We start from the raw sequence: 144,179 nt of genomic DNA, 5'->3' as shown, positions 1-144,179 counted from the left end.
ATATGAGTCTGCGAAACTGTTTTATAAAACGTTTCGTCTTGTGACTTCAAAAGAACTATTTACTTTTAAGTAGCCTTAACTAAAACGTAACACAAAGTTACGTCATTATTATTATAACTGATAGTTTTACAAGCCACTAATGCTGTTGGTAACCTGACTACTTGTTGTGATCTGCCGAAATAGTAAAATAACATCACGTATAATAGAAATCAAGTTGACCAACATCCTCCAGGTGCAAAAAATCGTTTTAGGTAAATGTGAGGGAAAGGCGAGATATATGATTACGAGAACACAATCCCTGGTATAAGGTACTATTCCTAGCTTTGATTTCAGTTAGACAGCAGGACCGTAAGAAGCGAGAGAGCTAACAAATTAATGGTTATTCAGTTAAACGTTTGTTTTCTGAAGTCTAATGCTGACCTGCCAAATAGGTTCCATCAATAATTCAAATTAATTACAATTCAACTTATACATTGGCTTATATTGCACTGAATTCATATTTCATGTCTTTATAAAATAATTAAAATAATTTAATTAGCATTCGGAGCAGTGTTTTGTTTCGAGCATACGGTCACGATGTGGATATCCAGGGGAAGTGAAATTAACATGTATTCGAGTGCGGCCATTATCATATTAAGCTGAACAATTAACGATCAAATGAATCACTTGTGCTCGTGAATGGCCCTGGCTCCGTTCATTATGAATTCATTTGCAATTTAATGATATCGATCTTAACTAAGCGAGGCTTCGTCGGCGGCCTCGTCGGGGAGGTAGTCTTCCGCTAAATGGTAAATACGTGGAATTTCCCGGTAGCTGGCATCAATGGCCACCGGAGAGCTGTTCTTGTGCACCAGCGACGCATTGTTCCGTTTTTGCCGGGTTCGTTCCCGGAGGCGAGCTGCCACCCATCTCAATCCAATGTTCGATGGGATTCAATGAAAGCTGAGGAAACGCCACAGACCTCAGACAGATCTAGCTCAGATGTTCCAGACTGATTTAGTCTCTGTTATGAGATGGTCCTAAACCTTCAACTTTAACGAAAAGCCTCGCCTGCAGCTCATGTATGTACCTAATGAAAACTTATAAGATATGAGCCACGAAGTAATTAAAAATAATCATCCTGCGAAGTCCTTGTAAATAAATAAATACAGCAAAATATGACTTGATTCACATTCCAAAATGTATTATACGCAGAAGTCTCTATTGTTTATAATGTAAATGAGATTAAGATAATTTACTAAGTTTTAGCCGATTTGTAATGAATTTTAAAAGGCTGGAACCCCGATACTAAAGGCTTTACCATTATTGTTAAATTGACCAAAACATGACTATTGACCAAAACATAAATCTTTAGAAATAGTCTAATAGACGCTTAGATGCCGATGTGTATCTTGTACCTATAATCCATCTGTATGTAAGTTCCGAAGTTTTAAGTAAAATATATTTAATTCAAAGTTCCTGTTCAGAGTAATGTCTAAGACAAAACTGATCAGGAATTTAACGTTATCCGTTTGTTTTTTTTTCGTAAATCGTCGTAAAAATACATGAAGCATTGTTCTTTATTATCTGATGAAAAATCTACTCTTGCCAAATGTAGACATGACACATTATGACAACACTTTATAATTCTCTTTGGTAACGTGAGCTATTTTATATAAATTCAAAGCTTGACGTAACGTAGCTATTAGCGAGATGAGGCGCGGCGGCGTCGTCACAAGTAGCTCTGAATTAATTGAAATCAAACAAATATCGTACTCGCATGTTGTTGTAATGCTTCCATCACCCCGAGCGCGCATCCATCACCGCTCACAGTGGGACAGCGCTATTACTTGCGCACGTCACTGCGCATGCGCGGCGAGCTGCGCGCGCGCAGCCCCCACCAATATCAATTAACTTATATTTTTATTGGCTCAAAGTGATTAACCGCCTCTAGAAATGGATCCAGCGCGCTATATTTTGTTCTTAGTCATTGTCTCAAAAGGATAATTAGCTTTTTTCGGTGTAGGAGCCATGTGTGCGGAGTTACTTGCTAATTTTTAGGTCGCCGCGCCATTTATGGACGCAATTAAAAGTGCATACGTTTCAGAAATATATTCTGTCGTGGATTAATTGTATAGTGTTACATTTATTGCGGTTATTAGACTGTACATCTTTAGCTATTATTATGAATGGACGTTGTTATTGCTTTAGTTATAAAGTGTTAGCATCGATCATTACTATAGCATTACATCACATACAATTCTATGGTTGATATAAAATATGAGTCAGTATAGATACAATCTTATGAAAGTGCTTTATGTGGTAAGGCCAGGTCTGCACGGAGCGGCGTCTGCGCAGCGCGCGTGTGTCCCGCGCAGGCGGCTGCGCGGGCGCATACTGAACACCGGCCACCCGCATACATCTAACGCCCTCAGCACAAAACACTATTTGGATACTGGTCTTGTGAAAAAAGCAAGGGTTTTATAAATCAAAATTATATTAACCGATATCTCATGTATAAAAAAACCAACTCAAAGCAAATCAAACACATTTAGCATTTCATGGTACGAGTATATGCAAAGTACATTTTAATTAAGCATTATATTTGGACCATTAAGTGACGACATATGCTTAGGTTAGGGTTAGAAATTATTAATGTGTATACTGGTAACCAACTGTACCAATACCTGTAGGTAAATCGTAAATCTTTAAATTCTCTGCACTGAGGCTGTAATTTATATTATAAAAGTAAAACAATCTGTCGATTACTAAAATTCTTGTCTTATATGTGTGTTAGCTAAGTATGATAATTATAGTTTTTTACGCTGATAATGGTCTGGTGCTAAATGTGCTAATAAACTAATTTGGTGAGCTGGCAGCGTGCTGTGCGGCGGCCGGCTACCGGGAAGCGCAGCGGCCCGGGATTCCGCGCCGCATGTCCGGGATTCTTGACGTGTTCCCGTCCTTATCGCGAACCCCGCGTTTTTGCGCATCCCTATGTTACTATTAATTGATTGGAATTACTGAACAATGCGTATTTTTTGTATCGGTGCGCCATCGCGCCAGCCCGGCGGAGCATTCACTCACCGCTGGTTCTAAAGATATTACTTCCAGCTTAGAAAATAAGTCAGTTATTTATTTCCACTCCTGTGTATAAGAACAAATCTCGTTTATCACACAATCAGAGTCCAACAACTCTATGGCTATTACACGACATCCAAATTTGACTTCACATGGAATACATATTGTTAGTAAAGCTTAATTTATGATCACCGGGGAGTGTAATAAGAACAACAGCGCACGCGCAGCGCCTCTTGCCTCTTTATGGTAGAGTCCATAAATAGCGCTCAGACTGATTGCTTCAGCAAACTAGTCGGGACCGCGGGTCCGCCCGGCTGGTACACAGCACTTTGCAAATAGATGTCTATACAATGTGATGACAGCTGAGATCAGGACACACTGTCAGAACGAATAAATATATTCTGCTAAATGTATAAGATGTTTTTTCAAATAACTACTCTCGCATTAATTAATTTAATTCTTGTGTCTGGGGGCTTTCACAAAAATTAAGACACACAAATACATATCTACATACTTGAAGCAGGCATTTCTGGATCATACAACGATGGATAATTTATACATTGTTGGTTGATTTAAGCGAAAGTGACTTTTTACAAAGACAGCAGGCAAAGGAAGAACTAATTAAATAGAAAAAAAGGAACAAAGAAAATATTCACATATTAAAATTATTTTTCACTTGTCACGCTTTGTTTGAACTCCACTTCTACATATTTATATAGGTAGCAGTAGGTACGAGTAACTGTAACAAGTCTAGTGTTTCTGGAGCCCTGCCAGTCCGGCCCCGCGGCCCCTGTGATCTCAGCACCGGCCCCGCGCGGCGTCCTCTATCGGCTTGCGTGCCCCCGAGATTAAACAATCAAATAATCATATTAATCACACAGCGCGCGCGCAGCCCGCCGCGCATGCGCACACGCCGACACGACAGGAACCATATCACTGTGGCATTATTGTTATCTTCCCCATAGGGTAGCATCTCGTGTAACGGATTTAATGTCTCACTGTTGGCTAAAGGTGTCCCCAGTACCACTAGAGTCATTAGACTATATTGTAATTTGTGTCTTATCTTGTCAAAAACACAAGATTTATTGCAAAATAGAACAATATCAAACGAAGGAAGTTAATAACGGAAGTAAGAAGCTTGGTTAAAATATCAATGGAATTTTACTTAGATCTAATGTTTTATGTGAGTTAAAATAATCTACATTAGTGTATTATTATGACATCAGTGATAGCTCTCGTACTTACAGGTGGTTTTACTGCACGGATATAATATTACAGAAGGTCCGATTTGAATCATATTTACAACTAACAAATTTAAAAACAGGACCAGATCTGATTAGAAATAGTCTGATTAGACATGAGCAGTTTTTCGTTTGGCAAGTTTTGGTTTCTTTGAAAAAGTTATTTATAAAATATTTGGTCTTTCAGAAGCGATATTCAAAATGTGATTGGGGTCCCTTTAACTACGCAGTATATTGAGTATGTAGAGTTGAGTGTACCTAGTGAGGTCTCATCTATAACTAATAATAAATACTCCGTAAACAGAGTCCACTGTCGGGACAGTTAAAGTGTATGAATACGTCCGTAGATCAGTTAGTTGTTGTCGGTTCCGATCTCTTTGATGTCCGCCTTATTATTAAGAGTTATTACAGTACACTCGTTTGCTAGACTCAGTAGTATACTAATAAGTTAGTTGAAACGACTTTGTTGTGGGTATTTAACCTTTACCATAATAATACTTAAAATAAGATAAAAAATCACTTATGAAACCACTAACTGTTGCCCGCGACTCCGTCAGCGTGGACTTCAGTTTATAGCGGGTAGTGGTTTCCGTATCCGTGGGAATTCCGGGATAAAATGTAGCTTTGACACCACACCACAAAATCAAATTCAAGGCCATAACAAAAGAAAAAAAAATCCACTTAAAAACCTGTCTTTTCTCTAGACTATTTTTGTAAAAAAATCCATTAAAATCGGTTCAGTAGTTTTCGTATTAGTATGGATGGATTCCGTTGTTGTCACAAAAATACTTTCCCCATTGAGCGATGGACAACATTGTGGTACAAAATATGAATGCTGTTTGGATGTAGAGAGCGTTAATAACGACTGGTCCTTTTGTCAGAGATTCATATGATTATAGTACAGAACGATTACTGTCGGTGCGCAGGCTGTGGTTACCGCGCACACGCCGCGTGCCTTATGCTTAGCCAAACCCAATCAGCGCCGAGCATCATTACAGAGGCTGCGGCGTATCGATCACTTCCGGAGTAATGAGACCTGATCACCTCATAGTGACGTATTCTGTAGTCCAGTGACGATGTTAGAGCCCTTGATGGAGCTAGCTGCATAGATGTAAAATGTTATCTCTCTAGACATGGACTATAGGCTGAAATTTTAGGTCTCTGAACCGGTGGTGTATGGCAATGCGTTGCAATCCTTCATACACCGAAAATAACCATGGCCTAGCCTAGAATACAACATAAGACTTTTGTCAAACCTCAGTCTAGTATTATCTGAGAGCTGCAGCGTGCTCATGTTACAATGTGTTTGACTCCACGTCTCGATACTTAACATCATTAAATCGATATACAATTGACCTTCGTGTAATTACAATACGGACGAGACTATCGGTGCGCTACGAGATGCGCGAGCGCAACTCGTTTTAACAGAATCATCCAACATGACAGATAAGCTCAGAAGCTCCAGTCTAAGTGAGATAAGAGAGGATAGGTAAAAAAAAAAACTAATTTTGTGACTTTGAAATGCGATTTTGTTAAGCAAGATGAAAACAAAAGAGACCAACTATTAGAATCCCATTTACGGCTACTGTAATAAGAATCCAGAACTTTCACATTACTAGTTTTTAGCAAGATCTCAGCTCAAGCTCTAATATCAGATTCTTGTTCATATTGTGCAAGTATGTTCGTTTTTGTGAATAATGATTACTTACTGTGCATCTAACATAAATTCAATGAACGGTTGAGGTAAAAAGAAAAATTTGAAGGAGAAACAAGTGGTTGAGGTCGTCACCCAAAACAGACGGTGAGCGATATGACGCGGGTTCGATCTCCGCACAGGGCAAGCATTTATGTGATTGACGAATGCTCCTGCGTCCTGTGAAATCTCCCGGCAACAATGCATAACTTCATTAGCGAGGACCATCGAACGAGCCGCTATCGTGCATATATTTTTGTAAGTAATTATGTTCAGGCGGACCTTCTGTATCTTGTCTAGTGTGGACCTGCGCCGGCGACGTGTAATGACCAGTATCGTGGCTTTACATATTATCCTATTACGTAACATGTGTACTGGCGTAATGCGAGCTATTGTTGTGGCCACGTAATCAAGCCATCACTGTTTGTTTGGCGGGCCTCGGCAGGAGAGCGGCCTTTCTAAGGGAGGCCTCTGGTGAGCGGACGAAAGTTAGAAAGCTCATGTATTGACGTATTATCTGACGTCATCTGTAACAGTACGAGGACTGTGATTATTGAACTATACCGAATAATTGGTATCTAAAGCTAAACCAAGTCATCTGATTGCTACCTGCGGAAGCAGTCACTAATACTCACCGGTCTTCGGTAACTTCGAGCTTTCAACTTTCATTTACTAGTATCCTTATATTATTTGCTTTGATCAATATCATCGGTAAATGAGCAGACTTCTTAAATAGTAGTCTAGTAACAACACGGGTACTGTGTAATTTTAACGAGTGTAATAATATATAATAATAATTGTTTGAGACAAGTGGAAGAAGAGTGGGGAGGCCTTTGCCCAGCAGTGGGACATTCCAGGCTAGTAATAAATAAATTGTTTGGTCGTTTCTAATGCACTGCCGACGTTTATTTTCTACAAGTCTCACTCCGGAGCTTAAGGTTTGCTTGTGCACACCTCGATTCAAAATGTACGTAATTATATATTTCTTAGTACAATCAAGTTTAAACAGCAACATATTACATCGTAATAAATAAGTCTTATGTCTGGTATGAATATGACTCCTTCACCTGCCTACCTCCTCACTGTCACCAGGTCCATGTGCCGAGGGCAAGTCCCCGGAGTACAATACTGTAATTTAGGGGACACGGCGGCGCGCGTCGTGAACGTGTTATTAAGGTCCGGGGCATAATGCGCGTACGCAAATCACGGCGCTCCCGCCCCGGACGCTGGATAAAAATAATTGCACCCGCGACCGGCGCCATTATCTCAAACTATACACAACTAGCTGTTGCCCGCGACTTTGTCTGCGTGATTTTCAAGATGTGAACAACTATGAAGTATAATAATAACGATCATCGCAAAAATGTAATGCAATATTGAAAATGAAACACTTCTTTTTTAGCTTGCTTTTTTTTTCTAAATTATAATGAATCTTGAGCGGCCCAAAGACTATCAAATGATTAAATCAAACACATTTCATCATTTACGATACTATCCTGGTGTCAAATATTTCACAGCTGTTTCAATGACTTTTTCTTATTTAATCTCAAAAAGAGGGGCTTATAACTTTGACATATCTGCCTGCCTGCCTGTCTGTCTGTCTGTGACATCATAGCTTCCGAACGAATTCTACAATTTTTATTTAAACGTTAATTATGTGCGAGTGTTCGTTAAGACATGTTTGACAAATCGAGCCGTTTAAAAATGGGGGGGGGGATGCAAGTATGAAAAAATAACAGAAGGTATAACTCAGTCTTAGCACTTCTGCTAAAAATGTTTTACTTTCGAGGGTTTCCATTTTCTAATTGGGTGGGTTATGATTTTCGAGCACGTCTGTTCTTTGGCCGGCCTACACCTGAAATTGTTAGACGGATTATGATAGTGGAGGTATCATAAAATTATTATTGTACTGTAACCAAAGAGGTAAACCAGAACCATATTACTGAGGCCCCGGTGTCCGTTCGTCTGTCTGTCACCTGGCTGTTTCTCAGGAACAGTGATAGCCAGACAGTTGTTATTTTCACACACGATGTTTTCTGACGATATAAATAAGATGTCAAATTATTTTTGTGGACGGAGCTGGTGAAGTGAGAGTCGGGCTCGGTAACTGTGGATGTTACATAGTGTCATAACATATAAGATTTTGCAAAATTGCGCCCAGATAAACGCTTTCCTGAAACACGTTATGTTTGATTGTCCTCTTAATATTAAAACTGATCTTCCTCACAAACATTTGGAATATTTCCAAAATAAAAAAGTTGGTAAACGTGTTATATTGGCCCCCTGGTGTTTTGATCATAATTTGCCTTTAAATTGCTGATAAATAAATAGCGTGAAAAAAAATATATCAGACACCCCTTTTTTTAAATTGACAATGACAAAAATCTAAAGTATAGGATATGTCCAATTTGTGATGTTACGACAAAGCAAAATATGAACATAAAAGTGTCTTCATGTGCATGAGTTCTATTGACTCTACCAATTTACAAAGAAAAATTACGTATTTTATTCGTTAACCTACCTGACGATCATTGAAGTAAAATACCGTCATCCCTACTGCATAAATGGAACTTAAATAAAGACTACATGAGGTTGGTTATGAGGTTACGCTGTCGATTCCGACAGCCACAATGAATTTTCCAGACATTGTGTGACGGATGTAAGTGCTGATAGCTACACGCTATTATCAGCCTTATTGGAAAAATTTCCAAAAATATGTTTCTAATCCTCGTCGGCTTAGCTTTGGGATCTCAGAAACTCATTCAGTCTCGTTCCTTCCCCTGTTTTTACCAGGCTACGAAAGAAGAAAATTTTAAATAAGTAGAGATTACAATAAATTGTTAAAGGAATCTTTGGAAGGGCCACGTGTGCGGTCTCTGTAATGGCGGATGTAGACCAATCAAATCGTTAAAATATTGAAAAATCCCAGTTATCAGTAGACATTGTTCTATCAATAGATACATAATGTCAAAAACCGTCTAGCGTACGCTCTTATTCATTGATAGCTTGGGTCTTATAGATCTTTCACATTGCATACCTATTATGAAGTTTTTATGCAAGTTTTCTGGGCTTTTCTATCCGAAATATTTTTGGTCTATATAATGTTTCAAATTTAAGAAAACATTATTTCATTGTTTGAAAGGCTTTTTTTTGTTTGAAAGTTTATATCTTTGTTGCTAGTTGTTACAGATGAACCAAGGTAATATAATTAACTGTGTCGTTCAGTAATTTATTGTTATGCATAATTATAGATGAGATCAATGTGAACTACATGCAACTTTGGGTTGAGTGTCACTACGAATTCTTTTATCTTGAAGTAGCATCGCCAACATTACCGAGCTAAAAACATAGGTATATACACCTATCGTAAATAAACACAAGATCATATTACGGCATTCCACATTTGAACTTGAGTAATTTTAGTAAACCAATAAAAATAAAAATAATTTAAGTTCCTTTGTTTCAAGAATGTACCGATTACGAAGTAACATTTGTATCAAAAGAATAATAATAAAAGTATTAATAGTTTATGTTTCTTTTATTTTAATTATTGTCGCGCTAGGTCTACATTAGACTTGAAAGAGAATAAAATGACTGATTTTGTGAAAATGATTTACTTTCGAAAAAATATATTATTGCTCTGCCAAAAGTCTTAAGATAAATAGCGTGATGTTTTTGGAGTAAATTGATGACCGTGCTGCCTACTACTCAATGGGATGAAAATACACCTCATAATTGTATTACACGATGTTACGGGTGAGTCCAAAAATTTAAAACTTTACTGCTCATGCCCCCTGCATAGTAGCGTTATGGTTTTTGTATATTTGTTGTATCATGTGTACGATAAGGTTCATGCAAAATTTGAACGAAATATATTCAGTAGTTTATGAGATAATTTGATATTTGTGTATAGATATAAAAGGCTCCTGCTCACCCCCTGTATCGAAAAGCGAGATAATAAGTAAAAAGTATGTTGACCGGACCTCTTGTTGATATTCTCTGAAAATATGAATCAAATCTATCCAGTACTTTCCGAGATCTTTCCGGACATACATACAGACAAACAGACAAACAGACAAACAGACAAAAATTCTAAAAATCATATTTTCGGCATCGGAATCGTTCCTAGACCACCCTCCAATTATTCTTTTTTAAAAATATTCAATGTACAGTTTTCACTTTTCTACAATTTTATTATATGTATAGATTACTGACCGCTGTCTTCACTACAGCCACGCCGCGATACTGCTATAACACAGCACTTTCAACTAGCTAGTTATCCATCGATCAATTTGTTCTCAACTTTCCAAGTTAATCCGCGTATTAAAGCGACCTGTACAACGTGCCAATATAGCGATCGTTTTATAGTAGGCGGGAGGTTATTCGTCGTGCTCATTACAATATTAATCAATGCTTTCACATCCAGGGTCCGGGATAAATATAACCGATGCAGAATATTCTTTAATATTAGTTGCGCAATAGTAATGCGCGGGTGAGCGCACAAATGATACCCCTCGTACCGCGCGACGGCCGCGGCGGCGTGCGATACGCCGCCGCCGCGTCGCGCGCGACCTTACTCGCACAGAATTCGGCTCAGTCACGCGCAACCTATCATTTGACTATATTACGTATGCATAATCAAATGTTATTATTTGTTTTTGTAGAATTACTTGACGGATGTTGCTATAAGTGTGTACGAAGGCTGAGAATTGGGAATCTCCCACGTTCGCGAGCTGCGGTGTTATGTAATACTGTCGGTCAGTCAGTTTTGTGATTTGTATAACTATCCTCTTACTTATCTGATATCAAATAACGTTTAGAAAGTATAATATTGCGAATTTTAAAACTTTGTGGTTATACGGTCTCATGGTACAGGGGCTGATTGTGGTCGGGAAGATTTACATACTTAGTGTCTGGTTAATTGCGCGTGCGCATGGTATAGCTTCAATGTTATTACATTATGAGATCGGTACGCACTATTGGCGCGGCATATTCCAAATTAAGCTGATCAAAAGAAACATTAATTACTAGATTTTTAATTATGAAACGTATGCGCCGAGTGTAATGTGCTGCATTATAAGGATTGAAATTATAGACAATGCCGAATATATGTTATGATTGATGGACACACATACATACATTAGACTTAGCTTTCAGATAAACTGAGATAGTGTTAAACTGTGATACACGCTTCATAATTTTAATCCCCTCTTTCATTTATAGTACGATAATAAGAAAATGTACCTATTGCTATAAATGATAATGTTTGATAATGATAATAATTGTGTTGAATGAGTGGACATCATAAATACGCGCTTTACATGAGTGTTGTACACAGTGTACGAGTGCTTAATATCTGAATGATGGATACTGTTGCATACGCTTTTATCGTGAGTAGTATTTATTAGTTCATTTTGTGTACCTGTTTGTGGAATACCTATTTTGTGTACCTACATATTTTGGTAAATAATGCGGATTGTATTTTTTTGCGGAGTGCTCTATCAAGATTATAGTATAATACTAGTGTATATGGGAAGAGTCCCGTGGTCAGCGGTGACGATGATGAGTGGTCTGGTATTTCAGTCGTATATAGTGCAGGGCCCAAAGAATTAATGAAATTTGGCTTAAAATGACAGTTTTATTATTCTCTTAAGCATTTTTCTGCACAATAATTGTCAATTCAGTACGGGACGGTAGACTCGAGGTCAATAAAATTAACTTTCAATTATTGTATTAGCAAAATGCTTAAGAGAATAGGAATAGTTTAAAATTTAATCCAATATCCATTCATTCATCGGCCATTGTAAAATAGCAGAATCGGGGCCCAGGTCGTGGCACCTCGAGACGTGCTCTCGGGCGCGTTTCTTTATCACGAGAATTTCCTTCAATTGGACACTCCTTGTACAGAACTTAGTGAGAATTGATAATTTCCCCGTGTTTGTCCAGATAACCTTATTATCGCGGCACCGATATGTTGTATGTTTGCTTTCACGAACGAGTTTATTACATTAGTGACATTTACCCAAAACTATACGCCTGCAATTGTTCCCTATGTTAAGACAAGTTAAATAATGTTTTTATAAACTCTGTTATCTGCCTGTTTTATTTTACAACTGTTCATCATCATCATCAACATCTCAGCCTAAAGCCGTCCACTGCTGGACATAGGCCTCTCCATACGTTCTCCAGCGCGACCGGTTCATTGCCACCTGCATGGAATGAGACCCAGCAGCTTTCACCAGGTCGTCGGTCCATCTGGCCGTCCCACGCTGCGCTTGGTGGTACGTGGTCTCCTCTCCAGAACTTTTCTGCCCCATCGGTCGTCCGATCTTCGCGATATGTGGCCTGCACACTGCCACTTCAGCTTGCCAATCCAACGGGTTTATACCATAGTTTATCCACTTTTAAAGTTACGAAGGATGTGAGTGTGGCGCCTCCTGGCGGATGGCCGCCACAGTCCAAGCACTTACATTTAATGGTAGTATAAAGTGTGCATGTTATCTCATTGTAAGTCAATATTAACATGCTATTAGTCGTATCTGTACGTTAATGTAAATGTGAGCAGGCTTACTTCTTGGAAGCCGGTTGTGGCGCAATGTAACGAGCACTTTACCTAGTCATGGTAAAGTGTTAGAGGTCGCGACTCACGAGCGGTTCATTCATGTAAGATGACGTGAGACCCGCGGTCATTGTATAATTTATAATGTTTACACTATTGAACTTTTCATGTCTGTCTTCAAAATTATGTTCAAGCATAATTTTGAAGTTGTGGCCATGAATGAAGAAACAATTTTTATGATAGTTTAAATGAACCAACGGGGACATTTACAATCTACAATAGCTGATTTCATAATAATTTTGTTATTTATTTTGTCTGGTTCGTTAATTGCCATACCAAAGATAATTCTAAAAGAACTTATTAAGATGAGTCAGCAAGACATCTTAATAATAATCGGGTCGGAAAACTGTGTATATGTTACTTCTGTACCTAAACAGCATTTGACCACCTCTGCTAGGTCTGCAGCGCACCTCGCATAACACTTGACAGCCGCTGCCCCACACTCACACTCGCCACGCTCACACACTACGACAACTCTCCTCAGTCATGAATGTGTCTAATTAGTGTTTACCTTAAGATACCAGTAAAACAATTAGCTCTATGCAAACGTGTAGCTCGAAAAGAATAACGTTTATAGTGTATGTGAGCGGGCGCTAGATGGCGCTAACTTTATTGGTTTAAAGGTTCGTACTTTAGGCGTTATTCTGACACCTCTTTGTATGTTTTTCTTTGAGATAAAGTAAGTAGATACCAAATAATTTTACTTGTTTAACACCTCAAGGTAGTTTTTTTTTATGGTTTGGACGCAAAAGTTGAGATAGGTAATATTAGAGATCAGTTTACTAAAAGTGAGGGATTAGAATGTAAAACGCACGGTCAAATGCGAGTTCGGCTCTCGCCATAGGGAATTGCTTAAAGTTTGATTAAAATACTTTAAAACATTTAAAAGGTCACCTGACTATTTCGCTTTGTAATTATAGTACGTAGATATTGTGTGAAGTATAAGTTTATTGCTACTTAGTAATAAAGCATATTATAACTTGGTATTAAAACTTCATGCTCCCTAATATTCGTCAGTAAATAATAGCAGCATTGACAGGCAGCAGATAGCGGCGTCGTGGCCGTACCTGCGGGCGACGCGGCGCGGCAAGGCGCGGCGAGGCGCGGTAAATCACGTCGCGTGTTATGAGGCGGCGCGGCGTGCGCGCGCGCATCGCGATAGCTGACCCACAGCCCGCGGCGAGGACGCAACCATATTCATAAACCAGCGCAATGCAGGGCTACCACAACACAAACCTCGCATGTCCAAATATAAAGTGAGAACGGAAATGCATTCTAAAGAAACACACCAAAAAGAAAAAGCATAAAAAAATGAACGAGGTAAAACAGTAACATAATGAAAAAAGCTGGATTTTAATGTACTTAAAATGACAATGTTTCGATTCGAATAGGAGTTAGGAACATCATACATTTGTGCGGTACCTACTGAAATGATACGGATTGAGATCATAATTTGTTTATGATCTTAATCTAATGAAATAATCTCAGGTCGATTAGTTGAACCGAGAAAGCTTTTGACACCACTTAGGTACATCTATTACCTTAGACAACACTCTAAAGCGTTTGAGTTAAGTAAGTAAATCTGTCGCGGTGTGTTATCGTCCCTAGATCATTAGTTATCGCTATCGGACACGTCGCTTTACATATTTTAACATATTTAGTTCTGTACTCGCCGCAGATCGGTTATCGTGTGATACACATCGCGCGATATGTTCCCGCTATCTGAGCCGCGCCGGGTCGTGGCGCCGGCGCAGCTCGCTCTATCGCATCGGTCCGCCCGATACCGCCGATACTAAAACCAATTACTTATGTAAATTTTATGTTTCCAAAATCATCGATCTATACGAGATAGGTGTGGTTCCATAAGCCTCGCTGTTATCTGTAGTGACTGGTTCGCCAGTCAACTCCAATTTTAATTATCCATGTAATAACGGTTTACTCACACGTATTTATCAGCCTGACTAGTTGCAGACGACCGCAGTCCTACATCAGAACATATAGCAATGACTTTCAATTACATAATTCGGCCTCTTAAGTTAATATAATGACTCTACTTTTGTGATGTAGAGCTCACCACTAGACCCTGCACCAGGTACACTTGGCGCTACATTTCCGCAGAACTTTCTTGTGCTTTTGTTCTTTTTGAAGAGTTTGTAATGAACGGCGTGGAGCCGCGCGGATGCTCGAGAGGCCCAATAAATAAATTTAACTAGATTATCAGGGGCGCGCGGCGGGCTGCGCAGGCGCATCTCTAACTCAACGTCTGCTCCCTTCACAAAACGTTTCATAGCTTAGTTATTTGCTCAGTTCATGTTTTCTATGAAACTTGTTATTTGATTGTTAACAACTACGACGTTATCACCAGCTCCACTCACTTATCTACGAAGTGTAATCAGTTTGAAATCTCAGATCTCTATCTATACTAATTTAATTCCACTAACATTTCACCCAAATGTATCGATAAACATGATCGTGTTCCGTGCATAATAGCAATATTCAAATCGAAAACACATGCTTTATGGCGGCAGGAGCGCAGGCAATTACAAAACTCCGCGCCTCCGCACCGCCTGCGCCCGCGCAGCGCGTGAGAAGATCTACTCCTTTACTATAAGTGCGAGTGCTATATATATTGCGGTCCATTTTCAGAATTTGCAACCTTATAACAGTGACACAGGGTGCTTATTTTTGGCGCAGTAAGCGTGGTTAGCCCTCCTGGTAAATTGATCACAGTTTCGACAAATAATATTTATAAAGCGCGACCCACGATCTACAGTCTAGATTTGTACTATTTTTCGAAAACTGTTTAATTTTATTGTATGTATACGAAATTTTACGCTTTCTTTATTAAATTTTCTGATCAAACGCTTAAAACTAAAACTCATAACCCACCATAATTATACGTTTAAAATTAACTAGATTGAGATTTCTTAACAGCCAATAAATAAAAATGTGCTCTATGGGTTCAGAGTTTCAGTATCACTTCATTTCTATTTATTTTTGTCCCGCATAATTAGGGACAGCGACTGTTATGTCAAAGAAATTAACAATGTATAATTTTTTAATAACAAGTTATGAAAGCTTTGCTTCAGCATGCGCGTCACACAGCGTACACACTTCTTACACCAAATACTTGATCAGATGTAATCGGTGGTACTTACTTTATCTTCGACGAAATCTCACGTTTGTATGAATGTGAATGGTTAATTTATTCAGCACAGAGCGTTTCCAACGAAGCCATTGATGTTAGGGCGATGCATCACGGCCGCGGCCGACACGCAAAAACTCACCAGCTTAAATCACTCGGAGGCAAATGACAAGCCGGTGATTACGGCAATTAAAACGCCGCCGATCACCCGCTGCAGGAGAGGGGGGGGGGGCGCAAAAAGTTGCGCCCTTTCCACAGCCGTCGAACACGCTGCACTCAATTGATCTAAAAATTTGCGAGTTGTTGAAAAAGAAGGTTAATGATGCGTAGACGACGATGTTAAGAATGTGGCATGATACCAGCCGCGTTCTCAGGAAGCAGAGGAGGGCACAACCAGCCTGAAACAAATGTTAATTACATCAATGTTACCAATGTAATGGCCGCATGTCAGAAATGTTTGAGTTATCGCAGACTTAATCGATTTGTAAAAACACTATCAGATGGATAAACGTGTCTGTGTATGTTACTAGATACCGCTCTATAAACTGAATCATTTTAAACGTTATAACTTAACCACACATGATGAAAATATTTGAAGTTAAAAATGTGAATTTTTTTCTGTGACTTGCAAACGAGAGTACAGAATTTTCACTTATAAGTCAAGGTCCTGTTAGCTTAGTGCAATGACAGTTTCTCTGAAGAGGATTTCATCTTCAATGACAAAATTTTACAATAAAAGTAAAACGAAACAACTTCATTCTTGAGCAAGAGTGGTTAAAAAAGTAATGTTGATTCTTTGATTTCTGGGTGATCACTGCTTACTAACTTTTCGTTCAATTTCATCGGCGAGTGATGCGAAAGAAGCGCTCTTCAATAAAATGATTGACTCTGGCCAGTGTCAGCTAGTCATTAAGCCAACTGTGTTTTCATTGAATCCAAGCATAGTTTTTTAAGTTATTCGAATCATAAGTTGATGAATGAGCACATACCTGCTGCAATAACAAGTACCTGAGCGTAATGAGTGGCATGGGCGCGGCGCTCGCTCCCACAGCCCGCCGTCCACTATAATAATCCGCAGCGGCCCCGCGGCATAGCTCACGCCGCTCCGGTGACAATCACTGCACTCGTCCGGTTCAGGTGGCATTTCCTCGATTATCATGCGTTTAGTTTTTGCTCGCGACAATTACGGCACATCAGTATGCACGAGGCAGACGCGCGAATAATCCGGCCGCTCCCGCGCCGCGCTCGCCCCGCACTCGGCGTGTGGCGTGCGGCCGCCGCGACCAGTAGGACCTGTCCGCTCAGGAACCAACTTTCGTTTAATTCATTTATGACAGGAAAATCATATTACGTTAGTGTAAGCTTTTATTAACACAAAAATAAACAATTTTGATGTTGTTTCTTAAAGTACGGAATCACAATGTTCACCAAAACTCATCAATGAATAAAACATATCGACGGATTATGTTACTTTACCAAATTTATAACTATTTATTGATCTAGGTGTGACCTAAGCAGCTGAACGAAACAGAGTGCATTTCATCATATAAGTTGTTCCTTGTAGTTTCAGCACCTCCATATAAAAAACATCGAAAAACATATTCCCACCTTCTGCGATTCAACATTGCGAAGGTTTGTCTCCGGATCTCTTGACTATGTAGCTTCCTTTAGAATCTAGAATTCCTTTTGATTGATATTTGTTTGTTTCTAAGACTGCATGATTAGCGTAAGTTTATGACACATTGTTCACTAAACAATACCTGGACTACTGTGATCATGCACATGGTGCTGGCGGCGCGCCCGAGTTTTTGCGCATGCGCGGCGTGCCCGCGTCGCCGTGGGAGCTGCGGCCGGCGCGCGCGCACACCGCCCCACCCCCCTCTCCTCCTCCTCTCGTCCTCACCGCGGACAAGTCTCCGATCATTCAAATAAGCTCATCTCGTGTGGGAGACGCTGTCCCCGGCAGTGGTGCTGATCAGGTGTAGTGACGGCATTGTGTCAGATGCTTCCAAATGATGTCGCGGTATGGAAGCCCGCTGTGCTTACCAGGTGCACATATCGCCTGTATTCATGAGCTACCTCGTATAGATACAGATTCTTCTTCTATATGTCTATGGCGTTTTATATCCATACTAAAGTATTATATTATTGCATAATCATCATCATCCTTTTCCCCACTACGTCGAGTTCGGCTTCCAAGCGGGCTCAGCTTGTTTAGTAATTCTAACTGAATTACTAAACAAGCTGAATCCACTTGGATCCATTTACATATAACATTGCATAACATTCAAAAAAGACATCAATCTTGAAGAGCTTGTTTGTGCGTTTGTTTCAACGCGCTAATCTCAGGAATTACTAGTATAATTTCAAGAATTATTTCAATGGTCCATCCCAAATTCCCCATTGTAATACGCTTGATAAAGATACCAGCGTGGGAGCAGTAAAGAAAGTGGTATAACACCAGTGGGCATCACCAGAGGGCGCTGCGCTGGACTGCGGTCCTTACAGGATCGGTTTTTACTCAATTAACGATTCGGCCGCGGCAAGCTTCAGATTGTGTATCTCACGTCACATGACCCCGACCATGAAATATAAATGAGTTACTTTATGTCAAAACCTTCATACCTTCTATACATTAATATGAATTTATGCAGTCAGATAACTTGCATACAATGAATATTTTATGTATTCAAACTGACGAAAAACTCGCTCGGAATATTCGGGGGTCCGCGGCGGCGCGGCTGCCGCAAAAAGTGACGCATTCAAAAGATGTGTCCTTGTTAGGATCGGGTTGGAGTCCATTCAGTTCACAGGACATCACCTAAATGGCTTCATGTTGCTAACGTCACCGTCATTACGCAGCACAGAGACACACAGTGCGCATGCACGTCCCCGGTAAGGTGTGACAAGTCTTTCTCCCAAGCGTATTAGCTGGAGACACTCTTTATTGTAGCCGAAGGACAGTGCTATTGTATACAAAATACAAAAAACATGCAAGCTAGTTGATGGAAATCGACGCACCCTGAAAAACACCATAAAAATACGATAAATACTACGTGTCAATTTGTATACATAAACAAAAAGCATTACTGCCTAATCATTGTCTAAAATCGCAAGTTGCACCCCTGTGTATACCCAAGCGTCCATGAAATTATTTTATTTAAATCGGCTGACACATTGAACACGGCCAAGGAATGTGAGGAGCAGCCGGAGTCGTGGGGTGCGTATTGAACCCCAGTGAAGTGGAGTGCGGCGGGCGGAATGCGTCGCCTGCCCGCGCTCGGCCGCGGTGTGTCAAAGCGATGCGCGCGCGCAGCCGCCGCCGGTCATTTAAATATCATCGCTACTCATATTTGGGATGCCTTCGCTTGCCGCTCGCTTGACCGTTCGCTGGATTAAGCGACAAAAATTGCTCCATTTTTTGTCGGCTGGCATTAACTTTGACCTTGCGCGGACGTCCCAAAGCTTCCGATGTTTAATACATCAACCGGCTTTATAGTCTGTTTGGGTATTCGTAAACTTTGAAGTAGGTCAACATAATTGTAGTTAATTGTTTAGCCTACGGTAAGAGTTATATTGACTTTGGCGGCATGTTCTAATGGTTGAGAAACTTGTTGCAATTTGCCAAAGTACTATAAAAAGTTTAAATAGAAAATTATTGTTTGTAGAGTATTAAAGTTTTAGTGAGTACAGCTGGTTAGTGACGCTACTATTTGATTTTGAGGTCATTGTTGTATGTTGTTTATCAGAGTTTGTTGTAACGACGTGTAACGCTCTACCTGTGAAGTCGTTTTATAAAAGTAAAATAGTGGCTGGCACCCGGCTGTGGCAGCTCGGACACATTTCTGACACAGTCACGATGACATTTATATAAATAGTGAACTCTGCCCTAGTATATTAGGCAAAAAAGCAACGAGCGGTCAAATGAGACCTTCCTAGATTCCACTCTAGATTCTATCAATAAATATCTTAAACTATACCTCAAAAATGATGTGCCCTACGACGAAACGAATAAGCAACTCAAATAGGTAGTCGTACTTTGGGAATATCTCCTTTAAAACGTGAAATTGCATGAAAATAAATAATCAGAGACTGATAACTTCTTTTTAAGGGTTGTTAATTGATGATGTTTCGATGGAATTGTAGGAGGGTGACCTGCTAATAGACCTCGTAACTTGTTTCCATACAATTATGTCTTCATTCACATAAAGGTGGTGTTAAAAGTAAAAAAGGGTTTAAAGGTAGGGTGAGGTTTCCAATGCTGATTCCAGATGAAGTCATAACAGAGATACTAGTAATAACAGATTAGATACAACCGTTACAAATTCTTTAAGAACAATACTCAGAGGTAGGTAAAAGCTCCAAAACTGAGGAACATCCATCACGTGTGCATAGACCACATCAGTATAATTAAAATGACCGTCAGCCCTATAATACATGTAATAGTATAATGCTTGGGTAATGGTGGCGCCCGCGCAGCCCGGAGCGGGGCCGCGGCGCGCGCGCATCGATTAAGCCTAATTTGTAACAATTATCGCCGCAGCATAAACACAATAGTTAAATTCGGTAACACCTTCATTAATAGAGTAATTCTTTCGCCCTCGTGCGTCTGCTGTGCGACTCTAAACTTTACTGTGGGTGTCATAGATACCAGTTCGTCTTCGGCAGTGTATAGGTAGGTGGATATTAAAAACAGATTAGTGCACGCATAGACAAATTTTTGAGCTGTTCCGAGCTGTGGAGTGTTCACCGTGTTACACATCCACGCTACGGGGCCCGGGGGCAGGAGGAGCACAAGACTCGGTATCTTATATAAGATGAACTCAGGTGTATTGAAACAATTGTATCACTGTATTGTGTGGCAATAGTTGTTATAATTATACTGAAACCGGTACCTGAAATCAGACACAACAATCTCCCATAGATAATGCGATATATCTGATGATATCTGATGATCGTTTAGCTAGCACTAAATGTCTGGAGCAGAGTGTGTGTCTGTGTGTTTCGGCAACACGCAGGGGTATGCTAATCGACGGTTGGGCAGCTAAAGCATTTTGGTAGAACTCGACCTACAATCACCCAAATTATAGCAATTTGAATACAGATCTTGATTAATGAGCAGCTCCCAGTCCGCTCTAAGATCCCACGTTAATACTAACAACTTGCTCGTAATTTCGTAAATTGCTCCCAAATAACAGGCCGTCTGAATGATATGAATTATACAGACTAATGTTTTAGAAAGCAGCTTCATGTCGATAGGGGACCGCTACAAGCCTGCCGTAATAAATAGTGACATTATAACATTATATATCGAGTAGGAAATGTTCTAATATTTTCCCAAGAGGTGCGCGTGACAAATGGTAGGTGACCGTCTCATACATGTGCATAGGTCGGTTGCAGCGCGGCGGCCGGCGCGGCGGTTCCCAGCGGCCGGAGACGCCGCGCGTGAATGACATACCTGGACGTCCATTGAGCGGCGCCACGCGGACACGGCTGTGGCTGTGCGCTACCAACAGTCCCACACACGGTAGCAAGTACCTAGAGTTCAAAAGAGAACTTTGAATCTATTGTTTATGTGCAAAAATAGCAGAAGCCCCTTTAGATTCAGATCAGGATTGATAAAAAAAAATATTAGGGGCAATTAAAAATGGATACGCACCTTACATTTATATTCAGGTATTTCGATGATGAAACATCAAATGATAAAATTAAATTAAAAAGACACAATATGGTGCAATTAAGTTTGAATACGTGTGGAACGCTGAAGAATGTGGATCTGCAATCAGTGGTCGAGCGGTCCGCTCCCAGGGGCTCGGGCAGACGAACTCAAACGTCAAATAATTATTGAAGTGGACGCTAAGAGTGCGTCATTAATATTAATAGAGCGCTTAGATAATTATATTCTATGTGTGTCGCGGCATGTGACGTTTTTGCCGCGGAACAAACGATCTCATTCCTAGTGCCGGCTACATTCTCCATGTTGCGCACACTTGCTAATGAATTATATTTTTTCCTCGTCTGTCAATCATATCTGTTAACGGGTACTGGGAAACGGGCGGCGCCGGCGCACACACACCAGCGCACCTCAACACACGGCTACACCAGCACACGCACTGACGCCCGATGGTGTTCAATACGAAAAATCAATAGTATTGGGGTAGTTTACGTTTGATTTCGTACAGTTACGTATAGCGGCAAGTATCCGTAGCCTCGTAGTAAGCGAGCTGTAGCAGATCCCCGCGAGTGCGGCTCACGCAGCTCCTGTACACATGCGCACGCGCACGCCGCGACACGGTGCCGCCTGCTGGAATGCGGCGCGACACTCGCCAGGGGCTCCAAGCCCTCATAATGCGAGATTGAACCGATATTTCTCATTACACTTTTTGTGGTGATAGTGTTATCTGCAAAAGTCAATTACGGAGTTTTTCCTAACAAACCTGTCGCAGTATGAATATGTCAAGCTGTCGGTCTCCGCGATAACTTGCTCTCAGATCTATCTTCTGATTTATTAAGAATACCTAGTGCTATCTAATAGGTTCGCTGGATCTATATTTTAAGATACAGCTTGTCTAATGCCATTCCTGTTGCCCACTGATATAATGTATCGAGCTCGTGCACACTCACATTACGGTTGTTATACTAACTCACCGCTCCAACTGGAGGTCAATTAATTTACCGATTGCGTTAACTTTGGCAATAAACTCATTTAAGTATTTCTTCATGAGAAAATATAAAAAGCTAGTAATTTGCGTGCGAATGCTTCGCCGGTATAAATACCCAGTTACATGCAATTAATAAACCTTGAGTGACGGTGTAATTGTTTACTATTCAATAACTCTAGCCGCGCTATAAATTATAAGCAAAAACTGTGCGACATGTAAATGTTAGCCATTAATCTAAGTATCGCATATGGTTTGTATGAGTACCATACACTCAGAGTATTTGTATGAGTATCAATATTAATGCACCACGATACGTATCACGCCAGTCGGCGCAACGTGAATGTTAAAAATTTGCAATGACATTCTGCTAATTACCGTGCTACGCAAAGTCAATGCTGCGGCGTGCGCGCGCGCTCACTGCGGGCTGGGTGCGAGCGCGTATGCGGCGCCGCGGCGTGCGGGCAGCAATGCACAGCGCTGGCGGCGGCGCGGCGGCAGCACGGCGGCTCTGGGTGCGGGGCGGCGGTATGTGGCGGTATGGTCTCACGGCGTTTCCCACGACACAGATGCCCTTAAACGCTGGCTGCGAGCGCCCGCGCATGCGCTCCGCCTCGCAATGCGCTGTGCGTACAGATCACACCAAATGATGGCTGTCATGGAATCAAATTTCGGTGACTCTTCACGCACAGGCGAGTTGCCATACGATATCCATATCGGTCACCGAGATCAATACCTGCACTGAGCATGATCACTGATAATATTATCCTTTCTTATTCTTCATGAGTTTGTTGACGTCGCTAGCTACAGCCTACAATGTGCATAACAACAGCACAGCCCAGGCCCCCAAGCCTGCTAGATGTGCGCGATCTAGACAGAGTCACGTGATGCCATTAATAAGCTGCCCGACTGCTCGTTACATATCGCATGCCACTTCCCATTTGGGTTTTTGATCTCTTAAATTAAAATATAAGGCTAATTAAAATATACTCAGAACTTGTTTTAATGTGAACCAACCTTATAATGGACATTATCATGAAGTGCCCTTTTATTATTTCTTGACTGCTTTTCCATTTTACTGAATAATACTAATGCCTTGTTGAGATGTCAGCGTTTTTATTAAAAACCTGCAAGTTCAATAGTCTATAAGTGTAGAGAAAAGTATTTATTTTTAATTAATATTCATATGTTGATGCCATATATAAATTGGTGGTTTTGTGACACGGTAAAATCAAATATTTTATTTGTAGTGAGTGGCTCCGCTATCCACCTCTAAGCTGTAGCCGTACGATGTGTGTACGACCACAAGTGAGCGATGATTTACATACGAGTGAGTTTTTCTCGGCGTGACGTCACCGCGGCCATTACTCAAGCATTCAAATGCAATGTTTATGCAAACCCCGATGTGTCATACGCTGCGCATGCGCACATAATTGTGCGTCTTCAACGGGCGCCCGCATCAGTAATTAACTTATGTAATCATGGCTCAATATGCATGTGTGCACTGTATATATTTAAACGCCGATGCCCATGTTAAGACTCACTAAGATGGCTTTGCATAATTACTTAAAAGGTTAAAATGCGTGTGCTGTGGGACTGTACAGAGTATGGCTGTATGAGGTGGTCGCGAGCTCCGCGACCACTGCGCGACCACTGCGCGATCACTGCGCGACCACTGCGCGGCCACTGCGGGGCAGACGCTACGTGCTCACGCATTCATAACGCTCAAGTTTTTCATGATTTCATTTAGTTCGTAATGCATATCTAACTTCGACATTAATTATATCCAAGGCTGAGCAAGCGGCTGACAAAAACTAACCAAGCTGATCAACATTAAAAATAAATAATCTTACAGAAAATATGAATTATAAAATAAAAACTCAAGAACAAATTTAAAGGTTACTGTACACTTGTATGGACTGAATTGGACAGCGCAGTGTTTTTATGAATGAAGTGATATTAATGAAGCACAAATTACATATTTCATTAGTATCACACACTATAGAATACTGTACATTTATAATATGGACTAACTGTGGGTTCCAGCTACATTCATCGACCTGTAAACTGTAAGTGTTTTGGTTACATTTGTTAACATTAGTGTCACCTGGACCACACCGCAGATGCTTCATGTAGCTCCTACACATGTTATTATCGCAGCCTCCCCGCGAGGCCTGGCTGCAGGGCGGGCGGCGCGCGGCGGCGGGCGGTGCAGCGCCACCTGCCGTAATATCCTATTTATGAATAATGTTTTATTCTAAGAGCGTGCGCCCCCCTCCCCCCTGCCCAGCCACCCTGCCCGCGTGCTAGGGCTGCCAAACATATCGAAGCTCATTATTATTATAAATTGATTACAAGTTTTAATAATTAAAATGTGTGCTCAATTGAGTACAGTTCATCCTTTTCCCAAACCATGTCCGCGTTGCTTCCAGACCACCTGAGGCTGACTGCCGTCTGGAGGGACTACACATCACACTGTAGAATGAAATAAAGTAACCTTTCTCAAAGATAAATTGACAATCAGGACCTTAATGGCTTGCTCTTGTTAAAAGATAATAAAGTACACGAAATATTGTAAAACTCTATGTAAAAGTGTAACTTGACTACTTTCTTGCCTTTCATTAGTACCTAATGACATTATGGACACACTGATGTAACTTTTTAAAAAGGCTTGAAAAAGGGCCATAACCCAGCCGCGGAGAGCGGGTCGCTTCTGACTTCTGTCTATCTACAAACCCCTTTTATGTTTATTATTAAAACTTATATTTATTTATAACAATATAATGTGAATGTTCACGATTCGTGGTGATATACAAGAGATCATTAATTACTTTAAGTAATCCATAGTAACGAGTAGTGAGACTATTAGACGGCGCGCCGTTCGTTACCGAGAAATCTTAATCTCTAATTTTATTCATGAGTCGGGCATAATCCATGCGCGACGAGAAAACCAGAATAATACGAATAATATTATAATGATTCCTCGAGATTACTACAATATCACAAACTAAACCTATTGTGCTGAAATAATGCTAAGGGAGGCAGTTTAAACCCATGCATTTAGCTTGTTGTTTACATTTTTTCGTATTTCTGCTGTCGAGTTGATGTATAAAATGTAATAAAAAGCTTGAGGTATTGGGACAAAAAATATCTACGTTTAAAGTAGTGATATCTGATATCAAGTTACTATTGGATAGGGGTATCGGCTGAACAACGTAGGGTTAGCACCGACTGCCTAACTGATAAAAAAAAACCCACTTTATTAAGACGAAGGATCAGCATTCTCAATGAAAGTTTTATTTTTATAATGTTCTGTGCTTGCTGAAAATGCAACAGAGTACCTAAACAACTTTATTATTAGACTGGGAGTATATTGTTATCCTCTGTTTTGGGAGTTCAAAACAAGTGCTTGTAGTCGGTCGCTAGTGTGTTCGTAAGGTAAAAACATTCTCGCGGTCATTAGTATAACTTGTGCCGTTACCAAACAGTTGTGAATTTATGAAATATCAACGAGCCAATAACAGCTAATTGTTTGGAAAGAATGTCTGTACTTTTTAACTGTTACCATAAATTGTCATTCTTGTGCGGGATGTGGCAGCCCTGCGCTCGTTATTGCTTGCTTTGTTTTTGCGCGACGGGAGGGCGCGGAGCCGGGCGCTGTTCTCACCCCCGGGGGGGGGGGGGGGGGGTTGACCGGGGTGGGTGTCGCGGCCCGGGGTTTAATTAATGGAATAACTCCGGCGAGTTCGGGCGCCCCCCTCACTGCACACCGCCGGCAAATCTTTAAAGTATCGCCTCCAACTAATGTGTTTGTTCGATTTATAGACCCGCGAAGTGGTGCTCATACCGTTGCACCCACCAGTGCCTGCCGGTCGCATCTCTCATGGCAAAGCCAAGAACATGCTTTTTACCTGAAATTACTTAGATGTTGTTCTTTAATTTAAATGATAATATTTATATAGTAGTAGAAGTTTTCATCCATCTCTCTGGTGAAGTACAACGCCTCATACCTCACTTACAAAATGAAAATTCCCGTGATCCGTGGTAGCGGGAGGCGGCCCTCCTCCTTCGTATATATCACGTAAAAATAGTCGCAACTCCGTTCACGACCCGTATTCGCTCCGCACCTTACATTATTATGATTTAGTGGAGCACAGTTGCAGCGCTGCAGATGCCCCCGGCGGGCGCCTCCTGCCCCCCGGGGCCCGGGGGTGGCAACAAGTCAGCGATGCTAGTAATAAAGCCGGCCATATTTCACACTTAGCGCGTAATGAGCGCGCGCCCAAATAATTGGATCACGTACATAACTCATTATTACCTCGCGCCTCACTTCGGCGTGCGAATGTATCATTACTTGACCCCTCTCCCCGCGCCCCGCGGCTGCCCTGCCCCCCACCCCCATTTGGAGGACTCCAGAACGCGCAAACACAATAGAAGTTTATAAAGGTGCAATAGGTATGTCCCGGAGCAGCTCCCGGTGTGGACCTGGCCCCGGCCCCGGCCCGGCTCCGGCACGACACCCCCTTATTTGCTTGCTCCTGTTTGTAAACTTCCATGAAGGCTGTTATAAAATTTTATTTGCACCATTTTACGCTTAAATCGGAACATTCAAAGGTGATCGGCGAACTTCCCACCGACGCGTCGGCGATCACTGGCAGAACGTTTTTTATGCGCACATAAATACGTGTGGCCCCCAAAGAACATTTGTGGAAGAGCAGACATGAAATGTTACGATTATTTAAACACGCAGAACCGAGGCTAGCCCATTACATGTCTTCATGAATTTCTTTCTAGTAGCCCGGCTGGTATAATTAATATGTAAATGACTTTCTATAAGTAGTGGCGAATGTGTAATCCAGGCCGTCAGCGGCGCTCCGCACGATACCCCGCGTCCGTCAAGCGCTCGGCATAAATCTTGCGCGGGCGCACGCAACGCTGTCGCGCCGCACTCGCCCCGCACTCACCACGCAGTGTTATTCAACTTTAACATTTACCACGCAGCCGTTAGCATATTTATGGCGAGCGAGTATAATTTCACCCTTTCTTTATAATGAATATGGAAATAGAAGAAAGTTCTCGCGACTTAAAAACTAGTTGCTACTGTAATTGGCGGTAGTTTGATGGTTTTTGTAGTGTTGGCTCGCGGCCCGCGCCCTGCGCCCGCGCCGCCGCCGTCTAGCGCGCCGGCCCTAGTGCTGCGCCGCAACCTATCGATACCTGGATCTACTGCCCATGACGCTGTTCTGCAATCACTTTACACGATATTGCTGTTAAGACAACTTACTGTTATTCATAGTGACACGGACTTAAGTAAGCCTGAAGGTCGCAGAGATAAAATCGTGTAGGTATAGATATACGTGATTAGTTTTCTATTAGTGATTCAGTGACATTCGTCATTGATCAAGATAGCCGCTAACATAAATCGTAAAGAACATACTGTAATGTAACTGTAATCGTCGGCGTGATCTGTGCCTAATTAGTAATAAATTATAATAGGAAATGATTTTATGTAAAATGAACAGAACACTATATCTGTTGTTATCGACAGACTTAATCGAATGAAAATAGCGCATATTTATCGATATCCGGCGTGATGTCGCAGCGCGCGGGTCGCGGCCGGGTGGCCGCACGCACGCTCGCCGTGTTTTTCTGTACCGTTATATTTGTTTGCGATATTATGCGCCGTCCCGGCCGTGATGCCTAGTCCTGGCCGGGCTGGCGGCGCTGCGGGACTCAATCTACCTCATACTGATGGCCATTATCTAATTAAGTGTCGATCCGTCTTATAATTGGGGGTGACCGCGGTCGCCGCTCACAATTAATATCAATGTTTTAATTTGTTTATTTATTGGTTCAATTTGTCGAAGCCGCGGCGCACGTCACGTTACTCACGTAGCTCTCTATACCACTCAATCGAAATGTATCGCTTTCAATATGGATGATTTGGAATCGAATAATTAATGCTTACATCTTTGATTACGCTTGAGTTGCTGCACGTTGTATATATAGATCAGAGAATGGAAAAGTTATCATTATCAGGTATTTTGATCTCGCGTCTGTTCATAATTCTTAATCTGAGGAGAGTATGACACCACAGCATGGTGCTGATAAGGCGCGCATCACGGTCGCAGCTGTGGTTGATATCCCATCAGACTCCAGCTGAGACGTTTCTCTCAGTGCCACTTCATCATTAGACAATGCAATAGGTAAAGTTCTTTACCTTAACATAGTTATGCTTCTCTACAATAAGTTTATTAGTTCTTTAGATCTCTGAAAGTGGATGTTGAATGAAAAGTATTGACATCTGTTTACCACATGATCCGATCGAGTGCATTATTTTCTTACTATTTGTTACTCAATAATGACCATCAACCAACAAGTAACCCTGGGAGTTGTGAACATACTTTACATGTTTGGTGAGTTTACCTCGACGACGTCAAGTAATTACATTTGATAGTTTTATTATCTGCGGACAATACCCGGACTGGTCCTGGTTACTGTGAACTTAACGACCTAGCAAGTGCTCAATATATCCAATAAAAGTAACTGTAGTTAAGTGGCCACCTGTTTATTGATCAAGCTGCAAAATATTATAACGAAAGTCTTTCTAAATTACCTTGATATTTACAGTAGGCAGTGCAGTGGTCATTCCGCTCCGTACTTTCTTCCAATTGCACTGCAAAGTTCAAGTTCAAGGAGAGACGTGGTGTGGGGAGTGAGCCGCGGTACCGTTAGCTGCCCCTGTACGAGCAGGCGCAGAAGTGCAGGTGCACGCGACGCGCGATGCAGACCACTAACATGTAGCTCATATTGAATATTGTAAACTATAACCTATAGGGTGAGGATAAGGTTAGTGTTGGTTTGGTACCAAACCAGTTCGAGTAAGCTTACAGTCATTTCCAAGTCGTGCGCGTGTTGTTCCTACTGAGTTACTCTGCGTGGTGGCAGTGCTGTCCCGTGCGCGTGACATTTAGGACCGATCCCCACACCTGCGGCCGCTCCGGGCCCGCTGCCGCATCGTGCCGCGTCATGGCCGCGCCGGTGCCGCGCCAGTGCCGCTGCCGCACCGTTTCTTTTAGGCGCATCACGATAGTTCATTATTAATGAACTATTTCGCCGGACCTCAGGTGAATATTGAAGTGCTAAATAAATTATCGGCGACATTTCTAGTGCGGCGACACTCGGCCTCGTTAATTCATAGATGTGGCCGCGATACCGATCGCCTACAACTTGACTTATCGCCTGATACTTACTATGTAAAATGTCTCCGGGCTTATCTACATTCTTTTAAATGCTAAACTGTGGCATCCTTTGTTCGCATTCGGTTGTTCAGTAAATTACCAACAAATAATATGTCGGCTATAAACTAGTAGGGGGGCGATGGTCGGTACTGATCGCAGCGGTTATAGATTTTGTTTAATAAACATCTTATCAGGAGGAACAGCGTGCGCCCGCGATGCTATGCGCGCTCACTTACAGTTTTTAATAAACTGTTAATTTTCTTTATTGCAATTTATTAAGGAGCTCTCGATAGATAGAGGGCCTCCCGCGCACCGGGGCTCTAATTGAAGGTGGAATCAATAAGTCAGGGTGGTTATATCGCAGTAATGATCGCGAGTTATGCGCCCGCGCAGCGCCGCGTGCCGCTCCGATGGCGATACCGGCCGGTCACGAACCGTGCTAACTACTGCCACGTGAAAATTATGAAAATGTACACATATTTATCACGATATCTTAAACTGTTGTGCTATGAAACACACGCAGCAAGCCGCGCGAGATCCCCCGATATTCGCGAGTTCCCACGACGCGTCCGCGGCGCCGCAGCTACACGGCGGCTGCCGGGGACCCAACCCTGGCAGGATGAAGGCTGGTGTGGATGCATGGTGCACTTGCGTTTGTAGTTCCACTAGACGTTCGGAACGCTAACAACAAGTTACTTCACAAGTAGTCTACAGGCTGAGGGCTCAATAACTCTCGAACTAAAAACCCTGAGAACTTCCGGTATTTGCATATAAAGTGTCGTTCTCTACATCGATGCGCATGCGCAGCGTGTCGCGCCTCACGGCACAGCCACTATTGCGTGAACTTTGACCTAGCTCGACTCTGTACAGAACATCGAATAATTATATTATCGAAGTAATGACACTGATTAACCATTTTTTGTGTTTTATTGCAATAAGTCTTTCAGGCCATTTTAATTGTAACATTGATCAATGAACACTGTAATAGGGAACAACGGTCAAGGAAGTCCACCTGTACATCGGCAACAAGGAGACAATTAAAAAAGTTCAATAATGTAAACAAATTTTAGCTCTGTATTAGAACAAAAGAACTCAGGTTGAAGTACAATATTACATCAAACCACCGAGCGGTGGTCGTTTAGTGGTATGTCCGGTGGACTGCCATGTCTAAAGGCGTAGGGTCCCGATAATTATGACCATTTTCTAAAAACGGCGAATGAAAATATCGTGAGGAAACCGCCTCACCTAACAACTGTTCAAGAGTTCTTAAATCTAAGTCATTGTCAGAGCCTCAAAGTGGAGGGTGGTTTTAACTCTACCAGGTTGTAGAGCAACCATGTGATAGGAAACCTAGGACCTGTTTCGGCGTACTACCTTGTTCTTAGAAAATCTATACAGGCCACCGTTTGGTTCATCTTTTTTAAGGGGTCCGTTTCTTGGTGGTGGTTTTAATCACCCTATCTGTGCACTCAAAATGAAAAATGCTTTTCTAACAGAACCAGAGAATAATTTATTATAATAAAATTGGTGCACGCGTTACACACACGAATCAGGAGTTTGACGGTGACTCCAAAATTAGTAAGTAGAGGTTTATTTTTTTACCGGGATGTACTTTTCATTTCATCATTTCTTAAACGGGGGTTTAACGGGTAGCAGTTCTTAAGGCAACTAGCTTTCCAAACAGTGATTCAGATATTAGATGGAATCTGGAATCTATACTCAATCCTCTTCAATATGAGAAGAGTTATTCACAGTTGCCGATATACTGAGAATATTCACACTTCTGGCGCTGTTAGATAACATTTTTTTTTTGAAATATAGACTAACTATAGTTTTAGTTCTGTTACCGCGTTATAATGACATTAAAGTTACGAGTAGATAACAATAAACTATTTATTAACAATTAGGTACCAATCTCCTCCATCACGTGTCACTGGTGATGTGTATCAGGTCTGCGCACGCGCAGCACGCACCACGCTGAGGAGATACACATCACTCGTTAATTTCATATGTTATATCAATTAAGTAGAGCCAGCTATCTCCAGCCGCGGCTACAGGAGAGACGCTGTCGAGAAATTTAAAAAGCATCAATGCACTTTGTTATTTTCTAACAGCTACTTAAACATTCGCTATGACTACCGATGACTTAATTACAATATAATCCCTCGTTAAATTGTCTTGTTCCATAGCGACGTCTTTTGAACCAGCTGATTATCATGATGTATGTACAGTTGTTGATCCATTACTATTGATGCGTGAAGTTGTGTGACCAAACACAGGCACAGTTTGGCGACGCGCACAGTTTCACCGCGGTTCGCTGAATGCATTTAACTAATTGAATAGATTGTACAAGTGATTGCTGGTGATAAAAAACGTTCAGATATGAGGGTACCGAACATGCGACATGAGCTGAAATTAAACAATGATGTATTATAAATTCATATCAGCTTGCGGCGGAGTGCGGGGCGCGAGCTGTGAGCTGTGCAGGCCTGCGCAGCTCGCTCGGCTCAGAGATAATCTGTTGCATTTTCCATGCGTCGTCGGCGGTAAAAAAGAGCGGGCGGCGGTGAATCCGAGCTTGTTACATAATCAGACGATCTGCTGTCGCCGACTGCGGGCCGCTACTATGCTGCCTCATACTCACTCCCGCTGTCCACTAAATTTATACACCTGTGATCCACGAATGCTTGTCTTGAGCCTGCGTGTCTGTGTATGTGACTTGAGTGCTTGTGACAGCGCCTGCAGCTTTAAAAGAGGCGATGACCCCTGAATTGGTTTCGACGCTTCTTCTCAGGGTAGCCAGCTAGGAAATGTCGACTCCAGCTAGCTTAAAAAAGGACATGTAAAAGTGATGACGTCCATCCTTTTTGCAGAATAAATTATTATTTTTCATTTCATTTCTAGGTAAAGTAGGAACTTGAATCGTGTAATTGTAATTGGTACCGAAATCATTCACTTGATTATTATTATTGTTTGTTAAGATTGTGGTTGAGGCTATGAATGAGTCTTTCCTCACAATATATCAGGAATTCGTTATGATTGTCAAGCAACAGTCTGCCGTGATTGATTCTGCGACATCTTAGGGCCGCAGCGCAGGCGCAAAAAATCACTCCATTCATATGCACGGGGAGGAGTGCGGTCAGTTTTTGCGCGGCCGGACGTTCCCCGCGTTTTATTTGTAAATTGGGCTCGAGTGCGGGGTGAGAGCGGGGCGCGAGCGGGACGGGTGCGGGGCGCGAGCGGGGCGGTTGCGGGGCGGCTGCGGCGCGGGGCCGCGGCGGTAACGAGACCAAGCGCGCGTCATTCAAATGCGCGACTAGTTTTTGCAGAGCTGCATAATTGAATACGAATGCGTACTCGGAACGAATCTAATGCGTTCAGATGAGACGCGTAATGAACGTTATTTATACCTGCAGGCGCGAGATGCTGGACCCGCAGCCTCCGCTAGCGCAGCCACTGGCTCCGGATAGAGTACGCGCGGGCATCATGCAAACATATCTCTCGTCACACAGGCACTGCAGGCTCATGCAGCTTGACTTTGCAACGACAATTGCAGTGATACTAGGACCCACGACCTGCCGACGTTACATATTGTCATATCCAGCTTCCCATTCATGGTGGGAATAGATATTGATTAACTTTTTTCTCTACACGTGACATCATGATTATTAATACGAGAACTAATATTTATCCGGTTTTATGTTATCATATAAGTATACTTTTTACACTAATGATGTGGCGCGACATTGTCTGCATATTGATGACAAATAGATTCCAATGTGTCGTGGGAGCTGTAAGAAATGTGACGATATTCGGTGTGATACAAAATGAAAGGACTTCGGTAGAGGTAGAGGCTACCGGTGATACCAGTGCTGAGAAATAACAAGACCTTTAAAAGTTGTTCATGATATTAAATAACAAACAATCGACAACACAGCTAATAAAAATATAGGAATAATGAGCGTTACAATCTATGTAAACTTTCCAAAACTATGATGGAATGGAAATGACTTAATTAACATTTCGGAAGTGGCGAATTGGAAATTATTATATAATTTACAGAATTATTGTGGTTTTAAAATAACTTTTATTTCAGTAGGTAGCTAGGTATATGGCTATACTTATAAGGTTATAATTTTATTATGAGTTACATAAATATAACTAGTTTTCGCGAGATATGTCAGAACTGTATTTGGCATTTAACTGATTTTTGTATACCAAGTCTCTTGTGAATTACGATCCATGATCAAAACTACCAACTGTTGACCGAACTTTGAAAGTACTTTATTATTCATTTTTCGATATTGTAGATTGTTTGTTTGGCTTTAACAAGTCAGCCGTACAGTAAACCTCGCGTGGCTCAGGTTGACACAAGCATATTAGTCCACCGCCGCCGTCGAGGGAGTTTGCCCCCGGCAGTGCGCTGCGGCCCCAGTCACCACTGGGACGGTGACCACGGCTGTTGGACATTTGGAGACTAGTCGATGTTTGGTCGAGCTGTCTCTATGTTCGTACCGAATCATCAACTGGCATCCCTTGCTGGATGGCAAGAGGTGAGCGAGGCGGGAGCGATAATGTTACAAATCGGCGAGCTACCTCACGTACTGCGACCGTTAATTTATTGCCGTATTTTAATTGAGCGTTGCATCCCGACGAGCGGATTGCCGTCGGTAGCATTCAATGTAAATGTGATTTAAAAGTAATGGCCCTGTTGCCAATTGACTTTGCTCACAAGCTCTAAGAGCTGAGCAATTTAAACCCGCCGGGTTCAGTATACGGGCGAAGCGTTTTTGCGCCGTCGGGAAAATGTGGTCGAGTGACGACAGGCTAAACGATGTTAGGATAGCTAACAGGAGCAGAGGCCTGCGCGTGCGCCGGCCCTCCGGTCCTCCGGGAGGGGACAGGACTCGCGGGGACATAAATCGCAAGTAAAAAGCGCCGCATCGTCGTCCAGCCTTTTTTGCAGTTTCTTGTTATGCGCATTCCTTAGTTTTTGCTCGCGCGTGTTCCCGACAAACGAGCTCAGGCGAGTTCGCCCGTTTTTGCGTTGGAAACAATGGTCGGACTGCGATGGCATCGGCCGTGATTGCGCGCGCGCAGGCGGCGCGGCGCATTTGCATGCGGCGGCCAATAGCGAGGCGATGCCACGCCCCCGGCGCCGCCGCCCCGCCCGCTCTAGCCGCGCTATCTAATGCTAATGCGTGCGCGCTGGTGTGCTCGCACTCGGCCGACACGTGAGCCGACACCGCCGCGCCGCTAACGAGCCCGCGGGATGCGCCCTCATGTCCCGCGCATTCCTGCTTTACAATCCCCGACCTACACAATGGACACCTGCGACAATGTGTAACGTAACATATTGACCATCATAAACGTCGTACTTCAACAATACAACCATGTACTCACAAACTTAAATGACTCGCATCGCCTTGTCGATACTAATATTCTAGTCACATATGTTACACGATGCAAATATCTCCGGCTAAAGCGTTTAGAACGTGCTCACGCGCAAGTCGCGCATGATTGGTGCGAATAATTCGAGACGTCAGTTTCGCGACGAATGCTAAATAAGCGGCCATTAGTGAATAGTGTTGCACAACATATGCATAACATACGTGTCAGAATATGCTAATATGTTGCAGTGATTGGTGATTGTCGGTGTGCGTCGCTCTATATTGCGAACATCAGGCCATAAATTGCCTAAGTATCGCTTATATTTATTTTATATTAAACTACTTCTAGGCGACAATAACTGTCCGTCTAAACTGTGTAAACATTCAATACGTATTTATAGTTTTTATAGAGCTGGATGCGTGTGCACCGTCTCTCATATCATCAATAACCTGTAGGTACTATCATTACCAAAGTTCTTCTTAAACTTATTTACTCAGGCTTCACATTATCTCTATGAAAACGTCTCTACCATAAACTAGGACTACATTTATGAAAATGTGGATAATTTGTTTATGAGAATGTCCAACTATCGAACAGCTCCTGATTTCCTTCAGGGCTCGCTAGTTAGTTGCAGAAGACGTCTGATTGCAATTTGTCAGAACACAGAATATGGAAACCCGGAAAGGTGGAATAGTTTTTGTTGTGAGACATTATAACCATGTCCTCGGGCGCTTTAGTATTCAATAATTGGGAGCACGTCCGGAGCCGGCGCGCCGGTTTTTGCGCGCGCCGCACTCGGCCGGTCCGGCGCGCGGCGGTCCGGCAGGACATTGTCACGATGCTATAATGAGCTGTCCAGTGTCCACAACATTCACTAATGTTTTATACAGGCTATTCTCGTCAAATCTCAGTCACCAAGAATTGACAAGATTTCAGAAAGGATAATAATTTATTTGTAAAAACAAAACAAATACAGTTTTAAGTTTCAATGGTTTGTACATCACTCTGTAATCACAGAGTGATGTACAAACCATTGATGTACAACCATTACTGAATATTGGGGATCGATAATACTTTATTTGATTGTAAGATCGATCGATAGACGTGCACTAACTCTAAAGAAATATCGTCAACATTGACAGACTTTTATCGGAGGGAAGAGAATTACTAACAACGACTTCAAATATGTAAATAATTTCTGACTTAACTGAACGAATAGTCACCACCAATTCTTACAAAAATGTTTTTGTAAAAAAAAAGTATATACTGATGCTTTTGACTGAGTTAGTTCAATATTTTCGGATCCGCATGTCTTCGTAAGCCCGTATGGTAAAACCAACTTGTTCACTAAAGGGTTTAAGAGTGAACATTCATCTTAAATAGACGTCGAGCCGAAAATATTAAATTTTTATGCATAGATCAGTAATTGCTGAACAAAATTACTTACGACCAAGAAAACAAGCATCAAATTTTCATATCTTGACTGAACAGGTTATAATTAACTATTTTTAGTGCAATAAATATAATATGTATAATATTATTCAAGATTATTGAATGTAAATTATTTTGATAAAAGTACTCATTAAACAACAACATTGAATCGCCATCTGAATTGGCTGGTAATGGCTAGTACGATTTTTATTAACTTCTAACCTTAAAGTAGTTGTTAATTCCATCATCTAGTTAAATCTACCACTTACCAAAATTATTAATTGCCTATTAATGTTGCGGGTGTTCTTCCCTTTATTTTTGTGGGATCTATCATCAGATCTCGACTTAGAGACAATTTAATACAGTTGACGCAGTCAAAACTAGTCAAAAGTTATAAGATAACCAACATAAACAAATACAGAAAGTGCTGCTTACTGAAGGCCTTTGAAAATACTTATTTTTATGAAGGAATCCGGCTCGGAAATCGTTGAATCCCTATTTTATCGTAGACCCAATATACGTGTAATTAATCAGCAAGAACAAAGATACTTAGAATATTTTAATGTATCGTTAATATAACCTTGTTGTTGTTATGCAATATCAAATATAGCAAACAATCCAGCAATGTTCCGCACGATTAGTCTTCGTTTCTTACGATAAACAACGACAAATATTGTGAAGCACCTGACGCGCATATTCTAATGAGTCATTAGTTGAACATGGCGTGCAAATGTAAAAACACACCGATGGACAATTGATGGCAATGAGCATGGCACGCATGAAATGTGAAACCATAAACATGTTGACATTATATGCGGCCGCGGTGACAGGCGGGGTGCATGAGAAATGAGGCTCTATCCAATGTAGGCAAACTTCTTGAACTTATTCAATACAGCAACAGTACAGTTTATCAGTCAGGGTGTCTGTAATATTTGTTAATAGGATGTGGACGTATCTACTGAGGGACTACCACTAAATGATACAACTCTGAATTTTCCGGTATGACTCGGCGGCAGCTTTATGAATTGTCTTTTTACTGTTTTTCACTTCAGTACCTTTGAAATACGTCAACTTTTATGATTATTTGTTAATGTTGAATCGGTAGGTTAAAGTGGAAATAGAAATATTTTCAGACTAGCTGTTGCACGCGACTCCGTCCCCGTGGGTAGAAGATATAAGTTACGATTTATACCTGCCCTGCTTTTTTTTCACATTTCTTTTTTATCTTCGCTCCTATTAGTCACAGCGAGACGATTTATAGCCTAAAGCCTTCCTCGATGAATGGTTTATTCAACACAAAAAGAATTTTTCAATTTGGACCAGTTGTTCCTGAGATTAGCGCGTTCAAACAAACAAACTCTTTAGCTTTATATATTAGTATAGAGTATAGATATAGATTTTTCCGCCTCGCTTTGTTCAAATTTAAATATTTTTGTTCGTTTTCTACATATTTATGTATAAAGTTTGATCTGAAAAAAGGTAAAGTGAGTTGTTTTTAGAAGACATTTTTTTTTTCATATTCTGTTTACCTAGATTAATAGATAGGATCTTATTATTAATCTTAATATAATATTACTATGCTTCCCTGGTTGCTCACTTATCAAACGGTTGTTTGTCAATTAAATATATAGAGCTGCACATTATTATTAGTTCGCGTCCACCCCGCGATGCGCAGGCGCTGCCACGCGGCGCACTCGCAACCTTGCGCTACACATGTCAGAGAGGGTTTAACATTAATTGGTCTGACCTCTTCACTAATCAAGACAACTTAATGATAACTCAGTCTGCGCCAACCGACACCTAATAACATTGTTTTTGTGTGGAGCAATAATTTAATACAGCGTTACCGGCAATTAATTTAACACCTTATTTGTTGCGGGGCTCGACGGAACACGCGTGTGTTTTAACATGTCGGCTGGTATCTGCTTAGCCTTTAGCAAAAGTGTTCATTAGCTAGATATGTGCAGTACGTTATCGGCGCGCGGCGGTGTAATGTGCGCCGCTTATAGAGACGTTCCGTGATAGCATCGCGCACGCATGCGCGGGCGCCGCGGGTCGCGGGGTCGCTGCACACACCAGCGCAGAAGGGCGACCGACACAAATCTCTAGAACTCTATTTAAATCACATCGATATTTACTTGTGACCAATAATAACGAAAGACAGTCCTTTTTGGCATAGGTGTGTACATCAGGAACTAAATGTTGGTTATAGACCATATTAAGAGCTTTAAGTGAATATAAAGATTATCAGAAGTCGTTCGATTCGATACTTCTATACTGTACACGGTGTATCGCGGGCCAAGCGTTTGTAATTACAGGTTTATCAGCGATGATCAGCTCCAACAACAGGCGCGTCATGAAGACCCAGCTTGCAACCAGTACTGAGTACCTACGCACCCGGGTCCTACCAGGCTTACTTACGATGAGCGCCGGCTTACGCTCGCATGTCTCCTAAGCCGGCTAAAGCAACAACCAAAAAAAACACGGGTGAACTTAAATGGCAAGACTCTCGTTTTGCTTGATCCAAAAACGTAACACAGTTCTAATAAATGAGTTGGATTCATACTCCACTTTACAAAATGCTATTTTTATCTAATACTTACTTATTATTATTTGATTGTAAAGAAATTGGCGAACTTTTGAGTACACAATAACCTTTTTTTCGAAATCGTTATAAAGAAAGCGTATGAAAGGTATTCTAACATGATTGTAGTATTATTCCGGCACACGGCTGACATCTACAAACATCGGATGATGCATGCAGAGGAAAATGTACAGCGATCAATCATTTTGTTAACCTGAATGTTCTGTAGACATAGCACACGACACGACACATATTACGTGGCCTACGAACATATTATTTGTCATATGTTGTTATAAAAATCCCGTTCTAAAGTACTCTTATAAGTGACTTTCCTAAACACTAATACAATTGAACAGAAAACAGAATGCAATCTGAGTTAATTTATTGATTAGTGGTAGATAGATACTACACAAGCTCGTATCGCGTGTTGAGGTATCACAAATTCAACTTTTAATTGGAATTTAATTAAATTTAGTAACAGTCAGCAACGATAGCCGATGAAATTTTAAATAGTCTATAGCTTAAGTGTTTAGTACTGCTGTTGTTGAAGCTGCTTCGTGTCCAGATACTAAGTCATATCGCAGTTGATACTACTCAGCCTGGTTAGTCTGATAGTGGCCACGGATTATTATTTGTGGATGACATAATGTTTGAGGACCGATGCCACCGTCACGTCACCGCCACCATCAATCAGAACCTGATCCTCGCTCCGCCCCTTTTCGGCCACGCTCGACATATTTCGGCAATCCATCATCACCTCGTCCACTAGCATGCGCAGCATATGTTAGCACTCGATAAAAATCATAAAATACTGTCCGTTCGCAACCCTTCCTGACACACGCCACGAACTACAAAGAAGACCCACTTCACGCAATATGCATGACGTAGTAAAACACATTTAAGAAGACCACCTTAGATTTGCTTACGTTATTTGGAGTCTGGCGGCCAACCAATATTATAGGGAATCTCTAGAGTTAAAATTGATCGTGTTAAAATCTTAACCCTTACCCTTGGTTAAATAAAAAAAAAAGTAACAATAAATAATTACTATCGCGATCTAGTGGATAAAAAACATGTCGAGTGTTTGAGAACATCTTCAAAACTAATTTATTAGTGAGTTATCTTGTGCCTTCTGCAAACATTGTATTGTGTTTGTAAGTGGAGTCGTAAGAAAGGGGTGTCGCTGCACCCTTCCGGTTATGAGGTGTTAAATGATTACAAGTGGCTCAGGTACGGGTCCGGCGCGGGGCGGCCGTCTCCGAGCCGGAGTCACGACAGTTAATGCAGTGTTTAGTGGCTGCGGGTGTCGTGTCACACAGGGCGACGGAATGTTATGTCAAATGTAAAACGTTTATTTGTTATTTGAAGGGGTTGTCGTGACGCCGTAAAAGCGTCAATTCTGTGGTGTTTTTTTTTTAAGTTGGTTACTTGTTACCTATTAATATAAGTATTTTAATAGGTTCATACGAAATGCACTCGTAGATACGTCTATCATGTTCAATAATTGATTGATAGCGATTGTGAAACAAAACTTTTGGTTCGTGAATTACTCAAACAGTACATGCTGTGGAACTATATCATCGGCCTAGCCTTTTCCCAACTATGTTGGGGTCGGCTACCAGTCCAACCGGTTTCAGCTGAGTACCAGTGTTTTACAAGGAGCGACTGCCTATCTGACCTCCTCAACCCAGTAACCTGGGCAACACGACACCCCTTGGTTAGACTGGCTGTCAGACTTTTTCAAGCTTCTGACTACCTGTAAGGACTGTCAAAGATGTAGGAATAACAGGCGGGACCCACAATTTAACGTGCCTTCCGAAACACGGAGGAACTCGCTATGACAAAGATGGTCACCCATCTACGGACCAACCGCGTCAAGCATAGCTTAACCTGTGATCGATTCACTTATGCGGTTATAGCACAACTACGAGCTCCTCGCTCCATGCTGTGGAACTATATAATTTACATAATACAAGAGCGACACGACGACTCAATAGTTATATGATAACTGTTTCTTTACAAGTCCAGCACTAGACAACAACGTAAGTTATTGGCAGGTTGACATGCTCGGCCAACGTTGTGTGTTATTAGTGTTCATGATGGAGACCTTACTGTTGACGTCATCATTATATATTAAGTGTATGGTGTAACATTGTTTGACAGCTGTCAATGTGTAACGACCACTGAGAGACACGCCGGCTGGCAGGTAGCCCTACAGGTAACTTGCTTGTCATATCACTGCGATGGGAAAACCGAAATCTGTAAATGTACCACACTAATTGTGTACTCGGCGCGAGGCGTTTCAACTATTAGGTAGTTAGGTGTTGAGCAGTTTGTCAGTGCACGTGTGTGTGTGTGTGTGTCAGTGCGTGGCTCCCACGGTCGGTCGCCACCGAGACGTGGACGTTAAAAATTAAATAAAAGTCGCGCGCGCCGTAATAAAGTGTAAATGCGGTATAATGCGCGCGCGCAGATCTCGGCATTAGTTCCGCGCTCCGCATTCGTCAGGCGCTGTGTGCGAGCGGTCCGCGCCGCTCCGCTCCGCATGCGCCCAGACGCCTGCACTCGCACAACAACTTTACGAGCCGTCTCGTTCAGGTACTGTCGTTTATCGATGTCGTCTGTTCTCTCAGTTCCTAGAGTCACATCATTATAAAGAATTTATCTTTAATGTGCTTAATTATATTTTCTTACGAGAGTGTCGGCCAATCGAACCCTTTGTGATAGTCCGAGGCTCGCAAAAACAATGTGAGTCGCGTCGCCGAGCGTTTTCCAGGTTTCACGCTCACTCCTCCGTCCGACTAATGATACGATGATAACTCAATAATAAAAACAAATTGAAATTGTCTTTACATTCGCATTTATATTCATTTGCGATTCGTTTCAATGTATCCCATATGTTAGTTGCGTCGCTGTAGGTTATGCGCGTGCGCGGCGCTGAACAATGTTCGTGTGAAATCGGAAATGATCGCGCGCCACGCGCCTCCGCCCGGTGGGCTGCGCGCGCGCATTATAAATACATTAGCGACAAGCGACAATTGTTTACGGCTCATCTTTGCATTTGAATAATTTAGATGGATGACTGCGAATGAGCCTACTGCCTTAGATATTTATCTTGAGCGCAATTACCTGCGCGCACGCTACCTATTAACATTAATTCACTTCATTATAACAAATCATCTCAGCAGGGAATATTGCAACCACGTTCAGCCGTTCCACACGTTAATATTATTATCGTGAATGCTAGATGGACACGAGTCGATCCCCAATTCCAACCCACTTCATCTCGCTTTGCTGCCACCTTCATATTAACGTACACAAGTCGCAGGCCTCCTGTTTGTCACAAAGCACACAAGTGCTGAAAGCTGTCATATCCCACAAATACTTATAGACAATAACTGGCAGCGATCAATATTAATCACATCCTGCGAAGCGAGCGCCGCCGGGTGACGAAGTTAGTGACTCGCGGTAACTTGGTAGAACTTCCTCTTTATCATACTGACGCTACATAACCAGCTCTGATTTACTTGACAACTATTGATTTGTTAGCCGCCAACCAAGTTACATGCCGAAGGATCATTGCGAAGAAAATCACTTGAAATGTTTTCTGTAGTACTTATAAAACGAAGAAAGGAGGCCATTGAAAGTCTTACCGAATACTTTTTAGTTGATTTGCCTACCTCAGTTCATTCAATTAACATTTCACTGAATCACAGTTCAGTAACTTGTTATTTCCAAGTGAAATGCAACTGAATGCGTCTTGTTAGAAACCGCATGTGTTTGATACTTCTGATGCTCTCCCGTTGTGGTGGCTAACACGTCACGACGTGCTTCCATTAGCCGCGGTACCTGTCCTGTTCCCCCCCTTCCCGCTCCTCCCGCCTCCCTCCGCAGGCATCGCAAGACACATCAATATTCCCATGATTATTACTTAATTAATGTTTACAATTTCCCTACAAAGAAATTTGCTACCATCTTCTATGATCCTGCCTTACAAGAAATTCAAACAGATATGATTGTCTTTACTGTTCCGATAACAGAATCTGGTTCAGGCCAAGTTTGATGGTCTGCTAGTTCTGCCACGTTATACAAAGTATCAGATTTCTGTAATTAGTTGAAACTATAAATGTATCTTACTTGAATATGTTCACAAGGAAGATCATGTGTTCAGTGATTGAGAAAAAGGCGGATCGAGTAAAGACATTTCATATTAGTTTGAGATGTTGTTTGTGTTGCGCCTGCGCAGGTGATGGGACAGCGGCTCCGATGTATAATGCAAGTCGTCTGTCTGAGTATTCTTGCGGTGTTTAGTTCCCTTTAAATGAGAAGTACGCAGAACTTATAAAACAAGCATTACTATTCACATCACGCGCTTGTTCAGTGAATCAGAAAATCAACCGCTTATTGTTTGGAGCATGTTCAAGCCGGGCTCGACACTCACTATTTAACTATGGAACTGGAACTACTCCTTCTGTCCGAGTTAATGCCAGTAACGACTTTGTTATGGTATGCATGTGTTGTTCAATGTTCAGTTGGGGCAGACTAGTAGATCAACTCTTGGTCACGAGAAATAAACACACAACGTATACGGTCTTACTGCAAATAATACTCAAAGTAAAAGTTATTTAAGAATGTGAGTAGAAATGTTTCACTCTGGTGACTTTACCCATAATATTACTAAAACGTACCTGCTCCAGTAGCAGGAGACCTTTAGCGACCCTCGTGGTCAGTCAGGTATTCGCATATTTCCCAGACTTGTTAGCACAACCAAGACCAATTAGAGTAAATACGTTCCCTAAGGGTTGTTATCAAATCAGGAAGAATACACAATAGGTAGCTCCCATTCACTGACAGTTGACTAATGTGTCAAGACGAATGACATTACGTGTCATACATACAGTGACATTCCGTCGCATGGAGTATGTTTGTATTTCTGACAGTTGTGACGATTGTGGTTGCAACGTATGTATTAATAAAAATGCAAATATAGTTTCTGGGCAGAATTTATTCGTGTTTCTTGGGGAAACAGAACAAAACCTGCTATACAAACTAACGCCGGTGGCTGCTGCGAGAAATAAGAGGAGAAGACGTGCGAGGTAGGTTTGTTGTTCTTGACCTAGATATCAAGTAGGAATTGCTAGAATCACTAACAATTAAATAAGATCTAATTAGATGAGCCAGCAGATGAGAGTCGACTCCGATACACCTATGAATTTACTGGAATATGATTTGAAAGTTATTTGTCTCGTGATAGCTTCACTCTGCCTGCGATGTAAAATTCCCCGTCGTATGGTAACAAAGTAGAGTAGGCGCGGGCGCAGCGCGTCGTCTGCGCATGCGCCGTATTATTTAGCTCATAACTGGGATAATGCACAAAGTGGCTGTTGCCGTCCAGTGCCCGTACTTATGAGTTTTCCAATTAAGTAAATGGTAACCGCCGCTTATTGGAATAACAATTTTCAAGGGAATATCTGTTTCGATCGCGATTAGAGGCCATCGCAGGAGATGCGCCTGTAATTCCAACTAAATTTATTAGAAAGCCGATCTCGCCCTTCTCCGCTCGCCAATTTACTAATCGTAACTCATCTGCGATAAGCACGGGATTACCGCGGAGTGCGGCCGGACCGCTGGGCGGCCGCGCCGGATCACGCCGGCCCGGCCCGGCTGGGGCAGCCGAGGCCGGCCGGGATATTATCGCGGCGGATCGTCCGGTAATAAGGAGCGAGATTGGAGCGCTTTAAATAATATCGGTAACGGGCGGACGGTCGTTCACCGCGCCGCCTCCGACTTGCGCCGCCATCGCGCCACCACGCGCCTCACACGAACGTCTCCTTGGCTCTGGTCTTGGAAAGTATACGGGCAAGCCGGGTGTGGTGCAAATAACGCGACCACCGAACTACTACTTGCTACCATTTGCCAGGATACAGATCCAACGCAGCGACGTAAAGGGAGTTGCAGGCACAGGGTATTGTTTAGCTATATTTTCAACTAATAAGTATTATTAGGCATTCTTTCATAAAATTCATTTGTTTGACGACAGCCGCCGTGCCGTCGAGTAAGTAAATAGTCATTCGTCTTGCATGTCGTCGGTAACAATTACAACAACGAGTAGTTTCCGTCGCCGACGCATGCGCACGCGCAGCTTTTTTATTTTACTAAAAGCGTTTTCCTTAATGCCACCAAATATTACTACAAAATATCCTACAAGTGTCCGGATAAGCTCACAGGAGTGCAGGTTTTGCATTTCGAACTCTATTTAGACACCTGTAAGAAATGCGTGAATAAGAAATCTAATAAGGTTTAAAAGCGAGAAGAGGGATATAGTTTTGATTTGATATTAAGTCATTCTCTGATATTAAAGTTTTGGACGTTAATATCTAAACTGTTTAAGAAATGTCTAATGAAATTTGGAGAGCATATGTATCTCGCAAGTCTAAATATACCTATGCGCCAATTAACAACATTTATGTAAAAAAGGTTTTTGTCAGTTGAAGGGGTCAAAGTGGTTCCAAGAGGTTCGTGTGATAATGAACTTGAACTGGGTTTGATAGGCTACCGCGTGTGTTGAAACCTTATAACATGCGAAAGCAATTCATCTAATGTGCTTCATTCGAGATGATGTGTCTTCTGGTGATGAGCAGTTTGTCTCACGGAACTCCTCCGTCAATTGATCGTCGCGCAATTATACAATAAATCCTAGTATCCGGCGACAGGCCGCCGCCCCGCAGCCGCCCCGCAGTCGGCACGCAGCCGCGCCGCGCCCGCGCCGCATGGGAAGTGCATACGCACTAATTGCTGTGGGTTTTTGTCGATCGAGTGTTCCCACTTGTCTGCACAAAACCACTTATAAATTGACGCCATTCTCCCACAATACGTATTATCTTAATCGCTGATCAAAACGACAATTTAACAGTTTCTTACATTGTGAGATTACAAGTGAATGTGATTGGCTACTTTCTATAACAAAGAGAGATACGAATTATGTCTGCGGCGGCGAGACCTGCTGACAACCCTTCACTACACACTTACTTATTATGCTTTTTAACTTTCAGATTATCTCTTTATTTATTTTTTTCTAGCTAGGAAGTGGTGCTAGTGGCGCTAGTGGTTAGATATTAATTTTTAATTTTGGGTAACGTTAGTTCCAGACTTCCTGCGCCTTCGAATGCCGCATGTTTTTTGTGGAGTCGCCTATCCCAACAATAAATAATGCGAAATGACTCGCCGCCGAAACAAATCGGCCACTAAATTGTAGGTTCCTAACGTTACGTTATTGTTCATATAATCGTCCAAGTGATTAATAAACGACGGTTTTAAACACACAAATCACAATGAGAGGCGCCGACGCACGCGTGTGTGTGTTCGTGAGCATGATTGTGTGCGAGTGTGTGTGTGCGCATACGCAAATTATTTAATTGTCGGCGGCGGCGCTGCTCTATGGTTATACGCCATAAATCTAGTGGAATCATCCGCGAATTATTCAAAGGGGCCGCCTCCGCGATGCGGGCTCCGGCAGCCGCGCGCTGCCAGCCGAGTTTAGGACTCCTCAGGTGTGATGTGCTCCGAAAATATCGCATAGAGGAACTACATAATCAGGTGCAAGTCAATATCTGACGCCGGCTGACGCAGAAACTGCAATTCAAATGGCCTACGTTTGACGTTGGAGCTCGTGTAGCCCTGCACTCGGGCGCAGGCCGCTCAGCTCGCGGTGCTCGCGGCCGCGTCCTGTTAGCTGCGCCGCGGTGTCGATATCGCACCCATTGTTACGCAATTCGAGAACAAAGCTCTAGTTATTTGTGTGGCGGCTGTCGCCTTGATTCATAGCGTTCGTTTGTCCTTCCTGCTGTGTGTCAGTGATAGCGCGCTATCGGTGCGCAGGCGCACAATCGCGCTCTATCGTGCCATCTGCGTGAAATATTCCGCCGTCGCCACAATGCTCGACCCTCTCTACCAACTTCCCCCTTACATGTTACAATACCTGTAATGTCAGAACAGTAGAGTCTACTTTGTATTGTTTTGGCAGACAATGTTGCACGGTTTTGCAATAACGACCTGTGGCCGCGTAATTCACGCCACCGCGTTCATCATGCAAAGTGACCGTACTCATTATATCAAGCAAATCTAAACTCTACTTGGTTCAACATAAGGTTAATAGTTAATCTGAAGTGGAGAGATTTATGTCGCGGGGGTGTATAGCGTTTGGTATCGGAATTTGAATTTTGTGCGGTGTGGTCGCTGCGTCGCTGCGCGCGCGCAGGCGACAGATACGCATCGTCTTGTTAGCGCTATCTGATGCCCGATGCTGTAATTGGCACGGAACTGCGCGTGCGCCTGCAAACTTACATTCATACAAAATGAATTTTAAAACGCGTTTTATCAATATTTATTCTAGCGTCATAATGGGCGCTTGTACTAAGAAAATGATAAGTTAGGAGACAATTCGACGCCGCTCGCGCCGTGTACACGATGTGCTCATGCACAACACCGCTTTCTGGTTCCCCTCCAGCAGTTAATTGTTTTTCCAAACTTGGAAGGAATTGTAAAAACCGATGCATTGTGTTTCGTCAATCGGGCTGATTTGTCTGGTACCATCGATGAAATATTTGCGTTTATTACATGCGCGGGCGCAGCGAGGTGTCGGCCATTTGCATACAATGCGCGCGCGCCGATGTTCCGCGATATTGTTGCGTTTCTTAGCGCGCGTAATTGTGAGCTGTCGTGAACTACAATAGGTGAGCCTCTGAAGATGGTCATGACATTATGTATCAGTGTTGCTGTGCGCGACTCTGCTGCTCTGGCTTTCTGTTTGATGAGTTAATTACTCATGTATGTATAGTGTGATATATAATGATGGTGATGGTGGTGATACTGAAAATAATCTAGTATTAATTATAGTATTAAAAGACACCCTTAAAAGTAGATTTTAACTCCCTGAATTCAGTATATTTAATTTGAAAGCAAGGCTCAACGTTTATTGCGAGCTTAAGTACCTCTTCCTGATTAGCAGAAACTTCGTGGTGAGCCGGAAGCGTCCGCCATACAAACCTCTTGCGCTGCTCACATGAGACGCGATGAGTCCGCGGCGCGGGCGGCGGACCTGTCCAAACATTGCGCATTATACGCGTATTGCAACGAAACACAAGTGACGTCACGGTGTCGCGCGCTGGGCTGGTCCGGGTTTCGGGTTCGAGTTCCGGGTCCGTTATGGGGCATTTTACGTTTTAAATTGAGCACTAATAACTTGATTTTAGATTTTCTGTTTTGCTTTCGTATTTGCCTCATTAATATGTCTAACAACACACCTGTTATTTAGTAAACCAAAGAGAATTAGTTTAAAAAGTTCACACTACACCGTATTACATAATAATTTAATGCTTTTTTTGCGGTAGTACCAGCCCTACTGGCCCAGCTCACAAGTGACTGCTAATCTGAATTAATTCCGTCGAATAAAAAAGCTCGCAGTGTGATGCGCCGACGCACGGCAATTGAGAAAGACGCCGACAATTGTCGAAGGCGCCGCTCTACGAATATGGATGAGTTTTATATTTGAGCTGGTAATTAGAGCAAGCGAGCGCCGAACGGCGACAGCCGGGAGATACCTAGCGAGTGTGTGCTACCTATGCGACACTGTATGTACTACCCGACGTAGTAAGTCATTTAAATCACGTACTCAGTACTCGATATTTGTCAAGAAATATATTTTAATAGCACTGCGACCGTTTATTATATTTGAATAAATCACATGACACGACGACTGCAGATAATACTGAATAGATTTAAAAGTTTTTTTTTATTTTTTTGTATCTTTAATTTTTTTCTCGAAATACTTTTGTTTTTGGCCACTAATGCCAATGCACTCACAGTAGTGGTAATCAAAGCGCGCGCGGTCTCTGTCTAAACACGTTGTATAAGCAAGGTGTTCCAGTCAACAGGCCGGCAATCCGTCACTTGCGGTTTATTGCAGTAATTAAAGCCACTAAACTGCCGCTCATAGCCTTGTTTACGACTGCGGTACAGTTAGCTGCTCACAATTAAATCGTGCTCCGTACATACGCGGAGTCATGTCGCACTCTCAATGACAAACGGACATTGTAAACTGCGGGATCATTCATAAGTACATGACATGCAGCGCCGCTAATTAGCAAACGCCGCCATCTTGCGACAAAACGCAGCGGAGCGCGACGCGACTGACGACACTGCGACATCGACACCAAGGCCCTAGAAGATATGTCGCCAGAAGGTTTACTGGCTACTATGTGTCACGTCATGTCACAATATTTTTGTTCAGTAAAGATGAACTAACTGTTTGTTAAAAAAGGAAATAAAATAAATAACGCTCGTTCAGGTCCTCCGTCAAGTGTTATTTGACAAGAAATAGTCTCGAACATTCATTATGAAACATCTTCCTACAAGTTTGTAAGAAGAAGATACGTGTGTGGTTTGTTATAGCTACTGGCATAATTAGGCCATTATGCTACTATATGTATCCAGTGCATGTGTACACGGTTGACCTTCTGTGTTCGCAACGGCGTGGTGTCACGATGGCAGATAGTACACCGGAGCTCAGCGATTGAAAGATTGTCGTGATATGAGATGCCTTCAGCGATAGTGAGCGATGAGTCAGGGACGCAGTGTTGCGTATGTTAATGTGGGGACATGCCTCACAGCCGCTCACGTCGAGAATCTGATGAGACTAGGTGCGAGAGACGTAGTGGAGACCATACAGGCAGGTCATGCCACTAGACAATTTGTATAGCAATTACTGGATACCTTTTAAGAACCCAGGCGAGATTATTTAGTTAGTAACCTGACGTAAAAATGTTATCTGTGTTTTTAGAATACTCTATAATGTAGTAGGTATGTTATTTACCACCATATAGCGTATGGTGTCCCCGTCTTCTTATATTACACGTAACACGGTAACTGTAGTTTACAGGAACTGCGTGTTTTATTTCATAATGATAACCATTAATCAGTATGTTGACAGCTATTACTGGAATACCATACAGTTTCCTCACAGATTTGTGTAACTTGATATGTCGAAGTCTCGAACATGAAAAACGTTGGTTAATGGCCCAATCAGTGTGTGTCGAGAGTGGTGCGCGGGAGGCATTGCTACCTGCCATGTGTGATCGATCGCCGCGGGGAGACGTGAGGCAACCAGCACCCAGCCGTCACCACGGATGTGAGGAGCACTAGCAGCCACCAAGCGTGATAGTGAGGGCCCGCACTACTTGATGTCACCTGTGCATCTCATACATACCTCAACAAGTCAAAACGAAACCGAAACGTAAGAATAGCGTGATGTAACGACTGGCAAGGAGTGATCAACCGCACGTGAAACATAAATGAAGACATCAAAAGAAGAGCCAAGTTCAATACAAAAATTATGCAGGGCTGTGGGCCTCGCAGCAAAAAGAATGGGGATCTAAATGAGTGCCAAGTTCTACGCTACTTTGAAATATGTATTTACAGTACCATAATAATTAGAGAGGTTTTGAATTATAAAAGGGTTAAGCGTGTCGCCGAGTGTTCGAGTAATATTATTAGTTTCTTAACTTGAACTTGGCGAAACACTTTACCGCGTGTGTGTGATATGTCTCATGATTGAATGTACGATCGATTACTTATAATTTGTGGACATTTGCGTTTAGTCGCGACAGATGGGCGTGAAATCGCCGGTAATAGTAGTTTACCCCCTCCCGCTCCCCCGGCCGTCCTCTCCTCCGCACACGGTAACACCGCGACACATCTGCTGCACTTAATTAAACGACTGACTTATCTATTGATTCTCGATATTTATCCTAATTTTTGTAGTGTTGTCAACTGACACCAGTTTTAATTACAAGCTGTTAGAAGTTACCTACATGTAAATGAGCTCCTGGCTCCACGGCTGACGCCCCACTGGCGCTTATTCAGTTATAGTAGCCCAACAGCGCACCAACTAGATTAAGTGAGGCCTACTAAGATATCCGTGCCTAACACAACAGAACCAGTACAACCTAAATAAAGACGTTATCATAACCACATTAAAGACATATACTATGGAATCAAATATTTTGCGATGGTTCTGATAGGATGGTGGAATAGTCTGAGCAAGCTGGGTACGGTAGCGAGGGGCGTAGCACCGGTCCCCTGGAGCAGTACCCCGAGCGGGAGCGGGGCGGTGCGCGGCGGCAGCGCCCGCGGGCCCGGCCGGCGCCGCCGCCGCTGAGATCGCAGCGAATGAAGTCATCTCGAACGATCGAGACGCACCCGGCTCGCCGACCTCACTTACTCTACTATGGCGATGACAATGTTTATGTACCTAAATAGTAATTTCAGCTAATACACATCCACACCAAGCTATGTCAAAAATAAAAAAAAACAATCAAAAAGCTTGCATCGAGCGTACGCACATTATGGGTAAAAAAGCTCTACGATTATGAAACGTAGTTTTTACTACATAAATACTTTTTAAAATTTCATACCTTTGCAAATCTATTACCGACTTCTCGATCAATAATAATAAGAGTAATACAAAGTCCTCAAGTAACACCCACGTAGTCTTCCTAGAGCTAAATTTTTGACTAAAACTAACAAGAGTAGTTACGAGCGCACAGCTAATTAGACAAGTGGTGAGGGCAGCATGATACGCACCGCGCGCTAATCTAAGATCAGCGGCGAGCGGCGCGCGCGCAAGGCGCAGGTAATGCACCCATATAACTTTAATGCGCTCGTAACGTGAAAGAATACAGAGAAACGCGCTCTCAATATCGCACGATAATTAAGACGTGCGTTACTCATTACCATTTCGTGTAATTCTCGCTCGCCTGCATAATCCGACCACTTAGTGCTGGCAACTGTGACGCGCTGCATGCATGTGTGGCACTCCAACACCCGCCAGGTCTGAGTCGCGCGGCTCACCCACGAAAGGAAAAATACCAGGTGAACTGGCTGCGGCCGCGCATCGATTAATAATTTACAAAAAAACATCACAACATTGACATTCGTGAAATGGCAGCCAATGTTTACGTAAGCTGCGTGTGAAGCATCACATAACATGTTAAAGAGGTGATAAAAACAGAGGAACAGTGAAACACTTTTACCGCGGCTCAGCGCTCGCCACCGCCGCCGCGCCGCCCGGCCCGCGCTGCGCGTGCGCCGCTCGCAGCGCGTCGCCATGCAAAAACTCAACGTTCACGGAAATGAGCAGTGGTTAATGCAAACGCTCCCGTTTGGTGCGCGCCCGCTAGCGACACTCGCCATGTTTGAATCCGACACATTTAATTATCTGGACGTGGCACTCGCGACACTTTTTCTCGGCTGCTGATGTATACCGACTTGCTAACAGGGAATGTTTTGGAAAACAATTAATTGAAGTCATTAACACATAATAACATTAGCTTGAGCAATGTTAATTGCGTTTCGAGTTTTTGTTGTTCGTTTGCAGGCCTTTATGAGTGTCCGGCTTAGGAGCCCTACGCCCAAGATGGTGCGGCGATGGGATGAGTCGTGTCAAAAGTTTTTATCTCTCATTGAAAATGCGTAGCATCGAAGTGTGGCAGGTTCGATACACGTTACTGACAGATTATGATTATTGCTTTCGAGCCTGAAATATATTGCAACGATGGACCGGAATGTGAAGGTTGCAACTGGTTGTCTCACCACTAGTAAAGACGCGAATTAGTTTAATAAATATACATAGTAACATTCACTTTAATAGACATCCCTTTCACTACAAAACGAGTGTGAGAATTTGTTTCGACCAGCAAAGTCTGTGTTTGTCAGCAGTCATCAGACATTAGCACACATTACCCGTCAGGTCGATGAATATTCATTCTCACGGTGGATTGCGTGCTCCAGATCGGGAGCAGACGCGACCTGCTACCAGCGCCGCGCGTGCCCGCGATGCTGGCGCGACAGTGGCGCGATAGTGGCGCCGCGCGTGTTGTCACACTCCCAGATCAGATCGCGCTCCAGCATCAGGTTCACACGATCTCCGGAATGTGAGCCTACGCTTACCTAGCTGTCTCTGTTCCTGGGACCTACTGACCTGCTTTTATAGCTAGTGATAAAATAGGATACAGTGTCATCCTTAAACTCTTGTTTATATTGGAGAGATATTTTAATAACCAAATTTTGGTCTTATTTTATTTCGAATATTTTTTTTTTAAATTTTGATTTGGAAAAGCATTTTCAAAAGTATGTCCCCGTTTGTTTGTTGGCACGGCGATGTGTTTGTACCCTCGGTGATGATAGCTTTCACAGTAAACAGCGTGTTGTAATAATGGCCGCCGATACAGAGCCGCATTATCCCGCCGGCCGATGCTATCTCCCGCGCCGATAGCTTGATGCATTGCGGGAGCTTCTCATGAGGACCTGCCTCAGCTCGGGGTCCGTCTCACTTCCTTATTGACTTGCGGTCGTTGTTAAACTTATGAATTGTCTACATTTTAATATAGGACGTGTGTGTTGATCATTTTGTGTTACATTCTTAATACAAGCGGGGTACAACTACTTTGTTGCAAACTGAATGACGGTTAGAGATGAAACTTGTGACGCGGTGCACGCCAAAACAGTGAACAATCCAAAGCGAGATACAGAAGAATGTTTAGCATAGTGTCACATGTGGCTGTGTGTAGCGTGTATCTGATAAGGCGCCGCGGTACCGCTCGGTAGGTACGTGATAACGCTATCTAGCGCATGACTCACTTTTGGGTAGTGCATTATATTATGAAGCGGCTCTAGTGATTTATCTGAGCGGCCGACGATACCGGCGGCGTCCGCGCCCCGCTCTACTCAGAAGTACAAGAGACTACAGCTCACCATTCACAAAATTACTACATATTCAATTTCATGTCGATTTATAGATTTCAATCATGTACTTTTATTTCGTCTTTTTTTTCAGAATCAATAACTTAACTAAGGTCACAATAACATAAAGTTTTTTCTGACATGAAACTACGCCAAAGTATCTTCTATTACCTTCTATAACTGTGCTAATTCCGAATCTAATTATAAAGTTCACTATTAGGTAAACATTTTTGGGGAGTGCAGTATAGTGTGGTACTTCTGCGGTCGCTTGCGCGATGGCCGCGCAGATCCGGTGGGTTCGATATGATATAATTAAAACGCTCGGCGGAGCACGAGCGCGCGAAATATTACCATACAGCCGCGGTATCGGCGCATCGCACCCGCCGCGCGCCCGACGCGGACTCCTCACTAATTTTAATAAAATATTACTTACAAGTTATTTGATACACTATTACACTTTGGCATTCGTGACTCTGAAATGATCAGGTCAATGACACGCGATGGTGTCATTATAAAATTGCATTTCCGAATACATATCGTAGCTGGAGCTAGCTGTATTGAGTCACTGTATGTGGTTGCGGCGGCTCTGCGCGCTCGTACATCTGGCGCGCTTTCATCCGCGACGCGCTCTGAATAGAGCTGTATCAGTTTTTAGTGGATCCCATAATGAAAACGAATCGTATGCGCCATCATTATTGACACGGCTGCCTCGTAATTTACACTGTTTCGGTTGGAACGCGTTTATCGGCTCTAATCGTAAATTGCACGCTCGATTGCCAATCATTAGCTATTAGCTGGCGGAGCGCCAGGCTCCGCTCCGCTCCGTGTCTTACGTATATCGTAAGGACGGTTGACTGTTGAGGTTACTAGAAGTGTTAATATTCGACACCTTACAATTTACGTGTCGTTTCTGAGTATCGCTGATGTAAACATGGGCTAGCGTAGGGCTGCCGGACGACATTATGATCATACTAGCTGTTGTCGGCGACTTCGTCCCCGTGGGTAGAAATATAAGTTGGTTTAGGTATACCGGCCCGGCTTTTTTCACAATTTCCATTGTATCCTATTAGTGCTCCGTGCTCCTATTAGTCGCAGCTTGATGGTTTATAGCCTAAAGCCTTCCTCGATGAATGGTCTATTCAACACAAAAATAATTTTTTAATTTGGACCAGTAGTTCCTGAGATTAGCGCGTTCAAACAAACAAACAAACAAACTCTTCAGCTTTATATATTAGTATAGATATAGATATAGATTGCAAAACACCACCGTTAAATGTGACTACTAAGGTTTTTCTGACAAAACGCTTCCTTATATTTAATTACGTTCAACACAACTAGGATGCATGTCGGGTACACTGGGATGGCTCAGTGTAGGCTCGGGACCTTCTAAGTGCAGGTAGAGCTAAACGAAACTGAATTTCGATTTTAAATGGATATGCATGATGGTTGGCATCCTTAGCGCACAATGAGACCATTATTACATTGTAATGTATTTCAAATGAAATCAGTTGTAAAAACTATTGTCGAGATGTTGCTTCATATTCATGTCTCGCGTACATTTAATCTGCGGAGACTTATCGAGAACAGGCGTGTACCTGTACAGGCGACGCCACGGTACAAGTAGTCCGCGGCTCCAGCGCCGAAATACCCTCTATAGACTCTCCTGCCTGCGCACAAGGTCGAGAGTCCCGCGGCGCGCGTCCGCCCGCCGCGCCGGTGTGCGTGCGCTTGTTATGCTGCGCGCGCGCCGCACACCTGCGCAAGTCGTGATGCGCATGCGTACTGACCACCATCGCCTGTGATTCACTAAACACACCTGAATTAATATACCCATTACGATAATATTTCGATTATCTGCCAGGAAGTGGACCAAAGTGATACATCGTGCCTTATAGAACCATCACTCATAAGCACTGTCCTATTAATTAGTTAATTATGTCCAAGCTACGGGGAGCACCTGGTCGCCTCATGCCGTATATAATTACTGCCGGCCGATTGTATTCTCCTTCAGGTACAATACAAGTCTATAACTAAGTCAGCAAGCATTACAACACATCACTGAAAAGTCCGCACTAGAATATCTAAAGAAACTAAGTTTATTACAATGTGCAATGAAATAAATACATAAGCGAAATGTAGAGTAGAGTACGACTCTACTATTAATTTGAAACGGAATTTCTAATCGTAGTTAGATTAATTAAGTTCTATGTTCTCACTGAGAGCTTGTTTACAATCAGTATAGGTTTAATAGTCTGACAGATCCTCATGATCTGCACCAAGTATAAATAAATAATCGGTCAAGTGCGAGTCGAATTAGCGACACTCAATATCCCATGGAAATAAATTAATGAAAACTATTTGGCTTAAGGGTACTCGTAAGTAGTCGATTCGCCCGAATTTAACTCGCCCGAATCGGGCGAATCGACCACTTTTAATTTTAAGTATTTTTTTAGTGGCAAATTCGCCCGAGACAAATTTAATAGCCATTATATATTTGTGTTTTTGGTTAGAGTATTTTTAATTACCCAAAAAATTGATCCGTAACAACGCAAAGTTGCTTGGTCTCGATTTCGACTTTTAGTACTTGTTGTTACACCGGCAACAGAAATACGTCATCTGTGGATAACTCAACTGTCTAGATATCACGGGTCATGAGATTGGCCCTGGTGACAGATGTTGCTACAAAAACTAACAAGTAGTTAACCGTTTCAAACAGTTAGTGTTGTTATGAACTAGTGAAGCGTGTAGCTTTTGTTAATTTGCTACCATTTTGTACGCATTTTCAATGTTATATTTGGATCAAGCGGAGTTTGGTAACAGTTTGGAACGTCACCTATTGTCTAACGCTAATTAGTATTCATTGGCGCTAGGACTGACGAAAAGGAATACTAATTATAGCACTACCAATCAGCAGAGCTCTGCAAACTGTCTAGCAGTGTAGCATTATGTAGATGTTGGCAATGCAGGCGGCGGCCAATCACGAGCCGCGCGCGCCGGCGCGGCGGCGGCGACGCGGACATGCCGCGCACTTACTAAGCCGTGTGACAGTATTATATAACCCTAGCTGCTGCGAGTAGCTAAGGGCTAGCCGCACGCCGTGGGGCATATGCAGATGAGGATAAAATTAATATTTTTTATCTTATTCATTATTGTAGATTGCGCACTTCTTCTTCCTGTTTTCCGTAGCATATTTGACTATTCTCTCTGCTCTGCTATTAATCATAGCGTTATTGTAAGTATCCTAAAACATTCCCCAATCTGGACTATCTAACACTAAACTAATTTCTCAAATGTGAAGGTTTTCAGCTTTATAATATTAGTTTAGATAGTAGAGTAGAGACAGAGCACTTATTAATATACAAGCAGATATTCTGGTGACAGATCATGAACTTTCCAAACCTACTGGATCAAGCTTAATATTAAACGCAATTTGCGTGCCCATTTATCTGTAGTTTTTGCAGTTTTGTCCTCCAGCTGGGACAGGTCATACTTCAGAGTCACCTCCATTCTCTATTTAAAGTATCATCAAAAGATTGAGCTTGTAGATAAGATAAGCAGTACTGATTTAATGTAAGGTGACAATAGATAGCACCGATGTTTAATAGGTAGTAGATCATTATCCTGATCAGCAGAAGCCCGGCGACATGAAACACTGTCACTCTGGGAACCGGCGCACTTGTCATGCGCGCCGCTAATCAACGCACTTTAATACGCTCTGCGCAGGCGCGGCTCGCATATCAATCACACTATTATAAACATAGTGTGATTTATCGATTAGCTGGCATTACACCGAACGCCGTATGTAAATGTTAGGCGTGGTTAGTATGTGCCGCGGGTGTCGGCGCAGGTGTCCCGCGCGAGAGCGCTTCCTTCCCCGAAGCGTCGCGATGCCCCATTGTAATACACACGCGGAGCACATACATAGCACTTGCGAGCCGGACGCTGCCAACACAGCCACACACTGCTGGGATAACCCCACGTGAGGCTATACTGAGGTCTGCAATAGGACTTAGAGAATGAGAAAGCAAAACAGGTGAATGCACGGAAATTATAATATGCAGCATCGCTCATAATAAACAGCTTTCACGAAATTACCATGATTTGACAAAATGCAAGGAAGGTGGATTGATCCTGTCAGTCGTACAAAGCTGCTACTACTATAGCCGCTTATCTCCCCGCCAATCGACGCCGGTTGTAAGTTGACAGTCGCGTGAACATTGACATGGACGATGCACTGTGAGACAGGGCCGCACACAGATAGCCGTCACGCATTCTGTGTACGCATCTATTGGGTACTGTAAACCTTTGCAAATTGAGCTTTTAAGGATGAAGTCTGCAATCAAATGTCAGGTTCAAAAGAGAGAATAGATCGAGCCACCCGATGAGGCCCACGACTTTGTAGTCAGGAAGAGAAGCAGGTTTCGAACTGTGACGACTGACGTGGTTTACACATAACTCGTCCGTATGGAAATAACCGTAACTACAACGGGGAAGGTAATAAAATGTGGAGGAATCATAATGTTATATCAAAACCACTAAGATTGGAATTGTGCGAACATTTACGTTCCCTACATTTAGAGTAGAAACGTGATCAGTCAGCTAGAAAAAGGCAAAATATGTACATGCCTTAAAGAGAGTTTTTTAACTGGATCAAGCTTCATTACCCCAGTTGGGCATCAAGCAGCTTCTATTGACGAGGATAGTGCAGTCGCGTATAATGCATTACTTTCGCCACAAACAATATGAGATAGCACTAATGGGCATTAGGCAATGACGCGTAGAGCGCACTAGCCTTAGCGCTAAACTAAGATACAGATATTAGGGAGACGCTTGTGCCAGACAGTCCGACAACAGGGAGATCTTGCAGAGGGCTGCTTCCGCTTCCACCAACATTATCTTCGTCTTACCAGGACCATAGGAAACTAGATAATAGTGTACGTGTGGCAAAATACATAATCATGGACCTGCGAAGGGTGTAGGTCCCGAAGCTGGACACTGGTCGCCAGCGGGCGTCTCTCACGGTTATTGCGCGGCCGGGCGCTGGTTAACAAGCGCGGTTTATAGCGGTGCGCGGGCGCGTCGTAAAGCTGCACGGGCGACGCTAAAGCCACGCAATTAAACGCGATTAGCGCAAGCGCAAACGCCTGATTGGCAACACTCAGTAACACACCCTGCAAACATAAAGTAGATCCACTCCATGCATATCATGATTGGGAATTTACTTTTTACTAAAACATTCACTTGATATTGTAGTTATGCGAAATAGGAGCGCTTTTATTTTTCGTTTCGACTGACAATCAGTCATTATTGCATATCCATAGCAGCATTTATCTAAATAGTTAACCTTCTGCTGTTGTTGTTATTAATGACTTCCATAGCGGCCGCGTCACAAAAACTTTAGTGCGCATAAAACGCGGAGCCATCACCGAGAGCCGACACTTAACAATAACAATTTGACATACATGTTGCAGCCGACAACGTTTTAGTGGTCAGGTTCCCACGGTCGGGAACACGGAAGTGCAGGACCTGAGCTACTCCTCAAGTTAGACGTTCATTAAGCCTAGTGTGAGTCGTGTGTCATGTAAATGTAGAGTTTACCCCATAGGACAGACTTGTCTGAGATTGTTTGCGAGTGTCAACAAGTATTATAAAGCATGCACCAATATTGTGTTAATATTTGTCATGTTGTATTTGTATTATGACATGGGTGTCCGGTGCCTGCTAACTGTCTCATACAAAGCATTCACAAGTCGCGTGAATGAGCAGGCGGGCGAGCGCGGGGGCGCAGGGTCGGGCAGCGTAGGGGGGGGGGAAGGTGGGGTGCGCGGGCGCATGTCCCGTTACGTCGCCTGACCTTTGCAGGCAGCTAATCGCTCCACTTGGGCTGTCCTTGACCTCGGCTGCGCATGCACATGCTGCGTTACTTATAATTATCATCACACTTGTCCTGCCTTGTAGAGGACGTGAAACGGTACGCGGTGCTCATAATAACGCATGCGCGGGGACTACACACGGCAGTCGCTGGGCTATCGACTGGCGGGTATTTGTTGAGGGTCGGGATTCGATTCTCACACCGACATTGACCTTTACTTAAACTTACATTAGGTCATTAGTGACTAAATTATTACCTAATGTTACCTATAATGCTAAAATAATAGCTGTAAATTATAAATGAATAACATCCATTATATTATTTCATTGTTAAATGCTTTTCACAATAGAATTTTCTTTAACTAATAATGTAATTATTAAAAATAAATGAATCTTTGAGTTCCACTTTAAGGTCCACGAAACTCTAATACCCATTGAGAGCAGTAGCTTGGCGACCGAGCGTAAAGTTTCGACTTTTACTCACAACAAAGTAATTATTGATGCGTTTTTGTAACGAGTATGGCTGGAGGGAGTTATGTGTAACATCAGTAGTTATTGCTGTATTAAACGTGTCCTTAATACTCGGCATTTGTATCATTTTGCAAACTGTTTCCACCGTTTCTGGAGTGGAGGCTCCGGTGATGGAGAGCTGGCAGCGCGGCGTGCATCATGCAGGCCACGTGAGCAGACTCGCGGGGAGTGGCCGCTAGTGGCTGGTGTGGGTGCGCGGTACCATGCGCCGCCATTTTTCACACTCCATTAACTATTTCTCACCTCATCGTGAGGCGAGCGCATATTTATAAGCGGCCGAGCGAGAGCTGCATGTTTAACTATATTCACTTAGTGTAAGTGATAAGCAGGCTCATCAATACGAGGTGCGCTCTACGTACGTGTACCGTATGACGTGTGGAGCGCTCGTGTAAATATTGTAGAGAGAGTGTGTTGTGTGCCCTGGGTTGCCTAGCAACCATCGAAGCTCTTCTTAGAATTTAGTGCACTCGAACCTCTGATAACGTTCCATCTACTCTTTAAATAATGTTGTGGTAATTATTTGGAGAATTGCTCTTTATTGATATTATTCTCATGATGAATACATAGGTAATCAAGATTTTTCTACAAATAGAGTGATTACAGTAGTATAAGTAAGAGATCATCGTCCGCGTACAATACGTAGCGTGTGTCGCACAGCGGTGGGCAGGGCGGCGGCGCCCAGCGGTGGGCTGAGCGACCGAGTTCGAAGCTCGGGGGCACGTGCGGCGACTCGCGACCATAGTACTAAAGAAACTAAACTAATGCAACAATCAAAGTATTCTCTTAAGCATAAGCATTGCAACTAAATACCTGAACGTATTAGCCATACATATACTAGGCCGTATTATACTTGGGCATGCTCGACGTAGAGATAGCTCGAGAACAGGCTTTTTTTAATTTCGAGCCACATGATAGCTGGTTGTAGGACAGACAACTACTAAGCATATATTATTATGGCACATTGATTCCCATTTGTTTCCATCAAAATCCGTACAAGCGTCAGATGCTCCTCAAACAAGTTTGATATTATTGCATACTTTTCGTTTAAGTCATTCAAGAGCTTTAGGATGCAATTGAAAATCACATGCAAAGTTAGTCATTGAATACAGTTTATAAATTCAAAGGTTTATCAAAATATATTTATGTATATTGAGTTAGCGTCGTCCTAACAAACAAAATGTCCCGTTAAATAACATTTCAAAAGATAAGGAGACGGGAGCTCCTCGGCTTGCCGCGGGTAGGGGGCGGGGGAGGACCTCACAAGAAGGGGGATGGAGGGAGGGGGCGGCAGGAGGCAGGAGGAAACAGCGACTTAAAGTTAGACAGTGCTGGTCTTTGTTTAATATCGCTCAAGTTTGAATGTGGACTGACACGCGCCTGTGCAGCCTTCATGAGTGTCAGCGAGGCTCGCCTGATGGCCGCCCGCCTGCCTGAGTGTAGCTACTACACAACACTGCAAGTCTGCTCTAAGGTACCTAATACTCAAAAATAAACTACAAATGCGAGGAAGCTGTGAGGTTCAGTCTCAGCGATATCTCGTTACCCCTACACCTCCAGACAGGTAACCAGGCGAGAGGAACAAGCTTCACATAAAACAGTCAGCTCTCGTCACAGTATAGTCACTTGCATATAAACAAAATAAAGTTTGCATTTCAGAACAAAGGTTTGTCGTAGCAATTTATAGACGGATCACAGCGTAGGATTATTTGCATACCCGAAAACATTTTCAAACAGTGATAGCGTTTTTAAATTTGGTTTTATTATCATATTAGTAGTTGTAATATTTGAATAGTGTTCGTTGTTCCTGGGCATGATTGGTAACAGAGCGTATTATTATTTGTGAGCAATATTTAGATAATCCAGTTTACGGAGCTTCAGCGAGAGCGGCCAAGTGTGAGAGTGTCCGGGGACGATTGCGTATCGCGGCGCGCCACGCACGGCCCGCCCGGCTCCGCTGGTGCGGTGTGGACATGCACACGCTACATTTTAAAGAATATACTATGACATCGAAATCCTTCATTCTTTACTAGTGCTTTTTAGTACCAATATCAACAACTAACTTCTGAATATAATTAAGAGATTTTGTTTTAAAACAATTAACAACTCCAAATAAAATGTAGAGTAGGTACTTGATCATTTTGTTTTATCCATTATGGTCAAGCAAGTATGGGGGGAATTCATCAAATCATGCACGTCAAATGAATAAAATTTCTTCAAAACCGGTACAAATATATTCCTCCTCTTAGAAGTCGGTTAAAAATGTTCATAGAGCTCAGCTCTTTGCTCTCATATGATTAGATCTTATTGTAGTAGCAGTAGTACTGAGGTTGGTGAACATGTGCTATGTTAGGATATCGACATTGGTTTGGACATTTTGGAGTGTCGATTAGCGTACCGTGCGCGACGTCTAGTGCTGAGCGGCCGAGCGGAAGACGCGGAGGACGCTCCTTATCGAGCCGCACACGCGCCCCCCGCGCCCCCCCTGCTCCCACCCCCGGCCCCGCGCCGCACGCTTGCCCCGCGCCGCCCGCGTCACAACCCGCCCGCATTTCCCCGCGCGAATTTACAATGTAGCGAACCTCCCGGCCCCTCCCGCGGACCTCCGGCCACCCCCCGCACACACGTGCAGTCGGTGGTTCCATACTGCACCGTATGTGCAGGTGATAAGGTCAGAATTCACGCGGCAGACCATCTCGGTGGCGGTGTGCGAGAGATTTTCTCGCCTGGAAATTCTAATGCGCCGCGCGACTGCGATAAAAAATGAGCGGCTCGGGAAACGTGAATACATTAGTGAGCGAGACGGAGCACCGCCTCCTCCGGCGCCGCGACGCCTCCTCTATGTACTCTACACCGCTTTATATTTTGAGACTGAAAAGGGAAGGCTCCCACTATGTGCGGCTTTAAGCCTATTAAATTATGTAACCCGCGGGCGGGCGGCGGCTCAGCGCCCAGCCCGGGCCCTCCTGAAGGGTTGCACTTTACAGCGTACAGATATGAAATAGTTGCGGACCGTAGTACAACACCGTGGGAATCTAACAGCTAATTAGTTCCGGCAGAGGGGTCGGCGTTAGATACCCACTTAATTATAGTTATAAAAAACGCGCAATAGAAACGCAAGGGGACAAAGGGTTGAGGAGTTTTTTGTGTCGGCGCGCGCGGCCTTGTGTTTTTCTAAGGGTTTTTGTGTCTTCTAACGCCACCTGTGCGGAAGGGTTGCGCGCGCGCCGACACGCGACATACACTTTTTGTCAAGTGCACGTAATCTGTGTCACGCTAAACATTTTTTGATTTATGAGATATCCATTGACAAAGATATATTGTATTTTTAAGGCATGCATAAAAACGTGAGCTTGAGTTTTTAGTCAAATAGTTACGGTACATTTGCACAAGGACATAATTTTGGGCACCATTACCACCCCATTTGATGGTCATCCCCGGTTTGTTGCAGAGACGGCGCGAGCCGACCTCATGGCTGGTGTACCCGGCGTCGCGGCTGCAGCGCCTGCTGGCCGGGGCCGCGTGCCCGCCGCCCGGGCGCCCCGCGCGGCCCCTGCGCCCCGCGCCCCCCGCGCCCCGCCAGCCGCCCGCGCAGCGCCGGGAATCCGTCATCACAGGTACTGTGCACCACCACTACTGCCTCACGTACTGTGTACTCTGCGTCTTGCATAGCTCGAGCTGTGGCCTCTGACTCGCAACATTTCACAAGTGCCCTCGCGGTAACCTGACACAAAGCATTGCGTGCTCACACATTCATATTAATTGATTAATAATGAAGACTAGTAGAATGTTTTATTAGCTTATGTTCCTCAAATTTTACACTCAAGGCACAAGTCATTCTAACATATGGATTCAAATTCCATTACGATAATAGCTAAACCTGTAAAATACCAGCTCTCATAACTGCTGTCACAGACAAATAAGTTGAGTGAGAGGTGTCGCCGCATAGTGTGTGCTGGCCAGGCACGGCTCGGCCAGGCTCCGGCGACTGGCTTTAGCTACGAGCCTCGTTTAGCGGTGCTAAATGGGACCAGATATGGACGTTAACTTTCAGGTGTGCAATATAAACAGACAAGCAAGATCTGGGGTTTCAAAGAGAGCTTGACTAACGTTTGCTTGCATTATAATTAACAACAAACCTTAAGCAAAGATTTCACAAGGAAAATCAAGATGTATGGACATATATTCCAGTTGTCCACTATTTTGGCAACAAGCAGTCTATAATAATTTCGCGTGTAATAACACATTACACTTACCAATATTTACAACATACTCGAATTTCTGTTTTCCAGTTCCCCAACGACATCCAATGGGAATAGTACAAAATAAATGCCTTACAGCCATATACATGTAATGAAATGAGGTAATATTGGTGAAGGCAGGACATTTAATTGAAGTAAAAGTAAGTCAATATAGTCATCGGTACGATGACAGTTTGATAGTAGTACCTCCAGGGGTCAGTACTCAGTACCGGCAGACCAGCACAGTGCTCGAGTCCACACGATTCTCCTACGCGTGAGGCAGTAGAGCACAGCGCTCGCCAGCCTGTTGAGGCAGCTCGCCGCGTGCACTGTTGGCTACGCGCCAGCCGCCGCGCGCGTCGCACGTCGGGCACGACGCGCTCGCTACTCAGCACACCTCGCTTCACTCTCAAGTGCTCGGGAGTAGAACTCGTTTACCTGCTGTCATCCACAAATATGTTCGCCGGGCCCTCCGCTCCAAATTGATTTCATTACCCCAACATGTGGGGCATAAAATTAGGGGATCGGAGCGGACCAGTATTTACACAACTTCATACAATATTATTAGCTTTGTGCGCTGCGGATATTGTCGTTTTATACAGTGAGTATCCTCAAGAATTCGTCGTTACCCAGGTATCTAATATCTAATATCTAAATCGTCGACTAATTACATCCTGTACATTATTAAGATAAGGATCCCTAGAGATTACACAATCCGTATCACTCGAAAGTGTTAAGATCTGATTCCTACTTACAATTCGAGTGTAGTCAGTGAGTTCTCTTTATTATATGGATGAAGTTAGTTTCGCATTCCGGTCAGAGCAGCAAGATGATTTGTAACGTGTAACCGAGGAGCGAGTGTTATCAGTTAATCACGGCGTCACGTGTGCCCTCAGCCAACACAATGCCCACTCGGAGGCTGCGCTCGGATCACAATCGAAGCCGTTTGATGAATACTCCCCCAGACCCCTCCCCCCGCACTTACCCTGCACCGGACACCCCGCTCCTGTCATATCCTGCTATAAATCGAACCATGTTTAAAGTTTTCAAATGAAATCAGTTTATCCTTTTAAAGATTTTGTTCCCGAAAATGCAAGATTACAAGAATTATGTTAAGACTAGCTGATGCAAGCGGGAAAATCGAAAAAGATCCCACGGGAGCATAAAATCGCGATAAAAACTATCTGTGTACCAATTTTCGTTGAAATCCGTTTCTTGGTTTTTGCGTGAAAGAGAGTACAGACATTCATACTAAGTTTACAATATTAGTACGATTGGATCTATTATCATACTCCTGATTGTAGACTTCAATATTAACAACTCACTATTTATTTATTTGAGTTTATTTATGAGTTTATCTTAACAATTCTCTACATGACCTTTTTTCTCGTACGGAATAGTAAAAACGACGAAAGTTTTAATCTGTCATCCGTTTGTGTTGTAATAAAAATGTCTATTTAATAAACCTGTCCTGGGCAGCCTTGTGAAGACGGTATGGTGATGACGACCTGATGCAGAGGCTTGTCTGCGGCGGCGGGGTGACCGTCACGGTTAGCGGGGTGTCGCTAACTGCGGCCTTAATTAACTCGTTAGCGATAATTAACGCAATTATACTTGGTTTCTTACTAGTCGTTATAATATTATCCGGAGCGGCAGTGACAGCTGCCTGCTGCGGTGATGTGTTCATGTCACGGCTCGGTGGTTGACTTCCTGACTAGTGTCCAGAGAGAAGCCCTGCACGTCTACATCGGTTCCTCACTTAAAGACATGAAGCATATTTTACCCCGATACTATGACGAATTCTGTAGGTAGTGTAGGTACCTACCTACTAACAGGTATGTCGGCCGTATTTATTCCTAATTCGAGTAAAGAAAGTAGTTGAAGTGACAAACTTGTAGGGGGAGGAAGAGGGGGGGTCAATTAGCTCAGTGCGAGCGTAGGTACATTGTCTGCCTCGCCGGAAGTCGCGCGAATCAATGGACGGACACCGCACACGCACACACTAACAGACACGCACACAGCAGTTGTATCATTTGCTCATTTAATCGTATTTAAAAGTCGCTATTTCGCTACAAGACTATGCTAAGTCATTTAGTTACTTGAATTTACATTCATTTTCATTCAAAGCCATAGGCTACAGAGCGCGGTGACTTGATTTCTTGACTTTTACTTATATTGTAAAAGCAATTTTCGCCACCGATGCATTAACTGCTAGATAGACTTAATAGATTTTGCCGTAAAAAGTCAATTGAAATAGTTGTAGAGTGCTGTACGAGAGGCCTCTTATCATAATGTGCAATGTTCTTTTTGTCGTGTGACTACAATTTGTTTAGCAGATAACTACAAAAAGTAGTTACTGGGGAGGTTAGAAACAGAACAAAACATACTAATAAAGTAACAAAAACGTCTACAACTTTCTTTTACACAAAAAACCGTTGCAGTATGTTTTGGCAAAACATTTTACGACCATTTATAACCGTGCATAACAAACACTTGCGGGCCTTGAGTCGTAGCCCGGGCCTTTGTACGGCGGTCCGGTAAAAAACGGAACATTCTCCGGGGTTTAGCCGGAACAATAGACTAGCTGCAGTAATTTAGTGTTTTATGGCGTTAACGGTTCTAAGGTTTCGGTTGCGTCGTAGGTACTTTCTCCATTTATTACATTATTGTCGGTATTCAATAACAAAAAACCAATTTGATTGTCGTTGTATCTCCGGCTCCGCTAGTTCTCTTTGACGCTGTTACAATAAATCTGCATGCGCAGCTCGAGCAGTGCGAGGGTGCGCGCGGTGATGGGGCGCGCTCCAGGTGCGGGGGCGGCAGCTGCCCGCGTGTGACGTCACCCTGACCCACATCCCACATCCCAGTGTTGTGACAGCGCATCCACGCTACACTCCAACACGGATTCATATCGAATAATTAAACGAGCTATTTTGACCTCTATTATTTCATTCCTAGCACGAGCTGAGAGTTCGCACCTGGCCAGGTATAGAATTGGAGCTGTTTAATTGTGTGACTCCCCTAACCAGATATAGGGACGTCTAAATACAAGCACGATATACTCTTTAAGATCCGTAGGATAATGAGTTTGTAATCTATCTTGAAATCAATTAAGCTATTTTTTTTGGAAAGGGAAATCCTCATACTGACTAATTACGTCACCTACGTTTTGGCAATGCGTTGCAATCCTTCATACACGAATTCTATAAAGCCAAGCCTAGTAGGTGAATGTAGCTGCCTATATGTTGGTGAATGATTATTTGTTCTATTATAATTATACATTTATGGACTCCTATTTCGGTACCTAATTTTGATTTTGTTTTTTTTTTATTATCTTTCAAGTTCTACACTTCCACACTAATTTGATTTGAAATCGGGAAAACAGTTTGAAGAGTGCATCGCGGACAAGGTGAATCGTAATTCATACATATCGAGATATATCAGTAAGCAACAACAAGTCCCTCTGGAGACAAGTCAGCGAGTCTCTCTCGCTGCTCCTCGTGTCTGAAGTAACATCGAAATGGTTACCTAAGTAACAGGTACATATTGCGTCTGTCACTTGTCGTAGGTGCAGGTTCGGTGCCGGCGCTCCACGGGCTGAGCTTTTAGACCCTCGCCTTGTGATACAAAGGGGCTGAATACTTGCGACCCGTAAATGATTTCTGATTTCTGTCAATTGAAATACTTAATGGTTATATTGTTTGTTTTACGCGAATTGGTATTATAGGTAAAGACAATACATTTCATAGTTATTTGAAACGAATAAGTTCATAAAATGTTGATTAAAAATAAATAAATCGCCAGCATGCTACATAACTTACTATTTTAAAAGTAGCAGAGTTCTACAATATAATGATTAAAATTAAAATATGTAATATGAAACATTTTTATGAAGAGTCACGTTACTCCAAGGAATCAGAAGGTGGCCATAGAAACCGTATACAACAACAAAATTTCGCCGTCGCGTGGTTTGTTGTCTCTCAAATACTTTAAATCTATCCGATTTATAAAAGCTTGTGTTCTAAAAAGAAAAAGTCTAAAAAAATATAAGCAATATACCGTCATATTAAGCGACGAGGCTCTTTATGCCTTTCAGTTTTGACTTGACTGTAGGTCGTATTGTTGCTCTGTTTCGGCTATTATCGTATTAAGTTTGTGTTCGTATGGTAGCTCTACCTGCTGGTGTTTCTGACCAGCTCTTGCTGCACTATAATGTGTTACATATTATTTTGCCGCGTGTGGAGCATGCCACGAGCATCCTTTGTTGTCTGCGCGCCTGGTACCGCGTCCTCCTGCCGGACACTCCACACTACATGCGTACTTAGCTAAACCTTAGCCTTACAGAAAACTAATTTATTCCCCGTGTTCGTATCTACTGGTTAGGCACATAGTATCCTATGTGACAATGTTTGTCTATCTGCAATACTAACGCATTTCATTATCTACTTATTACTATGGACTGGTGATGCCTACGCATGAATATTTATTGTTATTATAATATTGTCCTCGACGTCTAGCTAATTGAATATAATTAACTTTCATTTTTGATGCTTTAATTTAATATTTTTTTGTTTTTTAACTTGTAAATATTTAACTCTGTAAAATTGTAAATAAAAAATTAAACACACTTTCATAAATTCTTGTTTTATGTTAGTTGTAAGATAAGCGAATACACGCTCCGAGTTTAACACGTTAAAGCACAGATCAGAGCAACTATTACAGGTAACATCTGTCTGAATTTTATAGTGTGACACTGAACCCCATCTCGTTATTTGTTATTTCTTTACATTTTGCCAGAGCAATTTGAGACAACACTAGCATATTGTATTTGTAGAGTTGTTTGAAGTTGAAACCCTGCGAGAGAAGCCAGAGCCGAGCAACACAGTAGGTGCAGGGTGATCAGTGCCGGGGCCGACTGAGATGTTAATTAGTGAGCGACAGGTTCAAGTTCAGGCAGTCGGTGGCGGGCAGTGACCCCGCGCCCACAGCCTGCGTGACGTAACCACATCCACTCATTGCTGGCCTACCCCGCTGTACTAGCACCCCCAGACATGCGTGTGTACTCCGCAGGTACTCATTGAACTCGCCGGGATTCGAGCCAAATAAATCTCGATTTCTAATTTAAATCACACAAAGCCTTGTGACGACCAAACTTCAGCGGACGACAAAAACTGGAGCCGCCGACGAAATGAATGGAGGAGAGAAGCGAGTTTTTGTGACGAGAGGATCGTGAGACGAGCGACATTCCTGGCGCGGGCGGCGGCGGGCTCGGCGTATGTAAAGCGACGCCGAGGAAAATCCATAACGGCACGCGGAAAACCCTTTTAATATACGGCACGTAAATAAGAGTAGAGTCGCGGGGGCGGCGGGGCGGGGGCCGCGCGCGAGCCGCTATTGGCCGGCCGCCTCGCCCCGCCCCCGCTAAAAAAACCGTCGGAAAAAAGCAGCGCTCGCACGGCAGTGTCTCACGGACGCGCTCGGTGGGCGGACGCTCGCACCGAAGAGACGGCGCGACCCAGGACCGGCGGCCGCGGCCGCGCCATGCCCGCGCTGGCCCTGCGCGACCAGCCTCTCGACTGCTCCATGCGCCTGCGAGACCTGCCCGCCTGGCCGCCGCCGCACCGCGCGCCGCCCGACCAGCAGCGACACGGTCAGTAGACCAGCAGCCCGGCGCGATCGATGCCAGTGCTCAGTGTTCCCCGCTCTGACAGCGCCAGCCGTCGTCCGCCGGATAGTAAACAAACAGTGCCTCCGCCGCTCCCGCAGCCATTGTGTCGCGGATCCCATTCATAAAGCCCGCCGCCTAATTCCTGAGCCTTTGATCCCGCCGAGCCCGGAGCCGGCCGCTCTCTGGGGTCACATCGGGGGCACATTGTCGTGACCCGCGGCTCCGCCTCGCTATTCAAATTGAAACCGATACCGAACCCCGATACATTTATTGTAACACGTTCCTTTTACGCCTAACGAGCTGTAGGCGCATTTGTTATGCGCGTACGCAACTGTTAAGTGCAAACCTTGTCGTTAAATCGTATCTTGTATAAGTCATTAGTGTTAACTAGCTAATCTTTGTTCGTATCGACATAAAATTCGTTCGTTTTGGGCGCCGCGTCGCCAGCCGTATCGCGAGCCAATGAAATGTGATTAGTGATGTTCGTAGCCGCGACCGCAACTTGCGCCCGCACACGGACAATACGACGATCTCTATGGTAAGCTCCATTTTCGTATAATGCCAGCCAGGACTCGCCCCTCCAGGTGCGACAACTCATGTCCGTCATTACTATTTGGAAATCACTTCTTTGCAATTATTCATTTCTCTTAACCAGAACTATAACTAACTAACATTAACATAAAACTGTTAAAATTAAAACCTTAATGTAAATACGTAAATTAAGCAACCATTGAAATCTATTTAATACGTAATAATATCATTTAATATTTCATTAGTTTATTTGGTCATCCGTTGCATTAAATGACATGTGTTAAATACAAATAGTCTGCCTATTTAACTTGTCAGTCCTTCAATAGTCCGTACTGACGTTAGTACTCAGTGCACGGACAATAGTCAAAAGTGGTCATAATTAGTTTATACGTATAGATTTAGTTTAAATAGCGAATATCAACAATATTAACAGATCTTATTTGCAGAAGAGTGACGCTCTTAATTTATGTCTGAGTGTCATGACATCTTATTCAGAACCTAAGATACGCTATAATTAACTATCATGTTTAATTAGACATTTATTTTGTGACCTAGCTTCAAACCGATTGAAAATATACAAATATAAAATGCGCACTAATTAATGAAATGTTAATTAATTACAATAATAGACAAATTATTTTGGTAAAGTAAATATGTATTAACAATTAATTAAATTAAGTAATATGACTAAACTTCTTCATTGCTATATTTTGGACGCAGGGCTTATTATGTTCGATAGGAATGTGTTTAGAAAATATAACAAAAGCAATGAGACATCTCCACCCGTCTCCTGATAGTTGAGTGAACAACATTAAACACTGGTTTGTGCCATCATTGTGTGAGCTGATATGATGGAGGTCGCACCTGCAGCGGCGGTGTCGGGTGGCGCCGAACATCTCCTATAAATAACTCGGCCCAAGTAATTCGACAATAATCCTTTATCGAAACTTATGTAGGGTCAGGTGGCGTATTGTGATTTAGCGGGGTCAGGCAAGGGTTGCCTCCCGGGGGCCCTGCCTACACCCTCCGCAAATAATATTAACTCGATGTGAGCCTTTTGTCACTTGGATCTTGAGAAGTGGCGAGCGGCGCAATGCCTGCCTCCACACGTTGTGTTGCTGTGAGAACACGGGCTGTCACTCAGGCCGCTCTCCGAGGCGCGCCTTGCTCGATCACCGCTGATAACGATATCTTTACACTTATCGCAATAACATTCACGTTAGTAAATCATTCCGCTGATAGCGCCCGCCGCCACACCACCGCTACGCCACCGCCACACCGCTCCCACCCACTAGTGACTCATTATGCGCCCCGATCATTACTAATTTCTTCATCTTTCTCCAAACTACTAGACAATACACTAATGGCATTTTTATCGCACTCCCACAAATTATATTAAAATTACAATCGAAACGGCATCAAATCACCGTAATGTAATCGATGTAAAATGTGCGTCGACTGTCTGCGAGGTGTAATTCGGTTGTAATAATGTCATCTACGTAAGTGAATTAGCGGATGATGGAGTCACGCGTTGTTTACGAGCGTAATAACACGTGTCGGTCGTGTCGGCCGCGCGGCGGGCTGCGCGCGCGCCGCCTGGGACCGCGCTGAACTTTGCCTGGGCGCGGGGGCGCGGGGCGCGGGGTCCGCACGCAACACACACCTGTCGCCCAAATTGCCGCACACCACAAACATCGTGCTATACACCTAACGATCATTGCAGGATCGGATTTTTGCCCTTAATAAACCCAGTTCCGGTCCACAAAAATGGAACACTTCCGCGTTATTTTTAATTTAAAATGAAATACTTATTATGGAAATGATTCATTATCCATAGCATGTTATTATTTAAATACGTAAATCATAAAATACTAGTTGTAATTAACATAAACTAATCACATTATTTGCCTTGTACGTTGGCTGCCATACATGGAGAAATGCATGCTGAGTAGTATTTATTGAATCAGTGCATTAACCTGCTCGGCCGCCGGAGAGAGCGGCGAGCGGGCAGCGCGCGGGCGGCGAGCGGGCCTGCTAGGCGGCGCCAGTGCTGGCGTAGGCCGATATCGTGCTCCCTACTGTACCGTCTGTACCCCCAACGCGCACGGGCTAACACTTACTTTGCTTTTTGTTTTTTTTTTTTATTTAAACACGGAAAGTGATAGAACAGCTAGAGACTATATTTCTTGATTGTATGTTATGTTCTGCTAATTCGTATTCGCCTTCTTGAAACTTACCTATTTTAAAGAATTGACATAACTTTTCCAAAATGTTTGTCTTAAAAGATTAACGCAATAAATAAAAAAACGTTTTAAGAATGAAAGATAATATAACTATTAACTCGATATTAATGACCATGATACCTGCAAAGGTGTAGAAAAGTCGAAAACTAATATCTAAAATTAAACCGCGATAAAATAAGTATAAGTAGTTTCATTTCAACGTCTAACATTCGCGTAAACATAAGAAACCACTATAAAATACTTACATCGATTGTGTTGCTACGAAACTTCCCATAATTCTGATTATCTTTTTTTAATATGTAGTTACTCGTTGCAAGATATTTTTTTTAAACTATTAGGACCCAGCAGTAAAACTGGTAAATATTATTCTAACATCTACAAATATTAAAGAGAAGTTTATTATAGAAACAACGCGAAATTAAATAGTATCGTCACTTATTACGTCTCAAATTCAATACTTTGAGCAGTATGAACCGTGAGGCTTGTACAATGCTAATATTCGTGTCCCCCTCGACACTTATACAACAAGTTAGTGAATTAAAAAAAGTCGGATCAAGTGCGAGTCGGGCTCGCGACACGGAACTACTTACAAATAGACTAGAGAAAAAAACAAATTGGAACAAATTTATGACCAAATTAATCTTAATTTGGATAATCGTTTTATACTGTAAACAGAACTTAGTTTCGATTGTTGTGGCTATCACGTGACATATATTTTTTCCTGGTGACAGAATTATGTATATTAATAGAATACGTACCGATTACAACAGAGATTGATACATTTTTCATCACTAGCACTTCATTAGACGCCTCAGTTTGGACGCTACCTATAACTCTAGCATAATTAACCGCAACTAACAAAGCAGTTGTCAGCTTCTATGTCCAAAATAATAAATCAGCTCAGAACTTACACATATTATATAACATACTAGCTTTTCGCCCGCGTTATATCGCGTTTCCAAGAGAACTCTTCAAAAGTCCGGGATAAAAACTATCCTGTGTTATTTCTCAAGGTCAACTTTATCTCTTTACCAAATTTCATTAAAATCAGTTCAGTGGTTTAGACGTGAAAGCGTAACAGACAGACAGACATACAGACAGAGTTACTTTCACATTTATAATATTAGTAGGGATTATGATCACAAATCAGTTTATATTCCCATATTCCGTCACAATGTGTAAGAGTTCCAATTCCCTGTGATGTCCCCGTGTGTCGCGCGCCGCACTCTGTGCTGCCTGTCCGAGCGCCCTCTTCTCCGCTCCCTTTTGTTTTACAAAACTTCTCCAAGTGGATCTGTTTATGCCTTCATGTATGGTGTACACCTACAGCCAGGTTGTTCAGCTTATATTTGTACATTTATTGACAGTAATCACTGTATAAAAACACATGTCTAAAGTAAAATATTTGTATTTTAATTGATATTTTGCTGTATGCTCTGTTTTAGTTTATTTTCGTAGATGGAGGTAACTTTTTCACTCAAAGTTAGTTTTATTTAAAACCCATTGATTTACATATTGTGCTATCTTGAGTTGGAATTCCTCTGGGCACAATACGTGTGCGACGTGCACATCATTAATAATCCTTTTAACTTGGAGTTAGCGGGAGCAGGAGCATCCCTCGACCGCACCCCCCCCCCGTCCCGCCGGCCTCCCCGCGCCTCCGCCCGCCTCCCCCCTGGTGCAGCAAGATGCTGTGTCCTTCGCTCCTATTATTTTAAACAGTATGTGAAGTGTCACCTGCTCTGTCGAGGAGTCCTGCGAGATAGTCCCTCCTGGCTGCTGGTTGGAGTTACGCTTGTATCCAATACTTGAGGTGGGCAGGCGTGATCTAGTGTTGTTAGTTTGAATATATTTGTTTGTATTCAATTAAAATGGTCCGGCCGTTACAATCGGAACGTAAAGGACAGTTTCGGTTACCGTTCAAGGATTATTATTCAAAACATTAGGAACCAAAATTGGTCACCCAAAAGATGATTGGTAGTGGTAATAGTGGTAATAATTGCTTAACCGCAATGTTTATTTTCGTTATTTATTGTTATAGGATATAGTATAGGAGCAACAGCAAATATACCTCTGAAAAAATTAACCCTCCGCCGAGCCTCAGTAATAGGGTTCTCTTTTGTACTTTGTTTACGGAACCCTGAAAACTATGTTAAATTTTTGCCGTTATTGTAAATGACAGTAAGTACCTACACATCTTGAAGTAATTTTTCGATTTTGCGACACCGCAGAAAAATAACTTTTATTATATTTCTAGACGCTTAGTTAAATCGATATAACATTTAGAATCGCTCATCGCACTCCACATTTATAAAACGGAGTCGCTCGCGCTATCTGTCTGTATATGTTTCAGTCTTTAAATCGACGCATCAGAATCTGATGAGTTTATTAACAGATATATTAACATAATGAAATCAGAATCACTGATTGTTTTGAAGGTTTCTTAAGGAAAGGAAATTCAATTGCACTTTCCGTGCAAATGCAATTAATGCAAATGCAATCCCCGTTGGGTACAGCCAGGGATTGCATTATTGTGGTATCCTTTGAACATTTTTGCACTAATATACCACAATAATGTTCACGTCATAATGGTGTACAAACAATTCCGCCACGGCATATGACTATGTTTAAGGTTGGCTCGCTGGAACCATTTCAATGGTAATAAATAATGTTTTTTGTTCTAAAACAAGATTCGCTTGTTAGAGAAGATGTGTTGGTTAATATGGCACTTATCCTTAACAAAATAAACACGATTAGCGTTACAAGTGTTCCATATCAAATAGAGTTGCTCTTTACATCAATTAAATATATTAGTTTGAACATAACCCAGCACAAACAAATATGTTCTCAGGGTTCCGTGTTAACGTTATGGGTATTGACTACTTTTCTGTTAACAAAATAATCATTTTAAATAAATTTTCAAAATTGTCAAAACGGCTGACATGATGGAATAATACGTTGACTACTTAGTACTTAATTAACATCTACGTGAGTGAAGCCGCGGGCAGAAGCTAGTCACATACACTCAAGTCATTTGACGTGGCCGCGACGGATGAAGTTATTCTGTCTCTATGTAGTTTTATTTGTTCACGTTTTTGATTTGAGCATATCGTCATCATGATAAGCATATTAATCATAACAACATTAGCTTTCGAAAGATCTCGCCGACAGTCATACGCCACACGTTTGGCTCCCGCACCAAACACTCCGTTGTAAAACGACGACTGGGTTTTTTGTTATTATTTTTGGACAAACGAATCCCGCCCTGAAGAATTTAGTCCTTTTGACGTGGAGGATAAATTTGTAACATGAGCAGATTATGTTAACAGCGATGTTGTCTCCGTCGCTCGCTGATGATGAGATGGGTGACCCGCCCCAACGCGCCTGCTGGCTACCAGCTCGGAGCCCGGAGCCCGGGCTCGGCCCGCTCGCACCTGTAACTCGCGTAATGTATGTGGCGCAACTTCCGGCTCCGTCGCTGCCTACAATTATAACACCCACTTAACAAGTTAGCGAGTCGCGCGTCACATTTACTTAAGCCTCGTTTGGTGTTACTTTATAACTCTACTTGTACAGGTACGTCATGTCCGCTAAGCTCAACGCGGCCTGGGCTACCCGATCGGTTCAATTATCTTATTTATATATACATGACTTTGCTAAGTACTTGTTTCAATCAGGCAAGCTGTTCAGAAATTAATCAATGACGTATAGGGCTACTGTTATTTGTATGATGTGGTGTGAGGAGGGCGCTGCCGGCGCAGAGTCTTGGCGTAATGAGGATCCGGCTTTCGTTAAGTTTGTGCGGTGGAGCGACGCCGGCGACGCGCGGCTTAATGTAGCGTCTCTTGCGCGAGCGCAGCGCGCAGTGACGCCAGCAAGCAGACACATTCAAATGTGTGATGACGAAGCCTAATTGATGTTTTATTATGTTATAAACGGCGCACAAATTGCGTCGGTGTCATAACGACGTGCCGGCGAAGGTAACGCCTTGTGGCTACACTTCCGAGGCTCGTAACCCACGCCACCAGCCAGACCCGGCCGCAGTAGGCTCACTCGGCGCGACTCCTTGCGCCCCGCGCCGCCTCCTCCGCCAGCACCCTCGCGACATGGCGTCACAGTGTGCCTTCTGCCGGTGCCTCTCACTGTGTCGGGACGAGGTTTGGAGATCTGGCTCGTACCTTTTAGTAACGCCGCTAGCGTTTGTTAGGAGCCGCGGAGTTATGTTCAATTTCCGTTTAAACAAACGCATTCTACACATTAATTAGTCAGCGCGGCGTCTGCTCATGCTTTATTATAATTTTATGTTGTGAAGAAAGGTTTTTAAGTTGTTCTGACGCCACTGTTCGCTTTGACAAAATAAATGACAGTGTAATAAGCGTAGTGTTTGCATATAATTAACCAACATACACAGAAACAAAACAAAATCCTCAGAGCTGCTATTCCCAAATACAGTTCAGTATTTGAGTGTTATGTGTACAGTGTAAACATGTCGTAGACTAGTATTGTAAGTGGCAGCGCAGTGGTGTGTCAGTGGCGGGCGTCAGCTGTGGCCGGCGGTGTCACTACCACGTGCGTGAACTTGCGACACAACGGATCGATCGCGATGTAGGCCAAATGTTGCTCTTAAGACGAAGGTCTCATCTCAGCCGGCGGGCGGCGGGGGGCAGGAGGGGGGGGGGGGCGCGACGCGGGGGTTGGCAGCCGCCGGGGCACGCAATTAACCACCCGCGGTCATTGACCCCGCTACGCGTTATCCTCCAGCCGATACATGCGACTTATTGTGACGAGATCGATCCGTGACGTCACGCACCATTCATGAGAAAACTTGATTGTAAACCAACCACTAACTGAGTGTGCGAGTAACTCAGCTACCTCTGACCGGTCGCCGGCTCAGTCGCCCGGCTCCGCTCGCCTTCAGGCCTTGACGCCATCATGCCGTACCGTCATCAAAAATGACCAAAATATAAAAAATATTAACCTATCTCGCGTTCCCAGCGGTATAGTTGTCATATATTTCAAGATATAATCTCTAATCTACAAAATTAAGAGTATCCCAATAGTCAAAGTTTCTCTGTTTATAGTGTTCTCCACAAGAACTTAATGTAGGCCTAGATATCTGGACAGATGGTTGTATTACTCTGCTTGAAACATATAACACACATAGGTAGTAAGATCATATATCGAATATCACTCTTGTGCATGTAAATGAGAACGTTCTTCACGAACACCAGCCAGCGTGTCTTTGTAGTCAGCTGATCCACATTGCAGTCTCTAAGAATGTTGTTTATTTTAAAACAGAAGCATATTTGAAATTAGTCCAGGTTCTGTGTATAGTAGACACTCAAGTATTCATATATGATGTTTTGTAGTTGGTGCGATTTAGACGTGTTGCGTGTCCGTTAAGAGTGCGCATATTGATGGCCGATGCTCTCCAAACTGCGGCTTTAGAAACTGCGTGCATGCATAAGCATGGCCCGCGCGTGCGACAGCAGAAGATGCATACTGAGCGACACTCGTACTACACGCCGCCGGGGCTGTGCCGGGCTGTGCGGGCGCGACACATACGCGGACGGCTCCACTGGCGATATTGCGCTTCGTGATTGATGCTAATTGAAACCAGGCTCGTCCATTAACTAATTTCTGCATTAATTAGCAGTTTCATTAGTGCTCGTAACGGCCTCTTCTCATTAACGTTATTTACATTTATAATGATCCACGCGTCTGCTCGGTGCAACATTCTCGGTGTCGGAGGGACGTCCGTGATGCATGGTGGCTGGCGACGAGCCCGCGTCCGACTGACCACGATCAAATATGTATTACTTACTGTACTTACTGTGCAAAACTGTCAGAATGGTTTATTCTAAGATAAATCAACAAATTCCCAAAATCCTTAATGAAGGCAGCTCAGTAGCTTGCTACAAGCACCCGGCCGGCCGGCGCGGGAGTTGTGCAGCGCAGTCACCGTGGCAGGGCGCTGCTCGGGCCCGATACTGGCGTTAAGCTATTCCTTTGAAGTAGCCGCCGCTCGTTGGCGGTATATTAATAGCTTGTTACATTACAATAATATTGAAAGTGAGAAGGGGTCGTGTCGCCCCCTTTCCTTTCAAATTGGATTTAAACATTGTGAATTACTTTTCTTTGATTCGCGGGTTAGCCAAATGGGGACGATTTATGGAGTAGCGGAGTAGAGACGATCCCCCGGGACAGCGCGGGCCGGAGCGGAGCGGCGCGGCGCCGTAATTCACGCGCGCGATTTACTGCGCGTCCCGTGAACGATGGCGGCCGGACTGACCCCCCGCTTTAAATAGAAGCCTTCCCGCAGCCGAGCCGCACCTCGTTTATACTCCGTCGGTTAATGCGATCCTATCTTTTAAATCTCTCGGGAAGGAAAACGTTTATTCTTACAGAAGCGGCAAAAAAGTTCCCAAAATAGTATTTATTGATGAGCAGCTCATGGGTCGGGTGCTCGGGCCGCTGTAATGTCTCTCGTTACTTTCCAATCGCGAGACAATTTGAGGTTACACTACTTTGAAGAACGGTTCATTTGATTATGTGTACAGTTAGGAGTCGGGCGCTCGCGCGGGTGTCGCGCGGCTCCTGCGCTCGCACGGCTGCACGCCGCCCTCCAACATTTTGTGCTAATATTTAAGCAAATAGTCTGACATGTCCGGCGCGCCCCGTGGGGAACATCTTCATGCCGGTCATGCCTCTCGCGCGGACTTCATGTTTATTTGACCTTTCATAAAGAAGTTTCCAAGTCACTGCTGCCTTTTCGTGACAGAATACCGTCCTTTAAATCGTAGCATTTTGCCATTTGAGCAAATGTGAAGTTTGTTTCAATTGACTAGTAAAATCCGAAAGTTCGTATCCAGCACGAAATACCAGGGCCGATGAATGAATGAAAATTGGCTTAAAATGATATTTTTTGTATTTTTTTCCTGCAAAATAATTGGAAAGTTAGTACGAGACGGTACACCCAAGGTCAATACAATTAACTTCCAATTATTATATTCACAACAGAGAACAGGAATAATTTCAAATTTAATCCAATTGCCATTTATTCATCGGCCATTGTAAAATAGCAGAATCGGGGCCCAGTTGAGTGGATTTTTGCGTTAGTATTCACTCTATCAAAAACTTCGAAAAGTATCACGAGGTCGAAATGCAGATTGAATATCTAAAAAAAGGGTTCTTCCTCTCGGTCCGATCTATTAAATGCCATTTCAGAACACTATATAATTTGTAACAATTTTGTCCAACGTTATAGGGCATTATGAAATTTAATCTAAGACTTGTCAGTAGGTACAGCAATGATCCCATGCGCTACGAAGTTCCCCGATGACTATCAGCACCCCGGCCGGCCGCGTCCGCGCTGTGCCTACATCAGCATTGTAATGTATAATGAGTGTCGCGTCCACACACACACATACACACACACAAACACACACGGACGCTAGGCCCCGTTACCTGTTATGTATGACAACTTGCTAACATTTAACAACCACTTGTTTTTGCGACTCTATTCGAGCATATGTTTAACTAACCCCCTTTTTATGTAAAGCGTGCTTATCAAAATAAACCTAGAGGCGAGTGAGGCAATAGAACTTAAACGTCACAATAAGGTTTTAGATTGAAAAGATACCACTACAGGTACTATACTTTCCTGAAAAAGGAGAGCCATTAATATTCACATGGAGTTACCATTGTTACGAAATATTGAATGCAGCAAATGTTTTGTTAGAAGGTGCTTCTTATTGAATGTCTTGGTATAACTTGCGCAGGTAACACCGCGGCAGCGTCGAACAGTAGCAGTTATGCACTCCCGTTTAATTGAAACTACTTGCAACCTTGTCGCTCTACAGTTTTGTTCTCATCACACCCCAGTCAGTGGCGAAGTGATTAGTGAACATGATGTTATGTATGTAATTGCGAATGTATTTCGACTGTCGGATTCTATTGCATTGTTTTAACCATGTTCTGAGGCAATTCAATATTCGATTACTAGTAATTGGTGATGCCCGGTAGTCAGCGGGAGGTGACCCCACAATTTAGACTGTGTATTACGGCAATAATTTGGTGAGATCGGTCAGTTCGGTACGGGTTCTCGACGTGTCTTCTATTAGATACGTGTGCCCAAAGCTGGCTGCGGTCCGCCCACTCGTTTGGCGCACAATCATCATTACAATGGCAATGATTTCGCAACGGTCAGTGCACAATGGAAGCGGGCAGCGTCGCTGGCAGCTGCCGCCGCTCCCGCTGCGACGGCGCACACTGCGCGGGGTGTGGGTCGGCTTTCCGCCGGACACCCACTCGCCATTGTTGTCGACGGCGCGACCTGCACCTCGCTCATACGGTTTGTGTCACACTTTTGCTCACCGAGCACCTTTGGTGCCCAGACAAAGATGACGCTGAACAAACGTCCGCCACGAGCCTGGCTCAGCAACGCGTAACTACATATGCGGGAGGGGGGGGGGGGGGGGGGTGCACTGTGTTGTTTATTGATAGTGTATTGCATATTTGTGTCTTTTCTTTAGGTCTTTACAATATTGTAATGATTGCAACTGATAATTGCAAGTAATTTTACCAGATTAATAGCGTTAGGTTACCTTCTGGGTCGTCATAATAACAAAGTGTGTGTTTTTGCAGTGTCGGGGCGCGGCGACGTCAGCCACTTCTTCAACACGCAGATGGTGCTCGACCTGAACGGTGAGTCAGACTCCAACTTATTGTGATACAGCTGCATGACCATCCTCCGGCAGCTCGGCGGTCTCCGGCTCACGTTTAGCCATACCGCATCGTCACACGCCGAGACAAAACGACGACATAATTAAATTAATATAAATTCACAGCTGAATCGGTTTTTGTGCGGCCGCGCGTTGAAACCGAAACATTTCTAATTTTCGACTAGGTTCATTTTTTATTCGCGTTAATTACGGGATGAATGGACCGGCGCGGGTAAAAAGCGTGTTGCGGCGGGCGCGGGCGGCGGGCGCGGGCAGCGAGGAGCGCGGGCTGTGATGCGCGTGCGTCACGGCTCTCACCGAGTGACCGCGCGCCGCCGCGGCCCTTCTGGAATATCGAATAGATGCTGCTGATGTTTATGTCGATACTGACAATTCTGGACACGGGTGTACCTGCATTACTTCATCTATTTCTTTTGACTTCACGCTGTGTGCACTGGGCCTTCTGCACCTCTCTGGCGAGTGGTGGCGCGTCGTTTACTATTATTCAAATCCGATGAGATAAAAACGCGTCTCTACGATGACATCGAGACGTCCCATCTGTCACACTGCATGCTCGTAATTTAACAGTTTTTATGTGGCTTTAGCCTCTTTATCAGTGCTTTATTTGAGAGATGCGCTTTATTACCGCCGTTGACGGATAGTCGCGAGCCACTGAGTGCGCAGCTCCCCTACATGGGCATTTAGTTCGATTTCATTTTGTAAATCGACTACAGTTAAGATTTAATCGTTTACTAGAAGCCGCATAGCGTTTCACTATCGGACTATAATTTGCATAGGACAGCCGCGCGGCGCCGCCTGCCGGCTCCCACGTCGCGTGACGCAGCAGCTTCCGCCGCCCGCCGCACGAATTACGCCCAAATTACAGTAGAGTTTGTTATCCTAACTTAACAGAGTCGACTACTGGTGTTACATGCGTGATGCCCACTGTGGGAAACTGCACACTCATTCATCACCGATCACTGGTGCCGTGAGTTCCACTTAGATTTCTATAGTTGCTAGTAGCACAGTAAGTCCGCGGTGACGTTACTTAATATAAGCACTAGATAGCAGGGGTATAGCGGCCTCCACGCTGCTTAGTATATTTGATGTATTTTTGATTCATTTTAATAATTGCCAATCAAATTATTTATTGAAACTTGAATATTTGATGTTCTTTTATGTAGTCGTTCAGTTTGAACGTTTACGCTTATAATCTTGTTTCTACATTTCTGAAATCGTCAAAAATGGCGAAATGGTATAAATGGCTTAAGTGCGGATTCCTGTGCGCGAGCGCTGCGGCCCGACATAGTTGTGTGTAATTTCCTATGTAAATTTAATCACTCGAAAGCGGGCACACATCTCCATGGCGGCGCTCTGTGCTCCCCGCACTAGCACACGCCTCCTGGTCTCGGCTGCACCTCGTAAACAACACCATCTACTGAAACTTATTGTAATTGACGCAATAGCACGCATTACTGCGAGTCACTACAGCTAAAGTAAACGGCTTCAACTGAATCATCAGGGAAGCAAATCAGGAATGTCAAATATTGTAAAACATAAAATAAGTGGAATCCATTAGCTGTACTCCTATACTTATTGTGACTTCGGACAATTCGTAGCGTCAGCAGAGGACGCAACAGTGGTTGTTTTAATATCCCACTAAGCACCTTGTTTTTTTTTCACCTCCATTCAGCTGGATACGTGTTACAATCACAGAGGGTATAAATTTAGGCATCGCCATCATTACACCTTGTATGTAGACTGTCAGGCTCCCGCTAATATGGTCGCTCAATGAAAATTCCTCAGTTTTTGCGACAGCTTGCTCGGTGCGGGTTAGCGCGGCCCAGACCGCCGCAGCCTACATGCGATGTACATCATACTTACGATTGTATTCTACCTTATTAAACATGTCAATAGATATTACTGAGACAGATCTCTCAGACGACTCTTTGGAGGCCCACATGATGTCTATGAGCTAGGTACTCTTAAGAGTACGTAAACTGAACGTCTTTCTTGATAAACTTTTTTGATAAAGCCTCATGAATCTGATGTGTCACCTTTTTCTTCCTAGCTGGTTATTGTGATATGTTAACAGATTAACATATTTTAGTTACAGCTCTCCTAAGTGATCACTTGTATTATTGGCATTTCCTTGATTTCTACCTCTCGCACAGCGAGGGACACGAGTACACGCGTTATCTGTAACACGTGCATTGTTATTATCGCTTTAATTTAATATATTATAATGAAGAGCGGCATAACACACTTATTACAGTAATAACGCGTGCATACTGATGAGAGCGACTCGGCCGGGCGCGGCCGTCTCCGCTCTGCGGGACCTCGTTACAATGTGCTTCACCGAGGACGGCTGCTTACCATCGAACAATATTTTTGCCAATTATTATCATTATTTGACACAGTGCTCAAAATATTTAAACAACAACTTACTGCTTACACTATATTTAGACTGGGTCCTATTATTACCTTTACTAATTACTTTGGCTTCAGAGAATCTTAAAACATTCAAGTCAGTTAACTCTCCTAAACTAAACTTTGTTTACCACAAATTGTGATGGGCTGATGATAATTCGTGTCGGATATACGATATCATTTTTCGATATAGACTAATGCTTTCCTGCAGGGAGCTGATTATTATCATGCCCAGTATCGATATCCATAAAATGACAGATGTCCGCTGAAGCACGTTGTGTCAGTTGGAGCTCATACATCGGGTATTCTGAAGTTGGCACAAAGTGTAGCGAGGTGTTGGTGTCACGCACACACTGACACGCGCGTGCGACTCATTCACGGCAGCCCGTCAATGGGCCCCGCGGGCCCCGGGCTCGCGGCCCCGGGCCCCGCCGGCCGGGGTTAACGCGCTACTTAATTGCTTGTGTTACATTAATATCGTGATTAGCATAATATTGCTTGTGTTACATTAATAATTGTAATTAGCATAATATGAGCGCTGTTAGCCGCGCCGCTGCACCGCCCGCGCCACCTCGCGGCTCCGGGTACTGCTAATTCTAATTACTTCAAACTTGTGTAATATGAGACACTGTTATAGCCTCTAAAGGTTGTTGCAGATAACTTGACTTGTAGCCGTTGTAATATTTACTTGTAATAATATATATTTTATTTGTTTCAAACTCAAACTAAAAGTCGTCTGCTTTCAGCTGACCGCTTGTTTAACATCTTCCACACTCCTATCAGACTAGTTGAATTGAGTCACGTTTCAATTGTTAATTGAAGATCGATATTGTTCGGTATTACTCACAAGACCGCGATAATATCAAGTTCGCGTTAGTTTTAACACAAAAACTTATTAAGTAACCGTTAAAATAAAACAAACCCGTGTAGTCTTGCTTCTCATTCAAATAATTTCTAATTACATCTGATGTTATTAATTAGCATTGTTACACTATAACTCATTGAAATTGTTAAAATATTCTCAGAATAAGATTCGTTAATTAGACTCGCGCAGGTTTCAATAGCAGAAGGTTTCCTCACACGTGTTCACAGAGCACGAGCACACATGGGAACAGCTCGTGTGGAGCTGCTGCTGGCACTGGCCTGAGGAAGACAAATCAATAATGACATTACTCTTAAAGGCTATTCACAATGAAAATTTATTGACTCATTTAGAGTACTCCCTTATATAAGGAAAACCTTGAGTTTTAGACAAAACGGTTACTTAAGTTTCTTTATAAATTAACAATGTATACAATCACAACGGTAGAAGAGAAGATTTAAAATAACAGTAGCATGTAAAGTGACAAGACAGCAGTCAGCATATCTACAGATAGGCTAGCTCATACAGTACGTACAGACTGACTGAGTACTTTCTGTTGACACCTCGCGCGCGCTTCTTACATACTTGACTCCAAATCTGTGATGACAACGTTGTCAAGAGTTTTTCTATAATTCCACAAGAACAGTTAACGAGGCACTTACATGCATATTTCCTCCTAGACTGTAAACAGCGAGACATTTACCAGAATTAACACCGTTTAGAAATAAGTGTCAGTCCCACACGCATCGTTGTATGATGTGTCCAGAACAGTTAGAAGGGAACATATAAGGGATTATTCTGAACAGCACTTGTATGTATGTACCACCGAGCACAGCATTCTTGGAACTCGTAAGGTAATATGTAAATACGCGGCGACCTGTCCGCGGACGCGCTCTCGAATGCTGATCCAACTGCTTTGTGAATGTGCGACCTCTGCTGTGCCTAAACGGCAACAACAAACACGCTACATTTCTGCTTTAAATTAACCTATTAGTGTCCAGGGTCATCCCCGTCCTCGAGAGGGTTGAGTACTCGTACAGTGTGCCTGCGTAAAGTGACATAATACCGTCCTAAACAACGGTAACGGTCCATAAACTACAGCAACAGCTAGCAGTGCGCCGCGGTATGCGCCGCGCGCCGTCTCCGCGCCTCCAGCTGATTATTCATTAGCAGTCATTTGCATCAGGGCCGTGTACGGGCTCGCAGCTGGATCACGAAAAAACGCCAGCGGACCTCGATAAGGACAGGCTCTCCCCCAACCTCCCGACTACCCGCGAAATGCCGTTTTCAGAGAGAGGCGGGGAGACTCGTCGTAACATTGTCGTCAATTAATAATATTTCCTAATAACGTAACTATAAAGCATTTGACTAGTTCTCGCATTATTTGCATGCGTCCTCGTCTACCTGCGCGCGCGCATCTGCCTGCATTTTTTTCCTCTGCTCCGTCCGAACAATCGCTTGCATATTTCCTTCTATATCCATTAGTTTTTGTCGCCGCCGGTGAGACGTGAATACGGATTTTTTATACTTAAGATTTATTGCAAATCGTATATTAGACTATATGGGACACAATGCTTGGGTGCTAATAGTAATAGTATGGTGCGTGCGCGGGCGCAGCTCCGGAGCCGCGCCCGCGCCGTTATTTTATTTGACGTTTCTTACGACTCGAAGTGTGCAACAAAGGTCCTAACGTTATGATAAAATGCAAAAGCTTTGTTGCTTTGGCACTCTGAAATCTATCTCTTTATTTCCCTTCTTTTCATCAGCTTGGTATAGGTACACCGAGAGACATTGCTCAGGTCCGTCCGCGCCCGTTATTGCGCTAAAGGGACACTGAGGTCTTGTTACTCTGTGATTGTTGTTTTACATCACAGTTGACAAGATATCCACATTACAATTATCACAATAAACAGGAATGAATCATTAAACACATTCATAAAACACCGGCTATGGAGTTTCAATAACTAATATAAAACGAGTAGATCCGCCGCTCTCCGCCGGAGCCCGTCAGGTGCCGGCGCGCCGACACGCGCGGGCCGCGGCCTGCTCTGCGCCCGTACTGGCCGGTCGCGCGGCAGTGTGCTGCCCGCCGGCGATGCTCGCGTCGCTCCTCACACGCGTAAACTAGTTTCATTGTGTTTAAATATCTTCGGTTTTCCTAAATGTTAAATACGTGCGCTTGCTATAAATACACGTAACGGTGCGCGTGGCGTGCGCGCGCGCACCTGTCTGGCTGACCTTACCGTGAAACTGCAGTAGGTAATACAGCACATAGTATTGTGAGCAGCGGCCGCTAGCGTGTGACGACAGTGTGGCTCGTCTGCGAGCCCGGAGCTGGGCTTGGTGCGGACAGCGAGCACGCCAACACATCGGCTGGCGCTCGGCGGCGCGGCGGCGCACTAGAGGTGGTGCGGCGGGCGCAGGCGCAGGTAGTCGTGTTGAAAGCAGCCGCGGGTGCTTAACGTTCACAAAAACTTTACTAGCAAAAAACTCTGCGAATTCATCGTATGCAAATCCTTTGTTGTGAGCGCGCGAGTGGAAACGCACCTACTGCGCATGAGAACACGGTACACATTCGAGTACAGCGTATGCGGTGCGTGGGGCACTCCGCCACCTCTTACACGTCACGTAATCTACGACCTGCTTGCGCTCGTAAATTTCATCATTACTATATTCCCGTGTTCAATTTTTCCGAGGAATTTAAATAAATTAGTAATCGGGTGTGCGTCTCTGGAGCACGAACAGTCAAACCAAACGTAAATGTACTGTCATGCAGCTAGCACCACATGCTCTTGAGATTGACCAAGTTGTACAGCGCACAGAATGGTTAGAATTACATACACCTAATATAAAGGTAACATGTGTTTCGTGTTACAATGAATGTCTCACACATCATAAGTATACGTGACTGTGTGTATTGCCGCATTTGATTTGTTTTGTTACCAGCCCAAGCATTAGGTAAAGTTGTTGTTTAGCCGGGCACCGCGGCGGACAGCGGGCCCGTTAGCCGGCGCACGCACACACGCGCACGCGCCCTAGCACCGTAAAGGTCGCGCTACCCCAGCGGTCCCGTTAGCCTCACCGCCTGACATTTAGAGTAGTTGCATTCATAGGGGTGAATAATGTATGTGCCCTAGACTGGTCTAGCCCGAGGGCGCCCGGGGTGGGGGTGGCCGGGCTGCGTGCGGGCTGCGCGCGCGCACCAGTCGCCGCGGCCGCAGCCCACGCAGCATGGACATCGGTGAGTCTCACACATTCGTTAATTACTTCTGCAGCAGTCGCAGCTCGAGCTGGGTGCAGCTCACCGTGAGTGGTGCTGTCACAAGGGCTAGCCAAACCGTTCCCATGCAAGAAAATAGCAATTAGCAATACTCAATGCACATTTTAACAACTTTGTCATGTCTTTTCACTGCGTAAACAATAGATACTGTATTTTTTACAAATTAGGGATTTAATACAATTACATCGTGTCGGAGAAAGCGATCGTCGTACAAAAAAACAATAAAATTGTGACAAAAAATCTCCGCGACTTTCTAATTTATTGCTCGAGCGTCGAAGGAAGCGTTAAAAAACAAAACAAAAACAATCGCAAAATAAAAATCGCGTCTCCGTCGCAAGCGCACGCCTCTCGACTCGGAAGGGAAAGCAGAGCTGGATGACGCGGCGCATGCCTAATCATGCCCTCGACAGACTGCGCCCCGTAACAACTAGGGATCGCTTCTTTATAGCGCAATAAACGATGAAACTGTGAGGCAAACTCCTTTAAAATGCATAGAGCCAAGAGCGAGCCGACCAGACCGGACGCAGCTTATAAACCCGTTACAACTGCCGCTACTCCTTCATTTAATAACAACAATACCTTTCCGGTATGTCGCGATTCTGTAAAAATAAGCGACGACAGCTTTTACTGTAAATAAGCGACTATTATTTAATTACTCGTTATTTCAATATAAGTATTCTTTTCTCTATTCTTGTTTATTAGATTAGTAACGACCGCCCGCGACCTAATACGCGTGGCCTCACTTATTTACCCATAAAAAATAATGTATAATGTATTTAGAATTCTATGTATGAACCATGAAAACCTTGCATAGTAACTGCACGCCATCCGTTCTTCTATCCCTTCAACGGCAATTTTTCGAAAAAATATTTTACACATACTACATAAAATGAAGAATTTTATTTATTTAACTAAAAATTTTATACAAACGTCTAGACCCCTATAGTCTCTTAGAGGATAATTTACCAAAACAAAATTACGCGGGTTTTATAAATACATTTTATTGGAATAACCCTAAAATCGGCTACCCTACACTACTCAAGGAAACTACAACATTTTGAGTTATTAACCCTTATTGTATAGGCCCGTCGTTAATAGATCAGTCAGTCAGTTTTCGCTTGTGTGTATATTTAGATTAAAATTATAACACGGAATCCGACTAAGATAGGGTTACTGATTATATTATTTTTGTAAAAACACGTTATTGATGACAAAAATGCCTGCGGAAACTTGTGTCTTTCAACATTTCTTACTGTTCGGTGTGATCTGAGGTCACTGGAAAGTTATAGGGACCTGGTGACGTCACGGTGGAGCAGTTAACTACTGTTTGGCTGCAGGAGTCATAAAGTGCGATCTATAATCGTGGCCGTGGACAAGTGGCCGCCGTCAGCCGCGCCGTGAACTTTATCTCGCGTTTAGTGAAACGAACTGGTTGCGTAATAGTTCGCGAAGTGGCTGCAATTAAACGGACTCCGGAGTAACGGTACCTGAACGATATCGGGGGTGAGTGACATGTGTTGATATTTGCGACGCGTGCGCCGCACCTGCCGCCCCTCCCCGCCGCCCGCAGCTCGCGCCCCGCGCCCTTCCCCGGGTCAAGGTCGCGCGCCGCTCGCGTCCCGCCGGCCGAGACTCCGCGTGTTCGTGTCACATGCTGACATCCATGCCTGCGTCATCATAGGTTTCGATGTACGTGCAATGCCACAACCCCCTCCCCGCACTTCCCCGGAGTGCTCTTAATGATCGGACGTGATCCGATCACGGCGCTACATTTTTATAGGTACGCACAATATATTTCGTGGCAAAGGCACGTAACAAACCAATGTCGTTACCACGCATGGAAATGCGCTCCATCTGCTCGCCAGTCATATTGTTTCCTACAAATTACTTTTGAATTATCGTAATATAGTCTGAAGTGGTATAATAGTGTTATAGGCTACCACGTACCACGGGTACCGGTGCTCTTACAATAAGGTAATAATCAATAACGTGAGCGGTGATAGCGCTCGGCGGCGCTCGCCTCGGGCTCGTGTCACGCGGACTTGACTGAGCATTCAAGGGCGCAGGAAGGAACTGTTTGATTTGATGTTAGGCCGAGTCTTCGCGTGAAGAGAACTGTTCAATTAGACGCTTCCGTCGCGTGCGTGACAGTCTTCAGGAGCGGCTGGCGCCGGCGCCGCCCTCCGCCAAACTCACGCGTCCGCCAGGTCCTGGCCACTGTCCGACCTGCCTCCTCACAGAAGTTACGTCCAAACGATCTAGGAAATAATGTCGAGCAAACTAGCCCTGCACAAACGGGGACAAAAAATACATAACCTTTATTATGGGCGAGAGTCATGACCACGGTCATAATGCTATGCATGGGTTGTCCCAGAATATCCAAAAGTCTTTCGTACTATTATTATCCTGATAGAGTGGGATTATATTATTTGTTACGTGAACGGCAGTGAATAATATCTATATTCGGTCCTCACAAGGCTAGCAGAAGAAACTTGCCCAGCTCTGTGAAGACAAGTGTTCAGGTCAAGGTGAGGTCGGCTCCTGAGGTGAACAGTGCATGTTCTCCAACCTTTAGTGTGACGCATATGCACAGTACGAGTTACGTGAGCGGGTCCATGTTCTAGCCGCGCCGCGCGCCGCCGCGTCGCCGCGCCGGCTACAGACACATGAATAAGTAAGTGGGAACGTCTGCTGTGCTGCGCGGGCGCACTGTTGCGCACTACCTCATTATTGTAATATTAAATTAAAATTGGTGTAGTGTACTGTCTGTAGATGTGAGCAGATAGTCGGGCTGGTACATGCTAACATGTAACTAATTAGTACAGCTGTCAGTCAGCGCTCGTCTTAGGGCGCGGCGCCACCAGCAGCAATACTGGACGAGTCACTTGCCGCCAGTTTATAGCATTTAAATCCTGGTAGCATCGATGAATCACAATATTAATATTTAAAAGAGGCTTACAAAGGAAGCCATATCACTAGTATTTGCATAATATTATGCTAAACACTTTAATAACCGCCAACCCTGTAACTGTTTGGGTAATGAATTGAGCATAACTCGACATAGTATAAATGAAAACATATACTAGTATTGCATGTTTATGTTAGCATCACATCACACAGCAGCGTCCCTCTACGTGCGCCTCGCGCTGCGCCACGTGGCCGGCCACCGCGCATGCGCGTCGCAGTAATTAGGCGACGTGTAAGCAGTCTACTCTGGGAATAATTTACGTCTATGAATAATTGTCTAAATATTATAATGAGCTCGCCATTTTCAATTATCCGGCGCGCGGTAATGAGCTCACATAGTGCGGCCACGGTTCCGCTCCGAATGCGGCGCCCGACGAACACTCTACACATGCTAATTCTAATTTTATAACAATAGGCATTTATACATGGCTGTAGATCTGTCCCCAGCTGCCTCCGCAGACCTGGCACTCCGCGAGTGACGTCAGGAACGCTCCCGCCTCGCTGCTAAACCCCTTCATTAAACATTTACGAGCACCTTTAGTGTCCGTCTCCCTTTCGGCGTGGGCTCATTAAATACAATTCTAATTTGACGATTATGTATACATAATGCGTTATAGTTTAAAAAATTACAAACATAAACTATATTACTATTTACAAGCGACCGACATAATTAGCCTTCACGCTCAAAACAAATAAGTTTTGCACTTATTTGTCACTAGAAGTAGCTTGAAAATGGTTCCCTTACAACTGGCGGGCCCGGCTGGTGGCTGCACATTCCGGGGGCGAGTGTTTATTCCGCTTATCTGAATTTTAAATTGTGTCGGCGTCCGCGTCCCTTCGCTCGCTGGCCGCGCTCGAATTCCTAGCGGTCTCGCCAACTCACCCGTAAGAACCCAATCAACTGGCCATTTTTCTGATGCTCCCCGCTTTGACACACGAGTTCACTTTCATCCTCGCTCCCCGGGCCCCGCGCCCCCTCACGTTTCGCATTAAGCCCATAGAACTCCTACTATAAATTGTTTGCTCGATTCCCTTCAAGAGTGAGCATCATACTCGTACCCACATCTGTCTGTACTATAACTACCCGGCGCATGTACCAGATGCAGGTGACATATTAGTCCACCCCCCCCCCTCCTCCCCAGCGTGGTGCGATCACCTCGGCGGCTCTTCTCAGAACTCGTCCAATTTGTTGGTCATTTGATTTAATGCTCGCGTGGGAACCGCCAAGCTCTGGCACCGAACCGGCTACCGAGCGGTCATTATGTTCCCTTATTACATTCACTGCGCTCGTGGCGCATCCTTATGCCTAGTTATCACATAATATATGTTGGCAGGGGCGGTCGCGTCGCCGCCACGCGGCGGACATACACTACAGGCGCTTGTGTTTACTTATGTGAGCGAGGCAACACAATGTGACCTCAATAATAAGTCATTAGCATACCGATTTGATTAGCCTTGCTCGTCGCCACTAAAAAGAAATTGAATAACGAGTAAACGTGGGAATAACATCCGATGAAAAGTATATACCTAATAGCAAAAAGATTCATATTCAGATCGAGTTATTAGAAAGTTAGGAAAATTGTTTGATTAAATGTCTTATTTGTCAAGCAAGCAGAAAGAGCGTTCTTGTGATGTTTTTAGTAATAAAGAAGCTTAACTTAATTAGATTATTAACGTTGTACCTTCTGTGGGTGAGCAAACAGTGGCCATGCGTGTCCAGTGAGTCGAGACTCCGGCAGGCGGGTCCGGGAGACGGGGCTAGTCGCGCACGCAAACATTATCAACACGTTTTGATTTATGTACGCTTTGTGTTCGAGTATTGCAACAGGCGGCCGCGATGCGAGCTGTCACTAGCCCTGCCGGGGTATTATACCTGGCGGCTCCACTGGCAGGGTGATAAGAGTTTAGTGCTCAAATCACATGATATTATCATAAAGTGAGTAGACTGAGTAGATGGTAAGAAGACGCGGTTAGTTCAGTGTGTGGGATCATTACGGTCGGCGGGATGGCGGCGGCGAGCGGCGGGACAGCATGAGGTAGGCGCGGGATTTGCATGCGAGCGGGAGCGCGCGGGCGAGCGGGCAGCGGGCCGGGCGAGCCGGGGGGCGAGCGGTCCGGGCGAGCGGGCTAGCGGGCGCCCCGCCGCGCTGCCGATGCCGCTAATGGCGCCGCCACGAGCGCCGCCGCACTGTAACCTGCTTGCCCGATCTGTTACACTTTATATAAAACACGGATACAAATTTTGTAAATCGTCCCGTTTTTACTTTTGCTTAACCGTCAAAGTCTGGCCTCAGGCGTCCCGCGTCACTCATACTCCTCACTGTGGCTTCCTGCTCGTGTCCGGTTCACTCGAATTAATCAGTAATGTAAGTTCGTTTATTAATCGATGGCATTTAGACCGCATGTACCACTAACTACACAGTAACGATCGCTCGCTAACGATATTTTATGAATCAAAAGGTCAGGGGCCGAAGCGAGCCGACATAATAGGTTTTCTATATTTTGACACGTGTCAATTAGAATCAAGCTAGCCACTAATTACAATTGCATTTCGCATTCAAATTATCGCGTTGTTGTAATCCGCACCATTGTTTCTGCTAAACAATTGCTTCCCATTGCGGCGACATGCTACTTTACGACTTGGTGTGACTGTATTAGGATTGAATTTTGACCGGAGAAGCTACCGATGGCTGTTGGTGTTTTTCCCTGCAGCCAACGCGCGGCGCGGTGTACAGTGATGATTACAGCGGACACGCCGACCGCTAATTAAACATAATGACGGAGTGATAAACAAACAACACCCGCCTTGTGTTGTGACGGACGGTGAGTGTGAACAGTGACCGCCGACACGAGCTCCGTATAGTATGCAGCTAATTAGGTAGCGCGCGATCATCGCGACTGTCGGCTGAGCCGGCGGGAGGCCGCGGGTTTAACAATCTGCGTCATTAGGCATATACCTATTTTTTAGTAAGTATGAACTTGTAAAGCATAGTCCTGCATTTCATTGCGTGTCGCCGTGTGTATGCGTGTGCAGAGCCCGTGCTGGGCATCCCGCAGCCCGTGACGGCTCGGTGTCACCCGACTCGCCCCCCCCCCCCTCCCCGCGCTCGCCCGCCGGTCTAACTGCACCAGTACAGTTAGGCGGGTGTCGCGGCGCCCGCGCCGCATTGAGCGCTGCTAATTACAACAAACATGATACAATACATGAAACATGGTGAAATGCATATTCTGATAGGACATACGCCTGTACTTATATAGTAAAGGACTCGGAAAGGTCCATGTGTCCCAGTTTCCTTAATTACGATCAAATTTTATTATAATATCCTAGAAACAGAACGTTTTTATTTTGTAGACATGACAATTGTCTTAATTTCACATTAGTATTATAATATTGCGCCTCCTCTGGTCCTACAAGACTGCGTGCAGCACATACCACGCAACATCTTATAGGAGCCCACTCTAATTCCGATAAAACTCATTTAATAACTTCCAGCATTATACATATTTTAGTTTTTTGCTGGCGATGACATCAATGTGAGCTTAATTTTACGGAAGCAATTAGCTAAATCCTTTTTGCGAGAAGTGAGAAGAGACGAGTTTGTAACTCGTGACTACTGAAACGTCGCGCTCCTAGTGCAGCCGTGCTGTGAACTGAGATGTATTCCAATACTACTGCGGCTTTTTAGCTGTGCGTGGGTGAGGAGTGCGCGTGCGCAGCTCACTGTATACGACATCAACGCGCGCTACGAGACTGCTACGAAATGTCGCTCTTATTAGCGACACTGTCTTATAAGACTTCGGAATATAGAACTTATCCTTATAAGTGCAGTGTGCCAGCATTGTACCTGAAGATGGCTTCCAACTAGACTCACGCAAACACTTGTGACGCTATTGGCTCGTTATCTCCCCAATGTGATCCAGTAAAGTGCGCTGGAGTTTCTAAGACATGATTTCCAACAAGATATTCACATCGGCTTCACAGAACTCTATTACACGAGATAATTGAGATAAAATATTGGTTACTTATAAAACGCAGACTCACGCCGGTAATAGGTGCGCGAGCGCAGCTCTGTGAGCGCTTTGTTTGTGCGGCGCATGACAGCGGCGCGGGCGCAGCCCACTGTTGTGATGCCGCTGTGAGGTGCAGAGGTGGCCAAACTACTAGCCGGCGTATTGGCTATTGCAATATTATTGAGTATAAGTTAATTATTTAGCGTATAGTTTAAATAAAGTATGTTCATTAGCACCCCCTAGCTACACACTGATGAGCAAATTACCTACCATGTTTAATTACCACCGCAGACAATGTATCATTCAACTTATACAAGGACCTCCTACAAAATGTTATATCTGTGACGGAGTCGGGTGACGCGGGATAGTAGCCGCGGCGCATGCGCATCTCTTTACTAGTGCACGATCAATACTGCAGGCCTCTGTTATAAATACAAAACTAGTATTGAGTCCTGCGTGTGCGCAGGTTTTTGTACGCTGCGTGACGTCAGTGCTATGCAGAGGTAGCGAGAAGAGCGCGGGGTGCGGGACGGCGACTGCGACCGATTAATAAATTAAGATAACAAATTAAAGTGAGCCGCGTGCGGACGACGCAGCTTGTCTAGCACAGCGAGCACTGGTCCTGCATGCGTGAGCAGCAGCAGCAGGTCGCGCTGGCGGAGCTGTGCCGAGCGGCGCGGCGGCGGCCGGGGGCCGGGAGTCCAGCCGACAGTAATTGATTGACGCGGCATCCGCACGGCCGGCGACCACAAAGCGGATAATATCTTCATAAATCGATATTTCCACCGCTAATAAAGCGATATTAATTATCTAGTATTCAAATCTCGGATGTTGGGCATTCGTAGGCCGCTCGTGACCGAGCCCCGGCCCGCGCCCCCCCGGCGCCCGCGCTTCGTCTTTCGATTAATAATCGCGGTCGACGGCCGCGGCCCGATTATTCGAGCTTGTGCGATTAACGACTTTGATTCGATTACTGTTCACCATTGTCAGCAGCGCTTGTACCGCGCCGCGCCTACAATACACAGCTGCGAGCCTACTCGGGCTCTTCTCTGCCTGTCACTACCTCTCGATACCTCTCGACGTCGAAACCTGGATCTCTCGAACTCTCAGCACGAAAACATAAAATATCTTAAACAAATATATTGTTATAGTAATTGCATAATAATTGCACTTTAGATATTTCTAATTTACGTAAAGTATGACCTGAATACACAGCGAAACGTTGCGCGTTCAAAAAACATACTATTAAACATTGAGCGCTCAAGACTCATACACTCAACCACAAAGAAAACAACAGACACACAGTGCAATCATACATTTAAGATAAATGTAATATAACGCTTATCACACTTACACTAATTAAGTGCATTCTATGGTAAAACACACCAAAAAATGTGTAACAAAGTTTCGATAGTTTCAAACTGAATCCCAATTAAATGTTTATGAAATTTGATTTCATCCTCCCCTTGTCTGAGATCATCATGCTCCACATGGATATTATATTTATTTAAGCAGTCAAACTGTCGCTCAGCTAAATGTTTAAATTCATGTAAAAGTAATATTGAAATAAACGAGATTAGTTTGATACAACATCTCATAGCATAAACCGTTTGCCGAGTTCTGTTTAAGCGCTCAAGATGAAACCACACAAAATAACTCTTGCTTAAGTGCTTTAGCGGTTAATTCATCTTGTAATTAAAAAGTAAATCTATGACTATATCTCTAATGTTTGAACGTGCTAATATTTTTGTGTTGAATAAACCATTTATCAAGGAAGACTATAGTGATGCTATATAATAGGGTTTATATAATAGGATGTTAAAAACGGGGAAAATTATTAATTTTTTAGGGCTTCTGAAAACGGTTCTAGATCTTCTAACCACGCGGACGAAGTCGCGGGCAACAACTAGTATTTAATATATTCAAAAACATTAAAATCTTTACGTCATTTTAATTGAAGTTTGTACTCAAAAGATTTATACATATTTATATAAATTTCAAAGGAACTTAGGAATCACGTTAATATTGGGACCGCGAGCACATAGCCCGCGACTCCGGCTGCGTGGACTTCAGTTTATTTTACTTTCAGTTTTTTATACCTAATACTGGGATAAAATTATCCGTTAAACTTAAAATCAAAATACCCAAAAACCGCTGTGCACATACTTAATTATTTAAATAAAACATAGTTCAGCCATATTTGAAAATCATAGTCAATTGAAAAAAGACCCCCATTGCCCCCCCCCCCTTACAACCATAATTATAATATCTAGTTTAGGACAACCTATGTCCTTTCTCAGGCTCTAGATTATCTGTGTACCGAGATAATTACAATCGCCTCGGGGCCCCGATTCTGCTATTTACAATGTCCAATGAATGAATGTCAATTGGATTAAATTTGTAATTATTCCTATTTTCTTAAACATTTAACCAAAAACATTATTGAAAGTAAATAGTATTTATAACGGCTGTCGTAGAGCCTGCTGGCACTCTCGGGTAAGAGTATGTCACCAGCGGGTTCAGTACGAAACTTCGCCCGCGTCGAGGTCGGTTATATCGCGTTTCCAAGAGAACTCTTCCAAAATCCGGGGCAAAAACTATCCTATGTTCTTTCTCAAGGTCAACTCTATCTTTGTACCAAATTTCATTAAAATCAGTTCAACGTTTTGACGTGAAAGCGTAACAGACAGATAGATAGACAGAGTAACTTCCGCATTTATAATATTAGTAGGGAAGTAGGGATCTATATAAAACTATAACCAACCCTACAAAAAAAGTTATGTAATAACGTACTAACATAGTTCATAAGTCATTGTAATTAATAACAAAAATATGGATAAAATTATGTCCGAAATAAATATATATTGAATTGAATTGAATAACTTCTATTTTCGATGGTTTTTGGTACACATGGTATCAACCCTATAAAATTAAATACATTAATAGTTACAAATGTTCAAGTATAAACAAAGTTGCTCCCTTAATTATTTAATTTCATTGAATATCGTATGAGTGACCACTGTCTTAGTCCTCTGTACCTCCGCAGCTAAATAGTTATAGTTGTTGTGCGGCAGCGGGGCGGTTGGTGACTTTGAATACTTAATATAAGACACTTAACTTCTATTTCATAACTCTAAAGCTATTTACAGATTCGTGAATATAAACAAAACAAAGTAGATAAAGTTTTTTTAAACAAATCAAATTACGAATGTTTACTTTCGACCTAAGACGTCAGTGAGATCATCGAGAGGGAGTCTTCTTTAATTATAGACGATGAATGCGCCTAAGTCAAGTAGTGGTAGTAGTCAGGAAGAAATAGCGTTCCGGAGCTGATTCCATGGTAGAGGAACGCTATGAGTGCGCGGTAGCCGGTCCCGGTGCGGGTGCGGGTGCGGGCAGCGAGCGTGTGAGTGCAGCGCGATGTGTCGCTGACGGGCTCGGTGACCGCGGGAGATAGCATCGCGAGTTAATTGCAAGAGTCGCGCCACCCGGGTCACGGCCGCCACATGACCCGCGCTGATCGCAGCCACTCAAACAATAACACGCGTGTAGGAGCAGCGGCAGAGCCACGGCGGCGAGGGGGTAGCGGGGAGGGAGGGGGGTGCCGTTAGCTAACACGCGAGTAATACGATATGCATGGGCTTTCAATAATTTGTATGATGGCGTATAATAAAGCCTGACAATGGTCGGAATTATTGATGATGCAGGTGTGCCAGACTGACAGCACCGACTGTGCAGCGGTGTGAGTGATGTAACGCCCTTCATGCTGTAGAGCACTCCTTATAGAGATAAGGTAAGACGCTTCAGCACTTAGAAGTGCGGACCGGGGGCGCGGGAGCGGCACCCAGTAAACCTCGTTAGCTGAATATGCACTCCAATCTACAGCAGAATCGAATTTGCGCCCTCGTCGGGCCCGAGTGGCCTTTTAAAGGGTCGCGACGAGATGTTGATGGATTATTTGTGAAGTGGCCGGTCGCCTTTGAAATCTTTCGCGCGTTAAAACGGAGGTAATCTCGGCGCGCACCCCCCTCCCCCCCGCCGGCCCGCCCGCCCGCCCCCGCGGCTCTCTCCCCGCGTTTGCAGTGTAAACAGCCCGCAGCCTTCGTTTTGTTTACCTAATCATTTTATTGCCCTCCGCCCCCGGCTGACGTCCAGCCTCCCGGCCTCCTCCCGCCCGAGCCCCGAGGCGTACTTCAAATTTATTTGAAATGTTGTAATCTGTGTCGCGACAGATGTCCCGGTGCGCCGACAACCCTTCAGCCGCCGCCTCCTGTACTACAAGCCGCTATTAGATTTATCGGCAAATAAAAAACCGTTCGTTACATACTCCTGAGAAAACTTGATCGCAAGCTGCGTCGTCATTTTTACATTTTTTACCCCAAAAATGTGTGTCAGAGGGGTGCAAGGAGCGCGAGGGGTGCGCGGGGGGGCCCGGCGGGAGGCGACAGGTCCCGCCGAGCTGCGAAATCTCTTTTTTAGCGCAAAAACGGAGAACGGAACAATGCATGACCCATTTCCCGGCCGTGGGAAGGAATAACGTCTCCGCCGCTGCCACTATTTTTATAATAAAAAATGCATTACCCCACATTTTTTAAAAATGTACGATTACAAAAAAATGCGATGCTAACGCACCTATTGTTCGTCAGGATATTGAAATTTCAAACTCGGAAGGGTGAGATTGTGCAAAATAACGGTTTTTACCAAAAAACTTCTGGAATCAGCTGCGGCGTGCGACACAACCTCTGGGTAGCGCGTCCTACTGACCGAGCGTCCCGCGGCCTCTTACCATATAGCTTTTTAATTAAAAATAAATTATGTAAAGAAACGACTATGGCTACTTTTCTGGTTGAAGTTATTGCTATTCTCCTAAAAAGAATTAGAAATCTCCTAAACAAAAATTGAAACTTGTGTAACCTATTCAAAAGTTTTTTAAGATGAAACTCTACTAATGCATAAAGCGATATGAAGCTATTCAAGACATCTTTGACATTAGGTTTCTAGGTCAAACTTCAAAATTATTTATTTGGGAACATAGGTATGTATGAAGAATTTTGAATATTGAATTGTCTATACCCTAGATAAACATAATATATGTTTACAGAGGTAACCAACATCCACGCGGACGAAGCTGCGGGATTTAATTAGTATATAGCTACATACATTACAATGTCTGTATAAAAAAACAAGGATCTAACTGTTGTTTCGCTGTCTGTTCAGAATGTACGTATCTTAATAAATAGTTTGTGTAGGTCGTATTCTAACGATTGAAAAATGGAGTGGTGGTTTTCTGCGAATGTTAATAAAGTCATTGTGTTGACAACGCACAAGACCACAGCGGGGGTGCGGGGTCCGGGAGCGCGGAGGCAGTGACGACAGCGCCGAACCAGACGGCCAGTACGAGTTCACTCACCGACGCGGTGACATTTCACGCGTCAAATAAATCAAAAATGTAATACAAGGCAAAAATGTAATACAAGGCAATAATAAAGACATTTTTGCAGTTTACTCGTTTTAACTTAATAACGTAATAAACATTTGGTGACCCCGACGTGATCGCGAAGATATATCCGAGAAATCGACGAGTATTGTATCGTCGCGACGAAACGACGTCTCTGTTCGCTTGGCGGCCATTGCACCGCAAGCGCGACGGGCAGTTATTGTGACGGTGTACAATATACCTGCGATCGCTGCATTGGAGCTCGTTCAAGGAAGTAGCCATTTTTTTCCTTATAATTCAAATTAAAATTCGTAAAATTTATTTTATAATTCCGAGTTCAACTTGCCTCGCTTTGCATGCGAATATAATGGTTTTGCACACAGATTTCAGGCTTGTCTGCACGTATTGTCTGTCTGCAAATATACCTTATATGTGTTATGGTTCTGCTCGATAATTCTTAGGAATTAGTTGAGTCATTTATCATACATAACCTGCATTCGTAGTCATATTGCTCGCTAGCTTGGGTTTGTTTATGCATCTATATACAGCTAGTGACAGCGTTAGCTATTCGGATTGCAGACGGTTGCTTTGAATAATAAGGATATACGCACGAATGCGCTAAGCAGTTAGTTTAAAGGCATATGCCGACTATTTCAGCTGCCGGCACTGCGACAGCCACCAGAATCTACGAGCCACGAGACGGATCAGCCTGTCCGGTGCACAAGTACGCTGAGCTTCGCTACGTCATCGCGGCGCCGGGATCAGCTGGCGGGCAGTTTGCGGTCGTTGACCCGCTTTACATAGCTATAGCGGTGTGCACGGTTTGGCTTTTTTCATATTGCTGTGTTCTGCATAACGCGTTATTCGCTAGAAGTTACGTTAGGGTATTTAACTTATAACTATGGCAGACGATTTAAAGGCTTTAATTCATATTCGCGGTACGATTAAAGCGAGAATTACTACTTTTTCAAAATACTTGAATAATGTTCAAGTTATTGACCTTAAGGTCGTTAGTAAAATTCAAGTTGACGAACTTCAGTTGAAGTTAACTAGACTTCAATCGTTATTATCGCAATTTGACGAGGTTCAGGGCAATATAGAATCATTATCTTCCGATCCTGAACAACAGGTCAGCGAGAGAGAAGTAATAGAAGACAAATTTTGTTCATTAATTGCTCAAGCGCAGGACTATATTCAACGTTATTCGAAGGCGCATAAGGAGAATGAAAATAACTTTGAAGATAATAATTCTACCAAGTCGTCCAAATTATTCAATAATGTAAAATTGCCAACTATAGATTTGCCTCATTTCGATGGAGATGCATTAAAGTGGTTGGAATACCGCGATACGTTTAATTCATTAATAAATGAGAATGAGTGTATTCCCGACATAAATAAGTTCCATTATTTACGTTCGTCGTTGGAAGGGGGCGCCACTGTCGTTATTAAATCAATTTCCTTTTCGGCTCAAAACTATAAGGTAGCTTGGGAGCTTCTTTGCAACAGGTATAATAATACTAGACTTTTGATTAATAATCATTTAAAAGCGTTATTTTCGTTTCAATCTCTTGCAAAGGAATCTCACAAAGCATTGCGTTATATGATTGATTATTTCACTCGAAATTTACGAGCTCTTAGTACTTTAAATGAACCAACTGATGCGTGGGATACGTTGATTATTTTTATGATGACAAGTAAACTAGATGGCGCCACATGTCGCAAATGGGAAGAGCACAGGAATTCTCTGTATGAGTCGCCTACTCTTAATGATTTTTATACATTTCTACGTAATCGTGCGGATGTTTTGGAAACTGTAGAATTCAATAAGGTTGATACTTCTAAGTTTGAAAAAACTTCTCACGGCAAAGAACATAAAGTCACTAAATCTTTTGTTGCGTCAAATGAAAAGAAAGGTAGTAAGTCATGTGTTATATGTAATAAAGATCACTTCTTGCATGAGTGTGACAAGTTTAAAAATATGAGCCTGGAAACGAGATCGAGTGAAGTAGCCAGATTTAAACTGTGCTCGAACTGTCTCCGGCCAGGCCATCGTTCCACTCGCTGCTTTAAGAAGGGTTGTCAGCACTGTAATTCAAAGCATAATACACTATTACATGCACTGTCAGATAAAAATAATGAGTTCAGTAATTTACCAGGTAGCTCTCAAGGTGACAGTGACAATAAAAATGTGTCTCTGTCTGCCGTAATGCCTTGCCAAGTGTTATTGTGTACTGCTCAATTAGAAATCTTAGAACCAAAATCGAAGAAGTCTTATACCGTTAAGGCGCTACTAGATAGCGGGAGTCAATCATCTTTTGTATCAGAAACTCTAATAAGAAAATTGAGTTTGCCTGTCTCTGAGATTACTCCTATAAATATATTGGGTATTAACAAAAATGTAAATGCAACTGCACAGAAATGTAACTTTAGAATTAATTCTCGAATTAATTCGTTTCAGTTGACAGTGTCATGTCTTGTTATACCACAAATTACAGGTAAATTGCCTGGTGTTGAAATAAACGCTTCGAAGCTAAATTTACCTGCTGATATTGAGCTGGCTGACCCGAGTTTCTTCAGTCCCTCCGATATTCATGTCTTACTGGGGGTAGATGTGTTCTGGGAGATCGTGCATGGTCGTCAGATAAGACTCGGGCGAAATAAGCCTACTCTTCAGGAATCTAAGTTAGGCTGGTTGATTTCCGGCCCGACTGGTAGGAGTTCTGGACCACATATTAAAGCTTGTCATTTTTCACAAAATATTGAAGCTTCGTTGTCTAGATTTTGGGACATTGAGGAACTACCTCCAGTTAAAAAATATTTCTCAAAGGTAGAACATTTCTGTGAAGGTCATTTTCTTGAAAATACAAAACGTACTAAAGAAGGCCGTTTCTCAGTAAAAATTCCTTTGAGTGAGTCACCTGAAGGGTCTTTGGGTGATTCTTATAATATAGCTAAACGTCGTTTCTTTACTATAGAGAAAAAACTTAATAAATCAACACTTCTTAAGGAAGAGTATAAGAATTTCATTCATGAATATGAACGGTTGGGTCATTTATCACCCATCAATCGTCCTGTCTTTGGTTATTATCTGCCGCATCATGCTGTGATACGTGAACATAGTGAGACAACACGTTTGCGCGTAGTTTTCGATGCGTCGTGTAAAACTACCAGTGGCAAGTCTTTTAATGACATTCAGCTCGTAGGGCCGGTGGTGCAGGATGATTTATTTTCAATTCTGTTGCGCTTCCGGCAAAATGCGTTTGTCGTTACTGGTGACATTGAGAAAATGTACCGGCAAATTGAAGTGGATGAATCACAGCGACACTTGCAGTTAATAGTTTGGAGGGACAATGTAGATCAGCCACTAAAGGTTCTGCAACTGAATACAATAACTTATGGAACAGCCTCGGCTCCATTCCTAAGTACGCGATGTTTGCTAAAATTGGCAGAAGAATGTAATAACCCGGATGTCGCGAATATTATTCAACACGATTTTTATGTAGACGACTTGAATACGGGTTCAAATTCTCGGAAGGAGTTACAGCAGAACTTGAAAGAAGTGATCTGTAAACTTTCGGAAGCTTGCTTGCCGTTGCGCAAATTTCGTACTAATGTACCGGAAATTTTCGATGATATTCCAATAACTAATCAAAGCCAGGATTTCTGTAAAGAATCTACGGTCTTAGGGTTAAAATGGTCTCCTCAAACTGATACTCTACGGTTTTGTTCCACACTTGAGAGTGTTCCAAAGGTGACCAAACGGAATATTTTGTCGACTTCGTCAAAATTATTTGATCCTCTTGGACTTTTGTCGGCCACTATAATCATTCCTAAAATGTTGATTCAGAAATTGTGGTTGCTAAAAAACGGCTGGGATGATCCTATTCCAAATAATATTTCTAACGAATGGCAGGAGTTTCTATCAAATCTGCATTTTTTATCAACTTTAGAGGTTCCTAGGCACGTTGTTGGTGAGGCTCCAATCAATATAGAAATACATTGTTTTTCAGATGCTTCGCAAGCAGCTTACGGTGCATGTTTATATCTTAGGTCTGTCAATAAGATAGGAAACGTTACAGTGCATCTTTTCTGTGCCAAGGCAAAGGTAGCCCCGTTGAAGCCAGAGCTAACAATACCTCGGCTGGAGCTAATGGGCGCTTTATTGGGAGCTCGCCTACTTACTAAGGTTATGCAGTCGTTACGTCTTAAAGGTTTCGATATTTCTCGTTGTATGCTGTGGACTGACTCGACTATAGTTTTAGGATGGATTAATTCAGAGCCAAAGACACTAAAAACTTTCGTGTGTAACCGCATAGGGGAGATTCGTGAACTTACCTCGAAATATGAGTGGCGGCATGTACCTACGAAGGACAATCCAGCTGACCTTGCGTCTCGAGGAGTTCAACCGCAACACCTAATAGGAAATAAATTGTGGTGGAATGGTGCGCCTTTTTTGACACAACCTGAGGAAGAATGGCCAGTACATAAGGTGTTACATACGATACTACCTGAAACAAAGGTTAGTCTGACTGTACAAAGCGAAGATAATTCTAGTTTCAATTTGTTTCTTACTTGTTCTAACCTTTATAAAATGCAAAGAGTTTTGGCGTACATATTACGGTTTAAAGAAAATTGTAAATCCAAAACAAATAGAATTAAAGGCAATTTAACAGTTAGTGAATTAAGGACGTCATTATCTATGTTGGGCAAGATGTCACAACGAGAATCGTTTAAAAACGAAATCCAATCTTTAGAGAAAATGGGATGTATTAATCGTAAATCGAGAATTTCGTCTTTAAACGATTCTCGTTGTGACATCTTGCCCAACATAGATAATGACGTCCTTAATTCACTAACTGTTAAATTGCCTTTAATTCTATTTGTTTTGGATTTACAATTTTCTTTAAACCGTAATATGTACGCCAAAACTCTTTGCATTTTATAAAGGTTAGAACAAGTAAGAAACAAATTGAAACTAGAATTATCTTCGCTTTGTACAGTCAGACTAACCTTTGTTTCAGGTAGTATCGTATGTAACACCTTATGTACTAGCAACTGGAGCGAATGAGACAACACTTCTGGTCTCGATGGTCAAAAGAATTCTTGTCTGAACTTCAGCAGCGAGTTAAATGGCATCGATCCTGTGGGGGCAATGTAAGAATTGGAGACATGGTCGTAGTCAAGGATGATCAATTACCGCCGATGAAATGGCTCCTGGGGCGCATAACCAAAATATACAATGGACCTGACGGAATCTGCAGAGTTGTTGACATTGCTACGTCAAAGGGCATCATCAAAAGAGCTTTGACAAAGGTCTGCGTTCTGCCCACCGGAGATTCCCGTGAGCTCCTTGGAACCTCAGCTTCCAAGGGGGGGGAGTATGTTGACAACGCACAAGACCACAGCGGGGGTGCGGGGTCCGGGAGCGCGGAGGCAGTCACGACAGCGCCGAACCAGACGGCCAGTACGAGTTCACTCACCGACGCGGTGACATTTCACGCGTCAAATAAATCAAAAATGTAATACAAGGCAAAATTTAAATTTAAAATCTATGCCCTCACGGACACCGAAATCAGTGACGGAGCCGTTGGCGGACCGCAGCATTCTGCCTAACTCGTTATTCGCTCCTACGAAATTTTTGCCATTATCGCAATGTATTGTTTGTGGCTTACCGCGTCTAGAGATAAATCGACGTAAACATAGAATGAATGCGTTAGTACTCAATTCGCTTACAACCTCTAAATGCACTGCTTTAGTGGCAAAACAAACTAAAATACACAAGTAACATTTACTTGTTTTCGCACACGACCCTTGCGACTTGAAATTAGAAAGGGACCGGCGAAGTCGGTGCCACACGTCTCAAATGGAGGAGCCGGATTGACACGCGAGATAGGTAAGTTACCCATTATTGGTTGTACATTTTTACCCTTTAACCTGGTACACGGAACACAATTATGTATAGTTTGTGTTGCTAGAACTCTACCTCCGATGGGCCAAAATTCTTCGCGAATTAGTGACAATAATTGTGTTTGTCCACAGTGTAAAAGACGTAGGTGTTCATGCTTAAATAAAAGCTTCGTAAACGCATGTTTGGAATCAATAATAATCGGATGTTTCTTACTATAGGATACAAGTGCCCTTTGAATGCGACCTCCTACACGTAAGACCTTATTGTCGTCTAGAAACGGATTTAAAGACGAAATTCTCGATTTACGATTAATACATCCCATTTTCTCTAAAGATTGGATTTCGTTTTTAAACGATTCTCGTTGTGACATCTTGCCCAACATAGATAATGACGTCCTTAATTCACTAACTGTTAAATTGCCTTTAATTCTATTTGTTTTGGATTTACAATTTTCTTTAAACCGTAATATGTACGCCAAAACTCTTTGCATTTTATAAAGGTTAGAACAAGTAAGAAACAAATTGAAACTAGAATTATCTTCGCTTTGTACAGTCAGACTAACCTTTGTTTCAGGTAGTATCGTATGTAACACCTTATGTACTGGCCATTCTTCCTCAGGTTGTGTCAAAAAAGGCGCACCATTCCACCACAATTTATTTCCTATTAGGTGTTGCGGTTGAACTCCTCGAGACGCAAGGTCAGCTGGATTGTCCTTCGTAGGTACATGCCGCCACTCATATTTCGAGGTAAGTTCACGAATCTCCCCTATACGGTTACACACGAAAGTTTTTAGTGTCTTTGGCTCTGAATTAATCCATCCTAAAACTATAGTCGAGTCAGTCCACAGCATACAACGAGAAATATCGAAACCTTTAAGACGTAACGACTGCATAACCTTAGTAAGTAGGCGAGCTCCCAATAAAGCGCCCATTAGCTCCAGCCGAGGTATTGTTAGCTCTGGCTTCAACGGGGCTACCTTTGCCTTGGCACAGAAAAGATGCACTGTAACGTTTCCTATCTTATTGACAGACCTAAGATATAAACATGCACCGTAAGCTGCTTGCGAAGCATCTGAAAAACAATGTATTTCTATATTGATTGGAGCCTCACCAACAACGTGCCTAGGAACCTCTAAAGTTGATAAAAAATGCAGATTTGATAGAAACTCCTGCCATTCGTTAGAAATATTATTTGGAATAGGATCATCCCAGCCGTTTTTTAGCAACCACAATTTCTGAATCAACATTTTAGGAATGATTATAGTGGCCGACAAAAGTCCAAGAGGATCAAATAATTTTGACGAAGTCGACAGAATATTCCGTTTGGTCACCTTTGGAACACTCTCAAGTGTGGAACAAAACCGTAGAGTATCAGTTTGAGGAGACCATTTTAACCCTAAGACCGTAGATTCTTTACAGAAATCCTGGCTTTGATTAGTTATTGGAATATCATCGAAAATTTCCGGTACATTAGTACGAAATTTGCGCAACGGCAAGCAAGCTTCCGAAAGTTTACAGATCACTTCTTTCAAGTTCTGCTGTAACTCCTTCCGAGAATTTGAACCCGTATTCAAGTCATCTACATAAAAATCGTGTTGAATAATATTCGCGACATCCGGGTTATTACATTCTTCTGCCAACTTTAGCAAACATCGCGTACTTAGGAATGGAGCCGAGGCTGTTCCATAAGTTATTGTATTCAGTTGCAGAACCTTTAGTGGCTGATCTACATTGTCCCTCCAAACTATTAACTGCAAGTGTCGCTGTGATTCATCCACTTCAATTTGCCGGTACATTTTCTCAATGTCACCAGTAACGACAAACGCATTTTGCCGGAAGCGCAACAGAATTGAAAATAAATCATCCTGCACCACCGGCCCTACGAGCTGAATGTCATTAAAAGACTTGCCACTGGTAGTTTTACACGACGCATCGAAAACTACGCGCAAACGTGTTGTCTCACTATGTTCACGTATCACAGCATGATGCGGCAGATAATAACCAAAGACAGGACGATTGATGGGTGATAAATGACCCAACCGTTCATATTCATGAATGAAATTCTTATACTCTTCCTTAAGAAGTGTTGATTTATTAAGTTTTTTCTCTATAGTAAAGAAACGACGTTTAGCTATATTATAAGAATCACCCAAAGACCCTTCAGGTGACTCACTCAAAGGAATTTTTACTGAGAAACGGCCTTCTTTAGTACGTTTTGTATTTTCAAGAAAATGACCTTCACAGAAATGTTCTACCTTTGAGAAATATTTTTTGACTGGAGGTAGTTCCTCAATGTCCCAAAATCTAGACAACGAAGCTTCAATATTTTGTGAAAAATGACAAGCTTTAATATGTGGTCCAGAACTCCTACCAGTCGGGCCGGAAATCAACCAGCCTAACTTAGATTCCTGAAGAGTAGGCTTATTTCGCCCGAGTCTTATCTGACGACCATGCACGATCTCCCAGAACACATCTACCCCCAGTAAGACATGAATATCGGAGGGACTGAAGAAACTCGGGTCAGCCAGCTCAATATCAGCAGGTAAATTTAGCTTCGAAGTGTTTATTTCAACACCAGGCAATTTACCTGTAATTTGTGGTATAACAAGACATGACACTGTCAACTGAAACGAATTAATTCGAGAATTAATTCTAAAGTTACATTTCTGTGCAGTTGCATTTACATTTTTGTTAATACCCAATATATTTATAGGAGTAATCTCAGAGACAGGCAAACTCAATTTTCTTATTAGAGTTTCTGATACAAAAGATGATTGACTCCCGCTATCTAGAAGCGCTTTAACGGTATAAGACTTCTTCGATTTTGGTTCTAAGATTTCTAATTGAGCAGTACACAGTAACACTTGGCAAGGCATTACGGCAGACAGGGACACATTTTTATTGTCACTGTCACCTTGAGAGCTACCTGGTAAATTACTGAACTCATTATTTTTATCTGACAGTGCATGTAATAGTGTATTATGCTTTGAATTACAGTGCTGACAACCCTTCTTAAAGCAGCGAGTGGAACGATGGCCTGGCCGGAGACAGTTCGAGCACAGTTTAAATCTGGCTACTTCACTCGATCTCGTTTCCAGGCTCATATTTTTAAACTTGTCACACTCATGCAAGAAGTGATCTTTATTACATATAACACATGACTTACTACCTTTCTTTTCATTTGACGCAACAAAAGATTTAGTGACTTTATGTTCTTTGCCGTGAGAAGTTTTTTCAAACTTAGAAGTATCAACCTTATTGAATTCTACAGTTTCCAAAACATCCGCACGATTACGTAGAAATGTATAAAAATCATTAAGAGTAGGCGACTCATACAGAGAATTCCTGTGCTCTTCCCATTTGCGACATGTGGCGCCATCTAGTTTACTTGTCATCATAAAAATAATCAACGTATCCCACGCATCAGTTGGTTCATTTAAAGTACTAAGAGCTCGTAAATTTCGAGTGAAATAATCAATCATATAACGCAATGCTTTGTGAGATTCCTTTGCAAGAGATTGAAACGAAAATAACGCTTTTAAATGATTATTAATCAAAAGTCTAGTATTATTATACCTGTTGCAAAGAAGCTCCCAAGCTACCTTATAGTTTTGAGCCGAAAAGGAAATTGATTTAATAACGACAGTGGCGCCCCCTTCCAACGACGAACGTAAATAATGGAACTTATTTATGTCGGGAATACACTCATTCTCATTTATTAATGAATTAAACGTATCGCGGTATTCCAACCACTTTAATGCATCTCCATCGAAATGAGGCAAATCTATGGTTGGCAATTTTACATTATTGAATAATTTGGACGACTTGGTAGAATTATTATCTTCAAAGTTATTTTCATTCTCCTTATGCGCCTTCGAATAACGTTGAATATAGTCCTGCGCTTGAGCAATTAATGAACAAAATTTGTCTTCTATTACTTCTCTCTCGCTGACCTGTTGTTCAGGATCGGAAGATAATGATTCTATATTGCCCTGAACCTCGTCAAATTGCGATAATAACGATTGAAGTCTAGTTAACTTCAACTGAAGTTCGTCAACTTGAATTTTACTAACGACCTTAAGGTCAATAACTTGAACATTATTCAAGTATTTTGAAAAAGTAGTAATTCTCGCTTTAATCGTACCGCGAATATGAATTAAAGCCTTTAAATCGTCTGCCATAGTTATAAGTTAAATACCCTAACGTAACTTCTAGCGAATAACGCGTTATGCAGAACACAGCAATATGAAAAAAGCCAAACCGTGCACACCGCTATAGCTATGTAAAGCGGGTCAACGACCGCAAACTGCCCGCCAGCTGATCCCGGCGCCGCGATGACGTAGCGAAGCTCAGCGTACTTGTGCACCGGACAGGCTGATCCGTCTCGTGGCTCGTAGATTCTGGTGGCTGTCGCAGTGCCGGCAGCTGAAATAGTCGGCATATGCCTTTAAACTAACTGCTTAGCGCATTCGTGCGTATATCCTTATTATTCAAAGCAACCGCCTGCAATTCGAATAGCTAACGCTGTCACTAGCTGTATATAGATGCTTAAACAAACCCAAGCTAGCGAGCAATATGACTACGAATGCAGGTTATGTATGATAAATGACTCAACTAATTCCTAAGAATTATCGAGCAGAACCATAACACATATAAGGTATATTTGCAGACAGACAATACGTGCAGACAAGCCTGAAATCTGTGTGCAAAACCATTATATTCGCATGCAAAGCGAGGCAAGTTGAACTCGGAATTATAAAATAAATTTTACGAATTTTAATTTGAATTATAAGGAAAAAAATGGCTACTTCCTTGAACGAGCTCCAATGCAGCGATCGCAGGTATATTGTACACCGTCACAATAACTGCCCGTCGCGCTTGCGGTGCAATGGCCGCCAAGCGAACAGAGACGTCGTTTCGTCGCGACGATACAATACTCGTCGATTTCTCGGATATATCTTCGCGATCACGTCGGGGTCACCAAATGTTTACTACGTTATTAAGTTAAAACGAGTAAACTGCAAAAATGTCTTTATTATTGCCTTGTATTACATTTTTGCCTTGTATTACATTTTTGATTTATTTGACGCGTGAAATGTCACCGCGTCGGTGAGTGAACTCGTACTGGCCGTCTGGTTCGGCGCTGTCGTGACTGCCTCCGCGCTCCCGGACCCCGCACCCCCGCTGTGGTCTTGTGCGTTGTCAACATTATTTTTGCAAAAAAAAAAAAAAAAAAAAAAAAAAAAAAAAAAAAAACAAATGTTTACTACGTTATTAAGTTAAAACGAGTAAACTGCAAAAATGTCTTTATTATTGCCTTGTATTACATTTTTGCCTTGTATTACATTTTTGATTTATTTGACGCGTGAAATGTCACCGCGTCGGTGAGTGAACTCGTACTGGCCGTCTGGTTCGGCGCTGTCGTCACTGCCTCCGCGCTCCCGGACCCCGCACCCCCGCTGTGGTCTTGTGCGTTGTCAACACATTGTGATAGATAACTGTCATACTGTACACGTTTTTCTGTCCGCTGCTGCAGGAGACCAGCACACTGCATGGGCTGGATTAAGTGCCTCATCTCAAATGAGAACTATTTATTGTGAAAACCGCGACATGTCACTAATGGTGAGGCGGATGAGAGACGCATGCTCTGCAACTGTTGTCTGAACTAAATTTGTTATAACATTTACGGGTTCAAATAAAAATGAAAAAACAACGAAATTTGTCAAAAAATACCAAAAATAGACAAAAGGATATCCCTTTTGTCTTGGGTATTTTTTGACAAATATATTCGAAGGGGTCTTTCCACAACTTATTTAAACTGATGAACTCAACGTCTCCGCCAGCTTGATGCATATTTTGGTTTTGTTATAACTTATTTTTTGTTTATTTTGACCATATCTAGAGTTGATCGGAAGTTACGTGACGCACTCGTAGTTTTTGTCAAATTTCAAAAGTCATGTTAATACCCTGTGTCGTCTGAAGTTTAACTATTAATTTATCGAATAAACCTCGAATAGTTTTGTACCAAATACAAGTTTAGTGTTTGTTACTTACAGGTCGTTGCATTTTTGGAGCGCTCGTACACTCAAAATCAAACGTTTTTTATTTCAAGTAGGCCGTTTAACAGGCTCTCTCAAAACGTTACAGTAATGGCTCTAGTTGCACGGTTCCAAAGTGTCATTCTTATGGAGAAGAACCGGCAAGAAACTCTATAAGTTACTCTTTTAAAAATAAATGTATATACAGCACAATTTATACAATATAATGTTTTATGTAAAAATAGTAAAATGGTAAAAACTAGCAAAACATTAGCATTCGTTCTGCATATTTATCGGAATAGCCTCATACATTAGGTACCAGTATTCCTCACTACTTGTAACATGCATATTCAATCTGCTATCTATATTTGATTTTGACTGAATTAAAAATTTCCAGCTGGTAGAGATTTCATAAAGCAGCCTTAATCAAAATTATTGAGGCATTGTAAAGCATAAAGCGACACCTCGGGGACCAGGCCATGTACGAGCGGGATCAGCGAGTCGGAGTGAGTGAACAACATCAGGTCACTTGTGTAGCTAGTGCTGGCGGCGCCGGGCTCGGAGTGCCGGCGGGAGGCGGAGGGCCGTATGCAAACGAGGCGGGGCGGGCCGCGGTAAAAAACGCCCCGCGGCCCGCCCCGCGCCCCGCGCCGCCCCCCGACCCGCTAACGGAAACTCCATAAAAAACGGCCGCAATCTGTTCCGCGCCACGTGAAAAGTGAAACGGTGAAGGGTGACCCGCGACACAATAGCGAAGGGTTGCATTATGCGCGCGCGCAGCAGCCACCAGCCCGGCCCCGCTCCCCGCGCGGGCCCCGCGCCCTGCCCGCACACGTGCGCGGCTGTGCTACATATTATTGTGAAAGGATAACATTTCACTTTTAACGAGCCGCACAATATAAAAAAAGTTAATAGTATTTGTAAACGCTCGCTCAGTTATGTAAACAGCGCTAACCATCTGCAACTAGACATGAGACCGGTACTTACGTGAGAGTCATGGACGAACACGAGCAGACGTGAGGAGTGACGCGAGGACGTGGAGACCAGCCGGCCGGGGCTGGACCCGGGCGGGGCTGGGGTCACGTACAACTAGCGAAAACAAAACAGATTTCAAATATCCTCATGATGAACGGGAGAATACAAATAACTCTGCAACAATCGATCCTTCATAAAATAACAGAAATATTTATATTCGTCAAATTTAATAGCAACAGCATATTGACAGTCGCTATGGATGCAATATTTGTTTTTTCCTTGTTCATACAAAATTACCTCCGCGGAGTCGTTTTTTTTTTCATTTGGAAAATTGGAAGCAACTTCTTTCGTTTCATTGCAAAAGTAGCCCAAGTCTTATCACAGGCTTTAAAACATATGTGTACAAATATATTCCAAATCGGTGGTTTTGGCGTGATAGCGTAACAGACAGATAGCGCTGCAGCATTTGTAATATTAATCAGGACATTCCGGTTTAATAAAGTCTGATAAACGCGATACGCTCTTCCTGAGGTCATAAGGTATAACCCTTAACCCTGGTTAGGAATGGAATGAGTCTATCACTTACGTTTGTTGAATACTTTTAGGCTATTAGGTTATTTCGATAGCCCAGTCCTTTCCGATGATGCATCCCAGTAAAATGAGGGCAAAATATTGTTTTTCATATATTATAAAGCTGTGCGAGTTTTTACTGCTAGTCGTCATCTCACGTGGACAAGCTCCGTCATGAGGATACAAACATTTACTGTTTCTTTTTTTATGGGTTGGACAAAGAGGTTTGCATTTTAAACACCACTACACATACACAGAATTTATTTTTAACTGCCAGCAAAATTTAAACAATACACCCGTAAGAGCAATGAAAATGTTTTATGAAAATATTTTAGCGCCATGCTTTAATACAACATTGAAACCTTCTGAATGTGAATTGACTGATGATTTTAAATAACAATTTTAATAAATTTCTGTAAAAGTTGTTTTATATATTATTTACGTACCTATAAACACGGTAACGTTGATTAACGTTCAGCAATGGAATACTTTCTTATTGTTCAGTTCACCCACCCACAAACCAACCGTGATAGCCGCCTATGCCGCATAACCTCTACTCTCTAGCATCTAGAAAAGAATCCCTCAACGTATAGCAATAACATATTGAATACTCACAAACCCTACAACTGTACTTAAACTCACTCACCTCGCTGCAGCCGTTTGTCAACAATCTGTTAAGCAGTGTTCATGTTTTCTATAATAAACATTGATTGAATATCACATTGTTAGTAAATTCACCAGAAAGTCACCAAAGGGCACTTAAACTCTTAATCATAGCACGTACAACGAATTTTTATGAAATAATAATTAATATTAACACAACACCACACTTAACACAAACTTTCAAATTGTAAACTAACTAATGGAAACAAATCTTTTTCTTCTCGTATGGTAGCAAAGGTATCATCTCATACAGCCAAAAATCAAATAATAACGGATTGGGACCTTCCAGATGTAGGTATTTTAACCAGTCTCGAGGATGTATTCCATACACTATTTGTAATTTTAAATCCTTTAATTAGCTAAATTATTATTTGAGTTACAGTTAATTTGATGTTACTAAAGGCAAGTTCTGTCACAGCCCACCTCTAAAGCGTTCACCGAAGATTTCGTTCATCAAATCACTTCACTTGGACTTGACAGTTACAAAATAATGTTTAGGAATACAGTTTTATTTTCCCAAGTTTTTATACACGCACTTCTTGTTTGTATGTTTATTTGTCGTTCCGGTTGTATTTTTGTAACTCAATTTTGAGGCACTTCCTGATAAGATAGCAGACTGAAATTTTCAGGGTAGCTTCAAACCTGATGACAATGTAATTAATAAAAAACGGCTGGACCAATTTTGATTCACATAATGTTACATTTAAAAACGAGGGCATTTAGATTTTTTAAATCTATTAAATTAGAAAAATAAAGCGAAATTTTTGTTACATTCCACGTTGACGAAGTCGCAGGCACACCTAGTGTACGATATGATGGAAACAGTAAGGAATCATTTAAGTGAGAGTCGTTTTAAAAAAAAAACTGTAATTCATATCATACCTACTCGACTTACAATGTTTTCATGAAAAGGCAAGGCATTAAGAAACGCTCCTGTGTGGAATAAATTCGCGAATACTATTACTTAATCATCAAGTTTTACCTGAGTAATAATTAATTTTAGTGTCATTATCGACAAGCATCAGGTTCGAAGTCCGATGAAGAAGCACAGTCAGCTAAGGACGGCCTGTGGTGCTGCGAAACATAATTGTAAGCAGCTACAGTACCTACTAAAATGAAATCTGCCACGTTACAAGTAACCTTAAATAATGTAAGTAATACTTTAAAATAGAACTAATATATATTATAAAATAAGACGTGCCTTGCGTCCTAAGAATGGAGAGACATCTCTTTCCATTTGTAGTTTTTTTAATTGCAAATCAGTCGGGTGTATGTAATAATGTAAACAGACGTGCGCTTTGATGTCGGCGGCCCCGGGCAGGGCTCGCTCCCCTCGGCCGCGCAGTCCGCACCCGCGCGGACCAGCGCCGCGCCCGCACCGAGCTGGGCAGCCCGCTCACACCATCACTGGTCGTATGCGACGTCTGACCCACCATTACATGTGATTAAAGTAATTTATAATGTTTATTTGGAAGCGGATAAATTATTAAAGCGTATAAGTAACGAGCGCCGAAGCCCGCATACGCATGCGCTATTGCTTACTATATCGGCGGCACGCGACTCCGCGCCCCCCGCGCCCCCGCGCCCCCGCGCCCCCGCGCCCTCTCATCCCGTTAAAGGATTGTTAAATTAAATAGAGTTAACAGCCGCTAAAGGGTTGCGTCGCGTGTCGACCCCCTCCTCCCGCACCCGCCACCGCCTGCGCTTGCGCACCCTTCCAAATCTCGGCACGCGCCTGTTGCTGCAAATTTCGATTTCACTATTGTATTACTTTAGTAAATGCCTTCTCCCTGTGCGTTATTCAAAGTAGATGCCGAGATCGGAGAGATCAGAGAATACGATTGTTGTATTGTTATTGTGGCAGTCCAGGGCAGCCGCCGATCGGACCTTATGTACTAATTTAAATAAATAATGTGAACACAGAAAGGAAACATTGCATATACTGCTACTTTAGAAACACGCACATTAGCACGCCACCTGAAAGGTGCCAGTCCACGAGAAAAAGAAGCTTCGCAATGCCATACTTCTTGTCCAGCCATATTAAACTGTACAAAAATCTTTGGCTATCGAAATCAAATCTCATTGATTATTGCAAAAATATGATGTTGACAACAATCGTTCGCTTGCTAGCATTTTTCCCTGTTGCTATTACGTTGTGCCGAGTGGCGCGGCGGCGTCACTGGTAGTACATAACGCGCGGAGCTCGCGACAGCTTGGCCCATCATATATCATACCGGTTTAAATTAAACCCGTCACCGATATTGTCGCGCGACGGAATAATTTACTAATGACAGCCGCTCGCGCCGCTCATAAATCACGCGCCGTATGCGGCAACCCTTAACCCTTTCACCCGCGAGCCCCGCGCCCCCCGCCCCGCGCCCCGCGTGCCTCCGCGCCCGCGACCGTCGCGTACACAAATCAGTTCGTTTTTTAGTCTGTGTGAAAGGGCTAAGGGTGCGCACAGCCAATCCCGGCGCCGCTCACATTTACATATACCGGTCGCGTATGTAAATCACTTGTGTGCGACATACATGTGCCGCCGCTCTCCCGTACATAGGTGCGGCTGATACTGCGCCGCTGGCTGGGACATTACTGTTTCCGCAATAATTTATATTAATTACACTAATAATGAACTGTGGAGTAGAGTTAAGAGGTGGCTGGTTATAAGGGTCCGTTTGACCCGTCGATATACTCTTAAACAACGTAAACAAAGTTTTTTCAAATAGACATTGGCGTGGTGTCGCTAGCGGTAGGTCCGAGATCACGTGTCGCGTCAGTGATGTGGGAGCGATGCTGGCTTACAGTAACTCCACACAGGCAGCTTGCGGCCCGCGCCCCTACCCACGCAATGCGCCGAGAAACGAAGCGCGCCGCCAATTGTAAATGCAAATACTCTGCTAATACAAAATGGCCGCCGACCTCCGACCTCCGACCTCCGGCCCCTGAGCTGAGCACTCCTCGCCTCGTATACTTGTTCACTTTTGCAACTTTGTATGGGCTTTGTTATTTAAACGGGAAGGATTTAGTTTGAATTCAAAGAAACATGTTTAATATTACCCAATACATAATATATATTAACATTCACCGTCGAGTAGGAATCGCTACATTTCCCGCGTCGGTCAGCACGGCTCAGCCTAGCTAGACCTGTACGGAGCAAACCAGTAACCAAGCGAGGGACGTGTTGCGAGGCTTGCGATACCCTGTGTCCTCCGCTACATATGTCCCGAGCACGTCACTACACTTGGCTGCTGTCCTGTATTACACCTAACTGATAACGGTAATTAATTTTACAAATTCATGGACAAATAGCTTATACGAATATTTTAGAATTTAGCCACAGTTTTCCAATCGGGAAGGTTTTATTTTGTTATATACATGGTGCAAAAACAAAAAACAAAATATAGAAATAAGATAATTGAGAGAAGTTTGTGTGATTATTGACGACACAATCTATTTATTTATAATAAATTTAAATAATGGCACACAAACATCTGTAAGTAAATTTAAATACTACTTTGCATCAAGTTCGAAGTGGGCTTTCAAGTTAAAGTTTTCCAGTTAATTGTTTTTGTTTTTCTTTCTTCCAAAGATAAGTTATCATCGTGCATCTTTAGGTTTATAGTATTTTATGGTGTTTTTATCCTTAAATAGTGTTGGGGTTCACGAAGGGCATTTTTATATAATACTAGCTGTTGCCCGCGACTTCGTCCGCGTGGTTGGAACATTTTCCACATTTTCCTTTATATCTTCGCTCCTATTAGTCGCAGCGTGATGGTCTATAGCCGAAAACCTTCCTCGATGAAAGGTCTATTCAACACAAAAAGAATTTTTCAATTTGAACCAGTAGTTCCTGAGATTAGCGCGTTCAAACAAACAAACAAACAAACTCTTCAGCTTTATATTAGTATAGATAAAAAGAGGACTCTCTGTGGCACTCTAAATGAGATTCGACGTTCATTGAAGCAGGAAATAATATTGTGTTTAGGTAACTAGTAGCTTATTTAACAGTTTACTCACGCGTGTTTATCTGGACACCAACTGTAGTAGGTACTTGTGAGTAAACCGTTATTAAAATACAAATAATTAAGAATCCGACCACAATAGTTATTATAACAATATGCGTGTTTTCTTTTCATATTGATTTGGTTTACGTTTTTAATTTGAGGTCTTTTATGTGATTAATGAGAATATTGAAAGTTTCCCTGATATCATACGCTTCTTCTTCGTTAAGGAGAGTCCCGTAATGCACATATTCAGAGGCATTTCGCAGCCATTTGTAAGTTGACAAACAGAGACCAGAATCGAAAATCTGCCCTTCGAGGAATCTCACCAACACGTTTCAGTCGCAATGAGATTAATAAAATAAAGATGTTATCGGATAACTGCAATGAGAGTGCCCCTCGCGGCCGGCGCGGCGGCGCCCCTCGCGGCCGCCGGGCGGCGCGCTACTGCCCCACGCAACCCTTACACTCAATCTTTAATTAAATATCTAAAGGTACGGAGGGTTGACACGTAATAAAACTACACAAATATAGAAATCAGTGTTCATAAAAATCCCATAAGAACAATAAAACATGCGAGGGTCGTCCCCGCTACGCACCAGAAACTTGCTACGGCCGCGTAGCTCACCGCTACGACACACCTGCGCTGCCGGACTTGATGACCCACACGTCACGACAAATATATCAACTGCATTATAGTCATCACTTATTATATTAGAAAAAACACATGCATTCATTACGGGTATTAATGTAAAGTTATTATAAGTGTTTTTTTTTGAGATAAACGTTTTTTAAAAACAGCAAAACAAATGAATCGTCCCTTGTGACACTCGAAGTTACGCCACAAACCCAAAACAAACAAATATTGCGAATTCCTACTTGGACGTACCACTTACAGTAACCGTACCGGTAAAGTAAACATATTTTATTCAGTTTAAAATACAGAAAGCTCTTTACAAAGAAGCGAATCTCTTATTCAAAGTAGCAATATGTTGGCGCCTAAACAAACACTGGCCACATTACGTAAATGCATTCTTTGGATAGAGATGCATGAGCCCGCAGGAGGAGGGGTGGGCCGCGGGGCGCGGGGGAGGGGGCGGCAGGGTCGCCGGGGTCAGAGCAACCTGAATTAAACTTTCATCGGCCGCTGTTTGCGCACATTAGCATTACAAAGCGGCCGCACTACCAAGTGGTAGACGCGCCCGTCCCCAACTCGGCTAGGCCGACACTCGCACTCAACTCGTTTTACTGAAACTGCAGAGTTACCGTCGAATAGTAATACATTAAATACCATTATATTAACATTACTTCGTCTGCATAAGAAGACCTGGATATCGACCTCCGTGCTTCATGCGAGCGCCACTCAGGCATTATATTTCTCAGTGCAAGCTCGGCAAGTGGAGGTGTCCCGCCGGGCCGCGTGTAGGCGCGCGTGGCTCTGTGGCGAACCACACTCGCAATTCTATCAGATTCACATCAAACAGGAACTAGCCCTTTCATCTGACTACAATCACTTTCTCGATGCTTTCCAAATAGTGTGTACACTGCCCGGTAAAGCATTTGTAAAGCCCCGAAACGTTTTATTTTTATAGATCGTTTTTTATTATGATTGTTGAGGTACAAAGCATATCTATTCATCTGCTTTGTTTTCGAATAACCGTTCAATCGAGTATTACAAAAAGTGATCGAGGCAAACAATGACCAGGATGATTAACACAATAACTGCTGAACTGCAGAGTTGTGGTGTGCGCCGCGCCGGGCTACTAGATGTGCTACAGATACGAGTACGAGGAGAACGTTGCCATTATTTATTTGATAATAACTCTGTAACGACTCTTGGCCTCATGGCACACGCTCCTCGCTCAGCCTCAGCTTTTTTTTTTCAATCAAACCCGATCGGAATTCGCGCATCGGTTAGACGAACCCGTCGCTCCCCTTTCCTAAAAAATTAAACAGCTTTTAAACGCACATCGCGTTCGATGCGTTCGGCGAAAGCGCAAAAAAAAAATCATCTCAGGTAATCGAAATAATGGCGAAGTCGCGCGAAAAAAATTCACTAAAGGGCGGAAAAAGAAACGGATTCGTACAAAAAAGTTCAAATTTTTAATTCAACGGTTGAGGGTTGAGCGGGGTGAGGCTAGGACCCGGAGGGGGGCTGGAGGGCGCGCGGGAGGGGGGCGCGGGGCAGGCCTCGCGCTGCCGGCCGGAGCCGCTCCGCAGTGTGTGAGTGCGCGCCGGCCGGAGCGGAGCCCTGCCCTGTGTTACCGCTGTGCTACCCCGACACGACCCGCTCGCCGCCCACGCAGCCATGGTCCTGTCCGCATGCGTCCGCGCCGACACGCGCTCCTACTGCTCTACCGCATACCGTGAGTTTATTAAGCACTAACAAACAAACTGCTGTTGTTCGCCTACATCGACGATTAGAACTTGAGACGTTCTAAAATTAAATTAACTCTCTCTATTAAATATACCTGCGTATTATTTTGATGAGGTTGTTGTTATAAAGCGGGCCCCGAATACACCCGATCTAGCTACTAGTGTATATTGCTAGTGTTATATTTAGTACATAAACAAGGTGCTGCGTCATTAGTATTTATATTGCATATTACTTTTTTTAATAAGACTCCCTACACTTAAGAATCTACCTGCTTCTGCGGAGAGTTTCACAAACATTCAAGTGTCCACAAATACACCCAGACTCAGGACTGTGGGGAGATCAAACTACGCACGCAGTTTGTTTTGCGCCTATTAGATTGAACCTAGCCTAACCATGGAAATTCGCAGGAACATTATTTAAAATTGAGTACTTGATGTATGTAGTTTAAAAAATATTGGAATCACCAAATTGCTATTATAGAATTACTACTTACTGAAAAGTAGAGTCAACTATAATGTTCGAAAGTGAATTCACAAAGCACTTTTGTAAATATTGAGAGTGTTTCAGAAGCTGAAGTTCATCTGAAGCTTATCTTAGTTTTTGCCGTCACTTCTGCCCCTCGAGGCCTATTTCAAATGTTTACCTTTTCTGTAATACTCGTAACTATTTGTACTTTCTAAAAGTAACTTTAAATATGTATGAAAAGCATTATGTATATAATATGTATTTTGTTATTTACGCTTACATTTAAAGTGAAATTATATAGGTTTTTATCGATCCTGGACCAATTTTAATGTCAAAACAAAATAAGCACACCTATAAGCATTTTGTGAATAAACGTTTAATTTGCACTAGCTATCGCTCGCGACTTCGTCCGCTCGGTTATGGACATATAAGGCAGGATTTTTATATATGGCTTAAATAGTTATATTAAGTACAATCTATTTCAAAGTCACCAACCGCCCCGCTGCCGCACAACAACTATAACTATTTAGCTGCGGAGCTACAGAGGACTAAGACAGTGGTCACTCATACGATATTCAATGAAATTAAATAATTAAAGGGGCAATTTTGTTTATACTTGAACATTTGTAATGATTAACGTATTTATTCTATGTTAAGGATTAACACCACGTTAAATAGGCGTTGATTTTAACAACTTAACCTTATAAGAAGGATATATTTTTGCGGACTTATTTTTTTACCTTTTTAAGAAGAACAATTCCGTCATACGTGATGTTATGTTTTACGCGGGTGGTTATTTCTCCCCGTTTTTTTTTGTAACATGTCAGTCATTGCTGCTCTGCTGTTATTGATTTTAGCGTGATAATATATAATTATAATATATAACCTGCCTCAGGTTTACTGAGGCAGGTTATAGACCACCGACTACCCAACATTGATATTTTTTTTTCAAATTGTAACCAAACTCTGCTTTCTGATTCGTTTCGATAAAACTAGTTATTAACAAAAATAGACTTAAGTTATCAAAAAGAAGTTAAACACGTTGTACACATTTAAAAATATTATTATGTTACTCATTTAAAACCGTAACGATGCACTTGAAAAGTTATATATTATTCATATAATAGAGTCAACATAATGTTATGTAGTACTTCTAGACAAGTAGGAGTATCTCTATATTCTGCATACTTATAGCGCTTTATTCTAATACCTAACATTTAATATTGCGTGTAAATACATCTCATCGTTACATTGCAAATAATGTTTTGTGGTAACACGTAACTAAAATATGAGGCGTGTCGTATGCGTACGTGGGTAAGCAGGAGGTATTGTGGACTATCCAGTCTTTAAATACAATCACAAAACTTCGGCAGACCGAGCATTCAGTGTTCAGTTGCAAGTAAGTACATCGAGTGCGCAGGAGGTTTAGAAGTAGAGCTGAGTGTTGAGGACTATGTTAGAAAACGCGTTAAAAAACTAATCTGGCGCAAAAAACGCGCAACTGGCGCTTTTTACTATTCAGGGATATTTCAATTCCGCGCACCTCCGCCCGTTTCGATGATTGCACCCTTTTGTGTCGCACAAAAAACTGACGATGATGTCTCAATGCATTCGCATTTTTTCTGCATATGAAGGTTTTATCCAAGGATAAGTCTTGTATGAATTCGCGTATATTTAAATAAATAACATTTGTGTCGACGCAAATCCTTTTTTATCCGCTGCAAGGCGGAGCGCGGATTATCCGCAGGTAGGCAACTGTTCCCACGCGGGCGAGCACTCGTCGCGGCCGTCACGGGTCACACACATGCGCTCGCAGACAGGGTTAGTCTTTCGTAGCATCGTAGTATTCATTGCAGACCGCTCCTACGAACTCTCATGGTATGCATGCTCTTGGCAATTCAATTTAATCTAAATATTATGTGACATCATGATAGTTAAATCGCCTAACGTCACCTTTACCGGGCCTGTTGTTTTGGGCTATGACAGTACGGGACGGCACCGTGTAATCCGCTCATTAATCAGTATTAGTGGTAACGTGATGAGCGCGAGGTGGGCTTCGCTGGCGGCTCGCGCTGCTGATCCCATTAATTCGGTTGTAATCAACTGATCCGGTTAGGCCGCGTAATGTGTAGGACGCAGGTGACGGGTGACACGCGTCGACACCAGCTCCCTGCGACACTACGGGCGGTGCACTGGCACACCGTCGGCGCTCGGCTCCCACCGGACTCACTGACTCATTACTCTATATTAACTTGTTACCACCTACGTAACTACAAATACTTCCGATGCAATTTTTATGTGGAAATTGTAATTACTTTTGTAGACACGTATGTTAATATCGCAGTGTCCAATGAGTCATGGCACTACGTGATATCAATATGGATATTCATTGCGTTTGGCTTTAAGCCTACAATCAGGAATTTTATATTGATGAACAAAATGTTATATGTATACTTACTTCTTGTTTCTTACATAAGTTATCTTTAAGAAACAAGTAGAACATTTCTTATTTGTCTTGTTAGGTTGCAAAATCAGTAAAGCATATCAATATATTTCCTAAAAACGATTCTCGCAGTACTGCCGTCTACTAACTAAAAGGCCGTAAAGCCACAGTTGGTCGTTTTGTTTCGTTCAAATAAAATGTCATCAATATGATTGAATGAAATATATTGCATATTGTGCACAAACACTTTGTCTACATATATAACTTGCAACCACGTTTTCCTAGGTTGTATAGTTTTTTAGAGACATCAATTCCCCCTTATTTTTGCGTTTTCTCCAAAAACACTTTTTGCGCTTAGCTGCTTTTTAGTTAGTAGACGGCAGAGTAAGGAACTTAATTGTGTCGCGGGAGTTTCACAAACATACAAATCACGTACACAAAGAATAGCGAATGAATTCTTTAGTAATGTCTTATTTAATATAATTGAATTTAAATTTAATTGAAGGTCCGTCGTGTGCCCTATCCGTGTGTGTTATTAAGTTAAACCATAATTGAATGAATTTACCACAGTTGTGTAACCAGGAGCTTTTTGTTGCAGAGGAGTCTGGCGAGCTCATCAAGTCGCCATCGCCGCCGCCCAGCCATGGTCAGTATCACTTCCACATTAACATCAGCAGCCACCACCACTCGTCCGTCGTCCACTTCTATTAGGCCTGCCGGTCACAATGATAACACTAACGCGAGTTCCCTTTCTATTCCGTGTTGCGACACAATGGCTCCACCGGGTCCACCTGTCGAGGATAAGCAGGAACGTGTGCGGCGCATGCGCCGAGCAAACAATGCGCCTCACCTTCACCCCTTTGAAGAAAGTGCGCACGCGCCTGTAACGCGCGTCTCACCCTTTACCGTAAGCGTCCCTCCCCGAGACGGGCGCGCGTGTCATTGTGTCCCCGCCGCTGTAATATCGAATATGATCTGTCGGGGATGGCGGCTGTCGTATGAGATGTATTTACATGCAATATCCGGCCCATTACCCGCCTCCCGCCGGCCCATACATCATATTACCGGAAGTGGTGTAAACATATCCCCCCCCCCACGTAGGCTAGTGGCGAGCCTCTCAACCTACGATGTATTTATCGACTAGGTAGTGTAAAACCGAACAACATCTTGTTGTTGTTAATCTTATATTTAAGAAACTCTAAAATGAATGTGTCAAAGTGGCACGAGACTGCCTACACGAGTAAGCCTAATGTAGGAGCAGTGGACGATACATAATGTGAATGGATACGAGAGATGCGGTGTCGGAGACATATCGTAGGCTACTGGGCCCCGACTCGGCTATTTTACAATGCCCGATGAATGAATGGCAATTGGATTAAATTAGAAGGTATTCCTATTCTCTTAAACATTTTGCCAATACAATAATTGAAAGTTAATTATATTGACCTTGAGTATACCGTCCTGCACTGAATTTCCAAGTATTGTGTAGAAAAATGCTTAAGAGAATACGAAAATTGTCATTTTAAGCCAAATTTCAATCATTCATCGGCTGATATAAATAGCAGAATTGGGGCCCTGGCCCCACAAGCTGTACTGCCGAGTACTTGTAATTGCCATATAATGTCTGCTAAATCCGTACCAACTAATCGCACATACAGTTTTGGCTCGTCTTAGGTTTAAAACAGTAGGTGTGTAATATGTATTGTGTTACAGATGGCTCGGCGAGCGGCGAGGGCGAAATCAGCGGTGACGAGCGGCCCCCCTCACCCCCGCGCGCGCCCTCCGCGCCCCTGCCGCACCCCGCGCACCCCGCGCACCCGCCGCACGTCGCCAGCGCCGCCGCCGCCACCGCCGCCGTCTTTGTAAGTCACCCTTCCTCGCTCATGCACCAGTCAGCTGAGACCGAGCCTGGCCGTGCTGATCGCCTGCTTGTTGTTACAGAACGCCGCGGGCGCCGGCAACGCGCTGGCGCAGCTGCAGCACTTGCTGCTCACACAGCACGGAGCCCACTCGTTGTTGCTGCACACGCAGGTGAGTGAGCCTCACCGCGCGGACGCAACAGTTCAACTCATACTTGTTCATTATTTGCTATGGTCAAAAGTTTTGCCTGATTGGGTTGCGTATGGCCAGATAAGCTTTCTATCTGAAAGTGTGTGACGAATATAATATGCTAATAGGACACGTTATTAAATGCCCGTGTTCGGTTTAGGTGCAGCAAGCAGTAGCGCAAGCGGCAGCGCAGCAGCTGCAACAACTGCAAGCGCGTGCCGGCGCAGTACCTTCCTCCACCACCGGTACGTCGCCAACATTCAAATACATTCAAGGTTCGTGCAGATGATTACCCTCTACTTCTAATTCCTTTAAAATCTAGCTATATCCCAAACTTACTCGCAATGAGTCCACGTAGTGAGCATGAGTCATGTTGCAGCTGAAGGGCGGTCGCCGTCGCCGCGGCGCACCCCGCCGGGCGCAGGCGCCTTCCTCACTCCGCTGACGCCGGGCTCCGGGCGCGCGCGCTCCCCGCTGCACGCGCACGCGCACACGCCGCTGCACGCGCACGCGCACAAGCCGCGCGCGCTCGAGCCCACTGCCGACGACACCGCGGACCTCGAGGAGTTGGAACACTTCGCCAAGACCTTCAAGCAGCGCCGCATTAAACTCGGTGAGTTCTCCTCCCGCTCTGAGACAGTCAGCGGCGTTCCGACTCCACGCCCCACACTAAACGAGTGACTCTTGTTGTCTGCAGGCTTCACGCAGGGCGACGTTGGCCTCGCGATGGGCAAGCTGTACGGGAACGACTTCTCGCAGACGACGATATCGCGGTTCGAGGCGCTCAACCTGAGCTTCAAGAACATGTGCAAGCTGAAGCCACTGCTGCAGAAGTGGCTGGAGGACGCGGACTCGTCGCTGGCGGGCGGCGGCGCGGCGGGCGGCGGCGGCGCAGCACTGGGCGCGGGCCTGGCCGAGGCGGTGGGCCGGCGCCGCAAGAAGCGCACCTCCATCGAGTCGGGCGTGCGCGTCGCGCTGGAGAAGGCCTTCCTGCACAACCCCAAGCCCACCAGCGAGGAGATCGCCGCGCTCGCCGACGCGCTCTGCATGGAGAAGGAGGTGGTGCGCGTGTGGTTCTGCAACCGGCGCCAGAAGGAGAAGCGCATCAACCCGCCGGCGGGCGAGGGCGCGGCGCTGGCGCACCCGGGGCTGCAGCACGCGCACGCGCTGCAGGCGACCGCGCTGCAGCCGCTGCAGCCGCTGCAGCCGCTGGCGCTGCTGGCGCGCGCCGCCCCGCGCGACTGACGCGGCCCGCGCGAGCCGCTCCTGACACATATCCTCTCGTTGTAAATAGTGCGCGGGCGCGGCCGCGGTGTACAGACTAGTGTTAGCGTGTATATAGATGTACGAGCGGGCCGCTGCGCCCGCCCCTAGGCTAAGTTTATATTATAATAATATTACGTGAATTTTATTTATGTGGGGACGAAGCGCGTTGCCGCTCCGCCGCCGCTGTACAGAGCTCATATCAGTTAGCGCACCACGCGACGACTATGTAAGGTGGATGTGTAGAAAACTATCTATATGTTACAATAAAACATCATAGACATTACACCCTTGTTTCATTTACTGCCACGAGCCCGGCGCGCGGTGCACGAGTCAGATGCCTTACCTGGTACTTGTATGATTATGTTGCACAAGCACCAGTTATTTGCAGTACGAGTATGACATAATCTACTGCAAACTTTTTTCCCATAAATAATATTTTCTTTTTTCACTCCCCCACACCCTAATGTTTATTTTATTAAATAACAGATAATTATTCTTAAGTCTTCTCCATTAGCCCACCAATATTCGTAAGTCTAATCGCTTAATTGGCTGCATCAGAAAACAATTGAATCAAGACGCAATGGAGAAAACTACCAAGTCCACGCGATTTGACTCAAAGCGTGTGAGCATCAACAATCTGGCAAGTGGCGGGTTCGATTCGCGCACGACAATTTTTGTTGATGTATTGCAATGTTTCATGTATCAATAATGTAGGAACCAACTTCGTTGCGCCACAATTTCATTCTACTTTTTAAAAAATGGATTTCTAAATTGGGTTCATGAAATATTGGGTTACCATTATATCACAAACTGACAAAAGTGCTGTAAACGATCAAACTGCTTGTCCAGTTTCACGTTTTCATCAAACAATAGCTTAAATGATCAAACGATCAAACAATATTTTTAACTTTCTAGTAAATTTAGACGACCGTCGTGGTCGAGTGGCGTACGCATCGGTTTCAAGGTGTCGCTAGCTCTGAGGTCCCGGGTTCGATCCCCGGTCGGGTCAATGTAAAAATTCACATTTCTACATTGTCTCGGGTCTGGGTGTTTGTGGTACCTTCGTTGTATCTGAATTCCATAACACAAGTGCTTTAGCAACTTACTTTGGGTTCAGAACAATGTGTGTGATGTTGTCCGCATTTATTTATTTATTTAATTCGGGGTTTTCCCTTTCGGTGCGCTTACCACGAGTAATTCTGATGACGCATGTTAGGCATTGACTCTAGCACTGAGTGTCAAGACACAAAAGAAGACGATGGAGTCAACAATGGTTGGAATTAAGAGTTAAATATACTAATATACCACGAAAAATATATATGAAATGCAACGATTTTCATCAGACACGACAAACACGTAGATTGTTTGACAAGCGCTTCAAACACAACAGTAGGGTCACTATCAAATTATTTGACAAACAATTTGATCGTCTCCAGGGCAATAAACACTTCCTTTAATATCATAATCAAGATTATCCCAAACATGTTTTACAGACACATGCACTCATACACCTACCTACCTGTACATACTTTACTAACACCATTTTTATTTTCCATGTTGAGCCCATATTGTGTAGATATCAAATCATTTTCCTATGTATTGCAAAGCAGTAGATTTTTTTCTAATGCTCTTTTATTAAAAATAAAGCAGTAAAATGGTTTTATCTCTAAAAATTGGAGGTGATTCGGGAATTTTTTTACTTGTTATGTGATGCCAATAGAAAAATTATGGCTGAACCAAATTACGTATCATATCATGTAGATTACTAACTATTTTTTGCAGATATAAATTCTCTGTAAGTGCCGACGAAAAGCTGTTTCATCTGCACGCTTTTTTCAAGCTTTTTACGAAAGAGGAGCCTTAATTGAGCCCCGTAAACCAAGCCCCGTTATATCACATAAATTTACCAATTTTTTCTTAAATTAAATCATTTGAATGTCATATTTACCTATACGTTCACTTTTTTACTCTAGTAACGCAATGTGGCAACCGCGCGAAATCAGGCCGAGATGAAAGAAAATCTCTTTCCTATTAGGTACTTATTCACCTTCAAACAAAACTTTTAGTCGAATATAATATGCGGAAGGTGAAAGTAATAAAGTTATGACGTTATTGGACATAGACCGTTGCTTACATTACGTACGCCACGTTAGTAAAACATGCATGCAGGCTAGCTACAGTCAAAATAAAAACAAGCCATTTAATTCAGTCTTAGCGATGAAAGCAGTCTGCGGACATAAAAAGGCAGTGTTACTTCGTTAACGTCGCGGCGCACAGCGCCATCTGTGTCGCGCCGGGTGTAGCTGCGCGAACTCCGCCGCGATAATAATACTGCTAGATGTACAAAGATGGCGCTGTTACCACGTTATGATAATGTACCTTAGAATCGGTTTGTTAATATCATGACAATTTGACGCGAATATGATATGATGAGTTTCTGTATGTTTTTATAGTGTTTGAATTTTTTATACGTCTCATGTTTATTTATAGCATCATTAATTGCAGGACCGCGATATCAGTTAGATATTGTTATTAGATATTGTTAGTACTTAACACTGAACATGACACTGGTGATTCATGGCTACATTAAGACCTCACCTTCTTTTTAAAAATGGAGAGGTAACATCAACTCCAATTACCAACATTAAGAACCCAATTAATAAATATTTTAATGTAGCCCTAATTTATGAAGGACAACTAGTATTAGCCAGGTACTTAAGTAATTACTGGTCCAAATCTTTTACCAAATGCTAATTATAAAACTAGCATTTGTAATTTTTCTGCTGATCCATTAAATAAGTACCTACCGAGGTATAAATAAATGATTGCGTGATATTTAAGTTTGCAGAACTTAGGTACTGACACCGCTAGGCTTTTCGGTGGTCACTATGTTGAAAATATATCAGACTACGCCTAGACCGTGCCGCACACCAGTACATGATGTGGTACTCTCCGTGCCGAGACAAGGAGTTTGTTATTGAGTAGATATAATTATTGATATGGTCGTCTCTTTGGTCGGACTTGACAGTCACTCGAAAGTGAGCAATAGTGATTTAGCCTAAGGCGGCCCGTGGTCAAGAGCCCACGAACCGTTTTGTCTGCATGTTCCAGTAGCTTGTTAACATGATGAGGAAGTAGAGTCAGAGCGCGCGCGCGGGGCGTTGGCCTGGGGGGGGGGGACAGGTGTGCTGCTAATGTGCAGCGTAAACAGTAACACACGGCGCGCGCCGGCGCCTGCCACTCGCCAGTGTGTCAGTAGCGTGCAGGCGCGCAGCTCTCACGACAGGTCTCGTTAGTCTGTGCCAGTTGCGCTGAAATTGCGCTTTATCATTCGCAGATACTTAATACACTCACTTTGCTATTGTTTATGTTCCACTAGGAGATGTGTTAAGTGTATTGCAGTAAGTGATGTGGAGTCCACTTGATGCCTAGCGGCGCGGCGGCCGGCTGAAGCGGCTGCAGCGTGGCTCGCGCTGCCCGCATGGCGCGGGAGTAGTGACCTCAGCGCAGCGCGGTGGGCGCGGTGTGCGCTGTGCGCGTGATAGCAGCCGCGCGTTATCAGTGCTCGATTAGATACCGCTGCGAACGCACCTCCGCGACACCATGCGGAGCAAGGACCGCCTCGCCGAGCTGCGACACGTGAGTACCCTACCGGGGCCGGCTCAGCCACTAGCTGCACGCGCGACGCACTTCTTAGTAACTTTTACGTCCGACGCGCGTCGGTGACAGTCGGCCTCTGTGACGTCACGAAAGTAAACAAACAACACAACAGTGGCACTAGGCCTGACTCGCAGCTCCACCGCCGCCACTAAGTATCATAAGTAATCACATAACTTTCATAGCTTTCATAGAGCTATGGAAGTAGGTGAGCAAAATGACTCATTGCATGATGATAGGAGCTTAATCATTATTGTTACAACCAGTAAGTATTTACTGTTATTTTAAGTAAAAGGACATGACGTCCGTTAATTGAAATAACCACGCTGACTTTGTCCGAGCCATCTTCGATTTTTGGTGTCTTTTGCGGATACGGTTACATAGCGAGATGACCCTCTGCTATGTTTGTGAATTGTCAATAAATGAATTGTGTAGTGCAATACTAAGAGCACGATGTGTCCTTGTTGCAGCTGGTGAACGATGCGGAGGGCGGCGTGTACCACGACACGGTGGAGGTGTGCGCGGAGCCGGCCGCGCCGCACCACAAGCACATCCAGGAGATCTTCGACGAGGTGAGCGCAGTCCGCCGCCGGGGCGAGGCAAACCGATTAATTGTTATGAATGTGCGACATTAACAACTTGCTCATTGCCTTGATTAGTGGCAGCACTAATTAATGTCGCAACCTTGCCGCTCCGCTCCGCTCCGCACCGCGCGGCGCTCTCCAGCGCGGCTCATCATGATCGTGACACACTTGCGGAACAGTCCGCTCACTCGCTTACGTAACTGTTATTATATTATTGTGAGCGCTAAGCTCACGAGCGCACATAGCTACACAGAAATGCGGTCGCTGCGGTCAATCTAAACGGAAATCATTCATAATAATCCTACGCATAGTAATGATCACGAGCAATCCTTGCACTCGTCGACCCTGCCTTGGAATATTACGTCTGCTCTACAATGTTCCCAGTGTGGTCTGCTACATGAGGTGTCTGTGCAGGTGGAGCGCATGCGCAGCTGGATCCATGAGCTGGAGGGCAACACGCAGCTGATGCGGCGCCTGCACGCCGACCCTACGTACCACACCAACAAGAGTAAGTACCGCCGCCCGAGGCGACACACGTTCCCGTGTTCTCACTACAATCTAATTATCTGCGGTCACTCAGATGACTCGCGTATATTCATTTGCACGCTATACGTTTAGCTAGGTAGAGTATGTTGTGTTGTTACTTGTTCTCAGTCATGTAGATAACGCGGCATTTTATTGATCAACAAACATATCTGCTGACGTCATCGGGCCTACACTATAATACTCGACGCTACACACGTGTGACTGAGTATAAGAACTCTATCGTTCTTATGAAACAAGAAACTTACTGAAATTCCCCAACCATCAAAGAAAAACGTCGCCACATCACGAATATTCAATATCTTCGTAACAACAGTGTCCCTTCCGTAATTTGTGTTGAGAACAAAATAAGTATTTCCAATGTTCGGGGCACCCGAGTGAGCATGACTAACAGACCTGCAGGAGCAGCTGGAGGCGGCGGGCACGGCCAGCTCGGCGCTGGGGCTGAAGCTGTCGGGCGCGCTGCGGCAGTTCGAGACGCGGCTGAGCGCGCGCAACGACGCGGGCGCCCGCATCGCGCGCCTGCAGTACGCCGCCACGCGCGCGCTCTACGCGGCCGCGCTGCAGCGACACCACGCGCTGCTGGACCAGCTGCGCGCGCACCAGCTGCATCTGCTGCACCACCAGATCAGGCTCAGTTAGTCTACACTCTACTCACTACACCAGTCACGACACGTCACACGTACACACTGTGAGTGGCAGGGACTTCTCAAGAAGAATATGAGTTTAAATGATTTTTGTAAACCAGTCAATGATATGCATACCATGTTATAATGGCAGAGTTATCAACCTCTCGCTTAGCAACCCGACTATATAATCATACCACAGTTATATTATTACTCTACTGTGATCATACTCTTATGAAAGGTCTGTTACCACACGCTCATTAAATAATTGAGAACAAGCGGACGCCGCGCGCCGGCTCCAGGAAGCTACTCGTGTGATGTGTGAGTAGTGTGCTCGGGCCCGGCTGCCGGGGACGGAACGAGCTGCTGCGGCAGCACGGCGGGCAGAGGCACACGATGTGCGCAAGTTGTGTATCATACCAAGAGCAAAGACCGGTCATCATACCGTAATCAATATTAGCACAATTAGGTAGCGACGTGTAAGTGTATACACAGTTGAATGGCTGCATCTCTTTGATTCATAAGCGGGGTGAACGGTCGCGGGTAACCTCGCGGCAGCCGGCGCTGAGTCACAGCTACTCGGTCACGTTGCAGCGAACCTGGCGGTGTCGGAGGAGGAGTGCGAGGCGCTGCTGGACTCGCACAACATCTCGCTGTTCGTGGACAACGTGCAGGCGGAGACGGCGGAGGCGCGGCGCGTGCTGCGCGACGTGGAGGCGCGCCACGACCAGCTCGCGCGCCTAGAGGCCGCGCTCGCGGACGTGCGCGACCTCTTCTCGCAGCTCGCGCACCTCGTCGCGCAACAGGTAGCTACTCACACCATATACATCGTGATTTTTTAGTCGTCTTAAAAAGCAGTCCAGTTCATGTATCCAATGAATAGAACACGTTCATGATAAAAAAATATTTAAGACAAATTAAAAAAAAAATCATAATCGCGCCTAGGGGTATTTATTTTATGTCGGATACATGAACTGGGCTACTTTTGTAAGACGACAAAAAAGTCACCGTGTATATACCGTCACTGTTTGTTCTAAGTCTGGGTGCCTTTGTCTTGTTAAGAGACCTTTGTATATTTAAGTGCACTCTGACTTGCATAAGATTATTGCTCATTCATCAAGCATGTCATTTTTACTTTGTCACTACCTGCTCTCCTGCTACCATCCTCATTTTGAAATTTACTACATTTTTGTTAGAAAACGTTTGTATGGGAGAAAGAAAATGACTGTTTTTAAGGTTTTCCCCGCAATAATTTGAATTCTTCACACCGTTTAAACCTTCTCTGGATTGCTTCGAATAATTCAAGACTAAAATTATCTAAATCGGTTAAGCCGTTCTCGAATTTTAGCGAGACTAACGAACAGCAATTACGGAAAATAAGAACACACAAAGCAATAACTCAACAACATTTTGGAAAATATAAACACAACAAAGTAATCATTATTATCGCTGATAAAATGAAATGACATATGATGACATTTGTTTGACAGAACTAACGTCAAACTGGCTTTTTACAATTTTTTTGTATAGGTATCCGAGTAGGTATAGAAAGATGTTGATTTCACACTTTTTCAACTTTTATTAAAAATTCCTCTTGTAGAAACCTACTCTGGACTTCCACGAATAATTCAAGACTAAAACTCAACGATAATCTGAGACCGGATGAAAGGCAAAGTGATAACACATCAGGGAAAAAATTTCGTTTCCATTATTTGAAAAAAAAAAAAAATGTTTTTTCATTGCATTAATTTATAGTTGCGATTAATAGCATCGTTAATGAAGATCCCGGATTTTAAAAAATAACAGCGAAATTATTACTTTGGTGATCACAGGACTTAAAAAAATGCGACGAGGGATGTCGAACTTTTTAAATGTCTCGTATCGCTGAACTGAGTGATATGGATTTTTTTTTTCATCTCTGATGTATACCGTATATTCGTAATCGAAACTATCGGAAAATATCCGAAATTAAAGTTTCGGATAATATCGGACAGGGGCGAAGCATAATTGAGACCCTTTACGACAAGTTGTTATGATCGGCCGCGGCGGGCCGCAACGCAGGCAGGGTTTGGTTTTTCTGTCTTCGTCATAACATTTGCGTTGAAACTGATTGGTGAACCATTTTACAATCCTTGTAAAATTATTATTTCTATATCCGCTTCCGATATTTCATATATCCCTGATATACATACATAATATGTACCCGCATTAGGTTGGGTGTAGTGACGTTAGTAACGTAGGCACAAACTGTTCCAGCAAGACCAGGTGGACAGCGTGGAGTACTACGCGCTGCAGGCCAGCGAGCACGTCGGCCACGGCGGCTCGCAGCTGCTCAAGGGCACCGTCAGCCACACCAAGGCCAGGAAGGTAAGCTGCCATCTCACCTGTGAGCGAGGGAGCTCACGATGGCTTCAATAAAAACAATAAGTTGTGGCAAGTCACAAAGGCCATAACTAATAATAAGCACAAATAAAGAAACATTTCTTAAGAAAGTTCCGAACAATAATGTTGCGAATGCAGATGTAATAAAAGCTGCGATATTAAAGACATTTAGAGGAAATAGGTTTGAAAAATACGTCAAAATACCACAGGCGACTGACTACTTAGGTAAAAGGGTAAGTTTGGCATACCTTGAAGCACTTTATTTCATTTTTACGCAATAAATGGTAATTTTGCGTAAAAAGGCCATTGCTTCATAATTTGAAAAGTCAGTATTTAACAGTACTAAGGATACATACAGACAGATACACACCCACCTGCCAAATGTGTTTTCGTGCTCTTCTACTACTTTTTCAGGTGTCAGCTACAAACTATTAGTCCAAATTCGATGATAATTCCAGCATAATATATATTATTATGTGCACAAAGCCAACCAAAAAGAAAGATAATTGAATTCAGTTCAGTTCAGCTCCTCAAATGAAACTGATTTGGATAGAATATACTACATTAGTAAGAAATTATAAACAAACGCAACATTCCTGGGCCCCAATTCTGTTATTTACAAAGGCCGATGAATTAGTGAAATTTGGCATAAAATGTCAATTTTCGTATTTTCTTAAGCATTTTTCTTCACAATAATTGTAAATTCAGTACCGGATGGTATACTCAAGGTCAATAAAATTAACTTCCAATTATTGTATTGGCAAAATGCTTAAGAGAATAGGAATAAATTCAAATTTAATCCAATTGCCATTCATTCATCATCCATCATCATCTTCTCATAATTATATTGTTGAATAACAGAACCGGGGCCCTGGTTAGGATCATAGCGGCAGTCGAGTTGTTGGATCACCTGATCGAAACAGGAAGATATACATGTTCCTAATAGTTTTCAAAATTGTACAACGTTCAGTTTGCCGAACGTTGATAATAGTAATAATCTTAGTATTTTATTAAAAATAATAAGTTTTCATTATTTATTCGCGCACATTATTATACTTCCTATTTAAATAAAATCGCGAGTACATTAATGGGAAGTAAAATCTGTATAAAAATATGATAAGATGACCTGCAGTTTATCCTGTAAGGCAGAATAGCAAGACTTTTTATTTTCATTTAAATAAATACCAGACAAATGCTAAGATTTACTTATTAAAGTCCGGACGGAAACGATGATCTTCGAAAGATTTTTACTGTTTTAGTACGTAAATATTGGGTTTTACTAGAAATTAGTGTTACTTACCGTAGTATTGCCGTGTGTGCACTAACGTGGTACACAATTGTCTAATTCAAGTGCAACACGTAGGATGTAGTAAAGCTGTGTGTCTGGGTTTACAGAAAAAGATGAGCCTGGTGCTGTGCCTGGTGGCCGGGTTCGCGGTGGTGCTGGTGGTGCTGGTGCTCACGTGACATGAGACCTCCCAACGTCCGAAACGCCTAGTCATCACTCAATACCAACTAACTTATGTTTACTATTTGTACAGACTATTATTAATAAATTATTATTCTTATACTAAATAAATATTCTGTATTTCGATGTTTCACTTTTTTATTTACGTAGGTACCTGACAGCGGTAATACGACTCACAAGAAATAAAAAAAACTATAAAAACACGCTTTTATAAATATCTGAACTAAAAGATAGAAAATAATTTCTGAAAATCACCACGCTTTTTTATTTATCTCTCTTATCCATCATTTGAATTATTTCGATATTTTTTCCTGTCTTTGAGTCCAGATTATTTATAAAATCTGACCGTCAAAGTGGGTTCAAATCGAGTCCTAAGGAGTCGGTTACAAACAAACATACAGGTGGAGCTAATAAGAGCGTTATCCAAAAGGTAAGTCAAGCAGGCGTGTAAGCTACACAAATACATTACAAACAAACTCGATAAATTAAGTATGTAACAAAAACATTTGTGACCAGCGTCTTTACAATTTAAGAAACATTAAGGAATCTTATATGTATTTCTAACTAGCTAGGTCTGTACAGCCATTGGCACGAAAATAACTAAGGAGTCCACCTCCCAAAGCTCACAACCTCGTTCAGGTAGCTTAGTCCAAATATTTTATATGTTTTTCTTCTTCTTCTTTCACTGTATGGAATATTAACAATCATTCATCGTTATCGATCTATGAGCAATAAATCAGGCTTCAGCTATCAGTGATGATACATCGATCCCAGTACAGTGTGATATGACCACTTTTGAGAACTCGGTCGGGAACATGCCTAGGTATAGTACGGCAATTCAGAATCCACAAGTATGTACTTAAAGTAAGATACGACGGATAAACCTGGCCACTTGGTTATGCCTGTGTGAAGACGAGAACAGTCCGAAACTGTGTGCCTTAAGGATTCACCGGGACAGTGACATGCCCGTCAGATGTCAACTGTTCCATCCTTAATAATATTATTTAGGTAGTTTTTAAAAAAAAACGTTTATCTATAATTTCACAATAAAACCCTTCAGTTTCTCCAAACCGATCACAGAAGCGTTTTAAGGCAACGAACGATTCGCGGTCATGGACTCTAAGCATAACAAGTTTGCATCATTTAATAAAGTAACCTTAATGTGGGTAGATGGAGGTTCGCAGTCGGAACGGCAATTGTATTCTTATTTTCACAACGCACCGTTGTTTTCGATAAAAACATCAGTCGATGTCACATTAATCTTAGCCACACATTAATAGCATAGCTCGGAATAGTCGATATCTCGGTGATCTGTGAGTTTTGTTATTTTTCGTTTCTCGAAGGTTTCGTTGCCTGGCGTAGCTCGGCGTAGGTCGGCGAAACTCCAAAAGTCAATATCGCGCATATCGTGTTGTTTTAACGTTTTCCGTAGTTACTAGCATAGCAAAGCTCATAATAGTCGATATCTCGGTGATCTGTGAGTTTTGTTATTTTTCGTTTCTCGAGGGTTTCGTAGCCTGGCGTAGGTCGGCGAAACTCCAAAAGTCGATATCGCGGAAATCGCGTTGTTTTAACGTTTTCCGAAGTTTCTAGCATAGCATAGCTTGGAATAGTCGATATCTCGGTGATCTGTGAGTTTTTTTTTTTTTTTTTTTTTTTTGTTATTTTTCGTTTCTCGAGGGTTTCGTAGCCTGGCGGTCACACAAGGTGAGGTTAATCAAGGCGAGGTCGAGGTCAAGAAGGGAAGAAGAAGGGTTAGGTCACGAAGGTTTGAGGTCACCAAAGGTGAGTTTAATCAAAGTATGGTCAATCAAAGGTAAGGTCAGGTCACTCAATCAATCAAGGTGGGGTCACGCAAGGTGAGGTTAATCAAGGTCAGGTGAGGTCAAGATAGGTGAGGTCACCAAAGGTGAGTTTAATCAAAGTATGGTCAATCAAAGGTAAGGTCAGGTCACTCAATCAATCAATCAATCAAGGTGGGGTCACGCAAGGTGAGGTCAAGATAGGTGAGGTCACCAAAGGTGAGTTAAATCAAAGTATGGTCAATCAAAGATAAGGTCAGGTCACTCAATCAATCAAGGTGGGGTCACGCAAGGTGAGGTTAGTCAAGGTCAGGTGAAGTCAAGAAAGGTGAGGTCACCAAAGGTGAGTTTAATCTAAGTATGGTCAATCAAAGGTAAGGTCAGGTCACTCAATCAATCAAGGTGGGGTCACGCAAGGTGAGGTTAATCAACGTCAGGTGAGGTCAAGAAAGGTGAGGTCACAAAAGGTGACGTTAATAAAGGTATGGTCACCCAATTGAGGTTAAGAAAGGTAAGGTTAGGTTAGGTTAGGTTAGGTTAGGTTAGGTTAGGTTAGGTTAGGTTAGGTTGGGGTGCAGGGCAGAAAACCTCCTCGTGTGCCTGGCGGCTGCTGGTCCCTTACGGATACGTCCGGGGGGAAGAGCAGTCGCTGGGCCGGTGCACCCTGGGTACGCACAATAATCGTCTCGCGAGTTGGGGCAATTGTTGTGCGTGGCGAATTTCTGCCAGTCCGGCCAGTGTCCACTGCTGGCCGGACGCGCTCGCTCTCACCCTCCTCAAGCGAGGAGTGGCTTGCAGAGCTGGAGCGGCGACGACTTCGGCCATTGTTTGTTGGCCGAAGGTCGGAAGGAGGGCGAGTCCAGTGAGTGTCAACTGCTTGCTGGACTCCGCAGCCCGCCGGCGTCCTGGACTCATTCCGGGTAGCGGCGGCGGGCGGGGATGTCTTCCCACAGCTTGTGGGATAGACTGGCGGGGGTCGGTTTTGTCCCGGCCTTCGCGTGGTGGGCGTTCGCTGGCGTCTCGGACGTACTCCGAGTAGCGGCAGCGGGCGCGGTGTAGGGCGAGTCCAGTGAGTGTTCACAGCTTGCTGGATGTCGCAGCCCGTCGGCGTCCTGGGCTTATTCCGGGTAGCGGCGGCGGGCGGGGAGTCGGAGATGGGCGACGGGTCCGGTGTGCACTTACACTGCCTCCGGACGCGGTCTTGTTAAGACCACCGTCGGCCAGACCGTAAACCTGCAGCGAGGTCAGGGGTGGACTTACGCAGGAACGGAGGTCTTACCTTAACCGGTTGGACCGCGAGGACGGAAAACCTCTATAAAAAACCCCCAATCCCAAGCTATTGGACAACGCGGCGAGGGGATGAATGGCTGGTGGGAAACCAGTCCCTAGCGTTGACCCCCGACGGGGCACATGTCGCACCTCGGAGGGTTACTCTTAGACCTTCCCCGGCTACAGGGGGCACTGGCCGGGGACGACGACCCAATCCCCCATTCTCGTGGGAATCCAATGGAATCTACATTTAAAAAACCGAAGGAAGGAGAGGTCGATGAAGGGAGGAAGACTCGGTCTACTAGTAGACCGAGTCTAGCTGACGATTTGGTGGCGAGGTCGCCTCGGGTGGTGCTCGAGCGCATCGCCTCGCCCCTGGAGAAGGAGAAGGAGCTGTCGTGTCACTCACGCGACAGCTCCGCGGGAAGGTCCGACCGAAAGCGTCCCAGGCGGGATGCTTCGGAGGACAGAATGTCTGTGGGGGCGTACGCCGCTTCCGACTGTGAGAGCGAGGTGTCTATAGCCTCGTCGACACGGTCCCGCGGCGGCGTCACCCACGGGCGATATGTCGGGCTACACCGACAACGAGAAGAGTATCGGAGGCTCGCCGCGGAATCGGCGCAGTCGTCCGATACTCTGGACGAGAAGGTGGAAGAGGAGAGGCGGAGGAGGGACGCCAGAGCGGAAGTCCGGGACCTCATTAGTTCCGGACTAAAGCCAATGGACCCTTCTTCTGCCAAAGAAGCCATCGATGGCAGCCTTATGGCAATCCTGGAGGTAGCACGTACCTCCAAAAATATAAAGGGTTGCCTAATCAAAAGGCTCAAGGATGCGGTGGAGGAAATTCAGGGCGGTGTCCGCGCCCTGACAAAGTCCACCGGAACGGAGGGGCTGCTGGCGGAAAACGCCAGGCTGAGCCGGGAGCTCGAGGAGCTGCGGGGCAAAATTCAGTCCGTCGAAAAACGGACGGCCCCAGCAGCCCTCGACTTCGAGGCCATGCAGCGCGCCATCATGGTGTCCGTGGGGACCATGATGGACGCCAAACTGGCGGGGCTAAGCAGCAGGCTCCCGCCAGAGCCGATCTTACGTCCGCCTTTAGCGGCGGACAAAAGACGCGCGGAGGCGGAGGCGTCCAAAGCCGCCTATAGCCAGGTGCTAAGGGCGGCCCCGGCCCCGAAGCCGGCGCCAAAGACGGCGCCAAAGGCGGCGCCGAAGCCGGCGCCGAGACCGGTGCCCCGACTGGCGCCGAAGACGGCGCCGGGGCCGGCGCCGACTCCGGTGCCGAAGCCGGCGCCGAGACTGGTGCCGAAGCCGACCCCAACGCCGGATCCAAAACCGGCGAAGGGGAAGGCTAAGACGGTTGTGCAGCCGGCGCCGGCTCTGGTACCGGCGCCGGAAGAGGCGCCGGTTGCGAGCACATCCGAGGCCGTGGACGAAGGGTGGACCACGGTCTCAAAGAAGAAGAAAGGGCCGAAGCCGAAGGCGCCGGAGCGCCCCAAGGCACAGCCTGCGAAGAAGGGGAAAGCGCCTCCACAAAAGAAGAAGGGGGGGCCGAAGGCTGTTTCTGGCAAGCAGCGGCGCAAGCGTGCGCAGCGCCAGAGACGCCTCGCCCGCACCGCCGCTGTGGTGCTGACGATAACCCCAGAGGCGGAAAAGGAAGGCCTCACCTACGCCACGGTGCTCACCAAGGCGAGGGCTGGGGTCGACCTAAACGCGATGGGGGTCGACATGGCGGCGGACCCCATCAGAATAAGGAAGGCGCAGACCGGGGCTCGGGTGCTACAGCTCCCGAAAAATGTCGGTCAGGAGGCGGCTGACGAGATGGCCAAAAAACTTGAGGCCATCTACGGCGGTGACGTCAGGGTCACCAGACCCGTCAGGTGTGCGGAGCTCCGGGTGTCAAACCTGGATGACTCCGTCACCAAGGACGAGGTTCGTGACGTCGCCGCGCGTCAAAGTCAGTGCGCGCCTGACCGAATAAAGGTGGGAGACCTGAGGCCAAGCCCCGGTCAAAAGTTTAGCACGGTGCTAAAATGCCCACTGGAGGCGGTACCGAGGCTCGTAACCACCAGGACGCAGAAGTTCCTGGTGGGATGGAGCTCGGCGACGGTCGTGCAGCTGGAGGCACGACCACTGAAGTGCTACCGCTGCCTAGCACTCGGCCACACAAGGCCGGTGTGCATGTGCCCCGCGGACCGCAGCGGTTTATGTTACCGCTGCGCGATGCCCGGGCACAAGGCAGCGGTGTGCAAAGAGCCTGCCAGGTGCGCGATATGCGCCGAGCTCGGTCGCGGTGCCGCCCACCAAATGGGCAGCCGGGGATGTGCTCCCCCGGCATTAATAAGGAAACAAATGGCCGCATTGGGGAAAGTGCCCAATGCGGCCACATCATCACGGGCGCAACCCTGTGAGGAGGAACGGATGGACGACCAGTAATGGATAACGTCCGTCCACACTTCCTCCTCCAGGGGAACCTGAACCACTGCGCCGGCGCACAGGATCTTTTCCTTCAGTCGCTGGCGCAGTGGGGCATCGATATTGCAGTAGCGGCGGAGCCATATTATGTTGCCCCTCGTCCCAATTGGGCGGGGGACCTAGACGGCTCCGTCGCCATCATAAGCGCCTTGGGCGCGGACTCCCGACCCCTGCACACCATCCGCAGGGGGTCGGGATATGTCGTCGTTGTTTGGGGGCCGTACGCAGTTGTGGGGGTCTACTTCTCGCCGAGCAGGGGTCTGGCTGAGTTCGAGTCGTTTTTGGCCGAGCTCGAGGCCCTTGTTCGGACGCTGTCGCCTCGCCCGGTCATCTTGCTCGGTGACCTCAACGCTAAGAGCACGGCGTGGGGGGAACCGGCAACCGACCGGCGCGGGGAGCTTTTGGAGGAGTGGGCCCTCGGATTGGACCTTGCCCTGCTCAATAGGGGTAGGGTCCACACCTGCGTACGGCAGAACGGAGGGTCCATCGTCGACGTGTCGTTCTGCGCTCCGTCTATTGCGGAGCGCGTGCGCGATTGGCGCGTCGAGGAGGTGGAGACGCTATCAGACCACCGATACATTCGGTTCAGCGTTTCCACCCCTGGGGGACCCGGGATCCGGCGCTTTACACTGGACTCGGGAAGCCCACGATGGGCCCTACAACGGATGGACAGAGAGCTGCTGATCGAGGCGGCCATTGTGGCCGACTGGTCCACGCCGGCGGTCTCAGGCCGCTCAATCGACGACGAGGCAGAGCGCTTCCGTCGCACCATAACTTTAGTGTGCGACACCGCGATGCCTCGCGTCCGCAGGCGGCCGAACCGCCGGTCAGTTTACTGGTGGTCGCCGGAGATCGCAGCTCTCCGAGAGGCGTGCTTGGGGGCAAAGCGGGCCCACACCCGTTACCGCTCCAGGCACGCCCGAAGACCGGACAGGGACGAGACGAGGGAGGCCTCGCTGTATGAGGCCTACCGTACGACGAGGAGCAATCTCCGCCTGGCAATACTGCAAGCCAAGGAGGGAGCTAGGCAGGAGATGCTGGAGGACCTGAATAGGGATCCGTGGGGGCGCCCGTACCTCATGGCGCGGAACAAGCTCCGCGCCGCCGGGCCCCCGATCACGGAGACCATGGAGGCCCAGCTGCTCCACGTCGTCGTCTCGTCCTTGTTTCCAACCCGGACTGACGTCATCCCTCCAGTGGTGGCCGCGCCTCAGGCGCCGGAGCCACTGGAGGCCATCTCGGAGGGGGAACTGGAGGCGTCCATAAGCCGCCTTCGCCCGAAGAAGACCGCCCCGGGCCCCGACGGAGTGCCGGCGCGCGCACTAGCGCTGGCACTGGGGCCCCTCGAAAGTCGATTCCGGGGTCTGCTCAACTCCTGTTTGGAGGAGGGCAGATTCCCGGATGTATGGAAGACTGGGCGGCTCGTCCTTCTTCGCAAAGAGGGACGACCGGCAGACTCGGCGTCTGGATACAGACCGATTGTCCTGCTGGACGAGGCGGGCAAGCTCTTTGAGCGCGTCATCGCTGCCCGCATCGTCCGGCATCTGGATAGGACTGGTCCGAGTCTGTCGGACTGCCAATACGGCTTCAGGGCGAGGCGGTCCACGTTGGACGCCTTAAAAGTTGTTCAAGAGTTCGCCACGGATGCGGTGGCACGAGGGGGCGTGGCGGTAGCGGTTTCGCTAGATATCGCCAACGCCTTCAATTCGCTGCCGCATCAGTGCATAGAGTCGGCGCTCCGATACCACGGGGTGCCGCTCTATCTTCAGAACGTCGTGGCGGACTACCTCTCCGGGAGGGGGATATCGTTCGCGGGGCCAAGCGGCCCGCAGAGGTGGGAGACGGGACGCGGTGTTCCACAGGGGTCTGTCTTGGGGCCCCTCTTGTGGAACATCGGGTACGACTGGACCCTTCGGGGCGCTCTCCTGCCCTGTACGCGGGTCGTTTGCTACGCGGACGATACCTTG

General features: G+C 44.0%; 2 protein-coding genes and 1 long non-coding RNA gene across 8 annotated transcripts; 2 read left to right on the top strand and 1 right to left on the bottom strand.

The window, feature by feature from the left end:
* The first annotated feature begins 69,850 nt into the window (after positions 1–69,850).
* Positions 69,851–127,689, top strand: LOC113497823 (protein nubbin-like). 4 transcript variants are annotated; one of them, XM_026877583.1, is made up of 8 exons: positions 69,851–70,150; positions 81,589–81,648; positions 124,690–124,737; positions 125,805–125,953; positions 126,033–126,122; positions 126,301–126,415; positions 126,520–126,753; positions 126,838–127,689. In XM_026877583.1, exons 1-8 carry the CDS (start codon positions 70,042–70,044, stop codon positions 127,383–127,385), a joined length of 1,353 nt encoding a protein of 450 aa, XP_026733384.1. In that variant the 5' UTR covers positions 69,851–70,041; the 3' UTR covers positions 127,386–127,689. The 4 variants fall into 4 exon arrangements, with proteins under 4 accessions (XP_026733384.1, XP_026733385.1, XP_026733383.1 ...); XM_026877584.1 differs by lacking the exon at positions 69,851–70,150 and adding an exon at positions 70,171–70,706; XM_026877582.1 differs by lacking the exon at positions 69,851–70,150 and adding an exon at positions 80,014–81,295 and having other exon boundaries at positions 126,301–126,385.
* LOC113497824 lies at positions 83,695–115,388 on the bottom strand. Its single transcript, XR_003400931.1, has 3 exons — positions 114,789–115,388; positions 113,585–113,686; positions 83,695–85,238 (listed from the first exon to the last, which is right to left on the bottom strand). It is a non-coding gene; the product is annotated as an uncharacterized LOC113497824 (long non-coding RNA).
* Positions 127,690–130,174: 2,485 nt separating the features above from the next.
* On the top strand, positions 130,175–136,679 carry LOC113497476 (syntaxin-like). 3 transcript variants are annotated; one of them, XM_026877036.1, is made up of 7 exons: positions 130,175–131,045; positions 131,534–131,635; positions 132,062–132,155; positions 132,593–132,881; positions 133,411–133,622; positions 135,073–135,183; positions 136,594–136,679. In XM_026877036.1, exons 1-7 carry the CDS (start codon positions 131,010–131,012, stop codon positions 136,668–136,670), a joined length of 921 nt encoding a protein of 306 aa, XP_026732837.1. In that variant the 5' UTR covers positions 130,175–131,009; the 3' UTR covers positions 136,671–136,679. The 3 variants fall into 3 exon arrangements, with proteins under 3 accessions (XP_026732837.1, XP_026732840.1, XP_026732839.1); XM_026877039.1 differs by having other exon boundaries at positions 130,190–131,045; positions 132,593–132,827; XM_026877038.1 differs by having other exon boundaries at positions 130,195–131,045; positions 132,585–132,827.
* The last annotated feature ends 7,500 nt before the right edge of the window (positions 136,680–144,179 follow it).

The sequence above is a fragment of the Trichoplusia ni genome, chromosome 9, assembly GCF_003590095.1.
Source record: "Trichoplusia ni isolate ovarian cell line Hi5 chromosome 9, tn1, whole genome shotgun sequence".
Lineage (NCBI taxonomy): Eukaryota > Metazoa > Arthropoda > Insecta > Lepidoptera > Noctuidae > Trichoplusia > Trichoplusia ni.
Note: the sequence above shows the minus strand (reverse complement) of the source record. Positions and strands in the feature narration are given on the sequence as shown.

Coding starts and splice junctions, on each gene's coding strand:
- LOC113497823 (XM_026877581.1), top strand. CDS start 81,127: ATGGCAATGATTTCGCAACGGTCAGTGCACAATGGAAGCGGGCAGCGT. Junction 81,649..124,689: donor GATGGTGCTCGACCTGAACG/GTGAGTCAGACT, acceptor TTTTTGTTGCAG/AGGAGTCTGGCGAGCTCATC. Junction 126,123..126,300: donor CGTTGTTGCTGCACACGCAG/GTGAGTGAGCCT, acceptor TGTTCGGTTTAG/GTGCAGCAAGCAGTAGCGCA.
- LOC113497476 (XM_026877036.1), top strand. CDS start 131,010: ATGCGGAGCAAGGACCGCCTCGCCGAGCTGCGACAC. Junction 132,882..133,410: donor ACACGTCACACGTACACACT/GTGAGTGGCAGG, acceptor GTCACGTTGCAG/CGAACCTGGCGGTGTCGGAG. Junction 133,623..135,072: donor CGCACCTCGTCGCGCAACAG/GTAGCTACTCAC, acceptor AAACTGTTCCAG/CAAGACCAGGTGGACAGCGT.